The 144,179-nt window shown below is 38.7% G+C and overlaps 2 protein-coding genes and 1 pseudogene across 7 annotated transcripts; 2 read left to right on the top strand and 1 right to left on the bottom strand.

Moving 5' to 3' along the window:
- Positions 1–22,068: 22,068 nt before the first annotated feature.
- LOC143671886 (protein SDA1 homolog) lies at positions 22,069–24,935 on the top strand (annotated as a pseudogene).
- Positions 24,936–45,364: 20,429 nt separating this feature from the next.
- Positions 45,365–134,038, top strand: LOC143670839 (armadillo repeat-containing X-linked protein 1-like). Of its 6 annotated transcripts, none has more exons than XM_077145852.1 (10): positions 45,689–45,791; positions 46,274–46,347; positions 47,085–47,166; positions 47,896–47,987; positions 48,310–48,408; positions 59,054–59,239; positions 62,862–63,029; positions 129,236–129,283; positions 130,596–130,711; positions 130,970–134,038. In XM_077145852.1, exon 10 carries the CDS (start codon positions 131,097–131,099, stop codon positions 132,465–132,467), a length of 1,371 nt encoding a protein of 456 aa, XP_077001967.1. In that variant the 5' UTR covers positions 45,689–45,791; positions 46,274–46,347; positions 47,085–47,166; positions 47,896–47,987; positions 48,310–48,408; positions 59,054–59,239; positions 62,862–63,029; positions 129,236–129,283; positions 130,596–130,711; positions 130,970–131,096; the 3' UTR covers positions 132,468–134,038. The 6 variants fall into 6 exon arrangements, 5 of the variants coding, with proteins under 5 accessions (XP_077001966.1, XP_077001967.1, XP_077001964.1 ...); XR_013169458.1 differs by having other exon boundaries at positions 45,695–45,791; positions 47,085–47,160; positions 130,970–131,092; XM_077145851.1 differs by lacking the exons at positions 45,689–45,791; positions 59,054–59,239; positions 62,862–63,029; ... (1 more) ...; positions 130,596–130,711; positions 130,970–134,038 and adding an exon at positions 45,365–45,411 and having other exon boundaries at positions 48,310–56,121.
- LOC143671307 (adapter SH3BGRL) lies at positions 118,106–119,258 on the bottom strand. Its single transcript, XM_077146419.1, has one exon. It carries the CDS (start codon positions 119,181–119,183, stop codon positions 118,839–118,841), a length of 345 nt encoding a protein of 114 aa, XP_077002534.1. The 5' UTR covers positions 119,184–119,258; the 3' UTR covers positions 118,106–118,838.
- Positions 134,039–144,179: the final 10,141 nt, after the last annotated feature.

Genomic DNA, 144,179 nt, shown 5'->3' with positions numbered 1-144,179 from the left:
TTCTTTTCTGAGGTAATGAAAGTGTTATAAAATTGATCATGGGTTGTGTGATCACACACAATCATGTGATAATATTCTGAGCCAGTGATTATATATTTTAGATGGTTTGTATGGTGTGAGAATATATTTCAATAAAATTGCATTTAAGAACATTTTAAAAAACTGTCCCAAATGTTTTAAAAATTCAAAAAATTCAATGGAAGTGCTATGAGATTACAGAATTTTTATGGTTGCCAAATAAAGTGCAGAATTAAAGGAGAAAGAAAAAATAAGGAGAGTGTCCTGAAAGCTGCAAGAAAAAAAAAGTTAAACAGGAGGGACTCTGAATAAGATTGCATGCCCATTTCTCATCAGAAACTTTGGAAGCAAGAAGGCAGTGGGCTGAAATACTTTAAATGCTGTAGGGAAACAACACTCAACCAAGAATTTTATAGCCAATGAGACTCTTTTTGAAAATGAGGGCAAGATTAAGACATTCTCAGATAAACAAAAGCTGAGGGAGCACATCACCACCAGACCTGCCCTACAAGCAATACTAAAGGGAGTTCTTGAGACTGAATGGAAAGAGTACTAGGCAGTGGTTGAAAACAGCATAAAGAAATAAAGACCTGCAGTAAAGGTGACCCTTTGGGTAATTGCAAATGCCAGTATTATTGTATTGCATTATTTGGTATGTAACTCAGCTTCTTACTTCCTACAAGTGCTAAAATGCAAATGCATAAAAAGTGATCTTAAGTGTATGGTTTTGAACACACAATATACAAAAATATATGTGGCAAAAGTGCAAAAAAAGTAGGGGGACAGAATGATATTAGGAAAAACATATGTTGAAGTTAAGTTGGTATAAAACCAAATATGATTGTTATGTACTTAGGATGTCAAATTTAAACTCTATGGTACCCACAAGGAAAAGTGATAAGAAATACATCCAAAAGAAATGAGAAGGCACTCAATATGGCACACCACAAGAAAGCAAGTAAATATAAAAGTACGCTTTAATGGAAGTGAGAGACCAAAATGGTATAAGGCTAAATAGCAAAATGTCAGAAGAAAGACCTGAATTATCAGTAATGACTTTAAACGTAAGTGGATTAAACTCTCCAGTTAAAAGGCACAGACTGGCAGAATGAATTAAACAGCACAACCCAACTTTAGGTCCTCTTCAAGAGACTCACCTTAAAGTCAAAGATACAAGTAGATTGACGGTGAAAGTATGGAAAAATATACCAGGCAACCAGTAACCAAAAGAGAGATGTGGTGGCTATACTGATATTGAATAGAATAGACTTTAACTTAAAAATGGTTACAAGGGACAAAGATAACCACTACATAGTGTTAAAGGGGACAAATCAATAGAAATATGTGACAATTGTAAATATATGTGCATCTAATATCAGAGCACAAAAATATAGGGAGTAAATACTGAAAGATTTGAAGGGAGAAATTGATGGCTTTACATTAATAGTAGGAGACTTTAACACACCACACTCACTAGTGGATAGAACATCTAGTCAAAAGATCAATAAAAAAGTAGAGGACTTGAATGATACACTAAACAAACTAGACCACACAGACATATAGAATACTACACCCGATGAAAACAGAATACACATTTTTCTCATGAGCACATGAGTCACTCTCCATGATAGACCATATGTAGGCCCCAAACGTGTCTCAATAAATTAAAAAAAATAATGAAACCATACAATGTATATTCTCTAACCACAAAAGAATGAACTTAGAAATCAGTATCAGAGGGAGAAAAGGAAAATTCACAAACGTGGAAATTAAACAGTATACTTTTTAACTGCAAATGGGTTAAAGAAGAAATCAGAACCAAAATTAGGAAATACTTTGAGGCAAATGAAAACACAATATACCAAAATGTATGGGATGCAGTGAAGGGCAGTGCTGAAAGGGAAATGTATAGCTCTAAGTGCTTACATTTAAAAAAAAAAAAAGATTTTTGACCTAATATCAAAACTGGAGGAACTAGAAAAATAAGAGTAAACTAAACCAAAAGCAAGCAGAAGGAAGGAAATAACAAAGATTAGAGTGGAGCTAAAAAAAAATAGAAAAAGAAACAATAGAGTCAACAAAACTAAAAGTTAGTTCTCTGAAAAGATCAATAAAATTTACAAACCTTTTAAGGTGTGTGTCAATAAGATTGCATTGAACAACTGATAAACCTTTAGGTAAACTGATGAAGAAAAATGAGTACGCAAATAACTAAAATCAGAAGTAAAAAGTGGGATATTACTGCTAACTCCACTGAAGTAAAAGTGGCTATAAAAGGATTCTATGTGCAACTGCACAGCAACAAATTCGATAACAAAGATGAAATAGACACATTCCTAGAACACTCAAACTACCTACACTGACCAAAGAAAAAAATAGAAGATCTGAACAAATCAATAACTTGTAAAGAGATTGAATCAATAATCAAAAACCTCCCAATAAGGGCAGAGTCGTGGTTCCAGTGGAGGCCAGGGGTGGTTGCCATATGATCCTGAAACCCTGTGGTTCAGTATATACCTGAAGGAACTGAGTATGGGGACCAGAATGGACAATTGCACAAGGTGTTTATGGTGGCAGTCTTCATAATCCACAATGGATAGAAGTAGCCTAAGGGTACAACAAGTGAGGAATGGAAGGGGGAACTATGGTATATATATATATATATATATATCAATGGAATACTGCCCAGCAGCAAGAAGGAATTAGTCATGAGGCATGCAACTAGGTGAATGAAACTTAAGGACTGTATATTAAATGAAATGTCAGAAACAAAAAGAGAAATATTATCATGTCTCACTTGTATGGACTAACTATAATATAAAAACTCGGGGAACTGAAGTTGAGAGCATGGGTTAGCAGCTTGGGGCCTATTGTGAAGGATCTTAGGTTGTAAGCGCTTACAGCAGTCACATATATTTACGAGTTGCAACTGTTATTTCTAAATTCTGAGATATTGAGCTGTTTGTTTATAACCTGGTCATTCTCAGAAACTTCAGATATTATGCGACACCCAAGACTTGGAATTAGAGTTCTGAAGCTACGAAAGTCAGCAGTACCCCATCGAAGAACTGCTTAAAAAGTTGAAAAAAAAGAGTGAACTATGAATGAAATTGATCTGGATAAGACTAAGGTATATCAGAATACAAGGTAAAGGATGATATTGTCCATATTTTAAAAATTCAACTTCTGTATGAGACCAAAGGGAGAGATGCGTATTTTGTGCAAAATTTGTATTTTGGGTAGTGCATATCTTAATTTAACTTGTATGGTCAGTTTAGTTGAACACCATAAGTATATGGAATCTTGAATAGGTCATGAGACTTGTTGGTTTTTCCAAATTAGTATTATGCCTCAATATATCCCAGAGTAATTTGCACAGTGAATAAAGAAGTATTTGCAAAGTCCCTGTGGTATTTAGATTTAGTTGTCAACTTGGCCATGTGAAGATGCCTAGTTATATTGCTGTGGACATGAGCAGATGGCATGTGAACTTCATCTGTTGCTCATTACATCTGCAGTTGGCTAGGAGTCATGCCTGCTGCAATGAATGATGTTTGACTTCATTGGCTGGTGCTTAAATGAGAGACTCAAAGTAGCACAGCCCCAGCAGCTCAGCATATCTCATCTCAGCACTCGCAGCTCAGCCCAGGCCATTGGAGATGCAGAAAGGAATCACCCCGGGGAAAGTTGTTGGAACCCAGAGGCCTGGAGAGAAGGCCAGCAGAGGTCACCCTGTGCCTTCCCGTGTAAGAAGGAACCTCAGTTGAAAGTAAGCTGCCTTTCCTCTGAAGAACTAATGAAATAAATTCCCTTTGATTAAAAGCCAATCCCTCTGTAGTGTTGCATTCTGGCAGCTAGCAAACTAGAACAGTCCCCTTGGGACACTGGGGAGCGAACATGTTTTGTTGCTCAGATGTGGCCTCTCTCTCTCTAAGTCGACATGTCAAGTGAACTCATAGCCCTCCCCCTCTACGTGGGACATGACTCCCAGAAGTGTAAATTTCCCTGGCAATGTGGGACAGGACTCCCAGGGATGAGTCTGGTCTTGGCATCATGGGATTGAATTTTCTGGTGCTCTGCCTACTATTGATTTCCAACTTCATTCCTTTTCCTCAGGGAAAACTGATGCAGGTGAATCTTTCCTCCTGACAGGACACCAGTTTGGTCTGAGAAAAACTGACTGGGGTCTATAGTAACTAAGTAGACACTCCTAAGGAAAAAAAAGGCACCATATAGGCAGGACAAAAAATAAGAAAACAAGAACTGAAAAATTCTGATCTGTTAAACAAAACCTAAGCTAGAGGTCAAGAACAAGCTGAACTGAATGTCAAAGAACAGATAGACAGCAAAGTCAATCAGCAAGAAAATCTCAGGTAAAAAAGTGAAAACAATCTCCAGAATAAACTAATTAAGAAAATTAAATGTCTAAACGCCTGCAAAAAAAAGAACAACTCACACCAGGAAAATTGAACATATGGCCCAGTCAAAGGACCAAATCAACAATTCAAATGAGATACAAGAATTGAAACAATTAAGTCAGGATGTTCAAACAGACGTGGAAAATCTCATAAAAAATCAAATCAATGAATTGAGGAAGGATATAAAGAAGGCAAAAGATTAACGAAAAGAAGAAATTGAAAGTCTGAAAAACAAATCACAGAACTTATGGGAATGCAAGGCACAATAGAAGAGATGAAAAAGAAATGGAAAATCTACAATGCTAGATTTCAAGAGGCAGAAGATAGGATTAGTGAACTGGAGGATGGGACATTTGAAATCTCTCAAGCAAAAGAAAATATAGAGAAAAAAATGGAAAAATATGAACAGGGATTCAGGGAACTGAATGATAGTATGAAGCACACAAATATACGTGTTATGGGTGTCCCAGAAGGAGAAGAGAAAGGAAAAGGAGGAGAAAAACTAATGGAGGAAATTATCACTGAAAATTTCCCAACTCTTATGAAAGACCTAAAATTACACATCCAAGAAGTGCAGCATACCCCAAAGAGAATAAATCCAAATAGATGTACTCCAAGACACTTACTAATCAGAATGTCAGAGGTCAAAGAGAAAGAGAGGATCTTGAAAGCAGCAAGAGAAAAGCAATCCATCACATACAAGGGTAACCCAATAAGACTATACACAGATTTCTCAGCAGAAACCATGGAGGCGAGAAGACAGTGGTATGAGATATTAAAGATTCTGAGAGAAAAAGTGCCAACCAAGAATTCAATATCCTGTAAAATTCTCCTTCAAAAATGAGGGGGAAATGAAAACATCTTCAGTAAAAAAAAAAGCCAACTGAGATAATTTGTGACCAAGAGACTGGCTCTGCAAGAAATACTAAAGGGAGCTCTAGAGACAGATAGGAAAAGACAGGAGAGAGAGGTGTGGAGAAGAGTGTAGAAATGAAGACTATCAGTAGAGGTAAAAAGAAGAAAAATTAGATACGACATATAAAATCCAAAATGCAAAATGGTAGTAGAAATTACTGCCCCTACAGTAATAACACTAAATATTAATGATTAAACTCCCCAATCAAAAGGCATAGACTGGCAGAATGGACAAAAAACAGGACCCATCTATATGCTGTCTACCAGAGACACATCTTAGACCCTAGGATAAATATAGGTTGAAAGTGAAAGGTTGGGAAAAGATATTTCATGCAAATAACAACCAGAAAAGAGCAGGAGTAGCTATACTAATATCGAAAAAATTAGACTTCAAATGTAAAACAGTTAAAAGAGACAAAGAAGGATACTATGTACCAATAAAAGGAACAATTCACATGAAGACATAGCAATCATAAATATTTATGCACCAAACAAGAATGCTCCAAAATACATATGGCAAACACTGAAAAGAGAAATAGACACATCTACCATAAGAGTTGGAGACTTCCATTCCCCACTCTCGTCAATGGGCAGAACATCTAGACAGAGGATCAATAAAGAAACAGAGAATTTGAATATTACAATAAATGAGCTAGACTTAACAGACATTTATAGAACATTATACCCCACAAGAGCAGGATACACCTTTTTCTCAAGTGCTCATGGATCATTCTCAAAGATAGACCATATGCTGGGTCACAAAAAAGTCTCAATAAATTTAAAAAGATTGAAATCATCCAAAACACTTTCTCAGATCATAAAGGAATGAAGTTGGAAATCAATAATAGGCAGAGCACTGGAAAATTCACAAATATATAGAGGCTCAACAACACGCTCTGAAACAACCAGTGGCTCATGGAAGAAATTACAAGAGAAATCAGTAAATATCTCGAGGCAAATGAAAATGAAAACACAACATCTCAAAACTTATGGGATGCAGCAAAGGCAGTGCTAAGAGGGAAATTTATTGCCCTAAATGCATATTTCAAAAAAGAAGAAAGGGCAAAAATTGAGGAATTAACTGTCCACTTGGAAGAACTAGAGAAAGAACAGCAAACTAACCCCAAAGCAAACAAAAGGAAAGAAATAACAAAGATTAGAGCAGAAATAAATGAAATTGAGCACATGAAAACAATTGAGAAAATCAATAAAGCCAGAAGCTGATTCTATGAAAAAATCAATAAGATTGGTAGACCCTTTGCAAGATTGACAAAAAGAAGAGAGAGAGTGCAAATAAATAAGATCAGAAATGGAAGAGGGGACATAACCACTGACCCCACAGAAATAAAGGAAGTAATAAATAACAGGATACTATGCACAACTTTATGCTAATAAATACAACAATGTAGATGAAATGGACAACTTCCTAAAAAAGGCATGAACAACCAACTTTGACTCGAGAAGAAATAGATATCCTCAACAAACCAATCACAAGTAAAGAAATTGAATCAGTTATTAAGAAGCTCCCCCAAAAGAAAAGTCCAGGACCAGATGGCTTCACTTGTGAATTCTACCAAACATTCAAGAAAGAATTAGAACCAATCCTGCTCAAACTCTTCAAAAAAATTGAAGAGGAGGGAAAGCTACCTAATTCATTCTATGAAGCCAACACCATCCACATACCAAAGTCAGACAAAGATATTACAAAAAAAAAAACAAACTACAGACTAATCTCTCTAATGAGTATAAATGCAAAATCCTCAACAAAATTCTAGCAAATCGAATCCAGCAGCACATTAAAAGAATTATGCATCATGACCAAGTAGGATTCATCCTAGGTATGCAAGGATGGTTCAACATAAGAAAATCAATTAATGTAATACACCATATCAACAAATCAAAGCAGAAAAACCACATGATCATCTCAATTGATGCAGAAAAGGCAGTTGACAAAATTTGACATCCTTTCCTGTTGAAAACACTTCAAAGGATAGGAATAGAAGGAAACTTCCTTAAAATGATAAAGGGAATATATGAAAAACTCACAGCTAATATCATCCTCAATGGGGAAAAACTGAAAACTTTCCCCCTAAGATCAGGAACAAGACAAGAATGTCCACTGTCACCACTCTCAACATGGTGTTGGAAGTTCTAGCCAGAGCAATTAGACAAGAAAAAGAAATACAAGGCATCAAAATTGGAAAGGAAGAAGTAAAACTCTCTCTGTTTGCAATGCTATGATACTATATGTCAAAAACCCTGAAAAATCCACAGCAAAACTAGTAGAGCTAATAAACGAGTACAGCAAAGTGGCAGGTTACAAGATCAACACTCAAAAATCTGTAGTGTTTCTATACACTAGTAATGAACAATCTGAGAGGGAAATCAAGAGACGGTTTAAATTTACAGTTGCAACCAAAAGAATAAAATATTTAGGAATAAATTTAACTAAAGAGACAAAAGACCTGTACAAAGAAAACTAAAAGAAATTGTTAAAGAAATCACCGAAGACCTAAAAAAGTGGAAGGGTGTACCGTGTTCATGGATTAGAAGACTGAATATAGTTAAGATGTCAATTCTACCTAAATTGATTTACAGAGTCAATGCAATACCAATCAAAATCCCAACAACTTACTTTTCAGAAATAGAAAAACCAATAACCAAATTTATCTGGAAGGACAAGGTGCCCCGAATTGCTAAAGTATCCTGAGGAAAAAAATGAAGTTGGAGGTCTCATGCCACCTGACTTTAAGGTGTATTATGAAGCTACAGTGGTCAAAACAGCATGGTTCTGGCATAAAGATAGATATACTGACCAAAGGAATCGAATAGAGTGTTCAGATATAGATCCTCTCATCTATGGACAATTGATCTTTGATAAGGCAGTCAAACCAACTCACCTGGGACAGAACAGTCTCTTCAATAAATGGTGCCTAGAGAACTGGATATCCATATGCAAAAGAATGAAAGAAGACCCATATCTCACACCCTATACAAAAGTTAACTCAAAATGGATCAAAGACGTAAACATTAGGTCTAAGACTGTAAAGCAGTTAGAGGAAAATGTAGGGAAATATCTTGTAAATCTTATACTTGAAGGCAGTTTCCTAGACCTTACACCCAAAGCAAGAACACTGAAGAAAGAAAGAAATAAATGGGAACTCCACAAAATTAAATACTTTTGCGCATCAAAGAACTTCATCAAGAAAGTAAAAAGACAGCCTACACAATGGGAGACAATATTTGGAAATGACATAGCAGATAAAGATCTAGTATCCAGAATTTATAAAGAGATTGTTCAACTCAACAACAAAAACACAGTCAATTCAATTACAAAATGGGAAAAAGACTTGAAAAGACACTTATCAAGAGAGGAAATACAAATGACCAATAGGCACATGAAGAGATGCTGAACTTCCCGTCCATTAGAGAAATGCAAATCAAAACTACAATGAGATATCATCTCACACCCACCAGAATGGCCATTATCAACAAAACAGAAAATGACACGTGCTGGAGAGGATGTGCAAAAAGAGGCACACTTATTCACTGTTGGTGGGAATGTCGAATGGTGCATCTGCTGTGGAAGGCAGTTTGACGGCTCCTCAAAAAGCTGAATATAGAATTGCCATATGACCCAGCAATACCATTGCTAGGTATCTACTCAAAGGACATAAGGGCAAAGACATAAATGGACATTTGCACACCAACGTTTATAGAGCATTATTTACAATTACAAAGAGATGGAAACAGCCAAAATGTCCATCAACAGATGAGTGGCTAAACAAACTGTGGTGTATACATACGATGGAATATTATGCAGCTTTAAGACAGAATAAAGTTATGAAGTATGTAACAACATGGATGGACCTTGAGGACATTATACTGAGTGAGATAGGCAAAAACAAAAGGACAAATACTGTATGGTCTCACTGATATAAACTGACATTAGTGAATAAACTTGGAATATTTCGTTGGTAACAGAGACCATCAGGAGATAGAAATAGGGTAAGATATTGGGTAACTGGAGCTGAAGTAATACTATAGATTGTGCAACAGGACTGAATATAAAAACTCAGAAATGGACAGCACAATACTACCTAACTGTAATACAATTATATTAAAACACTGAATGAAGCCGAATCTGAGAATGATAGAGGGAGGGGGGCTGGGGGCATAAATGAAATCAGAAAGAAAGACAGATGTTAAAGATTGAGATGGTATAATCTAGGAATGCCTAGAGTGTATAATAGTAGTGACTAAATGTACAAATTTTAAAAGTGTTTGTGCATGAGGAAGAAGAAAGGAATGTCATTACTGCAGGGTGCTGAAAATAGGTGGTAATTAATATTTTAAAATTTCACCTTATGTGTGAGACTAAAGCAGAAAATGTTTACTTGGTACAAAATCTATATTTTGACTAGTGCATTTCCTAACATAATTTATGTGGATGGCTTGGTTGAACACTGTGAGTGCTTGGAATCTTGGGTAGGACATGAGATTTTGTTGGTTTGTCTGGAGCGATGCCCCGATGAATCCCGGAGTGATTCGATCAGTGAGTGGAAAAGTATTTATGGAGTCCCCTTTGGGGAATGGTGAGAAAGGGGAGAGATTCGACTTCCCCAAGTTGAATTCTTGATATTCTCATAAGCAGTGTGGACAATCAAAGCTATAGGCTGAGCCCCCAGTCTTGGGGTTTGTTCATATGAAACTTAACCCCACAAAGGATAGATCAAGTCTACTTAAAATTTAGGCCTAAAAGTCACCCCCAAGAGAGCATCTTTTGTTGCTCAGATGTGGCCTCTCTTTCCAGCCAACACAACAAGCAAACTCTCCGCCCTCCCCCTGTCTACGTGGACATGACTCGCCAGGGTGTGGACCTTCCTGGCAATGTGGGAATGAAATCCTAGAATGAGCTGAGACTCAGCATCAAGAGATTGAGAAAAGCCCTAGAATGAGCTGAGACTCAGCATCAAGGGATTGAGAACACCTTCTCGACCAAAAAGAGGAAGAAAGAAATGAAACAAAGTGTCGATGGCTGAGAGATTCCAAACAGAGTTGAGAGCTTATTCTGGAGGTTACTCTTACGCATTAATTAGATATCACCTTGTTATTCAAGATGTAATGGAGAGGCTGGAGGGAACTGCCTGAAAATGTAGAGCTGTGTTCCAGTAGCCATGTTTCTTGATGATGATTGAATAATGATATAGCTTTCACAATGTGACTATGTGATTGTGAATTCCTTGTGTCTGATGCTCCTTTTATCTACCATGTCAACAGACGAGTAGAACGTATGGAATAAAAATAAATAATAGGGGAAACAATTGTTAAAATAAATTTAGTTTGAAATGCTAGTGATAAATGAAGGCGAGGGGTAAGGGGTATGGTATGTATAATCTTTTCTGTTATTGTTTTATTTGTTTTTCTGTTGTCTTTTTATTTCTCTTTCTGAATTCGTGCAAATGTTCTAAGAAGTGATGAATATGCAACTATGGGATGATATTGAGAATTACTGATTATATATGTAGAACGGAATGATATGTTAATGTTTTTGTTTGTTGTTAATTTTTTTAATTAATACAAAAAATCCAGAACAAGATATTATCTCACAGCCAGTGGAATGGTCTTTATCTATAAAACAGAAAATGACAAGTGCTAGAGAGGATGTGGAGAAAGAGGCACATTTAGCCTCTGTTGGTGGCAATGTAAAATGGTACAACCATTGTAGAAGGGAGCTGGGTGGTTCCTCAGGAAACTAAGTATAGAATTGCCACATGATCCAGCAATGCCTTTGTTAGGTATCTACTCAGAGGACATGCGGGCAAGGACACAAACAGACATTCGTACACCAATTTTTATAGCACTACTGTTTACAATTGCCAAGAGAAAAAAGCCCAAATGTCCATCATCAGATGAGTGGCTAAACAAGCTGTTGTATGTATATATACAATGGAATATTACACAGCTGTAAGACACAATAAAGTCATGAAGCATGTAACAATATGGGTGGACCTTGAGGACATTATGCTGAATGGGATTAGCCATAAACAAAAGGGCAAATACTGTATGGTCTCATTGACATGAACAAACATTAATGAATGAACTTGGAGAATTTCGGTTAAGCACATAGGCCATCAAGAGATAGAAATAGGGTAGATATTGGGTAACTTGGAGCTGGAGGGATACAGGCTGTGCAACAGGACTGATTGCAAAAAATCAGAAATGGATAGCACAATACTACAGAGTTGTAGCACAATAATGTTAGTACACAAATGAAACTGAACGTGAGAATCATAGAGGAAGGAGAGCTGGGGGCACAGATGAAACCAGGAGGAAAGATAGATGATAAAGACTGAGATGGTATAATCTAGGAATGCCTAGAGCATACAATGATCGTGACTAAATGTATAAATTGTAAAATGTTTCTGCATAAGGAAGAACAAAGGAATGTCAATATTGTAGGGTGTTGAAAACAGATGGTAATTCATATTTTAAAACTTTAACTTATATGTGAGACTAAAGCAAAAAAAATGTTCATTTGGTACAAAATTTATATTTGACTAGTACATTTCCTAATATAACTTGTGTGGACAGCTTTATTGAGTAGCATAAGTGCATGGAACCTTGAATAGGGCATGACATTTTATAGGTTTGTCTAGAGTGATGCCCTGATAAATACCAGAGTGATTTGAACAGTGAGTAAAAAAGTATTTTCAAAGTCCCCTTTGGGGAATGGTGAGAAAGGGGGAAATTTTAATTTCCCCATTTGGAGAATTCCTGATATTCTCGCAGGCATTGGGGACAACTAAATTTATAGACTGAGCCATCAATTTTGGGGGTTGTTCATATGAAAGTTATACCCACAAAGGATAGACTAAGCCTACTTAAAATTAACCATTAGAGTCATCCCTAGAGAACCTCTTTGTTGCTCAGATGTGGCCTATCTCTCTCTCAGCCAACATGGTAAGCAAATTCCCCACCCTCCCCTTCTCTACATGGGACATGACTCCCAGGGGTGTAAACCTCCCTGACAACATGGGACAGAAATCCTGGAATGAGCTGGGACTCAGCACCATGGGATAGAGAAAACGTTTTTGACAAAAAGGGAGAAGAGAGAAATGAGACAAAATAAAGTCAGTGGCTGAGAGATTTCAAATAGAGTCAAGAGATTATCTTGGAGGTTATTCTTACGCATTTTATAGATATCCCCTTTTTAGTTTAAGGTGTATTAGAGAGGCTAGAGGGAAGTGCCTGAAACTGTAGAGCTGTGTTCCAGTAGCCATGTTTCTTGAAGATGATTGTATAATGATATAACTTTCACAATGTGACTATGTGATTGTGAAAACCTTGTGTCTGATGCTCCTTTTATCTATGATATTGACAGATGAGTAAAAAATATTGATTAAAAATAAATAAATAGTAGGGGGAACAATTGTTAAAATAAACTGAGTAGATTGAAATACTAGTGAACAATGAAATGGAGTGGTAAGGGTTATAGAAAAAAATAGGGGGAACAATGGTTAATATCTATTGAGTAGATGGAATACTAGTGATCAATGAGAAGGAGGGGCAAGGGTTATGGTATGTGTGAGTTTTTTCTTTTTTCTTTTTATTTCTTTTTCTGGAGTGATGTAAACCTTCTAAAAAATGATAATGGTGATGAATATACTACTATGTGGTGATACTGTGAGGCATTGCTTTTACACCATACATGGAATGTTTGTATGTCAAGAATGTTCATGTTTGTATGTTGTTTTGGTTTGATGATACAAAATATTTTTTAAGTGGCAAAACAAAACAAAAAAAGATGTACTAATGCTGAATTATACCCTGGACAATGCTTTTAAAAATAAATTTCTGATATTGGCTTATTTATTTATAATTCTCTCTCTCTGTCTCTCTCTCTCTGTCTCTCTCCCCCCCCTTCCCTCTTCTATACAAGTAGCAAAAGCATGCATAGGAAAGGATTTTTAATTTACTTTTCCAGTTGTTTGGTTTCTGGCAAATGTGCATCAAATATGTTAAAAATTCATGAGTTGATGATGAAGCTAAGGAAAAAAAACCTCATTGATAATCTTTGGAAAATGCTGTGAAAGCAATACATTATTCTTATAACTGGTAGATAAAGGGAAATAATTAAGCATTTATCCCATCTTTTCTGTTGGAAATGCACCTCAGGGTAGCCAAATGGTGATAGAGTTAGAATGTCACAATTTTGTAGTCTTGAGCAAAAATGGATCTAACTAATAATTATTAATGCCTATTAGATGAAAAACTGATGGGAAACACTACAATTGTTGTAATGGACTAAGAACACCTAAACCCACTCCTTAATCTTATCACAAAAAAAGAGAATTGATATTATCTACCTGGGATGTGATGTCAGAGGAAACAGACAACACCTATGAATTATTCTTGACAAAAAAAGAAAACAACAATCAAACTTGAATTCGACCAAACATCTGGATCAAATTACCAGTTTATAGGAGATACAGGGGTAAAAAACACCTTGGGAATTCAATCAGCAAAATCCAGGTGTGAGACATTCCATAGGACAAATGACCCAGTTTCGCCAACAAATAAATGCCAAAAAGAGAGAGGGGTGGGGTGGGGGATCAGAAAGAGAAGATTTGACGATGAAGGGGATACCACTAAATTAAAAAACTTCAAAAACCTATCCTAAAGAAAGAGAGGGCTGGGGGGAAGGAAAGAAAATAAAAAGTCAGTCAGCTAATCACAAGATTTGGACCTTTTTTGATCCTGATTCGAAAAAACTGTGAAAAAAATGTTTATGAGATAATCATTGAATACCGACTAGATATTTGCTAACAATAAGTAATTATTGTTATTTTTAAGGTATGATAGTGACATTGTAGTTATGTTTTTAAAAGAATCCTTATATTTTAGAGACAAATACTGAAGTGTTTAAAAAGAAATGATACTACATCCAGGATTTGATTCAAACTGATCTGGAGGGATGTGGTTGGGAATACAGATGAAATGAGATTAGCCACGTGCTGATGACTGATGAAGCAATGCAATAGGTACTTAAGGATTTATTATATTATTCTGTCTGCTTTTGTCTGCATTTGAACTTTCTCATAATAAAGAATACTAATGTTATTTCAAGATGAAATGTGGTCACATATGTAAAGGGAACTGTGGTGGTTTGGAGCTGTACATATCCCAGAAAATCATGTTCTTAAAGCTAACCCATTCATTAAAAAAAAAGGCTATTCCACTATTCTGTCAACCTAGCTGCCTGTGGATGATGGAGAACGTGGTAAGACCAGATAATTCCATGAGCATGTGCCCATTCCCACATTTCATTTGCTGTGAAGTGAGTTCTTTGATCAGAGGCAATGCTGTGTGGAATACCATGTCGGTGGATAAGACATTCCATAAGTCCATGGATGGTAATTTTGGAAGAAGCATTGCATGCAGGCAAGGCAAACCATTATCCAGAGTATGTTCTATTCCAGTTAGAGCATATCACTTCTCCTTCCATGATGAAAGTGGTCCTATGTAATCCTGCCACCAAGAAGCAGACTGATCACCTCAGGGAATCATGCTATATCAGGGACTGAGTGTGGGTCTATGTTGCTGACAGATTGGGCACTCAGCAGTAGCTGTGCCCAGGTCAACCTTGGTGAGTGGACGTCCATGTTGCTGAACCCATACATAACCACCATTCCTACCACCATGACCACTTTGTTCATGAGCCTATTGGGCAATGAGAAGGGTGGATGGAGAAACAGACAGATTGGTATCCATAGAATGTGTTATATTATACACTTGATTATTAAAACCTTCCTCTGCTGAAGTAACCTTCTGGTGACCATTCACATGGAATACAAATGTCTTCATGACTCTTGCACACTCAGGAAGGTCTATCCACACACCTCTTCCCAGATGTCTTTGTCATCGATCTTCCAATCATGATTCTTCCATATCCCTGACTGTGCTGGTTTGAAAGGAAGTATGTTCCCTAGAAAATCCATGTTTTAATCAAAATCCCATTTCATAAAGGTAGAATAATCCCTGTTCAATACTGTATGTTTGAAACTGTAATCACATCATCTCCCTGGATGATGTGATTTAGTCAAGAGTGGTTGTTAAGATGGATTAGGTGACGACATGTCTCCACCCATTTGGGTGGGTCTTGATTGGTTTATTGGAGTCCTATAAAAGGGGAAACGTTATGGAGAATGAGAGATTCAGAGAGAGCAGAATGACATAGCCACAAGAAGCAGAGTCCACCAGCTAGCAACCCTTGGAGATGAAGAAGGAAAATGCTTCCCAGGGAGCTTCACAAAACATGAAGCCAGGAGAAGATGCTAGCAGATGATGCCGTGTTCACCATGTGCCCTTCCAGATGAGGGAGGAACCCTGACGGTGTTCACCAGGTGCCTTTCCAGATGAGAAAGAAACCCTGAACTTCATTGGCCTTCTTGAACCAAGGTATCTTTCCCTGGATGCCTTAAATTGGACATTTCTATAGACTTGTTTTAATTGGGACATTTTCTCAGCCTTAGACTGTAAACTAGCAACTTATTAAATTCCCCTTTTTAAAAGCCCTTTCATTTCTGGTATATTGCGTTCTGGCAGCTAGCAAACTAGAACAGATTTTGGTACCAGAGAGTGGGGTGCCGCTGCTGCAGTTTGCAAATACCAAACATGTTGGAACAGCTTTTTAAATGGATGAAGGGAAGATTCAGGAAGAGTTGTGAGAAGCTTGAGAGAGAAGGCCTAGAATGTTTTGAAGAGACTGTTGGTAGAAATGTAGACTCTGAAGATACCTGTGATGAGGACTTAGACAGAAATGAGGAACATGTCATTACAGAGTGGAAGGAAGGCGATCCTTGTTTTAAAATGGTAGATAATCTGGCAAAGTTGACTAATGGCTTTGACTGGAAGGCAGATTTTAAAAGCCATGAACTTGGATATGTAGCAGAAAAGATCTCCAAATTAAATGTTAAAAGTGCAACCTGGTTTCTCCTTACAGCTTATAGTGAAATGCGACAGGAGAGAGATAAACTGAAAACTGAACTCTTGAGTAAAAAGAAACCAGAAATTGAGGTCCTGGAAAATTCTGGGTCTTCAGAAAGGGAGACCCCAGAGACTAGTACCCTGTGTGAGGATTTAACCAGATGTGAAACCAGTCAGCCATTTCAGAGAAAGTCAGGATCGGACATGAATTTATCCAGGAAGGGTTTGTCTGATGGGCATGATCCAACACTACTGCATAGAAAGCCAACAAGAGTGCTCTGGGACCTGCATTAACAGAGCCATTGCCAGTCTGGACTGGGGGGTTCAGAGAAGGGAAACATTGGAGGAAAAATAACTTCAGGGGCAAAACCATGGAGGCTGAGGTCTGAAGTCAAGAAGCCTCAGACCAGGAGAGTGGACCCACCCAAGCCTGTGGAGAGGGTGAGTTTTCCCCAAAGGCAGAAGATGGGCCTTCCACCTCATTGCAGTGGAAGAGTCATGCCGCCTCAGGCCTTGGAGAGGGTGAAGCACATTCCGTGAGGTTTGGGGAGAGCCTGGATGCCACCACATGGAGGGGTTGAGTGTGTGCCCTGGAGATGGCAGAGGGCCCCGGTGCAGCCCTGAAGCTTGGAGAGGGTGGAGCCAAGAAAAAGGTTGTCTCCCCAATATCCCCCAAGGTTGTATTCAGAGATAAGCAGGCCTCTGTGTAGGCCTTTGGGAAAGGTGGGACTGCCGCTTTCTAAAGCCCTGAGGACAAATGACTCTCAGACTTTGAAATCTAATGGATTTTGCCCTGCAGGTTTTCAAAACTGTATGGGTCCAGTGTTCCTTCTTCCCTATGGAAATATGTATATGTATCCTATGAATGTTTCTCCTTTGCATGATGGCAGCAAATAACTTGTTATGAGTTTTCAAAGGTCCAGAGCAAATGCAGAAAATTTTGCCTTAGGACAGACCATGCGTGTAACTGACTTGATAAGATATTATACTGTCTCTAATTTTGCACTTCATTTGTATTGCTACTGAAAAGGTTTAAGGTTCTCTGATATTGTTATGGAATGAATGCATTTTGTATATGGGAAAAACATGTCTTTTTTAGGGGCCAGAGGGTGGAATGTGCTGGTTTGAAAGGAAGTATGTTCCTTAGAAAATCCATGTTTTAATCAAAATCCCATTTCATAAAGGTAGAATAACCCCTATTCAATACTGTATGTTTGAAACTGTAATCACATCATCTCCCTGGATGATGTGATTTAGTCAAGAGTGGCTGTTAAAACTGGATTAGGTGATGACATGTCTCCACCCATTTGGGTGGGTGGGTCTTGATCGGTTTATTGGAGTCTTATAAAAGAGGAAATGTTTTGGAGAATGGGAGATTCAGAGAGAGCATCAACATGAAGCAGAGAGTCTAGGAGCCAGACCTTTGGAGATGAAGAAGGAAAACACCTCCCAGGGAGCTGCATGAAACCAGAAGCCAGGAGAGAAAGCTAGCAGATGACACCATGTTCGCCATGTGCCCTTCCAGCCAAGAGAGAAACCCTGACTGTGTTTGCCATGTGCCTTCTCACTTGACAGAAAAACCCTGAACTTCATTGGCCTTCTTGAACCAAGGTATCTTTCCCTGGATGCCTTAGATTGGACATTTCTATAGACTTGCTTTAATTGGGACATTTTCTCGGCCTTAGAACTGTAAACCAGCAACTCATTAAATTCCCTTTTTTAAAAGCCATTCCATTTTCTGGTATATTGCATTCCAGCAGCTAGCAAACTAGAACACTGACCATCTAGCCAAACTGTTAGGAACAGCCTGTGAGTAAGTATACAAGCACACCTCTGGCCAGTTCTCCTTCCAAGCCAAAAAACAACGAGATGCACTGCTTCAAGTTCTGCCTACTGGGAGGATTTTCCCTCATCACTGCCCATCAAGGACATCCCAGAAAGGGCTGCAGTGCCTCAACTGTCCACTTATGGGTGGTCCCTGCATATTGTGAAGAATCATTTGTTACCGGGCCCAACTTTGCTCTTCCTCAGTCAACTACCTGTAAGGAACTCCCCAAGATGCTGCAGCTCTGGGCTGGGAAAGAGAATGTAATGTGGCAAGAGTGGGAGCCATGGAAAAATACTTGAGAAAGAAAAATGAAGTCAGAGGTTTCACACTACCTGACTTTAAGGCATATTGTGAAGCTACAGTGGTCAAAACAGTATGGCACCAGCATAAAGACAGATATACTGTCCAATGGAATTGAATAGAGTGTTCAGCTATAACCCCTCATATCTATGGACAAGTGATCTTTGATAAGGCAGTCAAGCCAACTCACCTGGGACTGAACAGTCTCTTCAATAAATGGTGCCTTGAGAACTGGATATCCATATGCAAAAGAATGAAAGAAGACCCATATCTCACACCCTATACAAAAATTAACTAAAAATGGATCAAAGACTGAAACATTAGACCATAAAACTTTTAGAATAAAATGTAGGGAAGTATCTTATAAATCTTATAATATGAGGCAGTTTCCTAGATCTTATACCCAAAGCATGAGCATTGAAGAAAGAAATAGATAAATGGGAACTCCTCAAAATTAAACATTTTGTGCATCAAAGAACTTCATCAAGAAAGTAAAAAGACAGCCTATACAATGGGAGACAATATTGGAAATGGTATATCAGATATATTCTTCTTCTGAGAAAATACAAATGGCCAAAAGGTACATGAATAGATGCTCAACTTCACTGGCTATTAGGGAAATGCAAATCAAAACCACAATGAGATCATCTCACCCAGCAGAATGGCCATTATCAATAAAACAGAAAATGACCAGTGCTGGAGAGGATATGGAGAAAGATGCACACTTAGCCACTGTTGGTGGGTATGTAAAATGGTAAAACAATTGTGGAAGGCAGTTTGGCGGTTCCTCCGGAAGCTAAGTATAGAATTTCCATATGATCCGGCAATACCATTGTTAGGTATATACTCAGAAGACATGAGGGCAAGAACACAAATGGACATTTGTGCACCAGTGTTTATAGCAGCATTATTTACAATTGCCAAGAGATGAAAACAGCCAAAAAGTCCATCAACAGATGAGTGGCTAAATAAGCTGTGGTATATGCATACAATGGAATATTATGCAGGTGTAAAACAGAATAAAGTTATGAAGTATGCAACAACATGGATGGACCTTGTGAACATTATGCTCAGTGAGATTAGCCAGAAACAAAAAGACAAATGCTATTTGGTCTCACTGATATGAACAAGCATTAATGAATGAGCTTGGAAAATTTCAGTTAATAACAGAGACCATCAGAAGATAAAAATAGGGTAGATATTGGGAAACTGGAGCTTAAAGGATACAGATTGTGGAACAGGACTGATTGTAAAAATCCAGAAATGGATAGCACAATACTACCTAACTGTAGTACAATAATGTTAGTACACTGAATGAAGCTTAACATGAAAATGATAGAGGCAGGAGGGTTGGGGGCTCAAATGAAATCAGAAGGAAAGATAGATGATAAAGACTGAGATGGTATAATATAGGAATGCCTAGACTGTACAATGGTAATGATTAAATGTACAAATTAAAAAATGTTTTTGTATGAGGAAGAAGAGAAGAATGTCAATATTGCAGGGTGTTGAAAATAGATGACAATTCATATTTAAACCTTTACCTTATGAATGAGACTAAAGCAAAAAATGTTTATTTGGTATAAAATTTATAATTTGAGTAGTGTATCTCCTAATATGACTTATATGGACAGTTTAATTGAGCACCATAAGTACATGGAACCTTGAGTAGTACATGAGATTTTGTAGGTTTGTCCAGAATAAGGCCCTGATAACCCCCCAGAGTGATTTGAACAGTGAATAAAAAAATTTGAAAAGTCCCCTTGGGGGAATGCTGAGAAAGAGGGAAAATTCAGCTTCCCCATATGGAGAAGGCTTGATAGTCTTGCAAGCAGTGAAGACAACAAAATCAATAAGCTGAACCCTCAATCTTTGGGTTTTCTCATATGAAACATATCCCCGCAAAGGATAGACTAAGTTTACTTAAAATTTGGCCTAAGAGTCACCCTTCAAAGGACCTCTTTTGTTGCTCAGATGTGGCCTATCTCTCAGCCAATACAACACACAACTCACTTCCCTCCACCTCTCTATGTGGGACATGACTCCCAGGGGTGTAAACCTCCCTGGTAACGTGGGACAGAAATCCTAGAATGAGCTGGGACTCAGCATCAAGGGATTGAGAAAACCTCCTCAACTGAAAGGGGGAAGATGGAAATGAGACAAAATAAAGAGTCAGTGACTGAGAGATTTCAAATAGAGTTGAGAGATTATCCTGGAGTTTATTCTTGCGCATTATATAGATAAACCCTTTTTAGTTTAAGGTGTATTAGAGAGGCTAGAAGGAAGTGCCTGGAGCTGTAGCACTGTATTCCAGCAGCCATGTTACTTTAAGATGATTGTATAATGATATAGCTTTCTCAAGTGCCTGTGTGATTGTGAAAACCTTGTTCTGATGTTCCTTTTATCTATGGTAGGGACAGATGAGTAAAAAATATGGATCAAAAATAAATAAATAATAGGGAGAACAAATGTTAAAATAAATTGAGTAGAGGGAGATACTAGTGGTCAATGAGAGTGAGGGGTAAAGGGTATTGTATGTATGAATTTGTTCTTTTTTCTTTTTCTGGAGTGATGTAAATATTCTGAGAAATGATCATGGTAATGAATATACAACTATGTGATGATACTGTGAGCCACTGATTGCACACCAAGTATGGAATGTTCATATATTAAGAATGTTTGTGTTGTATGTTGATCTTATTAATAAAAATTAAATTTAAAAAAAGTGGGAGCCATAGGCATTTGGATCACTTCCTCATGTAACTTACTGTGCCTTCAGTACCTACTTGAGCTCTATCCCTTATATGATTGAGTGCTGCTGTGTATGCCCCACTTTATGGCTTGGTATGTCAGACAGTACCCAACTCATGATAGACAACTCAGGTCTCAGCAACTAGGTGGCCCATGGTTATGGTTCAGTCTCTACTAAATCCCAGTAGAAGGACAAAAGGTGTTTTTCAAAAGGAGAGCAGTTGTCTGTAGAGGATGGTATGGCTTTACTCCAAAATCCTAAGGGCCTGCATTGTGATTCTCCTATAATGGCCTGCCAAAGTCTCCAAACAACACAGTCTATTTGCCATGGACATTTTGAGCACTGTTGGATCTGCTGGATCAAATGGCCCAAGTGGAAGAGCAACTTGCACCGCAGCCTAGACCTGTTGTAGAGCCTCTTGTTCTGGTCCCCGCTCAAAACTAGCAGCTTTTCTGTTCACTCAGTAAATGGGCAGGAGTAGCACACCCAAATGAGGAATATGTTGTCTCCAAAACCAAAAGAGGCCAACTAAGTATTGTGACACTTGTTTATTCTTCACCTTAGAAGGGATAACTAAGTATGCTTCCATGTCACTGAACACACAGAAATTTTACTGAGTTGGAAGGACCCTGTGTTTTTGTTGGATTTATCCCCCATCCTCTGACACACAAATGCTTTCCAAATAAGTCTAGAGTAGTTGCTACTTCTTGCTCACTAGTTATAATCAACATGATATCATCAATATAATGGATCAGTGGACATCTTGTGTAAGGGAGAAATGACCAAGGTCCCTGTGGACAAGATGATGACATAGGTATGGAAAGTTGAAATACCCCTGAGGTAGTATGATGAAGGTATATTGCTGGCCTTGCCAGTTGAATGCAAACTGTTTCTTTGGTCCTTATTAACAACTATTGAGAAAAAAGCATTTGCCAGGTCAATAGCTGCGTACTAGGTACCAGGGGGTGTGTTGATTTGCTCAAGCCATGATACCAAATCTGGAACAGCAACTGCAATTGGAGTCACCACCTGATTAAGTTTTGCACATGGTTAAGTTTACAATAATCCACTGTCACCATCAAAGACCCAACAGTTGTTGTTTGTTTTTTGTTTTTACATGGGCCAGCACTGGGAAGTGAACCAAAAGACCCATCTGTTTTTTGCACAGGCCAAATAGGAGAGTTGAATGGGAATATAGTGGGAATCACCTTTCCTGCATCCTTCAAGTCCTTAAGAGTAGCACTAATCTCTGCAATCCCTCCAAAAATAAAGTATTGCATCTGACTTACTATTTTGGCAGGTAGGGGCAATTCTAATGGCTCCCACTTGGTTTTTGCCATCATAATAGTCCTCACTCCATGAGTCAGGAAACAAATGTGGGGATTCTGCCAGTTGCTGAGTATGTCAATTCCAGTTATGCATCTGGAACTGTGGAAATAACCACAGAAATAACACAATGAACCTTCTGTGAGATGGCCCTTAGCTAAAACTCTATTGATCACCTGACCTCCATTAGCCCCTACTCTGACTAGTGGACCAGAGTGACATTATGGGTCTCCTAGAATTAATGTCATTTATCAGCCAGTGTCTAGTAATCCACAAAATACCTGATCATTTCCTTTTCCACAATGCACAAGTTACCCTGGTAAAAGGCCATAGGTCAGCTACTGAGCAAGTCTTCATGTCCAGCAGTAACAAAAGCTGCTCAACAATCTACCTGAGTTGCAGAATCTGATCAAGTGGGACTCACAGGCCTACATCAAGGAACTTCTGCAGCAATATAATCACTACAAATCCAATGTGGAAATTTCCAAATTACAGCCAAATAAACCCAGCAAAGAATGGGCGCAGCTAGTGATGTTTATGGCACAGATTAGTCACTGCTACCCAGAACAACTAAGTCACTTTCCTCAAGATCTGAAAGATCTGCTCTCTTACAATCACACTGTCTTGGATCCAAATCTTTGAATGACATTTTTGCAAAGCTTTGATCTTGCTGAGAAATAAAAATCTCATCAATCCACCAAGTTTGCTAGAATTCTTCTTTGAACTTCTACGTTGCCATGATAAACTTCTGTGAAAGTCTTTATACACGTATATTGTGACTGATATTTAGAATATAAATGCAAAACAAAAGAACAATAAAGTAAATATCATATCACAGAATTTCATGTACACCATGCTAAGAAACAGCAATGTAACTGCAGCCAAAATATCTTTGGATGTGATGATTGAACTCTACAAAAGAAACATCTGGGATGATGCCAAAACTGCCAATGTTATCACAACTGCATGTTTCTCCAAAGTCACCAAGACATTAGCTGCTTCTTTGACATTCTTCCTAGGAAAAGATGAAGAGGAGAAAAAGGAGAGTGACTTAGAATCTGAAGAGGAAGGATGAACAGCAAGAGAACTAATAATGCAGTATGCCACAGGGAGGAAAACTCCAAACACAAGAAAAGGTTGGAAAAGAGGATGAAAGGGCCCAAGAAACAAAAGAAGAAGAAAAATCCAGAAGTGTTTAACTTTCAGTCATTCATTTGATTCATGATCCCCAAGATTTTGCAGAAAAATTACTAAAGCAACTAGAGAGCTCTAAGGAGAGGTTTGAAGTAAAGATGATGCTCATGAACCTTATCTTGAGATTGGTGGGAATTCATGAGCTTTTTCTTTTTAACTTCTATCCCTTTGTGCAGAGAAGTAACAAAGATCCTTCTGTTTGCTGCACAAGAATCTCACCACCTGGTACCCCAGAGATCACTCAGTCATTGCTCATGTGGCCAACAATTTTGTTACTGACAAGAACTCTGGCGAAGCCAGGACAGTAGGAATCAATGCTATAAAAGAGATAACATCTTGATGTCCTCTAGCCATGAATGAAGAACTTCTCCAAGATCTGTTCCAGTATAAAACACACGAAGATAAGAACGCAGTGATGTCTGCTACAACTTTGATCCAACTCTTCCGAACACTAAATCCTCAGGTGTTGCAGAAGAAATTCCGGGGTAAGCCTACAGAAGCCTTGCTTGAAGTAAGAGCTCAAAAATATGAGGAATTAGATGCTAACGATTGTGTCCCAGGAGCAGAAGTTCTGGAAGATGAGAAGGAGAAAGAGATGTTGAAAATAATGAAGATGGGTGGGAAAGTGCCAGTCTCAGCGAGGAGGAGTATGCCAACAGTGAATGAGTGGACGTGAACCACTCTTCCGATAAAGAACAGCAAGAAATTTCCAAGATGTTGAACAGCATGCCATTGGAAGAGCAGAAAGCCAAAGCTGCGGCCATCAGCACCAGTCAAGTTTTAACACAGAAAGACTTCCAGAAAATCTTTCCTCATGACCCAAATGAGGAAAGAACTGAGTGCTGCCACTGGGAAAGCTGAAAAGGGGAAATATATTGAAATTGACAGTGATGAGGAGTCCAGGGGTGAGTTACTTGCACTTTAGGACATGGAGCACCTTCATGAAAAGCCAAAGTCTGATAAGGAGACAAGACTAGCAACTGCAATGGCTGGAAAGACAGGCCAGAAAGACTTTGTGAGGAAGAAAACCAAAATGAATCCATTTTCCAGTTCCACAAATAAAGAAAAGAAAAATCAAAAGAACTTTAAGATGATATGGTATAATCAGGATGTCTGATAAAAAAATAAGTATTCCTTCAGAGAAAAACAGATGGCCTTATAAGATGCACTTTTGAAAAAGAAAAAAAATGAATGAAGTAAATACCATCGAAGATATTAATTCCCAGGAAAATTCTGTATTTGTTTCACTACTCTGAAAATTAGTAATTCAAGAATATATGTTTACATTTTTTTTAAAAAAAGGCCATAGATCTCCTTGGAGAAGGTTGGGAGGAAGTTAACAGTGTAAATTTTGGACAGCGTAAAAGGGTCCTTCCTCAAGAGTACCCAGCCCTCCCCTCATTTAAGGGGCTTTGGGTCTGTAAACTGTCTCAGTCCGGGCATTGATTAAGGGGCTATGACTCTCTATTTTTGTAATTCAAATGAAAATTTTGTTCACATGGCCTAGAATTCTTCTGCTTATAGAGCTCAAATAAGAATTTAGTAGACTGTCCATCTACTTTACTTCTAGGTAGCCCATGATCTACTAACCAACGTTATAAGCATCTGTGAGTCAGATTACTTTGACTTCTTCTTTGAGTCTGCTGTCCATTATGGTAGCCATGCCCACCTTCTGTATGGTCATTAAATATTGCCAAGTGGGTTCTGCCAACTTAGGATCCAATCATCCCCATTGCGTTTAAGGATTCCAGCTCAGTGACAGCAGTACCCACAGTAACACCCACAGAGAAGGGCAACTACAGAGCTCTTCAGGGATCATGGAGTTAGTCTCACAAATTTATTTCTCAAAGTCCTGGTAAAAGGTGTGTCCTCTGGACATTCCTGTGTTATGTAAGCAGGTCTTCCATGATAAATCCACTCTAACATTCTAACCTCTCTAAACCTTTAAACTTTTAGATCCACTGATCTACACTATACCAGGGCAGTTGTGGCATTTTGACCTTAAGTAATGTCAGCCACCTTTTAATCCATGTTTCAGCTAACCACCCAAACAAACTGTTAATGCCCTTTCTAACTCTTCAAGCTACAACGTTGAATCCAGGCTCAGCGTAGGTGGGCCCATATCAGTAAATTCAGCCTGATCCAGCTTTATATTCCTCCCACTATTATCTCACATGCATAATATCCATTACTACACATACTTCCCTGATATCTATCCATATAAATAGGAAAACTCATGCAGTTCTTTTTCAGTATAGCATACCTCCTCACGGATCACACTTTGCACCTCACTTTTGGGGCCTGTTGGGACTTTGGTCTAGTTATAGGTCTTGAATAAAAAAGTAGTGGTGGGGTTAATCATGAAGAGAATTAAAAGTGTATTTCTAGCCAATTACCTCAGTGCATTCAATTGCAGTTTCACCAAGTGAAAAAGGGTTAATCTCTCCAGACAGAGGAGTGAGGATTCTTTCCCCAGGGGAGGTGGTTACAGGTTTAGCAGAAACTGAAGGGTTAATCTCTTCAGGTGGAGGTTGGATGGCAGATACCTCAGAGGTTGGAAAGCTGTTTCCTCAAGGAAGGCTGGAGGTGGGGCAGCTGTTTCCTCAGGGCCAACCATTACAGATTTATCCAGCAGAGTCTCAGCATAATCCAGGGTTCTATGATCTGCACCGCCATCATTATCAACCCATATGTCCCTGTGCCAGTTTGAAATGATGTATGTATCCTAGAAAAGCCATGTTTTAATCCTAATCCTGTTTTGAAAAAGCAGCATTTCTTCTAATCCTTATTCAGTATTGTATGTTTGAAACTGTATTTAGAACATCTCCCTGGAGATGTGATTCAATCAAGAGCGATTGTTAAACTGGGTTAGGCATGTCCCCACCTATTTGGGTGGATCTTGATTAGTTTCTGGAGTCCTATAAAAGAGGAAACATTTTGGAGACTGAAAGATTCAGAGAGAGCAGAGAATGCTGCAGCACCATGAAGCAGAGAGTCCACAAGCCAGTGAGCGACCTTTGGAGATGAAGAAGGAAAATTTCTCCCAGGGAGCTTCATGAAACCAGAAGTCAGGAGAGAAATCTAGCAGATGACGCTGTGTTCACCATGTGCCCTTCCAGCTGAGAGAGCAGCCCTGACTGTGTTCACCATGTGCCTTCTCACTTGAGAGAGAAACCCTGAACTTCATCAGCCTTCTAGAACCAAGGTATCTTTTCCTGGATGGATGCCTTAGATTGGACATTTCTATGGACTTATTTTAATTGGGACATTTTCTCTGCCTTAGAACTGTAAACTAGCAACTTATTAAATTCCCCTTTTTAAAAGCCATTCTGTTTCTGGTATATTGCATTCTGGCAGTTAGCAAACTAGAACAGTCCCCATCCCAAATTTCAGGATCCCATTCTTTTCCAATCAAAGCCCCTTACTTTAACAGCAGACATTCTACAAGATTGAGAATGTAATTTATGTTGTAAATCTACCATTCACACCGTGAGTCTCTGAGTCTGTTTTTCAGAGATCTCAAGTCTGTGACCACAGGAAATAAGAGCACACATAGAAACTTATACATCTTTAATACAGTGTTTAAGTTCCAAATTTGAAGCCTTCAGCTCATTCGTTTCTTTCATAACTCTATCCAGCATAACTAAGAACCAGCCAACATTATTACACCTCTTAATTTCAGAAAACTCTGTTAAGGTGTCAAAAACACTGTCATCCAGAGCCTTGCCTCATACAAGAGTATGATTATGAGAATCAAATGGTGATATTTTTCATATCTGTATTTCCAACTCATGCCACAGACTGTCAGTGCCATCTTGATTATTGGAACTAGAGTCATTAGTGCCTTTCAATCTAATCAGAGTAGAAAACCAGTAACAACAGCACATATTTAAGATTCTGTTTCTGACGAAACACTGCTGGCACCAAGCTTTATTAGTCAGGGTCCTTTAGGGAAACAGAACCAACAAAAGCTATCTGTAAATATGAGATTTTATAAAAGTGTCTCACACAACTGAGGTGATGCATGAGCCCAAATTCCATACAGCGGGCCATGAGCTGGCTATAACAATGAAGGTGAATTCTAGAGGAAAGGCTGGCTGCCTGAAGTAGAAATGAAAGTTCTCTCTTGTGATTACTTAAATCATCACCTCTTCCTTAAAAGTCTTCACTGATTGGATTAAACCCAGCTGATTGGATTCTCTCATTATGGAAGGCATTCCCCTTAATTGATCATAGATGTAAACAGCCATAGATGCATCAGCTGACTGATTATTTTATAAACCAGGCTTTTGGCTTGTTAACCAGCCACAAAATGTCTTTGCAGTGATCGTTATATCAGTGCTTGATTGACCAGACAACTGGGCACCATTACTTCGCCAAGTTGACACATGAATCTAACCATCACAAAGACTTAGCTCCAACTCTGTTGAAATTTTTCCAAGCAAGAGGAAGGAACACTCACTAATTCATTCTATGAGGCCAACATCACCCTCACAACAAAGTCAAAGATACCACAAGAAAAATAAACCTACAGACCAATATTCTTTATGAATCTAGATGCAAAAATTCTCAATGTTATCCCAGAAAACCAAATCCAAAAGCACATTAAAAAAATTATACACCATAATCAAGTGGGTTTTATCTCACATATACAAGGGTGATTCAAAACAAAGGTTAAAAAAAATGCTCATCTCAATTGATGCAGAAAAGGAATTTGACAAAATCCAGCACATTCTTCTAAAAACTGTTTTTAGAGATATCGTCACACACCGTGTAGTTCATCCAAAGTATACAATCAGTGGCTGACAATATTATCACTTAGTTGTGTATTCACTGTCATGACCATTTTTAGAACATTTGCATTACTCCAGAAAAAGAAATAAAAAGACAAGTGAAAAAAACCCATACATTCCCTATCCCTTACCCCTCCCTCTCATCAGTCACTAGTATTGTAATCTACCCAATTTTTTAAACCCCTTATCCCCACTATTATTTATTTATTTATTTTTGCCCTCATTTTTTTACTCATCTCTCCATACCCTGGATAAAGGAAGCATCAGACACAACATTTTCACAATCACATTGTCACATTGTAAAAGCTATATAGTTATACAATCTTCTTCAACAATCAAATCTACTGGAACACAGCTCAACAGTTCCAGGTACTTCCCTCTAGCTACTCCAAAACACCATAAACTAAAAAGGGACATCTATACATTGCATAAGAATAATCTCCAGGATAACCTCTCGACTGTTTGAAATCTCTCAGCCATTGAAACTTTGTTTTGGTTGATTTCTCTCTCCCCTCTTTTGGTCAACAAGGCTTTCTTAATCCCATGATGTTGGGTCTTGGTTCATCTATGGGGGTCATGTCCCATATTGCCTGGGAGATTTCCACCCCTGGAAGTAATGTCCCACATAGGGAGGAAAGCAGTGAATTCACATGCTGAGTTGGTTTAGAAAGAGAGGTCACATCTAAGAAACAAAAGAGGTTCTGTTGGGGTGATTCTTAGGAATAATTATAAGCAGGCTTAGCTTCTACTTTTCAGGAATAAGCTTCATAGGTGCGACCCCAAGATTAAAGGCTCAGCCTATTCCAGCAAACTTTCTTAATAAAAACACCTATAAAACCAGAAATGTTAAAGGGCATATATGAAAAACCCACAGCTGACATCATGCTCAGTGGTGAAAGACTGAAATCTTTCCCTCTAATATCAGAAACAAGGCAAGAATGACCACTGTCACCACTCTTATTCAACATTGTATTAGAAGTTCTAGCTAGAGCAATTAGGCAACAGAATGAAATAAATGCATCCAAATTGGAAGGAAGAAGTGAAACTGTCCTTATTTGCAAATTACATGATCCCATATGCAGAAAATCCTGAAAAATCAGCAACAAAGTTACTATAACTAATAAACTAATTCAGCAAAGTGACTGTGTACAAAAACAACATGGAAATATTAGTAACATTTCTATACACTAGCAATGAACATTTTTAAGAAGAAATAAAGAAAAAAATTCCACTTACAATAGCAACTGAGAGAATGAAATTTCTAGGAATAAACTTAACCAAGAATGTAAAGGACTTGTTCACAGAAAACTACAAAACATTATTAACAGAAATTGTTTTAAAGGACCCAAATAAATAGAAGGAAATTCTATGTTCAAGGAACGAAGGACTAAATGTTTTTAAGATGTGAATTCTACCCAAAGCAATTTACAGATTCAACACAATACCAATCAAAATTCCAACAGCCTCCTTGGCAGAGATGGAAATGCCAATAATTAAATTTATTTGGCAGTGTATGGGGCCCTGAATAGCCACATACATTGAGAAAAAAATGACATTGGAGGATGCACATTTCCCAATCTTAAAATCTATTACAAAGCCAGAGTAATCAAAACAGCATGATGCCTGTATTTGCAAAGTCCCCTTGGGGGAATGGTGAGAAAGAGGGAAAATTCAACCTCCCTAGGTGGAGAATTCCTGATATTCTCACAAGCAGTGGAGACAACCAAAGCAATAGGCTGATCCCTCAATCTTGGAGTTTGTTCATATGAAACTTATCCCCACACAGGGTAGGCTAAGCCTACTTAAAATTAAGCCTAAGTGTCACCCCCAGAGAACCTTTTTTGTTGCTCAGATGTGGCCTCTCTCTCTCAAACAACACAAGAAGCCAACCCATTGCTACTTCCCCTACAAAGTTTCAGTGGCTGAGAGATTTCAAACAGTTGAGAGGTTGTCCTGGAGTTTATTCTTATGCAATATATAGATGTCCCTTTTTAGTTTATGGTGTTTTGGAGTAGCCCTTCCCCTCTCTACATGGGACATGACTCCCATGGGTGTAAACCTTCTTGGCAATGTGGGACAGAAATCCTAGAACAAGCTGGGACTCAGCATCAAGGGATTGAGAAAACCTTCTAGACCAAAAGGGGAAAGAGAGAAATGAGACAAAACAAAGTGTCAATGCCTGAGAGATTTCAAACAAAGTCAGGAGGTTATCCTGGAGGTTATTCTTATGCATTACATAGATCTCACCTTTTTAGTTAAGGTGTATTGGAGAGGCTGAAGGAAAGTGCCTGAAAATGTAGAGCTGTGTCCCAGTAGCAGTGTTTCTTGAAGACAATTGTATAATGATACAGCTTTCACAATGTGTCTGTGTGACTGTGAAAACCTTGTGTATGATTCTCCTTTTATCTATAGTATAGACAGATGAGCAAAACATATGGATTAAAAATAAATAAATAATAGGGGGAACAAAAGTTAAAATAAATTTAGTAGATTGAAATACTAGTGATCAATGAAAGGGAGTGGTAAGGGGTAAAGGAAAAAAATAGGGGAAACAAAAGTTAAAATATATTGGGTAGCTGGAAATACTAGCAGTCAATGAGGAGAGTGGGTGAGGGGTTTGGTATGTAAGAGCTTTTTTCTTTTTATTTCTTTTTCAGAGTTGATGCAAATGTTGAGAAATGATCATGGTGATGAATATACAACTATGTAATGATATTGTGAGCTATTGGTTATATACCAAGAATGGAATGATTATATGGTAGGAATGTTCATGTTTGTTTGACGTGATGTTTAAAAAAAGTAAAAAAAAACAAAACAAAGCAGCATGATACAGGCACAAGAACAGATATACGGACAAATGGAGTTGAATTGAGAGCTCAGAAATCAATCTCCATGTTTATGGCCAACTGATTTGTGGCAAGCGTGTCAAGTCTACTCAATGGGAAGAGAGCAGTATCTTCAACAATTGGTGCTGGGAAAACTGGATGTCCATATGCAAAGGAAAGAATGTAGACCATACCCTTACACTGTGTACAAAAATCCAACTCAAAATGGATCAAAGCCCTAAACATAAGTATCAGAACTATAAAAATCCTTGAAGAAAATATAAGAAAGGATCTTCAGGATCTTGTGTTAGGTGATGTTTTCTTAGACTTTACAGCTAAAGCACAAGCAAAAACGAAAAAGTAGGTAAATTGGATGGGATCAAAATTAAAAGCTTTTGAGAATTAAAGGACTTTCTTGTATAAGTACAAAGATAACCTATACAATGAAAGAAAATATTTGGGAACCACATATCTGGTAATGGTTGAATACCCAGAAAATATAAAGGAATCCTACAACTTAAAAAGACAAAAAACTCAATTGAAAAAAATGGGCAAAGGACTTGACTAGACATTTCACCAAAGAAGATATACCAATAGTGAAAAAGTAGATGAGAAGATGCTTAACATCACTAACTATTGTGGAAATACAAATCAAAACCACAACAAGATACCATTTCATGCCCACTAAAATGGCTATTATGAAAAAATGGAAAATTACAAGTGTTGTGGAAGATGTGGAGAAATAAAAACACTCATTCATTGCTGGTGGGAATGTAAAATTGTGCAGCTGCCATGGAAGAGTTTTGAATTTACTCAGAAAGTTACTTAGTTACCCTAGGACCCAACGGTCCATCTCCTAGGAACATACCCAAAAAAATTGAAAGCGGGGACTCAAACATATTTGCACACCGATGTTCATAGTAATATTATTCACAATTGCCAAAAGATGGAAGCAATGAAGTGTCCATCAACTGATGAATGGATAAATAAAATGTGGTATATACATACAATGGAATATTATTCAGCTATAAAAGTTATGAAGTACTGATACAAATGACAACAGGGATTAATCTAGGAGACATCATATTATGTGAAATAAGCCAGACACAAAAGGACAGCTATTTTATTATCTTACTGATATAAAATAGAATAAGCAAATTCGCAGAGTCAGAAGCTAGAACATATGTTACCATGGGCTGGGGCAGAGGTAAGAAATGGAGAGTTAATGCTTAAATTACAGAGTTTTTATTTGGTTTTATGGAAAAGTTTGGTAATGGATAGTGATGATGGTAGCACAGCATTGTGAACATAATAAACAGCACTGAATTATATATCTGAATGTGGCCAAAATGGGAAATTTTAGTTTGTATATATGTTACTAGAATAAAATTTTTTAAAAAACAAAGCATAGGACTATATAATACAGTGTACCCTAATGTAAACCATGGACTATAGTTAATAATACAATTATAAAAATGTTCTTTCGTCAATCGTAACAAATGTAACACACTAATGCAAGGTGTTAACAATAGGATGGTATATGGGAACTCAGCATTTCTCTAAGAAAAATAAAATGGATAGCTGATTTCTCCAAAGCATTTACTGAATAGTCCATCTTTTTCCCCACTGATTTGAAGTAGAAACTTATCATACACTTAATTTCCAAATATACTTGGATCTATATGGGAATATAAATAGTTTTAGCATGAGTCATAATCCATTCTATCCTCTAATATGTTTGTCCTCCAATTTATACATTTATCACCGTGTAATCAAACCATTTCTTTTAATGGCACCCAAAGCAACAATTTGAATGGAACAGAATTATTTTATTTTCCACTACTGTCGAACTGAGCAAAACCAAGGCAAAGCATTCTCAGGAGCAATCAGTTTCATTAAAGGAAAAGAATTAGACATTTTTCTGCCCTTTCAGGAGGAACTGTAATTCAGGCAATTAAATGTCCAAACAATGAGGGAAAAGTTCTCCTTTTATATTAGAAGAGTGATAACTAATAAATGGAAAATAATGAAGGAATTAAAAGATTATCAATCTATGACCCTCAATGAAATAATTGATTCAATCAAGGATCATCAATGGATGCTTAGTCCATCAGAACAAAGGTTGATGGGGGATTGGATATAAATATGATGCCAAAGTATCATTTGCTAACAATGAGAGGAAAACATAATTTTCAAAGGAGGGATCATGGGCGGGGCACGGTCGCTCAGTAGGCAGAGTTCTTGCCTGCCATGCTGGAGCCCCGGGTTCATTTCCTGGTTCCTGCCCATACAAAAAAAAAATTACAGGGGAGGAATCATGTTTTTACCATTTTAACCCAGTTTGATTTTGTTTATTTGCTTTTCTAGCATCCTGAGATGGATGTTTTGATGGACAATTTTCAGCTTTTCTTCTTTCATACACACACACACACACACACACACGTTTACCTGCATTTCACATTTTTTTTAAAGTCAGGTTTATTGTGCCATAATTTGAACACATTTGTTTTAGATGTCAAGTTTTATGAGTTTTGAAATGTATATAGTTGTATAACCACCACCACAATCAAGTTATAGAAGGTTTTCTTCACCCCCGCCACAAATTCCCTCATGCCCTTTTTTTAGTTAACCCCCTCTCTCCAACCCAAGCCTCTAGAAACTACTAACCTGATTTCTACCCCTGTATTTTTTTCTTTTTTACAGGATGTCATATAAATAAAATCAGACTTTTCTGTTTGAGTCTCACTAAACACAATGCTTTTGAGATTCATCCATGTTGTTAAATGTATCAGTTGTTCAGTCCCTCTATTGCTGAGTAATCTACTGGATATATGTAGCACAATTTGGTTATCCATTTACCCATTGTTGGGCTTTGAATTTTCAGTATTTTTTATGGGCACATTTTTAGTTTTCTTGGGTAAATAATTAAGAGTGAGACTATTGGGTCATATAGTAAATGTACATTTATTTTTTTAAAAAAAAACAGCTCCTTTTACCTAGGGTATAGACAGATGAGTAAAAAGTATGGTTAAAAAACCAAATAATGGGGGGACAAATGTTAGAATAGATTCAGTAGATGGAAATACTAGTGGTCAATGACAGGGAAGGCAAGGGGTATGGTATGTATGAGTTTTTTTTTTCTTCCTTTGTTCTTGTTTATTTCTTTTTCTGATGTGATGCAAATGTTCAAAAAAATGATCATGGTATGAATACACAACTATGTGACAATATTGTGAGCCATTGATTGTACGCTATGACTGGAATGTTTGTATGTTAAGTTTTATCAATGAAAATATTTTTTAAAAAAACATGTTTTCCAAAATGGCTATTCCATTTTCATTCCCACAGTTGCTCAGCACCCTCACCTGCACTAGCTTTTATCAGGGCTTTTAAAAAGCCACACTAATAGATGCATAGTTTAATCTTATTCTGGTTTTAATTTTCATTTCCTTAATGAAATTTGGTACCTTTTTTGTGATTATTTGCCATCCACGTCTCTTTGCTGAGATGTCTGTTCAGATCTTTGGTTCATTTTTTAAATTGGCCTGTTTGCTTTCACATTATTGGATTGTGGAAGTCTTTTTATACTCTGTTTACAAGTCCTTTATTAGATATGTTGATCTGCAAATATTTCATTCCAATCAGTGATTAATCATTTCATTTTCTTAACAGAGTCTTAAAACAAGCAGCAGTTGTTCATTTTATGCAATCCAACTTAACCATTTTTTCTTTTATGGTTGTGCTCTTTGTGGCCCATCAAAAATTTTTGCTTAGTCCAAGATCTCAAAGATTTTTCCTATGTTTTCTTCTAGAGAGTTTATAGGTTTTTACCTCTTACATTTAGATCTCTGAAACATTTTGGGTTAATTTTGTGTGAAGTGTGAAGCATGAGTTGAAATTTATTTTGTTTTGTTTTTTGTATATGGATGTTCAATTATTCCATCACTGTTTGTTGAAAACTATTTTGAAAACACCAAATTACCTTGGCACTTTTGCATAAAATCAATTGAACATGTGTGAGTCTATTTCTGGCCTCTCTATTTTGTTTCACTGATCTATATGACTACCCTTTCACCATTACTGTGCTGTTTTGGTTACTGTGCTTTATAGTAATCCTCAGAATCAGGAAATGTGAAGTCTCGAATTTTGTTCTTCTTCTTCAAAGTTGTTTGGGCTATTATAAGTCCTTTGCTTTTCCATATAAATGTGGGGATCAGCTTGTCGATTTCTACCAAAAAATGCCTGCTGGGATTTTGCATCCCACTGATTTTGATAAGTCAAAATTTCATATCATCCATTTCCTATATTTTCTAATTTCTGTTTTTATTTCTTCTTTGACCCATAGGTCATTTAGAAATGTATTTCATAATTTCAAAACATATGGCAATTTCCTAATTACATGTTTAAATCAATTTCTAGCTTAATTTCACATTGGTCAGAGAGTATGCTATATGTTATTTAAATCTTTACAGTTTGTTGAAACAGGCTTTATGACCCTCCATTAGTCAAATTTTGTATATATTTCATTTGCATCAAAAAAGAAAGTGTATTTTGTAATTTTGTAGGAAAGTAGCCTATATTTCTTGGTTATGTTAAGATTATGAATTATGCTATTCAATTATTTGATATTATTACCGATGTAATAATATCAGTATTATTGTTTTATTAAATTTCAAGAAATCTCACTTCATGTGTCAACTTGGCCAGATGGTACCCATTTGTCTGGTTGGGCAAGTGCTGGCCTGTCTGTTACTATAAGGACATTTCATAAAATTAAATCATGATCACTGTGGCTGCATCCACAGCTGATTGCACTTGTAATTAGCCAAGGGGAGTGTCTTCGGCAATGAATGACATTTAACCTAAACACTGGAAGGCTTTTAAGGAAGATTCAGAAGAGACAGGCTCTCTTCCTTCTTCAGCCAGTGAGCCTCTCCTGTGGAGTTCATCCAGATCCTTCATTGGAGTCATCAGCTTCACACAGCCTGACCTATGGATTTTGGACTCTATATTCCTCAAAAGTTACATGACACACTTTTATAAATTTTATATCTATGGATATTTCCTGCTGATTCTGTTTCTCTGGAGAATACTAGTTAATACAGTTTGGTACTGGGAGTGGGGTGGTTCTTGAACAGAATCTTAAAAATGTGTGTTTTATAATTGGTTTTCTACTCTGACTGGATTAAAGTCACTAAAGACATTGATTCCCATAATCAGAATGATACTACCAATCCATGGGGTGAGTTGGCAAAAGAGATAGTCAAAATATCACCATTTGATTCTTCTAATGCTTTGTTTGTATGAAGCCAGACTATGGGGGATAATGCTCTTGACATCTTTATGGAGTTTTGTGGAAATAGGAGGCATAGAGATGTTGGCTGCTTGTTGTTAGATATGTTGTATACATTAATGAGTGAAAGGGATGGGCTTGAGGCTTCAAATGAGAAGCTTATACGTTGTCTGACAGATGTAAACCTTTCTATGAGTGTCCTGAAGGAAAATCTTATTTCCTGTAGCTGTAGACTTGAGATTTCTGAAAATCAGAGTCAGAATCTTACTGTTAGAGTAGGAACTTTACAGCATAAACTGAAATCTCAATCTTCTATAATGTCTGCTATTAAAGTGAAGGCATTGACTGGAAAGGAATGAGACCCTGAAAAATGTGATGGTGACATATGGATTGATAATGATGTCGGGGGCGAGGTTGAAACCCTAGGTCATACTGAATCTTCTCTAGATAACCCTGTAATAGTCTGCCTTGAGGACATGGCCATCCCACCTCCAGCTTGCCATGAGGAGTTGGCCACTCAACCTCCACCTGAAGGGATTGACCCTAGAGTGAGTAATCTTGTTTCACCAGATGTAACAGCAAATAAATGCCCTGAAGAAAATGGCTTGGAACATTCTTCTAATTCTTTTCATGACCCATTCCCACCACCCCTCGTTTCCTCCAGACCTATAACTAGACTAAAGTCTGAACAGGCCCCAAAAGGTGAGATACAAAGTGTCACCCATGAGGAGGTACATTATACTCCAAAAGAACTGTGTGAATTTTCCAATTTATACATACAGAAATCAGGGGAATATGTGAGGCAATGGATTGTAAGTGTGTGGGATAACGGCGGGAGAAATATAAAGATGGATCAGGCTGAATTTACTGATATGGGCCCACTAAGTAGAGATTCTGCATTCAATGTTATAGTTTGTGGGGGTTAGAAAAGGCATTAAGAGTTTGTTTGGATGGTTGGCTGAAATACAGATCAAAAGGTGACCAAAATCACCTGAGGTTGAAATGCCAGAACTGCCTGGTATAATGAAGATGAGGGGATCCAGAGGCTTAGAGAGATTGAAATGTTAGAGTAGATTTATCATGGAAAGCCTGCTCATACTCCCAAGGAATGTCCAGAGGACACACTTTTTCCCAGAACTGTGAGAAAAAAAATTGTGAGACAAGCGCCATCATCCCTGAAGAGCTCTGTAGTTGCACTTCTTTGTAGGTCAGATATTATTGTGGGAACAGCTGTCAGGAATCCTGAAGCACAATGGAGTTGACTGGATCCCAAGTTGGCAGAAGTCAGGTGGCAGCAGTTAATCACCAAAGACAAGGTGGACATGGCTATCATAAATGACAGCAGACTCAAAGCAGGAGTCAAAATAATCTGACTCAGAGAGACTTGTGGCATTGGCCAGTAGATCATGGGGTACCTAGAAGTACAATAGATGGGCAGTCCACTAAATTCTGTTTGAGCTGTATAAACAAAAGAGTTCTAGGTCAAGTGAACAGAAATCTAACTTGAATTACAAAAACACTGAGTCACAGCTCCTTAATTAATTTCCAGATTTGAGACAGTTTACAGATCCAGAGTCCCTTGAATGAGGGGGAGGCCAGGTCACTTTGGAGGAGAACCCTGTTATACTGTCCCAAATTTATACTGTTAATCTTCCTCCAAGTCTTCCCCAAGAAGACTGATGGCCTTTCACCAGGGTAACTGTGCATTGAGGGAAAAGGAAATGATCAGATATTTTGTGGATAATTAGACTCTGGTTCAGAAGTGACATTAATTCCAGGGGACACAAAACATCACTCTGGCCCACCAGTCAGAATGGGGGCTTAAGGAGGTCAGGTGATTGATAGAATTTTAGCTCAGATCCATCTCATAGTGGGTTTAGTGGGCCCCTGGACCCATTCTGTAGTTATTTCCTCAGTTCCAGAATGCATAATTGGAATAGACATACTGAACAACTGGCAGAATCTCAACAGTGGCTCTCTAACTCATGGAGTAAAGGCTATTATGGTAAGAAAGACAAGTGAAAGCCACTAGAACTGCCCCTACCTAGCAAAATAGCAAACAGAAGCAATACCAGATTCCTGGAGGAATTGCAGAGATTACTGCCACTCTTAAGGACTTGGAGGATGCAGGGGTGGTGATTCTTACCGCATCCCCATTCAACTCTGCTATCTGTCCTGTGCAGAAAACAGATGGGTCTTGGAGGATGACAGTGGATTATTGTAAGCTCAACCAGGTGGTAACTCCAATTGCAGCTGCTGTTCCAGATGTAGTATCATTGCTTGAGCAAATCGATACATCCTCTGGTACCTGGTATGCACCTACTGATCTGGCAAAAGCTTTTTTCTCAATAGCTATTAGTAAGGACCACCAGAAACAGTTTGCTTTCAGCTGGCAAGGTCAGCAATATGCTTTCACTGTCCTCAGGGATATATCAACTCTCCAACCCTATGTCATAATCTTGTCCTCAGGGACCTTGTTCGTTTCTCCCTCCCACAAACCATCACACTGGTCCATTATATTGATGATACCATGTTGATTGGACCTAGTGAGCAAGAAGTAGCAACTACTCTAAACTTACTGGTAAGGCATCTGTGTGTCAGAAGATGGGCGATAAATCCACCAAAAATACAGGGGCTTTCCACCTCAGTGAAATTTCTAGGTGTCCAGTGGTGTGGGATATGTCAAATTATTCCTTCTAAGGTGAAAGATAAGTTGCTGCATCTGGCCCCTCCTACAACCAAAAAAGAAGCATAAGGACTAGTTGGTCTCTTTGTATTTTGGCGACAACGTATTTCTCATTTGCATGTGCTACTCTGTCCCACTTATTGAATGACCAGAAAAGCTGCTAATTTTGAGTAGGGACCTGAACAAGAGGAGGCTCTGCGACAGGCCCAGGCTGCTGCACAAGCTGCTCTGCCTCTTAGACGATATAATCCAGCAGATTCAATGGTGCTGGAAGTGTGAGTGGCAAATAGAGATGCTGTTTGGAGCCTTCTCTATAGGAGAATCACAACGCAGACCCTTAGCATTTTGGAGCAAAACCTTACCATCTGCTGCATATAACTATTCTTCTTTTGAGAAACTAAGTTTTTGGCCTGCTACTGGGCCTTAGTAGAGACTGAACGCTTGACCTTGGGCCACTAAGTTACCATGAGACCTGAGTTGCCTATCACGAGTTGGTTGTTGTCTGACCCACCAAGCCATAAAGTTGGGCATGCACTGCACAACTCTATCATAAAATGGAAATGGTATATATAAGATAGGGTCAGAGCAAGTCCTGAAGGCACAAGTAAGTTCCATGAGGAAGTGGCCCAAATGCCCATGGACTCCACTCCTACCACATTACCTTCTCTTTCCCAGACCAGAACTATGGCCTGTTGGTGAGTTCCTTACAGTGAATTGACTGAGGAATAGAAAATTTGGGCCTGGTTACAGATGGTTCAGCAAGATACTCAGGTACATGAAGAGATGTTCAATGTCCCTGGCCATTAGAGAAATGCAAATGAAAACCACAATGAGATATCATCTCACACCCACCAGAATGGCCATTATCAACAAAACAGAAAATGACAAGTGCTGGAGAGGATGCGGTGAAAGAGGCACACTTATCCACTGTTGGTGGGAATGTCAAATGGTGCAACCACTGTGGAAGGCAGTTTGGCGGTTCCTCAAAAAGCTGAATATAGAATTGCCATACGACCCAGCAATACCATTGCTGGGAATCTACTCAAAGGAATTAAGGGTAAAAACTCAAACGGACATTTGCACACCAATGTTTATAGCAGTGTTATTTACAATTGCAAAGAGATGGAAACAGCCAAAATGTCCATCAACAGACAAGTGGCTAAACAAACTGTGGTATATACATACGACGGAATATTATGCAGCTTTAAGACAGGATAAAATTATGAAGCATGTAATAACATGGATGGACCTAGAGAACATTATGCTGAGTGAGTCTAGCCAAAAACTAAAAGACAATACTGTATGGTCCCAATGATGTGAATCGACATTCGAGAATAAACTTGGAATATGTCATTGGTAACAGAGTCCAGCAGGAGTTAGAAACAGGGTAAGATAATGGGTAATTGGAGCTGATGGGATACAGACTGCGCAACAGGACTAGATACAAAAACTCAAAAATGGACAGCACAATAATACCTAATTGTAAAGTAATCATGTTAAAACACTGAATGAAGCTGCATCCGAGCTATAGGTTTTTGTTTTGTTTTGTTTTGTTTTGTTTTTATTATTATTACTTTTATTTTTTTCTCTATATTAACATTTTATATCTTTTTCGGTTGTGTTGCTAGTTCTTCTAAACCGATGCAAATGTACTAAGAAACGATGATCATGCATCTATGTGATGATGTTAAGAATTACTGATTGCATATGTAGAATGGTATGATTTCTAAATGTTGGGTTAATTTCTTTTTTTCCGTTAATTAATAATAATAAAAAAAAGATACTCAGGTACCACCCGAAAGCGGACAGCTTCAGCACTACAACACCTTTCTGGGGTGTTCTTGAAGGACAGTGGTGAGGAGAAATCCTCCTAGTGCACAGAAGTTCAAGCAGTGCACCTTATTTGCTTGGAAGGATAACTGTCCAGGGATGCATTTGTATACTGACTCATTGGCTGCTGGTAATGGTTTGGCTGGAAGGTCAGGGACTTCAAAAGAACACAATTGGAAAATTGGTGACAAAGAGGTCTGGGGAAGAAGTATGTGGATAGTCCTTTCTGAGTGGGCTAAAAACATGAACATATTTGTGTCCCATGTGAATGCACACCAGAGGGTGACTTCAGCAGAAGAAGGTTTTAATAATCAAGTGGATAAGATGACCCACTCTGTGGATACCTGTCAGCCTCTTTCCCCAGCAACTCCTGTCATTGCCCAAAGGGCTCATGAGCAAAGTGGTCATGGTGGTAGGGATGGAGGTTATGCATGGGATCAGCAACATGGACTTCCATTCACCAAGGCTGACCTGGCTACAGCCACTGCTGAGTGCCCAATCTGCCAGTAGCAGAGACCTACACTCAGACCCTGATATGGCACCGTTCCCCGAGTTGACCATCCAGCTACACTGTGGCAGGTTGATTACATTGGACCACTCCCTTCATGGAAGGGACAGCAATTTGTTCTAACTGGAATAGACACATACTCTGGATATGGGTTTGCTTTCCCTGCACACAATGCTTCTGTGAAAACTACCATCCATGGACTTACAGAATGCCTTATCCATCATCATGGTATTCCACACAGCATTGGTTCTGATCAAGGAACCCACTTCACAGCAAATGAAATGTGGGAATGGGCACATGCTCATGGAATTCTCTGGTCTACTATGTTCCTCATCATCCAGAAGCAGCTGGATTGATAGAAGGGTGGAATGGCCTTTTGAAAACTCAATTACGGTGCCAACTAGGTGGCAATACCTTGAAGGGTTGGGATAATGTTCTCTAGGAAGCTGTGTATGCTCTGAATTAGTGTCTGCTGTATGGTGCTGTTTCTCCCATATCCAGGATCCATGGGTCCAGGAACCAAGGGTGGAAATGGGAGTGGCACCACTCACTATTACCTCTAGTGATCCACTCGGAAAATTTTTGCTCCCTGTCCCTGCGACCCTGAGCTCTGCTGGTCTACAGGTTTAAGTTCCAAAGGGGGGGAGTGCTTCCACCAGGAGAAACAACAATGATTCCATTAAACTGGAATCTAAGACTGCCATCTGGTCACTTTGGGCTACTCATGGGCCTGGATCAACAAGCCAAGAAGGGGATTATGTTATTAGCTGGCATGATTGACCCTGACTATCAGGGGGAAGTAGGACTGCAACTACACAATGGAGGTAAAGAAGAGTTTTCCTGGAATACAGGATCCCCTAGGGCGTCTTTTAGTACTACCATGCCCTGTGATTAAAATCAATGGAAAACTGCAACAACCCAATCCAGGCAGGACTACCAATGGCTCTGAAACTTCAGGAATGAAGATTTGGGTCACCCCACCAGGCAAAGAACCATGCTTAGCTGAAGTGCTTGCTGAGAGTAAAGGGAACATGGAATGGGTAGTGGAAGAAGGTAGTGATAAATATGAACTTCGACCATGTGATCAGTTACAGAAAAGAGGACTGTGATGCTGTTTTTTCATGTTATACTATTTAAGTTGTGAGATATCAGGTTAAAGAATGAATATTACCCAAGGACTTGCCCCCTATTCTGGAGAGAGTTACTGTGTTTCCAGTTATATGCTGGACAGCTAAGTATTGTTAGGTGAAAGAAAAAAATGTGTGTTTTATTATTTTTTCTTTAGAAATTAGGTATGGTTTAAGGTGATGTGTATAGTTGCCAAGTTGTCAAGGGGTGGATTGTCATGATCAGATTCATGTGTCAACTTGGCCAAGTGGTGGTACCTGTTTGTCTGCTTGGGCAAGTGCTGGCCTCTCTGTTGTTATGAGGAGATTTCATAGAATTAAATCATGATCATGTTGGCTGCATCCACAGCTGATTCCATTTGTAATCCACCAAGGGGAGTGTCTTCTGCAATGAGTGATGCTTAATATAATCACTGGAAGCCTTTTAAGGAAGATTCAGAAGAGACAGGCTCTCTTCCTGCTTTGGCCAACGAGACTCTCCTGTGAAGTTCATCCAGACCCTACATCGGAATCATCAGCTTCACAGCCTGCCCTACAGATTTTGGACTCTACATTCCCATGGTTATGTAAGACGCTTTTATAAATTTTATATTTACTAATATTTCCTGTTGATTCTGTTTCTCTAGAGAATCCTAACTAATACAAGGACTGATTGTAAGAATTCAGAAATGAATAGCTGAATACAATAATGTTAGTACACAGAGTGAAGCTGAATGTGAGAATGATAGAGGGAGGAGGGCTGGGTGCACAAATAAAATCAAAAGAATAGATAGATGATACAGACTGAGATGGTATAATCTAGGAATGCCTAGAGTGTACAATGATAGTGACTAAATGTACAAATTTAAAAATGTTTTTGCATGAAGAAGAACAAAGGAATGTCAATACTGCGGTGTGTTGAAAATAGACAGTAATTCATAATTTAAAATTTTAACTTATTTGTGAGACTAAAGCAAAAAATATTTATTTGATACAAAATTTATATTTCACCTAGTGCAATTCTTAATATAAGTTATGTGGACAAATTAATTAAACACCATAAGTACATGGAACCTTGAGTAGGGCATAGGATTTTGTGGGTTTGTCCAGAGTAATGCCCTGATTAATCCCAAAGTGATTTTTTTTTTAACATAGGCAGGCACTGGGAATTGAACCCTGGTCCTCGGGTATGGGAGGCAAGCATTCTTGCCTGCTGAGCCACTGTGGCCTGCCCAATCCCAAAGTGATTTGAACAGTGAATAAGAAAGTATTTGCAAAGTCCTCTTAGGGGAACGGTGAGAAAGGGGGGAAAATTCAACTTCCCCATGTGGAGAATTCCTGATATTCTCACAAGCAGTGGGGACAACCAAGTTAATAGGACAAGCCTTCAATCTTGGGGTTTGTTCAAATGAAACTTATCCCTGCAAAGGATAGGCTAAACCTACTTAAAATTAGGCCTCAGAGTCACCTCCAGAGAATCTCTTTTGCTGCTCAGATGTGGCCTCGCTCTCTCAGCCAATGCAACAAACAAACTCACTGCCCTCCCCCTCTCTACGTGGGACATGACTCCCAGGGGTATAAACCTTCCTGGCAATGTGGGACAGAAATCCTAAAATGAGCAGGGACTCAGCACCAAGGGACTGAGAAAACTTTCTCGACCAAAAGGGGTAAGAGAGCAATGAGACAAAATAAAGTGTCAGTGGCTGAGAGATTTCAAGCACAGTCGAGAGGTTATCCTGAAGGTTATTTTTACGCATTATATAGATATCACGTTTTTAGTTAAGGTGTAATGGAGAAGCTGGAGGCAAGTGCCTGAAAATGTAGAACTGTGTTCCAATAACCATGTTTCATGAAGACGATTGTATGATAACATAGCTTTCACAATGTGACTGTGTGATTGTGTAAACTTTGTGTCTGATGCTCCTTTTATCTATGGTATGGACAGATGAGTAAAAAAATGGATAAAAAATAAACAAATAATAGCGGAAACAAGTGTTAAAGAAATTTAGTAGATTGAAATACTAGTGATCAATGAAAGCGAGGGATAACGAGTATGGTATGTGTGAATTTTTTCTTCTTTTTCTGAATTGATGCAAATGTTCTAAGAAATGATCATGATGTGATGATATTGAGAGTTATTGATTATATATCAAGAATGGAATGATCATATGGTAAGAATGTTTGTGTTTGTATGTTGTTATGCTTAAAAAATAAATAAATAAAAATATCAGTAATTGCTAGTCTGTTTTGAAAGCTGTGAAGTACTTTCAACAACTAAAAACATGTTTTAATGTGCCACAAAACAATGTCAACAAATTAATGCTTTTTTCCTATTTTTGTAACCTGAATATATTTTTATGTCAATGCAGATGGCTTCACTGCAGTTTCTGATTACAAACACAATGAATGCATAACGACGTTAAAAGGAAAAGAAAAAAAGAACAGAACAGAAAAGAACGTTAAACCTTTGCTTTCCTTGTTGGCTCTCCCTTCTCTAGCCAATTTTGGTGCACCCGCTGGACTACTGGAGGGTGTGTGTGTGTGTGTGTGTGTGTGTGTGTGTGTGCGCGCGCGCGCGCTAAGAGAGAAAGAAGATTCCTCAAATAAGAAGCAGAAAAGACCAAAGTCTGGTGGGTGAGGTGGGATGGAGATCCTTCCTGGTAACCAGAAAGGGGCGGTGGGTACAAGGCTGTAATGTTTCCTGTGGCCTCATCTGAGAGAACCAGAATGACTGACGGTGGTGCTGCTGTGCGCTGGGAAACCATGGCACAAAGAGGGGTCGGCATGGGTGTCCGTGCCTGCGCAGATGGTGCGGTGGAGAGGAGGAGAAGAAGTGGGGAGGGATCGTATTGCACTCCCCGTCTGCTGGGGTGGGGGTTGGGGTCAGCAGTGACGCGCGGCCTTCACGTGATCGGGAGCTGCAGAGTGACGCAGCTTTCAATGCAGTCGTCACTCGGGTCTGGGAACCAGCTCCGGCGGGCTGGCATCCGGCCGGGGGAAAACGGGGCAGGTAAGGGCCCCCGGGGCTCACGAGCTGCAGCGCCTCGGCCGCCACCTGGGGACCTCGGCGGTGGGCGAAGGATGGGATGCACTGCAGGCTCAAGGTCTAGGAGTCTTCGCTTCTGATTCTCCCGACCTCCCCTTCCCCACTACCCCACCGAAAATCTGTGCAAGGGAACAGTGGGCTTTGACCCAGCGGATGGTGGGGGGGAATGTTTTCAGCGGAAAAGGCAGAGATTGAGATGCTGGTCCTCTCTGATTGTAATAACTGACCGCGCTTGACGGCCTCCTGCCCATTTTAGTGAAAGGGATGCGCCACGGTGGCATTTGCAGAGAAAATGGTGGGCCTTAGTGACTGGACTGCGGGAGTGGTGCCTCAGAATGTTGGGAGGGACGTTTGACACCCAGGTTCCTGAATCTGAAAGATGAACATTGGGATTTATGCCCTGAGTGATGGTCTCAGCACTCAGCGTCTTTCCTCTCTCCTGTCAGACTGTAGTTCCGAGTGGCACTGTTTGTTGGTCAGGCGAGGGAAGGAGAGGAGAAGCTGCACAGGATCTGTGGAGGTTAGTATGAGCATGGGCACACTAGTCTGTGAACCATTGACTTTCTAGGTGAATTGTACATGACAGGGACCCAGGCACCGCTATCTTGTTGGGATGTGGGGTGGGCCTAGCTAGGGGGATTTATCTTAAATGGTGTTTACTTATCAAGCTTAAGATTTTTCACTTAAACTGTATGTTGAAGGCCAATAAAAAAAAACTTTCTACAGATACTTATATTTGCACTTCAGATAATATTGAGAAAACACAAATTGCTGTATCAAAGAATATTACCATAATTTGTTTGAGGTAGCCTTTGGGGAGTGATTTTATAGAAGTGGAAGTCTTCTCCCATAACTTTGTCTCTTCTATTTCTGGAGACTTCTGGAGATGTATTTAAGGGGAAGCAGATGGCAGCAGGCCATCTAGAGTATGGGATCTGGGGGCCGCCGCCTCTCCACCGTCCTCTAGTTTTCCAGATACCGTCACCTACCTATCCTGGTGAAGGACATAGTGGATTTGGGGGGAAGCCCTAGAATCCTACAGGTGGTTTCCAAAAAATTTGTCTCCATCTCTCTGCTTTCACATTTCTGGCTTCCCTTTTCTACCTTTCCCATTCAGTGCTGGGAAAGCCCTAGGTTCTTTCTGCCAAGAAAATGGGTTTTGAAATCCAGGAAGGCAGGTATGGGTACCCATGTCTTACATGTTGGGATATCACAAGTACTCAACAGTCATACTTTCCTTTTTCTGTTTGTTCCTAGGTCTTCCTATCAGCCTACAGTAGGGCCTTCGCATTGGAAGCAAGAGAAAAGAGGAGCCTGGCCTGGAACCCTGGAGGTTGGGGTGAATATGGGCAGTACCTGGGGATAATAAGAGAGGTTGAACGCAGGAAATGACTGAGCCTTGAAAGGATCTCGATGGAAAGCATTTCTCCCTTTCCTATACTCTATCAGATTGCCCCAATGCTACCATACCCCCTATTGATTTCAGTGCAGGAAATGATACAAACATTGTGGTAAGGGTAGGCTGGAGTCTGACTAAGAGGGAGACCATGAGATAAGGACACATTAGCAAACTAGACTTGGGTTCTGGAAAGGCCCAGGGAAATCAGGGACCAGGGTGCTTGTTCCACCAGTTACTCAGTCTCTATTACCTGTTGTTTGTTTACTTGTCCAAAGACCTGCCTGTAGGTCTCCTATAAGGGTTGATGAAATCACTGTAAGTAAAGAAACATGGAAGAAATTGCCACTGATCTGTATAGGCTAGCAAGAGGGTGGAGACGGTCTGGGAAGACCTGTGGAATGGATTTGTGGAGACCAGCATGCACACAGTAAGGCTCAGGTCCAGTCTGGAGTATCCTCAGTCTCTCCTTTTCCCAGCCACTTTTCCCACCATCCCTGTTACTTACCCCCCACCTTCACCTTTGTTTTGGTATAAAGAAGAGTATGGTAGCACCTGAGGGAGTGGGCTGAAATCAGGAGGAGAGTAGATAGTGTGCTAATAATGTGCCAGTCCCATCAAAAACAAACTCTCCGTCCTCATCTGTCCCTCCATCTGTTTGTCTCTATTTAGACCCAAGGATTTCACGAGTTTATAGATCTACTTTAGGGTGTATCACCAATCAAGAGAAGGAAAGAGGAGGAAACTGCCTTGGAGCATTACAGGTTGGTATGATGGGGGGGAACTGTGGGAGTTGTGGTCAGAGTAAATCCAGTAAAAATTAAGGTCTTGCAGTTTATCAGTCTCTCCTACTGGTGGCCAACTCTCCCATCATCCTATCCACTGTTAATTTGGTATAGGGACATGTGTGTGGAAGAACCTTGGGGGAAATATTTGGGGCACTGGGGAGGGTGGGGAGGGGATGAAATAAGGAGAATGGAGAGAGTTTGCTAATCATACTCTTCTCCCACCAAACGTGTAATTTTTACTCATTCCTGATCGAATTAGGAGAGAGATTTTAGTTTCATTTCCTTCCTCCACTTCTAGGTCTGCCTCCAGTGACAGCTGTAGTGGCCTTTGATTGGCCGAAGACCAGCACCCACACAGGCCTACACCCAGACCTACCACCCTCTTTCCCAAGCCTGAGTGAGCCCTCTGTGTACCTTGTTTGTGCCTTTGGCAGGGGTGACTACATGGGTCGCATTCAGGAAGTGGGCTGGGCGACTGCAGGACTGGTGATCTGGGCTGGTACCTGCTACTGCCTTTACAGATTAACAAAGGGAAGAGCCCAGAGTGTGAAGAGATTGGCCAGAAATGGGTCCAAAGTCAAGATGGAGAATGTGGTTGAGGTACAGAATCAGACTTTGGCCATGAGTGAAGCCAGGGCTGAGGCAGAGTTTGAAACTAGACCCCAGGCTGAGACTGGAGCAGAAACTGGAGCAGGAAATGGGGCTGGGGCTGAAGTAGAGACCAAGGGCACTATTATAACCAAACCCAAGGTCAGCTCCCAGGCCAAAGCAATGTCTGGGGAAGAGACCCAAGTTAAGACCAAAGCAGTGGCTGAAACAGTGGTCAAGACAGAGGCAGTGACTCGGACTGAGACCAAGGCCAGAGCCAGGGAAGTGGCCAAGAAACAGGCAGTGACCCAAACTGAGGCTGAGGCTGAGAGAGTAGTCAAGAAAGAAGTAGTAACACAGACCAAGGCTAAAGCTTGCCCACTGGTTGCCAAGGCAGAAGCCAAGAAAGAAGCAATGGTGCAGATCAAAGCTGAAGCTCATATATTGGCTGAAAAACCCACAAAGATTAACAGAGTAATGGTGACACAGACTGAAGCCTCGATGGTGACCACAGAAGTGGCCAAATTGGGGGCTGTGAAAAAAACTGGAGTTGTGGCTCAGACCAAGGCAAGAGCCCTGGAAGAGACTGTGAATGTGGTCAAGACTCAGACTGAGGCCAGAACTGGTGGCACAGTTGATACTAGAGGAAATTCTAATGCCATGTCTAGAGAAGCATCTGGAATGGACATGGAGTCCTGTGTACAGTCTCAGCCTGTAGCCAAGATCCAGGTTGAAGACATGCCTGGTGCTGGGGTTGAAGCAAGGGGGAATGGCAAAACCATGTCTAGGGCAGGTTCTGGGGCAGACTTGAAGGCTTCTGCTGAGCTTCAGATTGTTGCCAAGGCCCAGGTTGATACCATGCCTGGGGCAAGGGTTAATGCTGGGGGTAATACCAATGTCATGTGTAAGGCAGGGCCTGGGCCAGATATGAAAGCTGGTGCACAACCTCCAACTGCAGCCGAAAAACAGGCTGAGGCTACATCTGATGCCAGGATTGTTGGCAGGGGAAATCCTAGTGACGTATCTAGGGCAATGACTGGAACTGACATGAAGGTTGCTGCTCAGCCTCAGGCTATAATCTGTGCTCAGAATGATGCCAGGCTTGATGCCAGGCTTAAAGCCAGAGGCATGCCCAATGCCATGTCTAAAGCTGGAGCCAAGGAAAACCTGAGGGCCAATGTCCAGACTGAAGCCTTGCCTGATGCCAAAGTTAAGGCCAGAGGTAATCCCAATGCTATGTCTAAGGCAGGGACTGGAATGGAAATGATGTCTAGTAAACAGCCTCCACCTCTGGCCAATGTTCAGGCCGATGCCTTATCTGATGGCAGAATCAAGGCTAGGGACAATACCAATACTATGCCTAAGGAAGTACCTGGGACAGATATGAAGGCACAGTCTCAGGCTATGGCTAAGAGCCAGGTTGAAACCTTATCTAGTGCTAGAGGTAAGGGTAAGGGCAAAGCCAATGCCAAGGGTAAAACAAGGGTTGGGGTAGACATGAAAACCAGTACACATCCTCAGGCTGGAGTCAAGACAAAGGCTGATGACTGGCCTGATTCCAGAGTTGAAGATAAGGATGCTCTTAATGCTAATTCTAGGTCAGAAGCTAAAACAGACTTGACGGTCTGTGCTCAGCGTCAGGCTGTGGTCAGTTCCCAGGCCGAGGATTTACCTGGTGGCAGGAATAAGGCCAGAGGCAAGTCCAATGCAGTGTTTAAACCAGGGGCCAGGGCAGATACAAAGGATTTTATCCAGCCTCAGACTGTGGTCAATTCTAAGGCCGAGGTCTTGCTTGATGGTAGCAATAAAGCCAGGGTCAATCCCAATGCTATGTCTAAACCAGGGGGCAAGGCAGATATAAGGGACTCTGTACATCCTCATTCTCTGGTCACTTCCCAGGCTGAAGCCTCACCTGGTGGCAGGAATAAGGCCAGGAGCAATCCTAATGCTGTGTCTAAGACAGAAGATGAGGCAGATATGAGGGGCTCTGTCCAGCCACAGGCTGTGGTCAGTTCCCAGGTGGAGGCTTTGCCTGGTGGCAGCAATAAGGCCAGGGGCAATCCCAATGTTGCATCTAAACCAGGGGCCGGGGCTCATACAAAGGACTCTGTTCAGCCCCTGACTATGGTCAGTTCACAGGCCAAGGCCTTGTCTGGTGGCAGAAATAAGACCAGGGGCAACCCCAATGCTGCGTCTAAATTAGGGGCCAAGGTAGATACAAGAGACTCTGTCCAGCCACAGACTGTGGTCAGTTCCCAGGTTGAGGCCTTGCCTGGTGGCAGCAATAAAACCAGGGGCAATCTTAGTGCTATGTCTAAGACAGAGGATAAGGTAGATACAAGGGACTGTGTCCAGCTACAGGCTGTTGACAGTTCCCAGGCCAAGGCCTTTCCTAGGGGCAGCAATAAGGCCAGGGGCAATTCCAATGCTGCATCTAAAACAGGAGCTGAGGCAGATACAAAGGAATCTGTCCAGCCAAAGGCTGTTGTCAGTTCCCAGGTTGAGGCTTTGCCTGGTATCAGCAACAAAGCCAGAGGGAATCCCAATGCTATGTCTAAGACAGAGAATGGGGCAGATACAAGGGATGCCATCCAGCCACAAGCTGTGGTCAGTTCCCAGGCCAGGGCCTATCCGGGTGGCAGCAATAAGGCCAGGGGCAATCCCAATGCTGTGTCTAAACCAGGGGTTGGGGAAGATGCCAAGGGTTCTGCCCAGCCCCAGGCTACAACCAGTTCTCATGTTGAGGCCTTGCCTAGTGGCAGCAATAAGGCTGGGAGCAATCTCAATGCTGTGTCTAAACCTGAGACTGGGGCAGATACAAAGGACTGTGTCCAGCCCCAGATGGTGATCAGTTCCCAGGTCGAGACCATGTCTGGTGGCAGGAGTAAGGCCAGAGGCAATTCCAGTGCTGTATCTAAGACAGAGGCTGGAGCAGATACAAGGGATTCTGTCCAGCCCCATATGGTGATCAGTTCCCAGTCTGAGTCTCTGCATGGTGCCAGGAATAAGGTCAGGTGCAATCTCAATGATGTATATAATGCAGCAGCTGGAGCAGATACAAAGGACTCTGTTCAGTCTCAGGATGTGGCCAGTTCTCAGACTGTGTCCTTGTCTGGTACCAGGAGTAAGGTCAGGGGCAATCCCAATACTATGTCTAAGGATGGAGCAGGAGCAGATACAAAAGACTTTGCTCAGCCCCATGCTGTGGCCAGTTTTCAGAGTGAGCCCTTGCCAGAGGCAAAGGATAAGGTTATGCTCAGGACTGAGGAAGAAGCTACAGCAGATGTAGCCGTCTCTGCAAAGTCTGGAGCCATTACCAATTGTGAGACTGAGGGTGGGTCAGGCATTCAGATCTGCAGGGAGACTCAGGGGAAGGTTCATCACTATTACTGGAATGGAATAGGTATTGAGGACTGGATTGCTGCTGAAAGGTGGATCAAATTTAGATTTCACACCAGGGATGGATACTGGAAGAATAGCTTCTCTTGGGCTGAAGGTGAGAATGAAGACATTATTAGAGCTGGGACCATGGCTTATGACGAGCCCAGCATCCAATCCTGGGGTGAGTCTAGGGTTGGGAATGAAGATGGTATTGGGTCCTGGTCTGGAGCTGGGCACCAGGCCAGTGGAAAGTCTTGGCTTAGGTTTCAGGCTAGTGAAAAGTTCTGGTCTGGGAACAAGTCCAGTGGGGGGCCCTTGGATGGGGAAGAGGCCATTAAAGTGTACTGGACTGGGACTGAGAAACAAGCCAGTGGGAATTCATGGGCTGGGGCTAAGGAACAAGCCAAGCGAAGGTCCTTGGATGGGGCTGGGATTCAGGCTAGTGGGGGATCCTGGACTGGGACTAGAGCTGGGAATGTGGCTAGTACTGTGTATTGGGCTGGGGCAGTGGACCAGGCCAGTGGAGCGTCTGGGGAACAGTTTGGTGTTGGACCCAAGCCTAGATTTGAGGATCAAGCCAGTGGGGGAGTTGGTGGCCAGGCTGGAGCTGGTAACCAGGTCAAGGAAGGGTCTAAGTTGGGGCTTATGGACCAGTCCAGTAGTAGGTCCTGGTCTGCCAATGGGAATCAGGCCAGTGGAGGGTTCTTGGTTGGAGCTGGGGACCAAGCCAGTGAAGGGTCTTGGGCTGGGCCCGGGAATCAGGCTGGTGGTGGATCCAAGACTAGATTTGAGAATCTGACTTGTGGAAGAGTTGGTGGCCAGACTGGAGCTGGTAGTCAGGCAAATGAAGTGTCTAAGTTGGACCCCATGGACCAGTCCAGTGGTGGGTCCTGTGCTGACACTACAGACAAAGCCAGTAGAAGGTCCAGGTTGGGGCCTGTGGATCAGTTTAGCAGTGAGTCATGGGCTGGGGCTGGGCATCAGGCCAGTGGAGGAAGGTCCTGTGTTGACACTGGGAACCAGTCTGATGGAGGTTCTAGGCTGGGGACCGTAGATCAGTCCAGTAGTAGGTTCTGGTCTGCCACTGGGAATCAGGCCAGTGAAGAGTCCTTGTTTGCATCTGGGGACCAAGCTGGCAGAGATTCCTGGGCTGGGACTAGGGATCAATCTTGTGTTGGGTCCAAGCCAAGATTTGAGAATGAGTCCAGTGAGGGAGTTGGTGGCCAGGCTGGAGCTAGTGGCTCTGCCAATGGAAGGTCTCTGCTTGTGCCTATCGACCAGTCCACAGGAAGGTGCTGGGCTGACACTGGAGACCAAGCCAGTGAAAGGCCCAGGACCAGGCTAGGGCCTGTGGACCAGTCTGGTGGTGAGTCTTGGGCTGTGGCTGTGACTGGGGATCAGGTCAGTGGAGGAAAGTCCTGTGTTGAGTCTGGGGACCAGGCTGGTGGAGGATCTAGGTTGGGGCTTGTAGATAAGTCCAGCAGTAAGACCTGTGCTGCCATAGGGAGTCAGGCTAGTGGAGGGTCCAAGCCTAGATTTGAGGTTCAGGCCAGTAAAGGAGTTGGTGGCCAGGCTGGAGCTGGTGACCAGACTGATGCAGGGTCTCAGTTGGGACCCATGGACCCATGTAATGTAAGATCGTGGACTGATACTGGGGAACAGGTCAGTGGATGGTTTTGCGCCTGCACTGGGAGTCAGGCCAGTGAAAGAAATTCTGTTGCGGGGTCTAGGGTGAGACCTACTAACCAATCTTATGGTAGGTCCTGGGCTGGAACTGGGAGTCAGATCAGTGGAGAGTCCTGGACTGAGGCTGGGGATCAGACTCGTGACTGTTCCAAGCCTGGATTTGAGGATCAGGCCAATGAAGGAGGGTCTAGGCTGAGGTCTGGGGACCAGTTTGGTGGAGGGTGTGGGCCAGGGCCTGTAGAGCAGTCCTATGGTGGATCCTGGCCTGGAACCAGGAATCAGGCCAGTGGAGGAACCTGGACTGGGAGTGGGGATGAGTCTGATGGCTGTTCTAAACCTCAATTTAAGGATCAAGTTGATGTAGAAGCATCCTGGATTGGGTATAGATCTGGGAATGACACCAGTATAGAGTCCTGGGATAGGGCCGAGGATCAGACCAGTAGAAGGCACTCATCTGAGCCTGGAGAACAGGCCAGTGGAGTGCCCTGGACTAGGGCTGAAGACCAAGCCGATAGAAGGTCCCAGGTTAGGACTGGGGAAGAGAACAATGAAGAATCCTTGTTTGGGGCTGGGGATGATGGTAATATAGGGTCTTGGTGCTGGACAGGGGAAAAGGATAATAATGTATCTAGGCCTAGAGGTAAGGCTGAGGCCAGTATTGAATTCAGATCAGGAGCTGGGGAAGAGGCTATCATTAGTTCCAGGTTTGGGGCTGAGGACAAGACCAGTAATGGGTCCTGGATCAGATCTGAAGAGGCAGCCATTATGGGTTCCTGTGCACAGGTTGAGGCTGGAGCCAAAGCCAGGATGAGATCTTGGCTCTGGGATGGAGATACAACCACTACAGAGTCTAAGCTTGGGACTGGGGAAAAGGGGGGCATAGGGTCTTGGACTTTGACTAGGGATGTAGATGAAGATGAGCTAAGTACAAGGTCTAGCCCTGATATTGAGGAAATCAGTTTAAGGTCCTTGTTTTGGGCTGAGATTGAGGACAGTACTGGATTAAGATCCAAGAGTAGGAAAGATGCCAATTTTGAGGATGGGGCTAAGGATACGGCTGGCATCAAGGATAAGCTTGAGGCTGCTGGTGAGGTCAATATAACATCTTGGCTCTGGGCCACTAATGAAAACAGAAGTGAGGACAAACCTGAATTTAGGGCTAAAGCTAAAAAATCAGGTGAGTCAATAGGTACATATCCATGCATGGTCCCTGGGGCAGGAATGGGGTCATGGGCTGGAGCCATGATCTGGACAGAAACGACTTTCCCATACCGAAAGGAGTCTTGCTTCCCACCTGAAGAAGAGCTCGGAAAGCAGATCAGGGCTGGGGAGAAGATTCGGCCCTGGGCCTGCCACTGTAAACACGAAGCTAATATGAATCCTCGAGAGCTTGAAAAACTCATTTGCATGATTGAGATGACTGAGGATCCTTCTATTCATGAAATCGCCAATAATGCTCTGTATAATAGTTCTGATCATCCATATTCCCAAGAAGAAGCCATTCGTAATGTAGGTGGAATCTCAGTTATTGAAAGTTTGCTCAATAATCCCTACCCCAGTGTTAGGCAGAGGGCTTTGAATGCACTGAATAACATCTCGGTGGCTGCTGAAAATCATAGGAAAGTTAAAACATATCTAAATCAAGTATGTGAAGACACTGTCACCTATCCCTTGAATTCAAGTGTACAGTTGGCTGGATTAAGACTGATAAAGCACCTGACCATTACTAGTGAATATCAACATATGGTTACAAATTATATTTCAGAATTTCTTCGTTTGTTAACAGTGGGAAGTGGAGAAACTAAAGATCATATTTTGAAAATGCTTGTGAATTTCTCTAAAAATCCATCTATGACAAAAGACTTGCTCATTGCCAATGCACCACCAACTCTGATTAACATCTTTAACAAGAAAGAGACAAAAGAGAATATCCTTAATGCTCTTTCTCTATTTGACAATATCAATTACCATTTTAAAAAAAGAGCAAAAATATTTACCCAGGACAAGTTTGGTAAAAATTCTCTTTATTTCCTATTCCAACGACCAAGAGTATGGGCCAAAAAACTTAGAGTCTTAGTGACAGAATATAATGACCCTGAGGTGAAAGAAAGAGTCGAGCTATTAATAAGCAAACTCTGATTAGCTGTATCCAAATAAATTTGAGTAATATTTTGGTTTTGCAGCCTGGAAGTAATGCAAATTGTAAACTACATAATAACCTGGAAATTGATGTTACCTATGATGGTCTGTTGCTGGACCATTTTATGAACATCAAATGAATTTGAATGTACTCAAAATATACATGTTGATTTTTATCTTGCCTGGATTGAGATAATTTTAGTATGCTTCATGAGCAGAAATGAACTGATTTTTCATAAGTAAGTTAATCTTTGGTCCTTTGTGTGGACTTATGTTTATACATTTGAGACTTTATTTTTATGTCATCAATAAAGTTGTGTGCTTTAAGTGACAAAAAAAAAAGACCTCGTTCTTGTCCTTGAGTTTATGATCTATTTGGAAATTAATATACATGGAAATGGAAAGATACTAACAATACAGGAAGTCTCTTGATCATAGGCAGATGCAGAAACTTCCATAGGCAGCAGTGCTCAGGGAAAGTTTTACGGAGGAGGGAGACACAAATCCTCTGGGATTGGAGGATAGGATATAAAGGGTCAGAAGGGTACTCCAGGAGGGAGGAAAGGCATGGAGGTGAGAATTCTGCTCCTTCTCTCTGGCCTACCCGGAATGGAGAGTGTGGGGAGGGGAGTAGTAGGAGATAGGCTTGGACAGTTGGAGTGCGTCCCATTCATGGAGACCTCCATGATGTTACTCTGATGTTACTCCATCCACTCCTGGGAAGCACCAGAGCCTTTTGTGACCAGAGGAATGACAGGATGAAAGGAAAACGAATGTAGCTGGTTTGTGTGTAGGATAGATATAGAGTTGGGGTGAGGAGAGGGGTGGTGACTGGAGATTGGAAAAAGAGGGAGTTGCTATTATAGTCCATGCATGAGATGAGAAAGCTGAAATTTCACTGGTGGCTGTGGAAATGGTAAGGGGAAAATGCAAGTAGAAAAACCCTTTGAAATAATAAGTGCTGGCACCTGTTCTGGCGGCCTACAGATAGGGACAATTTTATGATCCAGGGGGCATTGGAAAGGAAAATGTCTTCTTTCTTGGTTAACTCTGGTGTCTATGTAACTGAATAAGTTGGTTACAATGAAAGTAATAAGAAAGTAAAGTAGAACTAAAATAAATTTATTCTTATATCAGATATCCTTTACAAGTTTGGTTGGGGAAAGGCATTCATGGAATCCTTGAAAATGCTGTTGGAATCCATGTGGGAGAAGATTCATCTCTTTCCCAACCCTTTGTGTTGGTGAGGCTATGGGGAAAGAGGCACTCTCAAAGTGTGATGGTGGGAGTACACACTGGTACAAGGTCCATTTGGAAGATGTGTGTACCCTTTGACCTGGTTATTCTACTTATAGAAATGTATCCTTTGGAATGAATCAAATAATTTGTTTGTACCAATTAGTGCATCTTCATAGAGTTTTTAAGAGTGAAGGATTGTAAGCAACGCAAGTGTATTATAATAGGCAGTTGGCTAAACAAATTACAGTATGTCTACACATTGAAATATTATTCATTCTTTGAAAATGGTGATGGTCTTCTACATTTTTTTCATGAAAAAATTCAGCACATAATCTTAAGTAGGAAAAATAGGTTGCAAGAGCATGTCAGATTTTTTTAGGAAGAAAAAAATATGTGTTTAAATTATCTCTAAAAATATTAATTATTCCCCTTGGTTGAAAATCTGTTTTTTAACCACCTGGATTTTTAAAATGTTTTTTTTATTGTGAAATATAACCTATATACAAAAAAGCAATAAATTTTCCAAGTATGTTTTAACAAGTAGTTATAGAACAGGTTTTAAAGTTTGTTATGGGTTACAGTTCCACGATTTTTTGGTTTTTCTTCTAGCTGCTTCAAGATGCTGGAAAGTAACAGAAGTATCAATGTAATGATTCGGCAGTCATACTCATTTGTTAAATGCTATCTTCTCTGTTATACTTCTCCTTCTCTTTAAGTAATATATATATATATATGTATATATATATATATATATATATATGTATATATATATATATATATATATATATATATATATAAGCGATAAGTTTCAAAGTACATCACAACAATTAGTTGTTGAACAGATTTCAGAGTTTGACATGGGTCACAATTGCACAATTTTAGTTTTTTATTTCTAGCTGCTCAAAGGTACTGGAGTCTAAAAGAAATATCAGTATAATGATTCAGCAATCATACTCATTTGTTAAACCTTACCTTTTCTGTATAACTCCACCATCACTTTTGATCTTTCTCCAACTAACTTTCTCATGTTGGAAGTGTCTGTCGATAATATGGGGTGGGGGATGGAACTAGTTGATGTTCTGGAGAGGCTGACCCCTCTGCATTTCAGGACTTATGTGGTCGGGGACCCATCTGGAGATTGTAGGTTTCTGTAAAGTTACCCTAGTGCAAAGAATCTTTGTAGAATCTTATATAACACCCTTGGTGTTCTTTAGGATTGGCAGGTATGGTTTTGGCTGGGGTTTTGTAATGATAGGTCGTGATGTCTAACTGAAGCTTGTTTAAGAGTGACCTCTAGAGTAGCCTCTCGACTCCACTTGAACTCTCTCAGCCACTGATACCTTATTTGTGACACTTCTCTTCCCCTTTTTGGTCAGGATGGCATTGTTGATGCCACAGTACCAGGGCCAGGCTCATTCCTGGGGGTCATCTCCCACGCCACCAGGGAGTAATCACCTGTATTTTTTATTTTTATATAATAAACACGGATTGTTTGTATAATTTACTAAAAAATAAAAGGATGGATCCAGGATAAGTAGGCCTATAGGCATTATTTGAGGGGCCTGGAGCAAAATTATGAATGGAGGCTTACATATTTATATCTACATATTTGGAAAGTATAAATTAAATTTTTAAATAAATATTTAAATAAGGCTGAAAATATAAATATTTGAAAGTTTAAATCTTAATAACTACATTAAAATTAAAACTCTTCTCAACTCTAGCATTCAATGGCCTTCAACTTTCCAATGTAAAAGAATGGTGTCAGACTTGTGGTGGATTCTGTTATCTGCTGCTCTATCCCCCAATTCAGGAATAAAGAGTTTATTATCTCAGTTGCTAAGTGTGCTGCCAGCAGACAGCCTTCAGCTGTCGACCGAAGAGAGCCACCCCCCCCAAGGTCGTATCCCCTTCCTGGGGTTCTTCACAGCCGATGACTGAGTGACTGGCCTTCTTGCCCCAAATTTCTCCCTCTGTCCAATCCTACTTCCGTCTTTTCCCTTCCACAGGTGTTGATCCCAAGAGCATTCCTAATAAAAACCCTTCATGCTGAACTCTCTCTCTAAATCTGCTACCTGGGAACTCAAACTACAACAGTTGATATAGGAAGTGGTTCAAGAAAGCATACAACGTGATGAAATTTTGGAGATGGATCACCTGATACCCAGATGGCAATGAGGACCTCATCATTGGTGGTAGGTGGAGTAGATAGGTCCCTGGTACAAGGTGGCAGAGAAATTGTTAGTTTCACTGGTAGGAGACAAGGATGGCATACTGGTGGGAAGGAATGCATTACCTTGACACATATCAGACCTTTGTAAGATATATGGGAAATAATAAATATATAAGGAAGACCAAGGAATTGGGCGACTATTTTTTTAGCTTAATTGATGGCTGGGAAAAAAGCAATGAACAGCTGAATTCAATAACTGACAATTAGACTCTAAGTATGAAAGCCAGAGGACTTCATTCATAGCATTTAAAGAGACTCTCATCTTTTCCAGCTAGAGGATAGAGAAATTTGAAGACCAGGCCCAGGATTTACTCAAAGCAAAGAAAGTTAAAATCCCAATCAAGACAAGTATGCTATGCTGAGATTACGGCCCAGTTAGGAATGAAAGTCACCCTGATATATAGAATGGGGACATCTGGATTGATATCCCTGAAAGTCTTCTATCCTCAGATTTTCCTGAAACCCTTGGGCATTCAGAAGTGTCCCATGCCACCCAATTAAGGGCTAGCCTTGGACTGTGCTTGAACATGCTGAGCCTTTTCCTCTGAAAGACAACATGCCTATAATGGGGGTTAAATTACAGTATAACCTAGCTGCATATGTGCTGGGCCTTATAAGGAAGGAAGGGGAATATACCAACAAGGAGACACAGGACCTAGCCTGAATGTATTGGCAGGCACTGAGGGAATAAACATGGAACTGAATTTTGAGGACTTGATTAAGTGGCTGGAATATAAAATTGAATAGAGAAGAATTAATTGATTAGGCAGTGCTCTCTCAGGATGCAGGATTTAACATCCTTGCAAAAATCCCTAGTGCTAGGATCACTCTTCAAAGTATGGAAAAAACAATGGCCCACATTAAGTGAGGTAGCAATGTCAGAGTTATAATCACAATTGGTGGGAGAAGGGATTAAAGGAACAGAGAAGTGAGAATGGTAGAATAAATATATTATGTAAGGCGGAAAACTCTCCAGAGGACTGTTTTACAGAAGGACCCAAAAGACACACCATTTACTAAAGTGATGTGCTGGTGAGGGGGGCACCAGTGTCACTAAGAAGTTAGTTCAGTGGTGGCTCCCTGCAGGCTAGGACTCAGAGTAAGAGAGGATGCTACAGAACTAAGATTACTGATAGAAATGGTGATGACCCTGAAACAATAAAAGCAGTATGTCTGCCCTTAACTGTCAGAAGCCAGGAGGATGCAAATACCATAAGCACACAAGAGAGTGAAAGTGGCAGGCAGGAAAGCCTGACCTGCAGAGAGCTATGGAGATAATTTATAGAACACAATGCCCCTGTAGGACTGATGGTTAATAGATAGTTAAGAGAACAATAATGGTCAAAGAACATGGTACCCTGGGGAAATAGGTAGTCAACAATCTGTACTTTACCTGCACAGTGGAAAGAAAAATGTGGTCAGGAATCTTAGAGAAATTTCCTCAATAGAAAGTTACCACCTCTTGTCCAACTTCTGGGCCTGAGCCAATTCTTGATCAGAATGTATTGTTTGAAGGAAGGCTGGGTACCCTTATCATATATGCTTAGTAATTATTCCTCCAGTCCTTGCATTTGCTTAAGTAACTATGCACTGGGGAAAGCAGGATACCTAAACATTTTAAGGACTGACAGACACGTTTCTGAGTTGATATTGATATCAAGAAACCTAAAGTGACATCATGGTCCCCCTGTTACAATGGGGCCTTATGTGGAGTCAGGTACTAAAGGGATATTGGTCCAAGTCTGGTTCACAGTAATCTCACTAGGACCGCAGACCCACTGGTCTCTGAAAGTATAATTGGAATAGACATATTTGGTTGCTAGTACAAACTCCGTATTGTTTCTTTGCCCTGTTGGTGTCAGAACTATTTGTAGATGAGAAAGCCAAGTGAGAGCTTCTGAAACTTCCCCTAACTGGGCCAAGATAGTAAATGAAAACAACGTAGCATGCTGGGAGAATTGGCAGAAATTAGTGCCATCTTTAAGGACCTAAGAATGCAGGGGTGATGGCCATCCCCATCATATCTCCATTTAATTCAATAGTTTGGCCCCTGCAAAAAAAATGGACAGAACCTGGCAGGTAATAGTAGACTACTTACTACAAATTCAACTAAGTAGTAACAACAATTGTAGTTGCTGTGCCAACTAGAGTATCTTTGCTTGATTTGAAAAATGTGTTCCTTTCCATTCCTATTAGATAGTCAGAAAAGGTTTACATTCACAAAGAAAGTGAACAACAGTGTACATTTACAGTTTTTCCTCAAGGCTCTAAAACTCTCCTGTCCCCTGTCATAATATAGTCTGAAGAGATTTAGACCATTAGAACATCTTGCAGAATATCATACTAGTCCACTATATTGAAGACATAATATTAATTGTACCAAAATGAATAAGAAGTGGCTTGTTAATACACATACATGCCAGTAGTTGGGAAACAAACCTTACAAAGATTCAGAGAACAGCCACATTTAGTGCAGTTTTTAAGGGTGGAATGATCTGGGGCATGCCGGGACATCCCTTCCAAAGTAGAGGACAAATTATTGCATTTTACACTTTCTTTGTGAAAAAGGAAGTGTCATGCCTGGGAGGCCTCTTCACATTCTGGAAGCAAAACATTCCACACCAGGGATTACTGTTTCAGCCTACATCCTGGGTTGAAACCCATGTCCTGACCAAAAAGTTGCCACCTTTGAGTAGGGCTAAGAGCAGGAAAAAGCCCTGCAGCAAGTCCAGGTTGCAATTTCAAGGAGTCCTGCTGTTTGGTTCATGTAAAAGACCCCACATTATTAGGTATCTATGTTGACAAAAGTAAAAGTTGCCATGTAGAGTTTTTGGCAAGCTCCAATAGGAAAATCACAACTTAAACTCCTGGGATTCTGGAGTAAACCATGTTATATGCAGTGGAGAAATAAATACTTTAAAAATGGCTCCCAACATGCTACTGTGTCCTGGTGGAGATGGAATGCATGACGATGCAGCCAGAGCTGCCCATTGGGAGCTGAGTTCTATCAGACCCACCAAGATATAAGGTTGACCAGGCTCAGCAGCAAGATGAAAGTTTTACATCCATAATCAAGCACAGACAAGACTGGAGGGCACAAGCAGCTGCACAATCAAGTAGAGAAGACCATCCATAATATCCACCACTGTTGTACAAGCACCTCCCCATCAGCTTTCCCTCAGATCTTTTGACAAGCTGACTGAGGAGGAAGCAATCCAGGCATTATTCCCAGATCAATGGGCTTAGGATGTAGGTATCAGCAAGTGTAGCAACTCTAGCCTAAGAAAAGCACAGTGACCAAAGATGACAGTATGGATCATACCATCAGGTGAATTATCAAGTCCCTAAGGGAATGTAGAATTGATAGTGGAGGAGGGAGATGATCATTTACAGATTTGAGACTAGCTGTGGTGATATGGCTAAAGTGTATCCTTCTAACCTTTGCTTATAAGTTTCCCCATGAAAAAGGCCCACCAGAACTTGTATGAAGTCATGGGTCTAGGTGGCATAAGGGGTGGACTGCAGTTGACACTGTGATGCCTTTCCCAGAATTCCCTTTATAATTAAAGAACTTGTTACTTCAGTTGCTAGGATTGTTGCCATCAGAGAGACTTTGGCTGCTATCCCACTTAAGGGGTTGCCTCAGGTGAAGATAATTGCCTTGCTCAAGATCGCGCCCCATTCTCCGGGTGGCCCTCGTCCAACTCAGGACAGCTCTGAATGCCCATCTTGTCTTCAGAATTCCCTACAAGGTATGCTGAGACATCTATTGACATGCATTGAAGTTTGATTTCTCCCTATGCTCTTTTCTGTTTCCTCCTCTTTCCTTCCACAAGTGTTGATCTGAGAAACACTCCCAAATAAACCTCCTGCACTCTAATATCTATCTCAGAATCTTCTTCCGGGGAAATCTAATCTGTAACAATGGTTTATACATTACCTGTCTATCTATCTATCTGTCATAAAATTAGAAGTAATATAAATTGTTTACTATTGTTCTTCACCTGCCATATGCAACTGTTGCAAATACCACCTAGTATTTTATTTTATAACCACAAACTAGCATATAAAGAGAAGAAAGGAAAAAAATACTAGGAACTACTGTGAAATGATAGCTGTTAAGCAAAAATCTGTTGCATTTATACCATCTGAGAAGAAGACTTTAACAATTTAGTTTGTTTTTTCTTTCCCCTAAGTGCTTCCATTGCTCAGATCATACATGTAGTCTGAAATAACATGTCTCTTATGTCAGCAGTAGCACAATCTACAAATCTTTATGGCATTTGGACACAGTTGCCTTTTGTTTAGAGAACAACAGGTGTGGAGAAGTATTTTCCTGAAGCCTGAACAGTGTTAGTTAAAGGGCAAATGTTTAGGGTTACCAGTTGCGTTGTGCCAAAAATGGAACAGATTCCAAGTGACAGAAGCACTCATGTGTTCTTTAATAAATTGTGTCTGTGTGTGTGAGAGAGACAGAGAGAGATTAGGACCCTCTAAGCATGGGACTTAGGGGGCCCTTCCTGCCCAGTACTTCTAAGGGTAGCACTGAGGCTAGGATAGCAGTGGACAAAATTCTAAGGTGTTTTTGGAGAGTTAAATAGTATTATAGAGAGTTTTGAGTCTGGCTCTAGCCCAGGTCACCAGATTCTTACTCTAGTGTCTTTGTGACTGACTCAGGGCTCAGGGGCTTGGATTTAAGGTTCTCAGTACAGTGGCCCTGCTATGTCATGCACATATGTGGAGTAATTCAACACCAATTTTTAAAATAAATTCTTCTTCTTATTATTATTTTTGCATGGGCAGGCACTGGGAATTGAACCTGGGTCTCTGGCATGGCAGGCGAGAACTCTGCATGCTGAGCCACCAGGGCCTGCCCAAATTATTATTTTTTAATATTTTTATTATGAACAACAAACAAACATACAAACATTCTTGACATGGCTACAATCAATGGCTCTCAGTATCCTCACATAGCTGTGTATTCATCACTATGATCATTTCTTTGAACTTTTGCATCTCTCCAGCAAAAGAAAGAAAAAAGAAAAAGCTCAAACATGCCATGCTCCTTACCTCTCCCTCTCATTGACCACAAATATTTCAATCTACTCAATTTATTTTAACAATTTTTCCCCTACTATTTGTTAATTTCTTGTCCATATTTTTAACTCATCTGTCCTTACCCTAGATAAAAGGAGCATCAGACACAAGGTTTTCACAATCATACAGTCACACTGCGAAAGCTATATCATTATACAATCATCCTCAAGAAACATGACTACTGGAACACAACTCTACAGGTACTTCCCTCTAGCCATTTTAATACACCATAGACTAAAAAGGGATTATCTATGGAATATGTAAGAATAACCTCCAGGATAACCTCTTGACTCTGAAATCTCTCAGCCAATGACAATTTATTTTGTCTCATTTCTCTTTCCCCCTTTTGTTGAGGTTTTCGCAATCCCTATCCCTTGATGCCAAGCCCAGCTCATTCTAGGTTTTCTGTCCCACGTTGCTGGGGAGGTTTCATACCCCTGGGAGTTATGTCCCACGTAGAGAGGAGGAGGGTGGTGAGTTTGCTTGCCATGTTGGTTGAGAGAGAGATAGGCCACATCTGAGCAACAAAAGAGGTTCTCTTGGGGTGACTTTTAGGCCTAATTTTAAGTAGGTTTAGCCTATCCTTTGCTGGGGTAAGTTTCATAAGGACAACCCCCAAGATTGAGGGCTCAGCCTATTGAATTTGTTGTTCCCACTGCTTGTGAGAATATCAGAAATTGTCCAAATGGGGAAGTTGAATTTTTCCCCCTTTCTCCCATTCCCCCAAGGGGACCCTGCAAGTACCTCTTTATTCATTGTTCAAATCATTCTGGCATTTATTAGGGCATCACACTAACCTGGACAAATCAACAAAATCTCATGTCCTATTCAAGGCTCCATGTACTTATGGTGTTAATTAAACTGTCCATACAAGTTGAATTGGAAATACACTAGTCAAAATATAAATTTTCCATGAAATAAACATTTCTTGCTTTAGTCTCACACAGAAGTTGAAGTTTTAAAATATGAATGACCATCTATTTTCAACACCCTACAATACTGACATTCCTTTGTTCTTCCTCATGCAAAAACATTTTTAAATTTATACATTTAGTCACTGTCATGGCACACTCTAGGCATTCTTAGATTATACCACCTCAGTCTTTATCTTCTATCTTTCTTCTGTCAACACCAATTTTAAAAAAATATATTTTTATTGAGAAATATCCATACACATACTGTCCAACCTTATTATACTTTCAGTAGCTCACAATGTCATCACATAGTTGAATGTCATCACATAGTTGTCTATTCTTCACCATTGTCATTTTTAGAACATTTGCAATACTACAGAAAAAGAAATGAAAAGAAAAAAAAGTAGAAGTTATACATCCCATACTCCTTACCCCACCCTCTCATTGACCCACAGTATTTCAATCTACCCAACTTTTACTCTTTATCTCCTCCTATTATTTATGTATTTTTATCTTTAGTTATTTAGTTATTTTTACTCATCTGTCCATACTTTGGATAAAAGTAGCATCAGACACGAGGTTTTCACAACCACACAGTCACATTGTAAAAGCTATATAGTTACAGTCTTCTTACAGCATCAAGGCTACTGGAACACAGCTCTACAGTTTCAGGTACTTCCCTCTAGCCACTCCAATACACAATAAACTGAAAAGGGATGTCTAGATAATGCGTAAGAATAACCTCCAGACTGTTTGAAATCTCTCAGCCACTGAGACTTCAATTTGTCTCATTTCTCTCTTTCTTCTTTTGGTCAAGAAAGCTTTCTCTCTCCCATGATTCTGGGTCCAAGCTCATCCCCAGGAGTGATGTTTCATGTTGCCAGGGAGATTTACACCCCCAGGAGTCATGTCCCACATTGACAAGGAGATTTACATCCCTGGGAGTTATGTGTCACATAGTGGGGAGGACAGCGAGTTCACCTGCTGAGATGGCTTAGAGAGAGAGGCCACATCTGAGCAGCAAAAGAGGTTCTCTGGGGGTGATTCTTAGGCATAAATATAAGTAGCTTAGCCTCTCTTTTGTAGAAATAATCTTCATAGGGGTGAGCCCCAAAATTGAGGATTCAGCCTATTGAATTATCAGTACCAATTTTTGAAGTGCATCAAAATAAAGTCCATCTTCTTAGGCGAAATGACCCATTTCTGCGAATCACATGAACTGATTGACCCTTAAAATAGGATAGTGTGTGGGGAAGTAAATCTGGAGTAGTAGATGAAGAGGAATGGTACTGACATTTCTCTTGTCCCTTCTTTGTATCAAACATGAAGGAGCAGGTTAAGGAGAGGAAAAAGATGAATCCTTATTGGAATTCATTGAGTTTGAGTGGAGATACTCAGTGTCCATTTGAAAGATATGGATCTAGAGCCCAGAAGAAAGGTTTGGACTGAAAGATACAGATCATGGATGATAACTAAAGCCAGGGAGTGGGCGAAATAGCCCCAGAGAGGAGATATAGATTGGAAAACTAAGCACAGACCCCTCAGGAAGCAGGAGTTTGGCCGAGGCAGAGAGGAGCACAGAATTAAAGCTGAGGGTACGGACTCCCATCAATACTGCAACACATTTCTCTGTAAATTCTTTATACAGAATTTGAGTCCTATGTTATGTTCAGTTTTAAAACCTAGTTTTTAAAAATGTAATTTTCATTGTCATTGAGTACCACCACCACCACCACCAAAAGCCAATCAGAACCTTGCCTCAAACTTCCCCACTCCAAATTTCTGCTCCCCAGAGAAACTCACTTTCAAGTGTTATAACTGTTTCTTCTAATATCACCTCCATATTTCTAAATAATGCATTTATATTTTTACTTCTTAAATCTTCAGGACATCGGCTATGATGTTCTATAGCAGAAGGATTCAGCTGTCCTATACCTCTCCTCCTATACGTAACCACACTTCTCCCTCATTCCTCTAATATACTGGAGTTATATCACTATCTTTGTGAAATGAATATTCAGTGTTTATATTATGTATAGGTAAATACTATTCACAACTGCACCATAAGAAGGAGAAACAGTTAAGAGTATAGACTTTGCCACTTGACAGACTGGTTTTGAATCCTAGTTTGGCCATTTGTAGCTGTATGATCTTGGGCAACTCTCTTCATTTCTCTCTGCTTCACTTTCCACATATTTAAAAGGGGGAATAACAATAATACCTATCTGAGAACACTTGTTATGACAACTAAAAGGTTAAGCACTCAGATGAGTACTTGTTGCACAATAATTGGCATATAAATGTTTGTTATTAATGCTATTCCTTACATAAATTTTTGTGGTTTTTTTCCTGAAGCTAATCATTACCTTATTTTTAGTTTGCTTAGCTTTTTATGTATCTATCAATAATTTAGCCTTAAACTTTCTAATTAACTAAAAAAAAAACTACTCTCAATATTATCAAACATAGTAACATTTTTCTGTATTCCTGCTCCATTAGGGGGAATTGCTATCTAGGTAGTTATCACCCTGGGAATTCCCTTAGTCTTGTTTATATGTTGGAGCTTACTTTTCCTGAAACCTGTACCTCGTTCTGCTTCATGGAGTACATCTAGTTTTTTGAGAAAGGATGTATAGGATGTAAATATTTTGAGATTTTGCATGTCTGAAAATGCCTTTATTCTACCCTCGCATTGATAATTACTGGATATAGAAGTCATGGTTACTGATCAGTTCCCTCAAATTTTGAAAATTCGCTTTTTAAATAAAAGCTATATAGTTTAGCTTTTTTTTTTTTTTTTAACATGGGCAGGCACCGGGAATCGAACCCGGGTCCTCTGGCATGGCAGGCAAGCATTCTTGCCTGCTGAGCCACGGTGGCCCGCCCTATAGTTTAGTTTTTATTTTTAAAGTCAAATAATTATACAAAGCTTGCTATGAAAAATTGCAGTATCCCTTTATCTCACCTCTCTTTCCCACTCCAGAGAAACCACTATCAACTCTTCCAACTGATTATTTAGGTGTTACCTATTTATCTTTAAAAAACATATTCCAAAAAGCAATATATATGGCTCTTGTGAATAATGCTGCCGTGAACATTGGTGTACATATATCTGTTCAAGTTCTTGCTTTCAATTCTTTTGGGTATATACCTAGAAGGGGATTGTGGGGTCCTATGGTAGTTGTATTTTTAACTTTTTTTGTGGAGCTGCCTAACTGTTTTCCATAGCAGCTGCACCATTTTACATTTCCACCAACTCTGTATGAGGACTTATTTACTCTTTTTAACAGCATTATTTGCCTTATTTCACCCTTGCTGTGCCAGTTTGAAACTGTTGTGTATCCCAGAAAAGCCATGTTCTTTACTCCTGATTCAATATTGCTGGGTGGGATTTTTTTTATTAAGTTGTTTCCATGGAGATGTGACCCATCTAATTGTGGGTGGAACTTTTTGATTAGGTAGTTTCCATGGTGATGTGTCTCCACCCTTTCAAGGTGGGCCTTAATCTGCCTACTGGAGTCCTTTCAGAGTGAAATATTTTGGGAAAGGCTTCATAGTCAACAAGAGGCCCAGATGCTTGGAGATGCAGAAAGAAAAAGCCCCCAGGGAAGCTGTTTGAAACAAGAAGCCAAAGGACTAGCAGATACCAGCCACGTGCCTTCCCCCGCTGACAGAGGTGTTCCAGACCCATCAGCCTTTCTTGAGTGAAGCTATCTTTACCTAGATGCCTTAGTTTGGATATTTTTATAACCTTAGAACTGTAAACTTGTAATGCAATAAATTCTCTTTTTAAAAGCCTTTCCATTTCTGGTATATTGCATTCTGGCAGCTTTAGCAAACTAACATACTTGCTTTTAGAGGCTACCAATCTCTGACCATGAGGATTCTGTGATGAAAATTAGGTTACTTCTCACCTTTCTCTACTTTAGGCATAGGATTCAGGTTTCTCAAGTTTAATTAGTTTGTTACTATGTGTCCATTAGTTTACTAGCTTTTGAAATTTTGTTGTTGCTCTCTCTTCTTTTTTTTCTATCCTTGTAACTTAAAATACCTTTACTGTCATTTTGTAAGATTATAAAGAAGGGAATAAAATATAATGCTAAGTTCATTCCATGATATTTCTTTGGAAATTCATCCCTTATAATTTTCAAAGCATTGTTCTATCATCTTATAGTTCTGTGTTGGGGCTGAAAACCTAATGTCCTATTTCCTGATCCATTGTACATGACATTTTTTCCTCTCTGGAAACTTTTAGGTTTCTCTTTTTATCCTGGATATTCTGAAATTTCTCAGTGTTGTGATTTGAAGTGAGTTTATTTTTATTCATTGTGGTAGAGACCTGATGAACTGTTTCAATCCGAAAGCCCATGTTTTGTGTTAGTTCCTTAATGATTTTTTTTTTGTATTGGCACTTTGGTGGTTTCTTCTTACCATTTTTCTGTTCTCTTGCTGTGGAACTCCTATTATTTTTATGTTTTACCTCCCATATAACAATTTTTCTTTTCTTTTCTCCTATTGTCTATCTCTGTTATCCTATTCTACTTTTGGAGATTTGTCTACTCTTGAGACTTCCTATTGATATATAGATCTCTTCCTTGGTCTCTGATTGTTTCTCTTAAAACATGATCTTGCTTTTGTTTCATGGATATATCTTTGTATCAATCTGAGGATGTTATAGTTTTTTTAAAGCTTTCTTCTGTTTCCTGTATTGTCTATTTTACTTTAAGCTTCTTTTTTATACTTGTTTGATTTGGTTTTGTCTTTCATGTTAGAGTCTTTCCTCTTAACAGACATCTGTTCATCCTTAAGCCTGGGCCTCACAGTAAGGTCCTAAGTTATTCAGCTCTTTCATTGGGGGTACAAACAAATGTCAGTATTTGTGTGTGTGTGTGTGTGTGTGTGTGTGTGTGTGTGTGTGCTGATCAGATTACCTAGTGAGGAATCCTCTAATCTCCTTGGGGTGCAGGCCCGATTGCTAATGTTCTGGACACTGAGCAAGGGAAAGGAGCCAAGGTGAGGAGAGTGTATCACTTTTCAATATACAGAATTTCACTTAATTCTTCTGCTTTCAGTCAAACTTTCTATACTCACCCTCAGCTGTGACCATGAGCTCAGAGATTTTCTGGTTCAACATCTCCAGAAAATAAGCCATCTGTCATCTGGAGGAAGGGGAATTCACCTAACCACATATGTTGGAGTAGATGATCTGGGGATTTAGTTGCTCCTTATTTAAGATTTCAAACAATCTTTGTGTTCTGAATCCAAAGAGGACCCTTCATAGGTAACTTGGGCACCAAATCACATACCTCTAGTTTTCTTTTCCAATGGCAGATAAGTTTCAGCTTTTTCTAAGTCATTCAATTCTTGTCTATCTATCTTCCCAAATTTTGTTAATGTATCTTATGTACTATCACTTATTTTCCATTTCCCTTTATATTTCTTATTATTTTACTGTTATTTCAAAATCGACCTGAGATAAATGTATGTGTTTAATTCACTATATTTGACTGAACTCTCTCAAATCTTATTTTTAAAAGTCACTTACTGCTATTTTGCTTTTTAAAAATACATCACATTGACAAGGAGGTGCCAAGATGGTGGCTTAGCAAGGTGTGGGATTTAGTTCGTCCTTCAGAACAGCTACTAAATAACCAGAACAGTGCAGAACAGCTCCTGGGGCCACGTCAGTGACTGGACACACAGCATACCCCAGTCTGGACCAGCTGGACTGGCTGTGAGGCCCCCTAGAACCATGAGTTCCCCAAGCTGGTGCCCCTCCTGCACAGGCTGCTTCCCAGAGGGGAAAAGAAAGGGACTTTACCAGCAGCAGGGGCTGAGTGCAACTAAACTTCAAGTGTGCAATTAATTCACAAATTCTCACTACTGAAAATATGCCCCCAGCTCAGCTGAACCTGGTCAAAGCCGAGGTCACTGATTTTTGCCTCAGTGCCAAGGGGACAGGGCTGAAGGAAAAAGAAAAAAATAGAAACAGAGATTTTTGTGGCTGTGTTTCTACAAAGTCTTGACTGCCTTTGGATACAGTGGCAGGGCTTCTCAGGCTGCAACTGCTCCAGGCATAAAGAAACAAGCTTGTTTGAGTGTTTGTCTGGAGCCTGTGCCTTCCCCAGGGGAGGGGTGAGGCCCAACTCAGGTGGAATCCCTCCTTCAAGGAATTCAGACCCCAGAGCTTGGTAATTTGAAGCTATTAAAACCAGCCAACAATCTCTCCTCTGTCTCAACCACGCTCCCAGAGAGTCTGCTGAAGTTACACATACCACATCATCTTATGCTGGTGGGACCTACAGGCAGACAAGTGCCACATACTGGGCAGGATAAGAAAAACAGAGTCCACAGACTTCACAGGGAAGTATTTCAAACTGTTGGGTCTCACTCTGAAGGAAAACTGATGCAGGTGACTCTTTCCTCCTGGCAGGAGGCCAGTTTGGTCTGGGAAAATATGGCTGGGGTCTATAATACCTAAGTAGACCCTCCTATGGGTGGGGGAAAAAAGGACCATACAGGCATTGCAAGAACCAAGAAAACAAGAACTGAAAAATTCTCCTCTGTTAAACAAAATCTAAGCTAGTGTTCCAGAAAAAGCTGAACTTAATGTGAAAAAAACAGACAGATGACAAATTCATCCAGCAAGAAAACCCTAGGTAAAAGAAGTGAAAACAATCTCCAGAATAAACTAACTGAGGTAATTAAATGCCTAGACACCAGCAAAACATAACAAATCACACTAGGAAAATTGAAGCTATGGCCCTGTCAAAGGAACAAACCAACAATTCAAATGAGATACAGGAGTTGAAACAAATAATTCAGAATGTACAAACAGGCATGGAAAACTTCATCAAATATCAAATCAATGAATTGAGGGAGGATATAAAGAAGGCAAGGAATGAACAAAAAGAAGAAATCGAAAGTCTGAAAAAACAAATCACAGAACTTATGGGAATGAAAGGTACAGTAGAAAACATGCAAAAAACAATGGAAACTTACAATGTTAGATTTCGAGAGGCAGAAGACAGGATTTGTGAACTGGAGGATGGAACATCTGAAATCCACCAAGCAAAAGAAAATGTAGGGAAAAATGGATAACTATGAGCAGGGACTAAGGAAATTGAACAACAGTGTGAAATGCATGAATATACATGTTGTGGGTGTTCCAGAAGGAGAAGAGAAAGGAAAAGGAGGAGAAAAACTAATGGAGGAAATTATCACTGAAAGTTTCCCAACTTTTATGAAAGACTTAAAATTATGGATCCAAGAAGTGCAGCATACCCCAAATAGAATAGAACCAGATAGATGTACTCCAAAACAGTTAGTAATCAGAATGTCAAAGGTCAAAGAGAAAGAGAGAATCTTGAAAGCAGCAAGAGAAAAGCAATCCGTCACCTACAAGGGAAGCCCAATAAGACTATGTGTAGATTTCTCAGCAGAAACTATGGAGGAGAGAAGAGAGTGGGATGATATATTTAAATTACTAAAAGAGAAAAATTGCCAACCAAAAATTCTATATCCAACAAAATTGTCCTTCAAAAAAGAGGAAGAAATTTAAACATTTTCAGACAAAAAAATCACTGAAAGAATTTGTGACCAAGAGACCAGCTCTGCAAGAAATACTAAAGAGAGCACTAGAGGCAGATATGAAAAGACAGAAGAGAGAAGTGTGGAGAAGAGTGTAGAAAGGAAGACTATCAGTAAAGGTAAAAAGAAGAAAAATAAAATATGACACATAAAATCCTAAAGGCAAAATGGTAGAAGAAAGTACTACCCATAGGGTAATAGCACTAAATGTTAATGGATTAAACTCCCGAATCAAAAGACATAGACTGGTAGAATGGATTAAAAAAGAGGACCCATCTATGTGCTATCTACAGGAAACACATCTTAGACCCAAGGATAAACTTCGGCTGAAAGTGAAAGGTTGAGAAAAGATATTTCATGCAAAGAACAATCAGAAAAGAGCAGGAGTAACTATACTGATATCCAACAAATGAGACTTCAAATGGAAAACAGTTGAAAGGGACAAAGAAGGACACTATGTATTAATAAAAGTAACAATTCAACAAGAAGACATAACAATCATAAATATTTATGCACTGAGCCAGAGTGCTTCAAAATACATGAGGCAAGCACTGAAAAGAGAAATAGACACATCTGCCATAATAGTTGGAGATGTCAATTCCCCGCTCTTATCAATGGAGAGAACATCTAGACAGAGGATCAGTAAAGAAACAGAGAATTTGAATAATATAATAAATGAGCTAGACTTAACAGACATTTATAAAACATTACACCCCACAACAGCGGGATATAATTTTTCTCAAGTGTGTTTGATCATTCTCAAGGATAGAACATTTGCTGGGTGACAAAGCAAGTCTCAATAAATTTTAAAAGATGGAAATCATCCAAAACACTTTCTCAGAATATAACGGAATGAAGTTGGAAATCAATAATAGGCAGAGTGCCAGAAAATTCACAAATATGTGGAGGCTCAACAACACACTCTTAAACAACCAGTGGGTCAAGGAAGAAATTACAAGAGAAATCAGCAAATACCTTGAGGTAAATGAAAATGAAACAAAACATCTCAAAACTTATGGGATGCAGCGAAGGCAGTGCAAAGAGGGAAATTTATTGCCCTAAATGCCTATATCAAAAAAAGAAGAAAGGTCAAAAATCTAGGAATTAAGTGTCCACTTCAAAGAACTAGAGAAAGAACAGCAAACTAACCCCAAAGCAAGCAAAAGGAAAGACATAATGAAGATTAGAGCAGAAGTAAATGAAATTGAGAACATGAGAACAATTGAGAAAATCAAAATATCAGAAGCTGGTTCTATGAGAAAATCAATAAGATTGATGGACCCTGTCATGGTTAGGTTCATGTGTCAACTTGGCCAACTGGTGATATGTGTTTGTTTGGTTGGTCAAGTGCTGGCCTGTCTGTTGCGATGAGGACATTTCATAGAATTAAATCATGATCATGTCAGCTACACTCACAGCTGATTACATTTGTAATCAGCCAAAGGGGACTGTCTTCTGCAATGAGTAATGCTTAATCTGAACACTGGAAGCCTTTTAAGGAGGATTCAGAAGAGACAGGCTCTTCTGTCTGGGCTGGTGAGCCTCTCCTGGGAAGTTTGTCCAGACCCTCCATCGGAATCATTGGCTTCATAGCCTGCCCTGTGGATTTTGGACTCTGCCTTCCTGTGGTCACGTGAGACACTTTAATAAATTTTATATTTGTGAGTGTTCCCTGTTGATTCTGTTTCTCTAGAGAACCTTAACTAATGCAGACCCTTAGCAAGATTGACAAAAAGAAGAAGAGAGAGGATGCAAATAAATAAAATCAGAAATGGAAGAGGAGACATAACCACTGACCCCACAAAATAAAGGAAGAAATGACAGGATACTATGAACAACTTTATGCTAATAAACTCGTCAATGTAGATGAAATGGACAACTTTCTAGAAAGGCATGAACAACCAACTTTGACTTGAGAAGAAATAAACGACCTCAACTAATCAATCACAAGTAAAGAATTTGAATCAGTCATTAAGAAACTCCCCAAAAAGAAAAGTCCAGGACCAGATGGTTTCACATGTGACTTCTACCAAACATTCAAGAAAGAATTAGTACCAATCCTGCTCAAAATCTTCAAAAAAAATTAAAGAGGAAGGAAAGCTACCTAACTCATTCTACAAAGCCAACATCATCCTCACACCAAAACCAGACAAAGATATTACAAAAAAGAAAATTACATACCAATCTCTCTAATGAATATAAATACAACAATTCTCAACAAAATTCTAGCAAATCGAATCCAGCAGCACATTAAAAGAATTATACATCATGGCCAGGTAGGATTCATCCCAGGTATGCAAGGATGGTTCAAAATAAGAAAATCAATTAATGTAACACACCATATCAACAAATCAAAGCAGAAAAAACACATGATCATCTCGATTGATGCAGAAAAGGTATTTGACAAAATTCAGCATCCTTTCCTCTTGAAAATACTTCAAAGGATAGGAATAGAAGGGAACTTTCTCAAAATGATAAAGGGAATATATGAACAACCCACAGTTAACATCATCCTTAATGGGACAAAACTGAAAACTTTCCCCCTTAGATTAGGAACAAGACAATGATGTCCACTATCATCACTGTTATTCAACATTGTGTTGGAAGTTCTAGCCAGAGAAATTAGACAAGAAAAAGAAATACAAGGCATCAAAATTGGAAGGGAAGAAGTAAAACTCTCACTCTTTGCAGATGATAATGACACTGTATGTCGAAAACCCCCAAAAATCCACAGGAAAACTATTAGAGCTAATAAATGAGTACAGCAAAGTGACAGGTTACAAGATCAACACTCAAAAATCTGTTGTGTTTCTATACACTAGTAATGAACAATCTGAGGGCAAAATCAAGAAATGAATTCCATTTACACTTGCAACCAAAAGAATAAAATATTTAGGAATAAATTTAACTAAAGAGACAAAAGACCTACTCAAAGAAAACTACAAGAAATTGGTAAAAGAAATCACAGAAGACCTAAATAGATGGAAGGGCATATGGTGTTCATGGATTGGAAGACTAAATATAGTTAAGGTGTCAATTCCACCTAAACTGATCTACAGATTCAATGCAATACCAATTAAAATCCCAACAACTTACTTTTCAGAAATAGAAAAACCAATAACCAAATTTATCTGGAAGGGCAGGGTGCCCCGAATAGTAAAAGTATCCTGAGAAAAAAAAGTGAAGTTGGAGGTCTCATGCTACCTGGCTTTAAGGCATAGTATGAAGCTACAGTGGTCAAAAACAGCATGGTACTGGCATAAAGATAGATATACTGACCAATGGCATAGAATAGGCTGTTCAGACATAGACCCTCTCATCTATGGACAATTGATCTTTGATAAGGCAGTCAAACCAACTCACTTGGGACAGAACAGTCTCTTCAATAGATGGTGCCTAGAGAACTGGATATCCATATGCAAAAGAATGAAAGAGAACCTTTATCTCACACCCTATACAAAAATTAACTAAAAATGGATCAAAGACAGAAACATTAGATCTAAGACCATAAAACTGTTAGAAGAAAATATAGGGAAATATCTTATAAATCTTATAATGGAGGCGGTTTCCTAGACCTTACACCCAAAGCAAGAGCATTGAAAAAAAAAATAAATAAATAGGAACTCTTCAAAATTAAACACTTTGGTGCATCAAAGAACTTCATCAAGAAAGTAAAGTACAGCCTACACAATGGGAAACAATATTTGGAAATGATATATCAGATAAAGGTCCAGTATCCAAAATTTATAAAGAGATTGTTCAACTCAACAACAAAAAGACAGCCAACCCAATTACAATATGGGCAAAAGACTTGAACAGACACTTCTCAGAAGAGGAAATACAAATGGCCAAAAGGCACATGGAGAGATGCTCAACTTCCCTCACTATTAGAGAAATGCAAATCTAAATCACAATGAGATATCATCTCCCACCCATCAAATGGCCATTATCAATAAAATGGAAAATGACAAGTGCTGGAGAGGATGTGGAGAAAGAGGCACACTCATCCACTGCTGGTGGGAATGTCAAATGGTGCAACCTCTGTGGAAGGCAGTTTGGTGGTTCCTCAAAAAGCTAAATATAGAATGGCCATATGACCCAGCAATACCATTGCTAGGTATCTACTCAGAGGACATGAGGGCAAGGACACAAACAGATATTTGCACACCGATGTTTATAGCAGCATTATTTAGAATTGCAAAATGATGGAAACAGCCCAAATGTCCATCAACAGATGAGTGGCTAAAGAAACTGTGGTATATACATACGATGGAATATTATGCAGCTGTAAGACAGAATAAAGTTTTGAAGTATGTAACAACATGGATGGACCTTAAGGACATTATGCTGGTGAGATTAGCCAGAAACAAAAGGACAAATACTGTATGGTCTCACTGATATGAACTGACATTAATGAATAAACTTGGAGAAGCTCATTGTTAACAGAGACCATCAGGAGATAGAAATAGGGTAATATATTGGGTAATTGGAGCTGAAGGGATACAGATTGTGCAACAAGAATGAATGTAGAAACTCAGAAATGGACAGCAGAATACTCCCTAACTGTTATACAATTATGTTAAAACACTGAATGAGAGAATGATAGAGGGAGGAGGTCTGAGGTTAGAAATTAAATCAGAAAGAAAGATAGACGATAAAGACCGAGATGGTATAATCTAGGAGTACCTAGAGTGTATAATGATAGTGACTAAATGTACAGATTTTTAAAATGCTTTTGCATAAAGAAGAACAAAGGAATATCATTACTGCAGGGTGCTGAAAATAGATGGCAATTAATATTTAAAATTTTTAACTTATGTGTGAGACTAAAGCAAAAAATGTTTATTTGGTACAAAATTTATATTTTCACCAGTGCATTTCCTAATTTAACTCATATTGACAGTTTAATTAAACACCATAAGTAGGTGGAACCTTGAGTAGGACATGAGATTTTGTTGGTTTGTCCACAGTGATGCACTGATAAATCCCAGAGTGATTTGATAAGTGAGTGGAAAAGTATATGCAAAGCCCCCTTCGGGGAATGGTGAGGACAGGGGAAAATTCAACCTTCCCAAATTGAATTACTGATATTCTCACAAGCAGTGGAGACAACCAAAGCTATAGGCTGAGCCCTCAGTCTTGGGGTTTGTTCACATGAAACTTAACCCCACAAAGGATACATCAAGTCTACTTAAAATTAGGCCTAAGAGTCACCCCCAAGAGAACTTCTTTTGTTGTTCAGATCTGGCCTCTCTATCCAGCCAACACAGCAAGCAAACTCACCACCCTCCCCCTGTCTATGTGGAACATGATTCCCAGGAGTGTGGACCTTCCTGGCAACATGGGACAGAAATCCTAGAATGAGCTGAGACTCAGCATCAAGGGATTGAGAGAACCTTCTCGACCAAAGGGTGAAAGAGTGAAATGAGATGAAATAAAGTGTCAATGGCTGAGAGATTCCAAACAGAGTTGAGAGATTATCCTGGAGGTTCTTCTTACCCATTAAATAGATATGACCTTGTTAGTCAAGATGTAATGTAGGGGCTGGAAGGAAGTGCCTGAAAATGTAGAGCTGTGTTCCAGTAGCCATGTTTCTTGAAGATGATTGTATAATGATATCACTTTCACAATGTTACTGTGTGATTGTGAAAACCTTGTGTCCGAGGCTCCTTTTATCTACCTTATCAACAGACGAGTAAAACATATGGAATAAAAATAAATAATTGGGGGAACAAGTGTTAAAATAAATTTAGATTGAAATGCTAGTGATCGATGAAAGGGAGGGGTAAGGGGTATGGTATGTATGAATTCTTTTCTGTTTTCTTTTTCTTTCTTTTTCTGAATAGATGCAAATGTTCCAAGAAATGATCATGATGATGAATATGCAACTATGTGATGGTATTGTGAATTACTGATTATATATGTAGAATGGAGTGATAAAAAGTTAAGAATGTTTGCGTTTGCTTTTTCTGGTATTTAAAAAAATTAAAAATAAAAATACATTATATTGATAAAAGATACTCAGAATATTGTAAAGTAAACTTATTAGGATGGAAATGGCATTCTTGTGGGCCAGACCTCTATGAAAGATATAAAACTTTGAGTCTCCTGGTGTTACTACTCTTTCAGCTCATTCATATAAAACCTGATTTACAATCTAACAAGTACTTTTATATTGGTGACTTCATTTGATTCTGTGAACACACTGGGAAGTAGTTAAGACATTTATTATTAAGTTAATTAAAAGGATGAGCAGTAAAAGCTCCACTTTAAATATTGCTTCATCTCTTACAGCAAATGTGGCAAACTCTTAACAGTCATTAAGTCTAGATGGAGGGTATACCCTTTAGAACACTTGTACACAAATGTTCATAGCATCCTTTTTAGCCAAGAACTGGAAGCAACTTAAATGTCGATTAACAGGGCAATAGATAAACAAATTATGATACCTTCTTTTAGTATACTACTTCTCAACAAAGAAATGAGCTATTGAAATACACAACAACATGGATGCATCTGAAAATAATTATGTTGAGGGAAATAAGCCAGGCAGAAAGGAAAGAGAATATTATGACTCCATTAAAAAAAAAAGTTCCATAAAATGCAAACTAATCTCAGCTCCAACACTCAGAAACTAAAACACGGATGAGTAGTTGCTTGGGCAGACTAAGGTAGAGGAGAGACATAGGGATGGATTACCAAGGGGCATGAATAAATTTTCCAGAGTCATGAATATATTCACCCCCTTGATTGTGGTGATGATTTCACAGGTGTATAATGAATGCATATGTCAAACTTATTGAATTATATTCCTCAAATATGTGCAGGTTGTTGTAAGCCAATTATACCTCAATAAAACAATATTTCAAACTAAAAAAAATACATTATATTTATTTTAACTTTTTATTGTGTAACATAACCTATATACAAAGCAAAGAAAGAAAACAGCAATAGTGGAAAGCACTCTTCAACAAGTAGTTACAGGACAGATCCCGAGAGTTTGTCATGTGCTTCCATGCCATCATCACATTTTTCCTTCTAGCTGTTCTGGAACATTGGAGGTTGGAAAGAATAAATATTTTTTTATCATCACAATTGACTTTTTTCTTTTTTTGTGAAAAATAACATATACAAAAAGTAATAAATTTCAAAGCACAGCACAATTAGTTGTAGAACAAATTTCAGAGTTTGGTATGGGTTACTATTCCACAATTTTAGGTTTTTACTTCTAGCTGCTCTAAGATACTGGAGACTAAAAGAAATATCAATATAATGATTCACAAGTCAAACTCGTTTGTTAAACACTACCCTCTCTATATAACTCCACTATCATCTTTGATCTTTCTCCTACTCTTTAGGGGTATCTGGGCTATGCCCATTCTAACGTTTTCATGTTTGAAGCGACTGTTGACAATATGGGGTAGGGAGATGGAACTATCTGATGTTCTGGAGAGGCTGGGCCCTCTAAGTTTCAGGACTTATGTGGTCCAGGGACCCATCAGGAGGTTGTAGGTTTCTGGAAAGTTACCTTAGTGCATGGAACCTTTGTAGAATCTTATATAACACGCTTGGTGTTCCTTAGGATTGGCAGGTATGGTTTTGGTTAGAGTTTGACAAGTTATGATAGGTAGCAATGTCTAAGTGAAGCTTGCATAAGAGTGAACTCCAGAGTAAACTCTCGACTCTATTTGAATTCTCTCAGTCACTATATTTATTTTAGATGATTTCCAAAATATAGTTAAGTGGAGACTCATGATAAACACTTGCAAAACAATGCTTTTTAGAGATGTAGAGGTATGACTAAAAGGAATTATAAATAGTTGCTCTGGAGGAGCAGAACTATAGGTAAGGAGAAGTGGGGGCAGGAGGTTATTTTTTTCATTGTAAGCTCTTCTGTACTAAATTTGTTTGATTATATGCATATATTATTTTGAAAGAGGTAGTAATAAAATAAAAAGTTATAGAGGATATCAGCATGTTCCCTGCATAACATAGCATGCACACACATATGTAGTTATCTACCATAAGAATGCAAAGGGATGAGAAAAATATTTGGAAAAGCTCAGAAAAATATTAAGAGGAAAACAAAAATCATTTTCTCCCCTAAATTCCATTCCCTGTTAATTTCTTTTCAGTGACTTGGCCATAGAGAAAATGATGGGTTTTGGTTTTTGAGAGAAGGAATGCAAAGGAGAGTGTATTTCATCAGAGTAAAGAAGAAATTTAGGCCTAAAGAAGAAGTAGAAATGACTTATAACTTCGTTGCTACTTAGATACTTGGTGGATGGGGTGGGGGTGGGGGAGCAGGAAGTATTATTCCTGATTAAAGGCCTGTGGGTACATTTCTACCTACTCACTTCAGCCAGAGATGAAACTATTCATAGATTCCTAAAGCTAGCCATCATCATCTTCAAAGATATAGACAGACTTAAAAGGGGCAAGAATGAATTTCATAATTTTGGAAGCCCACACTAGCTACCACCATTTACCAGTATAGACCCTCAGTTATAAATATGAAACAAAAACCAAGAATCTTTAGATATTTGTAAGCCTAACAGTATAAAGAGAAGCCCTAAGAAGAAAAAGTAAAACATATCATTCTCAAATTTTCAATTTTAATAGAAAATATGAGAACTTAAAAAAATTTCTAATTTGTATTCTCAGAGATGTTTGAGAGACTATTGCATGCATAATACAAGAGTGGTCTGTTCTGTAAAAGAGCAACTGGACAACCAAAAGGAGTTCTTCACAATCAAGATAAAAAAATAAAATAAAAATTGCATTAGAAGGGCTAAAGAGCAGAATGGATATGGCTGTAGATGGAGTTGGTTATTTGGAAGACCTAATCATTGAATTCTTCCTAAATAAAAAAGAGATTGAAGTTATGAAAGAAAAGTTAAATGGAATAAAAATTAAATCCAGGAGATGCAATGTCTATCTAGGACTTTTGGAAAAGAAACCACAGAAATTTTTTCCCAGAATGTCTTGATCCTCTTATCTAAATGACCAACCAAATGATGAATACAAAAAAACCTGAAAGTTCCCTCAATATAACTAGACACATCTTGGTGAAGTGTCTTGGGTTTATAAAAATTGGGAAATCCTACAAGCTTTCAGAGGAAGAGAAAAGGTAGCTATTAAAGGTAAGAGAATTAGAATGTTATTGGCTTTCTTACCTGAAAAACTTAATACCAGAATATAATGGAGCAATGTACCTAAAGTTCTGAAGGAAAAAGATCTTGAACCTAGAAGTTCATATGTAACCAATCAGTTATGTGTAGTAGCTATATTATGTGAAGTTTAATATAATTGCTAAGAAATAATTCTTAGTATTGTTGGAATATACCAAAATAATAGAGTAAATTCGAACTGAAATTCAAGATGATATGAACAAATTTGGAAGTGGAGTTAGAATAGATTTGAAAGCATATTAAAGACCATCTTATTTGAGATTGGGGCAGTTATATATACTGGTTAAATCTTGATATTGGTAGAAAATATGTTTATATGTTTGGTAAAAAATTTAACTGTAGCCACAAGTAGAATAGTTTTACAATGTAGTATTTTCAAGTGCCAGAGCAAAAAACAATGTGTGAGGATAGAAAAAAAAAGCAATAAGGAGTTAGTAGAAAACATAAAATTAAGATGGCAGGAGTAAGACCAAAAGGAAGTAATCACAATTAATGTGGGTGGATTAAAATTTTTGATTATAGAAGTTGTGGGTTTAGAGTACAGTCATGCATAAAATAAGGGATTCCCATAAACCACCCTGTTATTAACACCTTGCATTGATGTGATGCATTTTTTACAATTGATAAAAGCTACACTTATTTTTATTGACAAACTAAAACAACATACAAACACGAACATTCTTAGAATGCAAACATTCCATACATGTGTACAATCAATGGCACGCAATATCATCACATGGTAGTATATTCATCACCATGATAATTTCTTTAGAACATTTGCATCACTCCAGAAAAAGAAATAAGAAGAAAAAATTCATACGACCATAACCCTTATCCCTTACCCTTCCCTCTCATTGACCACTAGTATTTCCATCTATCTAATGTATTTTAACCTTTGTTCCCTCTATTTTTTCTATACCCCTTACCTCTCCCTTTCATTGATCTCTAGTATTTCAATCTACTCTATTTATTTTAACATTTGTTTCTCTTATTATTTATTTATTTTAATCCATATGATTTACTCATCTGTACATACCATAGATAGAAGGAGCATCAGACACATGGTTTTCACAATCACACAGTCACATTGCGAAAGCTATATCATTGTACAATCATCTTCAAGAAACATGGCTACTGGAACACAGCTGTACAGTTTCAGGCACTTCCCTCTAGCTTCTCTAATACACCTTAAACTAAAAAGGGAATATCTATATAATGCATAAGAATAACCTCTAGGATAACCTCTCGACTTTGTTTGAAATCTCTCAGCCACTGACACTTTATTTTGTCACATTTCTCTCTTACCCTTTTTCAGTCGAGAAAGTTTTCTCAATCTCTTGATGCTGAGCCAAGCTCATTCTAGGATTTCTGTCCCACATTACCAGGGAGATTTACACCCTTGGGAGTCATATCCCACATAGCGGTGAGGAGGGCAGTGAGTTCACTTGCTCTATCAGCTTAGAGAGAAAGACCACATCTGAGCAACAAAAGAGGATCTCTTGGGGTGACTCTTAGTCCTAATTTTAAGTAGGCTTAGCCTATCCTTTGCAGGAAAAAGTTTCATAAGGGTGAACCCCAAGATTGAGAGCTTGACCTATTGATTTGGCTGTCCACACTGCTTGTGAGATGATCAGAAATTCTCCAAATGGGGAAATTGAATATTTCCCCCTTTCTTGCCATTCCCCCAAGGGGATGTTGCAAATACTTCTGGTATTTATAGAAGCATCACACTAACCTGGAGAAACCAACACAATCTCATGCCCTATTCAAGATTCCATGTACTTATGATGGTCAACTAAACTCACCCTGCAAGTGAAATTAGGAAATGTACTACCCAAAATATAAATTTTGCACCAAACATTTCTTCCTTTAGTTTCATACAGAAGTTGAAGTTTTAAAATATGGATGATATCATCCTTTACCCAGTCTTCTGATACACTTCAGTTTAAGACCATTTTGATCACTCTGTTCTGGAGGCAGAATTCCCCTATAGTGATTGGCAATATGGCATTCTGTAGAGATCAATTCCTAAAATGTATTCCAGTACAAGAGAAATATATACTGTATACACTTGCAGGGTGGGTGAACCTCCCAATTTGTAAAGTTAGACTGTGTTCCTTTGTCTCGATCATTTCTCTCCATAGCCATCTATAGCCAGTCCTGGCCTGTAGAATTGGGCTAAATTTCCATAGACTAAGGCTCCCATATTCACTAGTGCTGACACTTGTTGGTTAGTAGAGTAGATGGTAGATGGTTAGTTCTACATGCACCCTCCAATCCCTGTAAGTCCCCAGCTATTGTTTACATCCAGGGATCTTGACCTCTCTCCTATGGAAGAGGGAAAGGGGCTTGCCAAGCCTCTTTTGGAGGAACAGAGGGCTCCCAGGCTCAGGCTCTGAACGGTGGTCTCTTTCCTGACTTCCTTTATCCCTCAGACACTTGGGTGCTCCCTTTAGTAAATCTTTCATCCTTAGGCAATTTGCTCCATAGTTTTACCAGGACTGCATTTGGCTGCTTATCTATATCATCCATCACTGTGAGATGGATGAGATCTGCCCACATCTGTTTGTGGGATACCTGATTAGGGCTGTCATGCTCTCCGGTAGCCTTTCCCATTGCCATTATTCCTGCCCCCTTTTCCCACAGCATGTCCAACTTTCCAATGTCAGCTGTAGCCTGAATGGCAAGAGAGATGGGTTGTCCTAGTAGCAGGCTTAGGGTAGACAGAAGAAGCCTATAGTAGTGGCTTTGGGCAGTATAGAATACCATGTCTTTGATTCCTGTTTTAAAGCTTCATTTAAGCCATGGCATAAATGGTGTGTTTCATTCCCAGCCCCCTTAAAATGTTTCATAGCTTCTCTATATTTTGCCAATGGGGGGTTTTGAGTGTTAGATTCCCTTTCTTAGGCCATGCAGACTTACATTGTCAATCAGCCATAACAATAAGGAAGTGGCTTTTACATCACCTAAGGTAGCATACAAGTATTGTCGTGGTGAGGGGTGGGTGATGATAGATGCCAGTTTACTCATCTCCACTCCAGAAAACACTGCCTGCTCTGCTGTTGTGACCCATAATGTCAGAAGCCAATTGGGTAGGGACTCCCTAGTTTTTCATCTATACCACTGCCCTAAATCACCCAATTCAGCAGTGGTATAATCTCTCATAGTAACGTGGACTTTATGCTCAGGAGGTTGAAGTTGCTGAACCCCAGGAGACTGATCTGTTGTATTTTGGGGTGCACCTGTTGGAGCTCTTCATCCTCTTCTACCTCCCATGCTTTGGGGTCCCATCTTGGAGTACCTAAAATCTTCCTGACTTGAGCCCAAGACATGTATGGCCTCTGACTTGGGCATATCTTCAAGCCAGAGTCTCTAACTGACCAGTTCAGTCGGTGCAGGTGATCAGTCAGAGTCCTTCATTTCCACTTGGATAGGGCTCATATCTTTTTCTAGTTTTAATTCCTCCTCTAAATGGCAGACTGTTGCTTTTATTCCCTGTTTTGCCTCTGTGACCATATGTAAAGCTCCTAAAAGGGGCCAGGCTATGACCACCACAACTTGGCTTTTTATTTATTTTTGCTAAAATTCAGTTGTCCTGCTATCTGCTGCAAAATAGTCAGCAACCCTGCAGGAGTTTTCAGGGCATCCCCATACTTTCACAGGTGGGCCCCATTCATCCAGGAGGGCAGCTACCCCTCCTCACATAGATGAAATAGGCCATTTTGGGATTTCCCCCTAGGATTCTCCCTTTCCAGAACTCCTACCTGCTATGGCCTGCACCTCTTGTCTCCTAGCTGGCTTGCCAATTGTTCCAACCCACCTCTCAGCTCGTGTGGGCACAGACCCAAGACCAAAGAACATGCTAGGTAGAGAGTTAGGAATGGATTTTGCTGGGACTTATGAACAGCAGAAGATCTTTCTTGGTGACAGCCTTCTGGAAAATGTAATGCTCTGCAAAAGGGCAGAGAGTGCAAGGGACAGCTTATAATGGTTTAGGACAAACGCATTCCATAGGGTGTGAGAACAGAGTTTCAGCAGGGTCTCATGACACAGAGGTCTGGAACTTTGTTATTAACAGTGATCAAAGGAGTGGAGTTGTTTGGTTTTTTTTAAATAAATGTTGCTAGAGATGTGTTCTTTGTTCATGCAAATGCATGTCTATACAAATGGAAACTTTTGGTCCATAAGGTCTTTGGTTTTAAATCACTTTGATATGTTTGAATACACAGAAAAACATTTTGTAAAAATGTTGTATTACAAAGTGTACAAAACACCAAAATGTGGGCTTGTCTTGATTAAACCAAAGTTCATTTAAATGCAGTTTTTGGAATTTTTAAAAGAACTGGCCCATAAATTAAACATCATGCCAAGCAAACAAAGCAACAAAAACCCTCCTGGACAAGCCCCAACTCATCCCCATCCTGTCCTGGAAGGTCACCAGGGCACTCCTCCTAGAAAACTCTTTGCTTCTGTTAGGAGTGGAGTTTCTTTAAAAAATATTTTAAATATCCACACATGTACAGTCCAACCATATTATACAATCAATGGCTCACAATATTATTACATAGTTGCGTATTCTTCACCATTATCATTTTTAGAACATTTGCATCACTCCAGAAGAAGAAATAAAAAGAAAAAAAATGAATTCATGCATCTCATACCCCTTACCCCTCTTTCTCATTGACCCACAGTATTTCAATCCACCCAATTTTTATCTTTTATCTCCCCCTATTATTTGTTTGTTTTTTTATCCTGATTTTTTAAACTTATCTGTCCATACCCTAGATAAAAGGAACATCAGACACAAGGCTTTCACAATCACACAATCACATTGCAAAAGCTATATACTTATACAGTCTTCTTCAAGAATTAAGGTTACTGGAACACAGCCCAAAAGTTTTAGGTAATTCCCTCTAGCCACCCCAATACAACATAAACTAAAAAGGGATATCTATATAATGGGAGTGGAGTTTTAATGCTTTGTTTATGATACCATTGTGCATTCTTCCCTCCTCCTGAGGAAGTCTGATGACCTTTAACTTCTGTCCTGGTCATTGTGGGTGTCTGTGTGCAGTAACTTAGTCTCAATATGGAGGGGGGACCAGGCAGTGTATCTCCGTCCACACTTAACAACTAGCTTCCCAGGACATAGCTCTTCTACTTCCAAGGATATGGATTTTCTCCCTGTCCTAGGTTCCTCCACTGATGGATTTAAAGCATATATGCCTTTGCCCCAGGCCATCTACCTCCTTGTTTCTTACACTGTTTTCATTGTCTTGAGCTATGTTTGCCTAGAGGAAAATCTCTGGGAAGGGCCACACTGTAGAGGAGTTTTCAGTCATCTCTTTCCGTCTGGAACAAAACCAGGGGCCCACAAAAGGAGTGCAAGCCGCTTCCAACTTGCCCTGGAGACGGGATGAGGGAGATGCCAAGAAAGACATCAGGAGCTTCTTCCGCCACTCTCCTAAGCTGCGCTTTCTTGTCCTGTGTATCAAACTCAGCCCTTCAACTGTCCTCCCTAGCTCTTTGGGGAAATGTAGCTCTCTTAAGTCTCCTCTACCACCTTTGTTGGGGTGGGTTGGAACAATGGCTGCATTCAGACTGGGGTGATCCAAATTTGCTGATCAAAAACTGTAAACAGTGATTGGCCCATGCACAGCCTGGATCTTTGGGAAGCTGATTTTTGTGTCCCTTTCTGGCACCAGCAAGCCACATCAGGGGCAAACCCCACTGTGGCCTGCCATGACGGTGAGGGATATGTGCTGGTAACAGCCACAGATAATTCTCTTTTACTGGTACTTATAACGCTGGATCCAGCCTCTTCCTCCTGCTCTTCCCTCATTCTGTTCAGTCTTCTGCTGGACTCCAGGGTTTCAAAATAGTTGATTCAGACAACAGAAATAGTTGTTCTTGTGTAAGGACCAATTTCTGGAGCTTCCTACTCTGCTGTATTCCTACAGTTCTTTTAAATTTAACTATTAAAATACAAAGATTTTCAGACTGGGCAAAAAAAAAAAAAAATCCAACAAGGACCACATCACAAACAGACACAGAAAGATTGAAAATAAAGATATGAACATAAAATATACCAAGCAAATACACATCAAAAGAAAGTAAGAGTGGTAAATTTATTATCAGATAAAGTAAAATCCAAAGCAAGATCCATTAAATGGAAAACAGAGTCCTTTTATATTTATAAATTGCATGCTCCACCAAGAATATATAGCAATTAAGGAATTTCATTCATCAAATGGCATTGAAATATATTAATACAAAATTTTTAGAAATACACCAGAAGTCATTATCCAATGAAATTTGGACTTGTAACTCTTCAGTTAACTGGAAAAAATAAGAGAAAACTATAATATATATTAAACATTTTTTGTTAACTTAAAATATATATATAAATGCACTTTCACTTGCCTGACTTTAATGGAGGGCCAACAAATTTTCATTGTGTATAAGTCTTTTGATTAGTTTCACATCTTTTTTCCGTTGTCTAAACCACATTCGTGATGTATAATCTGTAATTTTCAGTTTTATTTTCTTTAAAGAGAAACAGGAACTTGAAGGCACTTTCAAAGAAATCTGGAAGGCAGAGTTCTTGTAGGTATTGCTTAATGTTTTCCAATCTCTTAGGGTTGAGTTGCTAACTGCTAGTTGGACAGTAATTTTTAAAAAAATATTTTTATTGTAAACAACAAATAAACATACAAACATTCTTGACGTACAAACATTCTTGACATGGTTACAATCAGTGGCTCACAATATCATCACATAGTTGTGTATTCATCACCATGACATTTTTTTGAACATTTGCATCTCTCCAGCAAAAGAAATAAAAAAAGAAAAAAGATAAAATTCATACATACCATACCACTTACCCCTGCCTCTCATTGACCACTAGTATTTCAATCCACTCAATTTATTTTAACCTTTGTTCCCCCTATTGTTTATTTCTTATCCATGTTTTTTACTACTCTGTCCATACAATAGATTAAAGGAACACCAGACACAAAGTTTTCACAATCATGCAGTCACATTGCAAAAGTTATATCATTATACAATCATCTTCAAGACACATGGCTACTTGGAACACAGCTCTACAGTTTCAGGTACTTCCCTATAGTCACTCTAACATACCATAAACTAAAAAGGGGATATCTACACAATGCATAAGAATAACCTCTTGACTCTGTTTGAAATCTCTCAGCCACTGACACTCTATTTTGTCTTATTCCTCTTTTCCACCTTTTGTTGAGAAAATTTTCTCAATCCCTTGATGCCGAGTCCCAGCTCATCCTAGGATTTCTGTCCCGTGTTGCCAGGGAGGTTTAAACTCCTGGGAGTCATTTCCTATGTAGAGTGGGGAGGTCAGTGAGTTCATTTGCCATGTTGGATGAGAGAGAGAGAGGCCACGTCTGAGCAACAAAAGAGGTTCTCTGGGGGGGGGGGGGAGTGATTCTTAGGCCTAATTTTAAGGAGGCTTTACCTATCCTTTGCAGGGATAAGTTTCATAGGGCCAAACCCAAAGATTGAGGGCCTAACTTATTGATTGGTTGTTCGCACTGCTTGCAAGAATGTCAGGAATTCTCCAAATGGGGAAGTTAAATTTTCCCCCTTCATCCCCATTCTCCCAAGGGGATTTAATGCTTCTTTATTCACTGTTCAAATCTCTCTGAGATTTATCAGGGCATCATATTAACCTGGACAAACCAACAAAATCTCATGGCCTATTCAAGGTTCCATGTACTAATGGTGTTCAATTAAACTGTCCATATAAGTTAAATTAAGAACTGCAACTAGTCAAACTATAACTTTTGCACCAAATAAACATTTCTTGCTTTAGTCTCACACAGAAGTTGAAGTTTTAAAATATAAATGACCATCTATTTTCAACACCCTGCAATATTGACATTCCTCCATTCTTACTCATGCAAAAACATTTTAAAATTTTGGACATTAGTTTTTGATTGTTACTTTTATTGAACACTTTCAAAGCAGTTAAATTGTTTTCCATAGAATTAACTCTCTTTTAAATTTTCTATTTAGTTCTATAATATTTACATAAATTTTAAAAATAAGTGACAAGTACCACTGAAGCAACATATTTTGGAACAAATACAATTGACTCTTGATAATGGTCTGTATTTGGTTGCAATGGACATTAGTATTTTCATATAACAGCTTTATTGACATATTATTCATATACCATATGATTCATCCAGTTGAAGTTTACAATTCAGTTTTTAATATATTCAGAGAGTCACGCAACCATTACAACAATATAATTTTAGAACATTTTTGCTCCCTCAAAAGAAATCCATATATATTATCATTCAATCCACATTTCTCCCACACTTCAACCTCTCCCCTGCCAGACCTAAGCAACAACTAGTCTGCATTATGTCTCTATGAATTTGCTAATTATAGAAATTTCATATAAATGTGATCATATTATATGTGGTGTCTTGTGATGGGCTTCTTTTACTTTGCATAACATTTTCAAGATTGATTCATGTCATACCATGTATTAGTACTTCATTGCTTTTTTCTTTGCATGTTTTTCCTTTCTTTTCTATTTTTCCTTGTTTTTGTAAAAGCTTTATTCAGGTATAATTCACATACTATGCAAGTCATTCATTTAAACTGTACAATTCAATGGGTCTTATTTAGTGTGTTCACAGAGCTGCACAGCCATAAGCACAATCAATGTTAGAGTATTTCTATCACCCCAAAAAGAAACGATGTCCATTTTTGTCATCACCCCCAAACTCACCTATCCTCAGCCCCAGGCAACCACTGATCTACTTTCTGTCTCTACATATTTGCCTATTCTGGACATTTAACATAAATGGAGTAATACAATATGTAGCCTTTTGATTCTGGCTTATTCCACTTCACATAGTGTTTCGATTGTAGCATGTTTCAGTGCTTCATTCCTTTTCTTGTACATTCTCTGTGGATATACAAGATATTTTTTTATCCATTCAGCAGTTATCAATATTTAGTTTATTTCTACTCTTTGACTAGTATGTATAGTGCTACTATGAACATTCATGTACAAGTTTTTGAATAGACATATGCTTTCATTTCTATTTTGTATATATCTAAGAGGGAATTGCTGGATCATATGGAAATTCCATATTTAATTTTTGAGGAATCGCCAAACTGATTTTCACAGAGGCTGCACAATTTTACCTTCCCACAAGCAGTGTTCCAATATCTCCCACATTCTTGCCAACACTTGTTATAACCCATCTTTGTGTGTGTGTGTGTGACATTTGCCTGATATTATTTTTTTAACCTGACATCATTTTAATGCAGTTTTATTGAGATATATTCATACAGCATAGATACCACTGTAGTATACAACTCCATCTTTGTGTGTGTGTGTGACATTTACCTGATATTATTTTTTTAACCTGACATCATTTTAATGCAGTTTTATTGAGATAAATTCATACAGCATAGAGACCACTGTAGTATACAATCACTAGTTCACAGTATCATCCCATAATTGTGCATACAGCCCCATGATTAAATTCAGAACATTTTCATTACTCCAGAAAAGAAATAAAAAGAAAAAAGAAAACCCTAATCCTCCCATACTCCATATCTCCCCATATTATTGACCCACAGTATTGGTGCAGTATATTTGTACTATTGATGAAAGAGTATTAAAATATTATTATTAACTATAATTCATAGTTTTCAATAGGTACAGTTTTCCCATATACCCACCCCTCAGTTATTAACTCTTTATAATAGTATCCTATATCTGCTCTAGTTCATGAAAGAACTTTTTTTTTGAACAGTTAATCATGGACATTGTTCACCACAAGATTCACTATGTTATACAGTCCCATGTTTTAACCTCCAACTTTCCTTGTGGTGACATCCATGACTCTAAACTTTCCCTTTCCACACACTCCCACACCATTCAGCACACATTATAATGATGTGCATTGTAGCTGTATAGCATGTTTTGAAATCAGGATGTGTGAGTGCTTCAACTTTTTTTTTTCTTTTTCAAGATCATTTTGTCTATTCTGAGTTCCTTTTATTTCCACGTGAATTTTAGCTTGTGGTAGCACAGCATTGTGAAAACAATTAACAGCATTGAATTTTATATTTGAATGTGGATAAAATTGGAAATTTCAGGCTGTGTATAAATTTTAGGATAAATTTTTAAAAATTGTAAGATTGTACAACACAAACAGGGAACCCTAATGTAAATGATGGGCTATAGTTAATAGTATAATTATAATTGTATTCTTTCATCAAGGTGTTAGTAAGACAGGTGGAATATGGGAACTCTATATTTTCTTTTTTGGGGGGGAGGAGAGGGAGGGTGCATGGTCCAGGAATTGAGCCCGGGTTTCCTACATGGAAGGCGAGCATTCTACCACTGAATGACATTCTACCATTGAACTATATTTTCTACATGACATTTCTGTAACCTACACTTTTTCTAATAAAAAAATAAAGAAACAAGTAAACAAACACCCCCCCTCAAAAAAGCCAAATGGGATTTAAAAAATCATTTCATTGAATCTATAGATCAAATTAGAAAGTGTTGCCATATTAACACTCTAGCCTTTGGATTAGTCAGAGTTCTCCAGGAGGAAAAAAAAGAAAGAAGAAATATATATATATATATATAATGTAAATAGTATGAGATTTGTTATAAGAATTTACTCATGTACCTCTGGGGATTGGCAAGTCCAAATTCCATAGATCAGGCCTCAAACTGGCAACTAAGATGAAAGTTTCAATAGATTCCCCAGGAAAAGCTGGATGGCTGAAGCAGAAATAGAAATTCATCTACAGTCAACAAACTGATGATGTGTATCCATAAATTATCCTCACAGTAACAATCAGGTCAGTGCTTGCTTGACCAAAGAACTGAACACCATAACCTAGCCAAATTGATACATGAACTTAACGATCACAGTCCTCCAATACATGAATACAAGATCTCTCCCCATTTATTTAGGTTTTCTTTTTTTTTTTTTTTTAATTTTTTCCTTCTTTTTTTTAAACAAGTAAGAATGACTTTATTCAGGGGAGAGAGAGAGTAGAACTCAATTCCATCAAAACAAAGGACAGTCAGCCTTTTTTTTTCACAAATAAAACTTTTTATTTTTCACTTTTTCCTTTTTTTTTTTTTTTGGCATGGGCAGGCTCTGGGAATCAAACCCAGGTCTCTGGCACAGCAGGAGAGAATCCTGCCACTGAGCCACCGTTGCACCACCCTGTCACTTTTAAAAGTAACAGTTTTAAACAGATTCTTGGATTGGTGACTCATATCCATCAGCTTATTCCACTTTAGCACTCATCTCATCTCCAGCTGCTTTTCCAGAACCACTACCTTCACCGTGAAGCTCCATGAGTTTTCCCAATTCAAACTTGGGCTTCGTCAGCATTTTTTTTTTTCTGGCATTGAAATGTTTATTGCATACATTTTCATACTCTGCTTTATAATGAAAGTGCTTAATTAGGCTATGAATGTTCATCTGTTAGCTTTATCTACATGTGTTTTGAGAAATAATTTTCATTATATTCTGTCTATTTGCAGTTGTCAAGGAACCCAAAGTTGCTACAAGAGGTTGTTTGTTGTTGTTTTAAAATTTTCAAGGTTTTCATTTTTTTTTTTTTACTAAGTTGCAAATTTATAGTTCTAAGGCTGTGAAAATGTCCAAACTAAGGTATACAGGTAGAGATACCTTGATTCAAGAAAGGCCAATGAGGGTGGGTCACAGTGGCTCAGCAGGCAAGAATGTTCGCCTGCCATGCCAGAGGACCCAGGTTTGATTCCTGGTGACTGCCCATGTTAAAAAAAAAAAAAGGCGAAGGTATCCAGAACACCTCTGTCAGCTGGGAAGGCACATGGTGACATCTGTTAGCTTTTTCTTCTCATTTCATAAGGCATCTTCAGGAGCATTTTCCTTCTTAATTTCCAAAGGTCTCTGGCTGTGTGGACTCTAAAGCTTTTTCCAAAATGTTTCCCTCTTAAAGGACACCAGTAAGTAACCCCACCTTGAATGAGTAGAGACACATCTCCATGGAAACTACCTAATCAAAAAGTTTACCACCCACAATTGGATGAGTCACATCTCCATGGAAACAATAAAAAAGTTTCTACCCAGCAATATTGAATAAGGATTAAATAGCATGGCTTTTTTTGGGTTTACAACAGTTTCAAACTGGTACACGTTATAACTAGTGTTTTCCCAATATTTCTTATATTAAAAATTGCTGGTGCTTTCACATCATACCAATCTTTCTTAGAAAATTGATCAACCACTTTCTCCTTGGCTCCTTTTTTTTGCCACCTTTTGTAAGGTGCATGTCCTTGCCAACCACCACGGTGCTGCTCAGAGACCCAAAAGGTTGGAAGTGCAACTCGTGTGAGAAACTTAGGCATGCAGAGGACTGTCAGTTTTTTAAGAGCAGGGAAGGGGTTGGAGAAAAAGTACTGTAAGATAGTAGAGAGGGAGAGTTGAGGTTGCCATTAGGACTACTTGGTTCAGAATGTCTTTTTTTTAGGCCACTTAAAGTCTGTAAGGGCTTGGAGAGAGGAGGAAGAGGATAAAGAACTATCCAGTTAGGAGCCTCTCAGGCACCTGGCTAGTTAGGACAAAGAAAAGGAGTAAGGGGACATGGAGTGTGAGTTGGGTACTTAAAATAGTTAGGGTCTGAAATTGTCTTTTTACCCCCTGCATTCTGAGTGTTTTTTCTCTGCAGTTCTACATCTGCAAGATTAGTTTCAAGGTAGTTAAGATAGGGACAGGTAAGGGTGTGCAAGAAATAAGGCTGGTAGCTTGGTCAAGAGAAGTAAAAGCAATTTTGGTCAGCGGCTTCCCAGAGAGATGACATCTTGGAGGACCCAGGTCGGAGATTAGGCCCTGGTTCACTAGCTTTTGCAAGACTCATTCTAGCTGCAGCAGAATTTCACTTAAAAAATTATACCGGTGGATTTAACTGGCCTGAAACTGGATGCCTGAATCCAGCTAAGATAACCTTTTTGCTTCAAGGTAGATCCACTAAATGCATCAAATTATAGACCAGGAGAATGCTTTCATGAGCACGAAATCAGAACAAGAAGAGTTGGATGTTCTTAGAGACTATTTATCAATTATATCTTCACACAAATCATGCATAAGTGTTGTAGAAAAGCTACAAAAAGTCAAGAGGCAAAAAAGAAGAAAAAATGACTTTCAACCCCACCATCCAGCAATAACCACTCTTAACATGTTGGGATACAACTGTCTACATATTTTTCTATAAATATCTATTTTTATTTTACAAAGAAAAAGATGATTGTGTTTACACTAATTTGTAATCCAGCATATTAATTTAAAAGCATATTGTGAGCTTTTGTCACTATATACTTCAGAACAATCACCTTTAGAGAAGTACAGTATTCCATAATATGACTCATACTTGATTTAGCCAATTCCCTTATTTTTAGACATTAAAGAATCTATTCAAAAAATTTTTTTGCTGGGTCATATGGCAATTCTATATTCAGTTTTTTGAGGAACTGCCAAACTGCCTTCCACAGTGGTTGCACCATTTGACATTCCCACCAACAGTGGATAAGTGTGCCTCTTTCTCCGCATCCTCTCCAGCACTTGTCATTTTCTGTTTTGTTGATAATGGCCATTCTGGAGGGTGTGAGATGATATCTCATTGTGGTTTTCATTTGCATTTCTCTAATGGCCAGGGACATTGAGCATCTCTTCATGTGCATTTTGGCCATTTGTATTTCCTCTTCTGAGAGGTGTCTGTTCAAGTCTTTTTCCCATTTTGTAATTGGGTTGGCTGTCTTTGTTGTTGAGTTGAACAATCTCTTTATAAATTCTGGATACTAGACCTTTATCTGATATGTTGTTTCCAAATATTGTCTCCCATTGTGTAGGCTGTCTTTCTACTTTCTTGATGAAGTTCTTTGATGCACACAAGTGTTTAATTTTGAGGAGCTCCCATTTATTTATTTCTTTCTTCAGTGCTCTTGCTTTAGGTTTAAGGTCCATAAAACCGCCTCCAATTATAAGTTTCATAAGATATCTCCCTACATTTTCCTCTAACTGTTTTATGGTCTTAGACCTAATGTTTATATCTTTGATCCATTTTGAGTTAACTTTTGTATAGGGTGTGAGATATGGGTCTTCTTTCATTCTTTTGCATATGGATATCCAGTTCTCTAGGCACCATTTATTGAAGAGACTGTTCTGTCCCAGGTGAGTTGGCTTGACTGCCTTATCAAAGATCAAATGTCCATAGATGAGAGGGTCTATATCTGAGCACTCTATTCGATTCCATTGGTCGATATATCTATCTTTATGCCAATACCATGCTGTTTTGACCACTGTGGCTTCATAGTATGCTTTAAAGTCCGGCAGCGTGAGACCTCCAGCTTCGTTTTTTTTCCTCAAGATACTTTTAGCAATTCGGGGCACCCTGCCCTTCCAGATAAATTTGCTTATTGGTTTTTCTATTTCTGAAAAATAAGTTGTTGGGATTTTGATTGGTATTGCATTGAATCTGTAAATCAATTTGGACTTAAGGGCAAAGACACAAACGGACATTTGCACACCAATGTTTATAGCAGCGTTATTTACAATTGCAAAGAGATGGAAACAGCCAAAATGTCCATCAACAGACGAGTGGTTAAACAAACTGTGGTATATACATACGATGGAATATTATGCAACTTTAAGACAGAATAAACTTATGAAGCATGTAATAACATGGATGGACCTAGAGAACATTATGCTGAGTGAGTCTAGCCAAAAACTAAAGGACAAATACTGTATGGTCCCACTGATGTGAACCGACATTCGAGAATCAACTTGGAATATGTCATTGGTAACAGAGACCAACAGGACTTAGAAACAGGGTAAGATAACAGGTAATTGGAGCTGAAGGGATACAGACTGTGCAACAGGACTAGATACAAAAACTCAAAAATGGACAGCACAATAATACCTAATTGTAAAGTAATCATGTTAAAACACTGAATGAAGCTGCATCTGAGCTATAAGTTTTTTTTTGTTTGTCTGTTTGTTTGTTTGTTTGTTTGTGTCTTTTTCTTTTTTTTACTATTATTATTATTTTTATTTTTTCTCTATATTAACATTCTGTATCTTTTTCCGTTGTTTTGCTAGTTCTTTTCCTAAATCGATGCAAATGTACTAAGAAATGATGATCATGCATCTATGTGATGATGTTAAGAATTACTGATTGCATATGTAGAATGGAATGATTTCTAAATGTTGTGTTAATTTCTTTTTTTCTTTAATTAATAAAAAAATTTAAAAAAAAGCATATTGATGGCCAAAATCCAAATAAACAATTGGAATATGAAAAAAAAAATTTTTTTTAGCCTGGTGAACTCCCTTTCTCTGTTGCTGAATTTTTGCCCAGAGAACAGAACCCCCTGGATGGTATTTCTGAAAAGAGCTAAAAAGTCTACTTCTCTCCTGGATTCATTCATCCCTTCATGCTTTAAATCACCAAGTGATTATAGATTATTTTTAATGAGTAAATTTTAGGTTATTTTTCTTCTGATGACACAAGAAAGCACCTTAATTTAGTCAGTAAATGATATTTAAATCATGCAGACTAATAGGTTAATACAGAAAAGTTCTTTTGGATCAGTAATTAGAAAGCTTGGCTGAACATTAGAACCACCTGTGGAGCTTTTGAAACTTCGCAACACCCTGCAACATCCCAGTCCAATTAAGCCAGAACCTCTGGGCGAGGGGCCTAGGCACCAGTCAGTATTTTCAGGCTTCCCAGATGATTACTACAGCTGGATTTAAAAATTACTGGGTCTATATTCAGTTCCCCACTTTTCATGAATATGAAATTTCTTTTGATTTCCCTAAACCATTGAATCAAACAATGATGGATGGTGGGAATTACCTGAAGTTGGGAACTAGCAGAAGGAGAAGGAAGTATTACCTGGATGCTGTTCCAACCCTTCCCCTAACACAGAGCAGAGGTGTGGCAGAGTGGCTGCTGGCTCTGAGAGCCACAGGATAAAGCCTTGCTATGCAGAAGGGCTAAACTCTACTCTTGGTAGTAACATCAGTAACAACAAAGACAGCCTTGACATCAGTTGAGTCCTTCACTGTGCACACAGGAAGTAGAGAGGACAGATGAAGAGTTCATACTTGGAGTCTGACGCCTGATTTGCTGCTGAAAGGGCTGTCTCCTGACACTGTGTAACCTCCAGGAAGGTGTTTTAGTTTCTGCATAGTTTTGAGGCTTCAAGTTCAAATTCAAGGTATCAGCAAGGCAATGCTTTCTACCAGATCATTACATTCTGAGACTTGCTGCTGGCAAACCTTGCCCTGGGCTTTTCTTTCACACAGAGGCATCTTCTTTTACTTAGGTCTTCTTTAATTTCTTTCAATTGTGTTTTTCAATTTTCATTCAAGTCTTGCACTTTGTTTGATGCCATTGTTAAGTGGAATTGTTTTCTTAATTTCATTTTTGGATTGTTTATTGCTAGTGTATTTAAATATAACTGATATTTGTTTATTGCTCTTAAACTCATTTATTAGCTCCAATAGATTTGTTTTTCATTTTTCCTTTTGGTATAATTTCAAACTTACAGGAATATTGCAAAAATGATACATATCCAATATAGAGAACTCCAACATACCCCTCCCCCACAGGTACCCATATCCACCAACTTTCAGTGTTTTGCCATATTTGCCATATCACTCTATCTATTCATGTCTGTTTCTAGCTGTTTATTTTCTAAACACTTGATAATAGTCGAGTACATCAAGTTCTTTAAACACTTAATACTTCCATGTACATTTCCTAAGTACAAGGATATTCACTTATGTAGCCATTTAAAGTAGAGCTATCAAGTTCAAGAAATTTAACATTGATACAAAATTTGCAGTTTACATTCTAATTTTTTTTGACATGGGCAGGCTCCGGAAATTGAGCCCGTGTCTCTGGCATGGCACACGAGAACTTTGCCGTCTAATTTTTTCATATGCTACAATAATGTACTTTTGGGCAATTTCTCCTCCATTATTAGATCCAGTCTAGGATTATGTATGAACTTTCATTGTCTCTTCAATCTCTCTCTCTTTTTTAAATTGTGGAAACATACACAACATGAACTTTCCCATCTCAACCACTTTCAAGCATATGATTCAGTGGCATTAATCACAGTCACAAGGTTGTGCTGCCTTCCACCATTTGTTACTAGAACTTTCTCATCACTCCAAGCAAAAACTCTGTACCCATTATTCATTAACTCTCCCTTCTCCCCTACCCTGGTCACCTGTACTCTATGAAGTCTCTATGAATTTGCATATTCTAGCTGTTTCATATAATTGTAATCATACAATATCTGTCACTTTATGTCTGACTTATTTTACTCAATATGATGTCTTCCAGGTTCATACATGTAGTAGTATGCATCAGAACCTCATCCTTTTTTACAGCTGCGTAATATTCTACTGCATATATATATATATATATATATATATATATATATATATATATATATATATACATCTCATATTTTGTTTATCCATTCATCTGCTAATGGGCATTTGGGTTGCTTCCACCTTTTGCTATTGTGAATAATGCTGCTTTGAACGTTGGTGTAAAAATATCTGCCTGAGTCACTGCTTTCAAGTCTCTTAGGTGTATACCTAGATGTAGGTTTGCTGCATCATATGGTAGCTGTTTTACTTTGAGAGGAAGTGCCAAACTGTTTTCCATCATGGATGCACCATTTTTATTCCTACACACGATGTACTGAGGTTCCCATTTCTCTGCATCCTTATCAGCTTTTGTTACTTTCTGTTTTTGGCTTTTGTTTGGTTTTTTTTTTAATAATAGCCTTTCTAGTGGATGTGAGGTTGTATCTCATTGTAGGTTTTGTTTGTATTTCCTTAATGGCTAATGTTACTTAACATTTTTCATGTGCTTATTGGCCATTTGTATATCTTCTCTGGAGGAATGTTCATTCAAGTCCTTTGCCCATTTTTGTGGTGAGCATTTTAGAATCTTTTCTTATTTTCTTTCTGTGCACATTTTTCCAACATTTTCTTTATAGTTACCATGGGGCTTAAATTTAACATCCTCCATATATAACAATCTTGTTTAGTTTGATAGCAACTTAACTTCAAGAATATACACACATGTTCCTATACCTCTCTGTTCCCCAATTTTATGTAGTTCTTGTGGCAAATTATGTATTTACAAATTATAAATCCCAAACCATTGATATATTGTTATTTTTATGCCTTTGTTTTTAAGATCCTGTGGAAAGTAAAAAGTGGGGTTACAAATCAAAAATAAAATATATGTGGTCATCTTACCTCTACCAAAGATCTTTATTTCTTCATATGACTTTGATCTATTGTCAGGTGTCCTTTCTTTCAACCTTCAACATTTCTTGTAGGTTGATATAGTGGTGATGAACTCCCTCAGCTTTTATTTATCTGGGAATGTCTTAATCTCTCCCTTATTTCCAAAAACAATTTTGCTGGTGGGGAATTCTTAATTGAGAAATTTTTGCTTTCAGCACTTTAAATGTGTAATCCTACTGCATTCTTGCCTCCAAGGTTTCCTTTGTGAAATCAGCATGTAGCCTTTTTGATGCGCCTTTGTTTACAACATGTTGTTTCTGTCTCATGGCTTTCAGAATTCTATCTTTATCTTTGGTATTTGACAATTTGATTACCATGTTTTGATGTGGATCTCTGAATTAATTCTGTTTGGCGTTTGTATACGCAAATATAAGCAAACCTTCCTGTTTGCTTATATTCATGCCGCTCTTTAAACTTGAAAGTTTTTAGCCATTATTTCATCAAATATTTTTTTTACTCTTCTCTCTTTTCTTTTTCTGGGGTTCCCACAATACATATATTGGTACGCTTTATGTTATACCATAGCTCTCTAAGGCTCTGTTTACTTTTAGTCATTCTTTTTTCTTTCTACTCCTCAGAATGAATAAATTCAGTAGTCTTATCTTTAAATTCACTGATTTGTTCTTCTGCCAGCCCCAATCTGCTACTGAAACACTTAAGGGAATTTTATTTCTATTACTGGGAACTTCAGCATTGTTTGGTTCCTTTAATGATTGCTATCTCTTTATTTAACATTCTCTTTGGGTTCATCTATCATTTTCCTGATTCTCTTTAATCTTTCTCCATATTTCCATTTATCTCTTTGAGCATGTTTAGGACTGCTTTTTAAAAGTCTTGTCTGGTATGTCCATGGTCTGGTCTTCCCCATTGATGGTTTGTAATTCTTTATCCTACTTCTTTTTATGAGCTATAATTTCCTATTTCTTTATATGTTTTGTAATCTTTTGTTATAAGTTGGACATTTTTACATTTTAATGTGTTATCTGTGAAATTTAGACAGAGGTATCTGTTCCTTAAATTGTATACAGACAGTGTTAAGACAGAGCTTTCCTTGAATGCCAGAAGCTAACAAAAGAAAAAAGAAATAAGCTTTCTCAGTCTTTGCAAATTGGTCTTTGTAAGTGCACTTCTTCAGAGCTTAGCTGTTCTAACCATAAATTTAGGGAATAACCCAAGGCAAAAGCATTGGGTCCTCCCTAGTCTTTTCTGAATAGGTATCTTGTTCTGGGTATGGGCGTGTGGCCCTAGATTACATAGACTCCTCCATTTATATACATTCAAATATCCCCTCTTCCCTGGGAAATGGTGTTTCCTTACAGTCCTGGGCACTGAACTCTATTTACTATAGCCAGAAATCCTTTACCTCAGGCGTCTGTGATTTCACTGTTCTCCTAAACAGTCTGTAGAAGACCTCTGTCAGTTGTCCCTAAATGCAGAGTGAGTGTTAGAACAAGAAACTTGCAATGAGTGCACTGGTATAGTCCTTTAGTCTACCACCAGACAGAATTGCACAGACATATATGCTCTCAGTATGTGCATGAGGGTTACTCTGCTCCGTCTGGAACCAGGACCAGTGGTGACCTGCACTGAAAAATGTGGGCCAGTTCTGTGCTGAGCTGGTGAAGGAATGATGGAGGAGCCACCCATGATGCCACAACAGCCTGCCATTTTAAGTTGCTTTTTTCTTTTTTTTGTAAGTTGAGAAAGATTCACACAGACAATCTTTATATGGTATACAATCAATGGCTCACAGTATCATCACATAGTTGTAATATTCATTACCATAATCATTTTTTAGAACATTTGCATCACTCCAGAAAAAGAAATAAAAAGAAAAAAGAGAAGACTCATGCATGCCATACACTTTACTCCTTCTCATTGACCACTAGTGTTTCCATCTACACAATTTATTTTACCCTTCATCCGCCTATTATTTACTTACTTATTTATTTATTATTCATATATTTTACTCATCTGTCTATAGCCTGGATATAAGGAGCATCAGAAACAAGGTTTTCACAATCACACAGTTACAGTGTAAAAGCTATATCTTTATACAATTGTCTTCAATAATCAAGCCTACTGGGCACAACTCAACAGTTTCAGGTACTTCCCTGCAGCCATTCCAATACATCATAAACTAAAAAGGGGATAGCTATATAATGCATAAGAATAACCTCCAAGATAACCTCTCAACTCTGTTTGAAGTCTCTCAGCCACTGAAACTTAATTTTGTCTCATTTCTCTCCTCACACTTTTGGTCGAGAAGTCTTTCTCAATCCCATGATGTGCATGGTCCCAGGTCAACCCCAGGAGTCATGTCCCACATTGCCAGGGAGATTTACACCCCTGGGAGTCATGTAGAAGGGAAGGGCAGTGAGTTCACTTACCACATCGGCTTAGACAGAGAGGCCATACCTGAACAACAAAGGAGGTTCTCTGTGGGAATTAGACTCTTAGGCCTAATCTTAAGTAGGCTTAGCCTACCCTTTGCAGAAATAAGTTTCATAGGGGAGAACCCCAAGATTGAGGGCTTGGCCAATTGATGTGGTTGTCCCCACTACTTGTGAGAATATAAAAAATTCTCCAAATGGGGAAGTTGAATATTTCCTCCTTTCTTCCCAGTCCCCCAAGGGGGCTTTGCAAATACTTCGTATTCACTGCCTAAATTAGGAAGTAGCGTATTTAATTCTCCAACTATTATTGTTTAATTGTCTATTTTCCCCTTCAATTCTGTTTTTGTTTATTGTATTTTGTTTCTTGTATATGCGCCAAATGTCATTAGATGCATATATGTTTTTAATTGTTACATCTTGGTGGAATACCCTTTTATCACTATGAAATATCCTTACTTGTCTCTAATAGCAATACTTATCTTAAAATTTTGAATGAATATTTTTTCACTTTCTGTATCATCTTAGGAAAGTCTTGGATTATTTAAATAAATAATTTTCATTTGTTAAATTGTTGTTTTGTGGATTCCGTATGTTTTACAGAGGAATGATAAGATCAGTTAATCTAAATGTGTAAGTAGATTTCAGTTAAGAGTTTCTACTGTACAGGGATAATTAAAAATAATTGTAGTGAGGGACTTTGAAACACCTCTCTCAGAATATGGATTATCAGATAGATAACAAAGATTTGGTCAGTTTTAATAACGAAATTAGCAGCTACATTTAATTGACACATAACAAGCAGGAAATACAAAAGTTCCCTTTTTTACAAATGTTCACTTAACAGTGATTCATTTGATCATATATTAGGTCATAAAGAGTATCTCTGTAAAATCCCATGAAGCAGAAATTATTGTTGAAAGTCTGAGTTTTCTGAGAATCAAGACCCTGGAGCTACTGGCAGTCTTGTAAATTCCATACAATGGCACACTATTTTGCAATAAAAAGAGCTAATGATGGATATAAACAGCAATGTAGATGAATCTCACAGATATTATGTTGAGTGAAAGGAGCTGTACACAAGAGTATATAGTGTATGATTTTATTTATATGAATTTTGAGAACAGCAAAACTAATCTAAGGTGAATCAAAATCGTCAGTTTTTGTGTATGTGGGGTGAGCTGGGAATTAACTGAGACATGAGGGAATTTTCTTGGGAGTTGTAAATACTCTATATCATCAAAGGGGTTTGGGTTGCATGGATGTATCACTTCTCAAAATTAAACCGCTAATAATTTTGCATTTCACTGTATCTAATTTTTTACCTTAATAATAATGTAAATAATAATAATAATTGAGTGGGGATTGGGTAGAATGAAACAATAGCAGGATGTTGAGAATTATTGAAACTGGATAGTGAACACATTGTCCACTGTCCTAGAGAGAAGTGGAACAACTTTAAAATGTTGCAAGAAATGAGTCCCAGAATAATATACTATTTTGTTTACTTTATAAAGGTTAGAAATTTCCCATTGTAAAAGTTCAAAAATTAGCCACATGTGCTGGTTTGAAAGGATGTATGTCCCCTAGAAAAGCCATGTTTTAATCTAAATCCCATTTCGTAAAGCAGAATAATCCCTATTCAATACTGAAAGCTTGAATCTGTAATTAGATCTTCTCCCTGGACATGTAACCCAGTCAAGAGTGGTTGTTAAAATGGATTGGGGGAAATATGTCTCCACCCATTTGGGTGGGTCTTGATTAGTTTCTGAAGTCCTATAAAAGAGGAAACATCTTGGAGAAAGAGAGATTCGGAGAGAGCAGAGAATGCTGTAGAACTACGAAGCAGAGTCTACCAGCCAGCAACCTTTGGAAATGAAAAAGGAAAACGCCTCCCGGGGAGCTTCATGAAACAGGAAGCCAAGAGAGAAAGCTAGCAGATGACGCTGTGCTCACCACATGTCTTTTCAGCTGAGAGAGAAACCGTGACTGTGTTCACCATGTGCCTTCTCACTTGAGAGAGAAACCCTCAACTTCATCAGCCTTCTTGAACCAAGGTATCTCTCCCTGGATGCCTTTGATTGGACATTTCTATAAACTTATTTTAGTTGGGACATTTTCATGGCCTTAGAATTGTAAACTATCAACTTATTAAATTCCCCTTTTTAAAAGCCATTCTGTTTCTTGTATATTGCATTCTGGCAGCTAGCAAACTAGAACACCACCAAAAATTGTATGTAGTTGAGAAGTTTAGTCTGCCCATAAGTATGCTTAAGAGTTACTTCAGGAGGACCTCTTTGTTGCTGAGATGTGGCCTCACTCTCTCTAAACCCAACTCTGAAAGTGAAATAATGGCCCTCTCCCATATGTGGGACATGACATCTAAGGGTGAAAGTCTCCCTGGTGGGATGGGAGATGACTCCCAGGAATGAATCTGGCCCTGGCACAGTGGGATCAACAATGCCATCCTCACCAAAAGGGGAAAAAGAATTGTAACAAATAAGACATCAGTGGCTGAGTGAGTTCAAACAGAGTTGAAAGGCTACTCTGGAGGTCACTCTTATGCAAGCTTCAGTTAGACATTCCTACCTATCATAACATGCCAAACCCTAACCAAAACCATTCCAGCCAATCTTGAAGAACACCTAGAACAATATATAAGATTCTACAAATATTCCACACACTAGGATAACTTTCCAGAAACCTATAACCTCTGATGGATGGGTCCCTGGACCAGATAAGTTCTGAAACCTAGAGGGCCCAGCCTCTCCAGAACATCAGCTAGTTCCATCTCCCTACCTTATATTATTGACAACCCCTTCCAACATGAAAAAATTATCTTTATATCCTAAAGAGTAGGATATAAAGATCAAAGGTGATGGTGGAGTTAGACAGAGAAGGTAGGGTTTAATGAGTATGATTGCTAAATCATTATACTGAAATTTCTTTTAGTCTCTAGTATCTTCGAGCAGCTAGAAGTAAAAACCTAAAATTGTGGAATTGTATCCCATGCCAAACTCTGAAATCTTCTACAACTAATTGTTGTGCTGTGCTTCGAAATGTATTGCTTTTTTTTTTGTATACATGTTATTTTTCACAAAAAAGAAAAAAAGTCGATTGCGAGGATAAAAAAAGTTTATCCCTTCTAGCCTCCAATGTTCTGGAGTAGCCAGAAGGAAAAATCTGAGATGATAGTATGGTAGCCCATGACAAACTCTGGTATCTGTCCTATAACTAGTTGTTGAAGAGTGCTTTGAAAACTATGGGTTTTTTCTTTCTTGGCTTTGTATATATGTTATATTATACAATAAAAAAACTAAAAAATAACTACCAAAATTATCCATTTAGAAATTTTAAAATATATATATTCTAAATAACTCTTGGTTTAAAGAGAATATAAAAGCAGAGATTATAGAGTATTTAGAAATAAACAACCATAACAATGTAAGAAGATTTATGGGATGTGGACAAATGTATAGAGGGCAATTTAGATACTTATCTTTTTTTAAATGAAAATGGAAATGTTGAAAATAAATGGGCTCTTTTAACGAAGGAAGCTAGGAAAAACAATAATAAATGTAAATAAATGTAAATAAAAGAATTTTAAAAAGCAGTGCAGTAGCCAGGGTTCTCTAGAGAAACAAAATAAGCAGGGGATAGCCATAGATATAAAATTTATAAAAGTGTCTCAAACAACCATGGGAATGTAGAGTCCAAGGTCTATAGGGTATAGAGTCCAAGGTCTATAGGGTAGGCTGCAAGCTGGTAACTCTGATGAAATTCTTCAGTGAACTCTCAGGAGAGGCTCGCTGGACGACTGTAGGAATGGAAGAGTCTAAAATCCATAGGGCAGGCTGTGAAGCTGACAACTCTTATGGAGGGTCTGGATGAACTCCACAGGAGAGGCTTGCCGGCTGAAGCAAGAAGAGAGACTGTCTCCTTTGAATCCTTCTTAAAAGCCTCCCAGTGATTAAATTAAGTGTCACTCTTTGTAGAAGACACTCCCTTTAGCTGATTACAAATGCAATCAGCTGTGGATGTAGTCAACATAATCATGATTTAAGTCCATGAAATATCCTCATAGCAACAGACAGGTTAGTGCTAGCCTGACCAGATAGCCAAACACCACCACCTGGCCAAATTGACACATGAACCTGACCATGACAAGCAGTATTGGTTCTGGTTCTACTATGGTGGCATAATCCCACTATAGAGTCTTTTTCTCCTGGATTACAATGAATAATTACGGACAAAATGCAAAAAGGAATTACCTTAGGACCCTGAAGAGTAAGAAATGCAAATGGTCTGTGTGTCAAAACTTGATATGACCCAAATAGTGAGAGGTGAGTTTCCTTTTTAAAAAAATCTTTTCTCTATTTTGCCTCAAGGGTGGGGCCCAATCACAACATTGGTCTCTAAATCTCCAATAGAAACTCCATCTTTCTGGCTGGAGGAAGCACGAAAAAAATGCCCTTAGTGAGAGGGAGAGTATTGGAGCAATTCCAGAAAGGAAAGATCTGTAGAAGTGGATCATTTTTGTGTGAACCTTCACAAATATGACTCATCCCTGAATTGCACATGCATTGGAGAGGTACAAATGAGCAGAGCAAAGGCTGTGAAAACTGGCATGATATTTATACCATGGCCCAAGTCTCAGAGTAACCCCAGGGTCATAAGTGAAGTTGAAACCCAAAGTAGAATAATGAAACTTTGAAACGGAATTGAGATTGAAACCTCTACCCAACAAAAGTGAGACAGAATTTACAGTCTGAAGCTAACCAGATTTATTTCCTACCAACACAGAACAAAGCAAAGAAGGAAACAAACAACAACAACAACAAAACAATATACTTCAGAGGATTATAACATGGCCCAGAGGCTGCATGACGTAACATTTACAATATCTGTATATAATCCAAAATTACTCAATGGAAAAAAATTAATGAAAATGTGATTAATTTTTAAGGGGCAAGAAAGTCAACAGATGCCAACCCTATCTTGATCCAGACATTGGAATTATCTGTGTTAAAGGAGAAACTATGTTCCATGAGGTAAAAACAAAAAACACTTGAATGCACAAAAAAATAGAAGTTCTCAGGAGAGAAACAGAACTATAAAGAAGATCCAAATGGAGATTTTAGAACAGAAAATAGTAATATTTGTAATACTACAATGCATGGATTCAATAGTAGAACTAAGATGCCAGGGGAAAGAAGCAGTGAAATTGAATATAGATCAATAAAAATGACCCAATATGACAAAGAGTAAAAAAAAAGATTGAAAAAATGAACAGAGACTCAGGGACATTTTCCACAATATCAAAAGGTCTAATATTCATGTTTTCTGAGACCCATAAGAAGAAGAGAAATATATTGGGGAAGAAAAAATATTTTAGAAATAATTGTCAAAATTTCCCAAATTTGGAGAAAGCCACAAATTTATAAACTCAAGAAGCTCAATGAACCCAAAGCAGGAAGAAAACAAAAACAAAGAAAACCATGGCTAGGCACATCATATCAAACTCCTGAAAACTAGAGGTAAGGAAAAAAATCTTGGAAGTCCTAAAAATACATACACATTACCTATTGCCAAAGATAAAACTACACTGGACAATGTTGAACAGGCAAGGATGACTATTCAGGGCCTGCTATATATATCAATCAGGGGAGAGAGAATAGAACTCAGTTCCATCAAAATATTTTAAGGGCTGGGAGTGGGTTGGAGGAAAAGCACTGGAACATGGAAAAGGGGGATTGATCACTGGGATGGGAGGGATTTACTGAAGTTGCAATTAGGACCACTTGGTCGAAATGTTTTCCTTTATGGAAGTTGGGAAACTGAAGTCAGTAAAGACAGGGAGGGAAGAAGAGGGACATGAGGAACTGCCTAGTTAGGAAACTCTCAGGTGCCTAGGTACCTGATATGAGAGGGGGAAGGGAGAATATTTTTCTTGTCTTTTTCAACTTCTATAAGCTGTCTGTACTACATAGCTCATGATCCCACATCACTCCAACTTCTGCTTCCATCGTCACACCTTCTTCTCTGAGTCTTATGTCTCTGTCTTTACCTTATAAGGACCTTTGTGATTACATTGGCTCACCAGATAATCCAGAATAAATTTCTCATCTCAAAATCCTTAACCTAATCACATTTTCAAAGTCCCTTTTGTCATATAAGGTAACATGTTCACAAGTTCCAAGACATAGACATCTTTTAAAAAAAATATTATTAATAAAACCAATCAATGTACAATATGAACATTCTTTTTTATCACATATTTGTATATTCATCATCATGACAATTTCTTAGACCATTTGCATCAATTCAGAAAAACAAATAAAAAGAAAACAGAAAAAATTCATACATACCATACCCCTTCCCCCTTTCTTTCATTGATCACTAGCATTTCGATTTACTAAATTTATTTTAACATTTGTTCCCCCTATTATTTATTTATTTTTAATCCATATGTTTTACTCATCTGTCCATAAGGTAGATAAAAGAAGCATCAGACACGAGGTTTTCACAATCACACAGTTACCTTGCAAAAGCTATATCATTATACAAGCATCATCAAGAAACATGGCTACTGGAACACAGCTCTACATTTTCAGGCAATTCCCTCCAGCCTCTCCATTACATCTTGACTAACAAGGTGATATCTATTTAATGCAAAAGAATAACCTCCAGGATAACCTCTTGATTCTGTTTGGAATCTCTCAGCCATTGACACTTTATTTTGTCTCATTTCTCTCTTCCCCTTTTTGGTTGAAAAGGTTTTCTCAATCCCTTGGTGCTGAGTCTCAGCTCATTCTAGGATTTCTGTTCCACATTGCCAGGAAGGTCTACACCCTTGGGAGTCATGTCCCATGTAGAGAGGAGGAGGTCAGTGAGTTTGCTTGTCACATTGGCTGAGAGAGAGAGGCCACATCTGAGCAATAAAAGAGGTTCTCTTGGGGGTGACGCTTAGGCCTATTTTTAAGTACTCTTAGCCTATCCTTTGCGCGGTTAAGCTTCATATGAACAAACCCCAAGATTGGGGACTCAGCCTATTGCTTTGGTTGTCTCCACTGCTTGTGAGAAATCAAGACTTCCCCACTTGAGGAAGTTGAATTTTCCCCCATTCTCACCATTCTCCCATGGGGACTTTGCAAATGCTTTTTTATTCACTGTTCAAACCCTTCTGGGATTTATTGAGGCATCACTCTGGACAAAACTACAAAGTGTCATGCCCTACTCAAGGTTCCACATACCTATGGTGTTCATTTAAGCTGTCCACATAAGTTATATTAAGAAATGCACTAGTCAAGATATAAATTTTGTACTAAATAAACATTTTCTTGCTTTAGTCTCACACATAAGTTAAAGTTTTAAAATATGAATTACCATCTATTTTCAATACCCTGCATTATTAACATTCCTTTGTTCTTCCTCATACAAAATATTTTTAAATATTTACATTTAGTCACTATCATTATGCACTCTAGGCATTCTTAGATTATACCATCTCAGTCTTTATCGTATATCTTTCCTTCTGATTTCATTTGTGCCCCCAGGCCTCCTCCTTCTATCATTTCACATTCAGCTTCATTCAGTGTTCTAACATTATTGTATTACAGTAAGGTAGTATTGTGCTATCCACTTCTGAATTTTTACAATCAGTCCTATTGCACAATCTGTATCCTTTCAGTTCAAATTACCCAATGTCTACCCAATTTCTATCTCCTGATGACCTCTGTTCTTAACTGAAATTATCCAAGTTCATGCATTAATGTTAACTCATATCAGTGAGACCATACAGTATTTGTCCTTTTGTTTCTGGCTAATCTTACTCAGCATAATGTCTTTAAGGTCGATCCATGTTGTTATATACTTCATAACTTTATTCTGTTTTATAGCTGCATAATATTCCATCATATGTATATACCACACCTTGTTTGGCCACTCATCTGTTGATGGATATTTGGGCTGTTTCCATCTCTTGGCAACTGTAAATAATGCTGCTATAAACATTGGGTGCAAATGTCTATTTGTGTTTTTGCCCTCACGTTCTCTGAGTAGATACCAAGCAATGGTATTGCCGGGTCATATGGTAATTCTATACTTAGCTTCCTGAGGAACCGCCAAACTGCCTTCCACAGCTGTTGTACCATTTGACATTCCCACCGGCAGTGGATAAGTGTGCCTCTTTCTCTACATCCTCATGGATATCTTTTGGGGGCCATTTTTCTTTCTCCCACAGTAATAGTCAAGGGTCAGACATTTCTTATTAAAGTGTTTTAGAGCAGAGGACAAAGGTCAAAATCTACCCAATTAATTCTATAGGGCTAATATAAAGTTTATACAAGAAAACAAAGAAAAAAACAAATAAAAGTAAACCAGAAGCCAAACTTATAAATATAATTACAAAAATCCAAAATAAAATATTATTAAATTCAATTTAGCACTGTAGTAAAAGAATAGTGTACCACAACTAAGTAGGATTAATTACATGAATGGAATGATGAGAAAACATTAGACATGTATTTCTACTCATAATGTATCACAAATATGGTCTTAGAAGAGATGAAAACCCTAAAAATCCAATAATAATGGGAGAAATTGATAAAGTTATCAAAATCTAAGGTTTAAATGGTTTCACAGGAAATTCTTCAAAAATTTTAAGAAATTGATATTCTATTAAACTTTTCCAGGATATAGACAAAGAAGACTTCCAAATTAGTTTTCAGAAGCCATATAACATTGATGATAAAACTTAATAAATATAGCAGAAAAAGAAAACTATAGACTATTTTCGCTTATGACTACTGATGCAAATATTCTAAAGTATTAGCAAATAGTATTTAGCAACGCATTGAAAATAATCCATTATGACCAAATTGAATTCATCTTAGTTAGGCAATGATAGTTCAATATAATGAAATCCATTAATATATGAAGAAGAAAATCCATATGATCATCTTAATAGACACTGAAAGGCATTTATAATAATCTACCAACAATTTCTGATTTAAAAAGATCCTAGTTGCACATTTGTTGGTTGCCTATCTAGCATCCATTTCCTCCTCCTTACCTAATAGCTCCCATGTTTTCCTTTGTAGAAGTACCTCCTTGTCATTATGCAATATCTTTGTGACTTGCTGGGGTCTAACTGCTTCTCTCAGATTCAGGAGAGACTCCATGCAAAGAATAAGCCAATCAGCATCATCTTATCTCCGTGGTTACAGTGATTGTTTCATATTGGTCCAATCAGAGTGATGATTTTGTCCTATGTTTGAGAAAAAAACAAGACTGATTTTACTCTGGATGGCATTTTTTGTTCTGATTATTTTCCCTTTATCACAGCTCTTTTCTGTATTCTCTGCCCTGATTAGTGCACAGGGAAGCAGATCACTTAAAGCTTTCTTGCTGTCTGACTTCAGGTTGTCTTTTTTTTTTTTTTTTTTTTTTGTAGGTATATTCTTTTTTTTTTTTTTTCTTTTTTTTTTATTAATTAAAAAAAGAATTAACAAAACAATTAGAAATCATTCCAATCTACATGTACAATCAGTAATTCTTAATAACATCACATAGTTGCATATTCATCATTTCTTAGTACATTTGCATCGATTTAGAAAAAGAAATAAAAAGAAAACAGAATAAGAATTAAAACAATAATAGAAAGAAAAAAAACAAAAAAAACAAAAACAAAAAACCTATACCTCACATGCAGCTTCATTCAGTGTTTTAACATAATTGCATTACAATTGGGTAGTATTGTGCTGTCCATTTCTGAGTTTTTATATCCAGTCCCGTTGTACAGTCTGTATCCCTTCATCTCCAATTATCCCTTCTCTTTTTTTTTTTTTTTAATTAACGGAAAAAAGAAATTAACCCAACATTTAGAGATCATACCATTCTACACATGCAATCATTAATTCTTAACATCATCACATAGATGCATGATCATCATTTCTTAGTACATTTGCATTGGTTTAGAAGAACTAGCAACATAACCGAAAAAGATATAGAATGTTAATATAGAGAAAAAAATAAAAGTAATAATAGTAAAATCAAAACAAAACAACACAAAACAAAACAAAAACCTATAGCTCAGATGCAGCTTCATTCAGTGTTTTAACATGATTACTTTACAATTAGGTATTATTGTGCTGTCCATTTTTGAGTTTTTGTATCTAGTCCTGTTGCACAGTCTGTATCCCTTCAGCTTCAATTACCCATTGTCTTACCCTGTTTCTAACTCCTGCTGAACTCTGTTACCAATGACATATTTCAAGTTTATTCTCGAATGTCCGTTCACATCAGTGGGACCATACAGTATTTGTCCTTTAGTTTTTGGCTGGATTCACTCAGCATAATATTCTCTAGGTCCATCCATGTTATTACATGGTTCATAAGTTTATCTTGTCTTAAAGCTGCATAATATTCCATCGTATGTATATACCACAGTTTGTTTAGCCACTCTTCTGTTGATGGAGATTTTGGCTGTTTCCATCTCTTTGCAATTGTAAATAACGCTGCTATAAACATTGGTGTGCAAATGTCCGTTTGTGTCTTTGCCCTTAAGTCCTTTGAGTAGATACCTAGCAATGGTATTGCTGGGTCGTATGGCAGTTCTATATTCAGCTTTTTGAGGAACCGCCAAACTGCCTTCCACAGTGGTTGCACCCTTTGACATTCCCACCAACAGTGGATAAGTGTGCCTCTTTCTCCGCATCCTCTCCAGCACTTGTCATTTTCTGTTTTGTTGATAATGGCCATTCTGGTGGGTGTGAGATGATATCTCATTGTGGTTTTGATTTGCATTTCTCTAATGGCCAGGGACATTGAGCATCTCTTCATGTGCCTCTTGGCCATCCGTATTTCCTCTTCTGAGAGGTGTCTGTTCAAGTCTTTTTCCCATTTTGTAATTGGGTTGGCTGTCTTTTTGTTGTTGAGATGAACAATCTCTTTATAAATTCTGGATACTAGACGTTTATCTGATATATCATTTCCAAATATTGTCTCCCATTGTGAAGGCTGTCTTTCTACTTTCTTGATGAAGTTCTTTGATGCACAAAAGTGTTTAATTTTGAGGAGTTCCCATTTATTTATTTCCTTCTTCAGTGCTCTTGCTTTAGGTTTAAGGTCCATAAAACCGCCTCCAGTTGTAAGATCCATAAGATATCTCCCAACATTTTCCTCTAACTGTTTTATGGTCTTAGACCTAATGTTTAGATCTTTGATCCATTTTGAGTTAACTTTTGTATAGGGTGTGAGATATGGGTCTTCTTTCATTCTTTTGCATATGGATATCCAGTTCTCTAGGCACCATTTATTGAAGAGACTGCTCTGTCCCAGGTGAGTTGGCTTGACTGCCTTATCAAAGATCAAATGTCCATAGATGAGAGGGTCTATATCTGAGCACTCTATTCGATTCCATTGGTCGATATATCTATCTTTATGCCAATACCATGCTGTTTTCACCACTGTGGCTTCATAATATGCCTTAAAGTCAGGCAGCGCGAGACCTCCAGCTTCGTTTTTTTTCCTCAAGATGTTTTTAGCAATTCGGGGCACCCTGCCCTTCCAGATAAATTTGCTTATTGGTTTTTCTATTTCTGAAAAATAAGTTGTTGGGATTTTGATTGGTATTGCATTGAATCTGTAAATCAATTTAGGTAGAATTGACATCTTAACTATATTTAGTCTTCCAATCCATGAACACGGTATGCCCTTCCATCTATTTAGGTCTTCTGTGATTTCTTTTAGCAGTTTTTTGTAGTTTTCTTTATATAGGTTTTTTGTCTCTTTAGTTAAATTTATTCCTAGGTATTTTATTCTTTTAGTTGCAATTGTAAATGGGATTCGTTTCTTGATTTCCCCCTCAGCTTGTTCATTACTAGTGTATAGAAATGCTACAGATTTTTGAATGTTGATCTTGTAACCTGCTACTTTGCTGTACTCATTTATTAGCTCTAGTAGTTTTGTTGTGGATTTTTCCGGGTTTTCGACGTATAGTATCCTATCGTCTGCACACAGTGATAGTTTTACTTCTTCCTTTCCAATTTTGATGCCTTGTATTTCTTTTTCTTGTCTAATTGCTCTGGCTAGAACCTCCAACACAATGTTGAATAATAGTGGTGATAGTGGACATCCTTGTCTTGTTCCTGATCTTAGGGGGAAAGTTTTCAATTTTTCCCCATTGAGGATGATATTAGCTGTGGGTTTTTCATATATTCCCTCTATCATTTTAAGGAAGTTCCCTTGTATTCCTATCTTTTGAAGTGTTTTCAACAGGAAAGGATGTTGAATCTTGTCGAATGCCTTCTCTGCATCAATTGAGATGATCATGTGATTTTTCTGCTTTGATTTGTTGATATGGTGTATTACATTAATTGATTTTCTTATGTTGAACCATCCTTGCATACCTGGGATGAATCCTACTTGGTCATGATGTATAATTCTTTTAATGTGCTGTTGGATGCGATTTGCTAGAATTTTATTGAGGATTTTTGCATCTGTATTCATTAGAGAGATTGGTCTGTAGTTTTCTTTTTTTGTAATATCTTTGCCTGGTTTTGGTATGAGGGTGATGTTGGCTTCATAGAATGAATTAGGTAGTTTTCCCTCCACTTCGATTTTTTTGAAGAGTTTGAAGAGAATTGGTACTAATTCTTTCTGGAACGTTTGGTAGAATTCACATGTGAAGCCATCTGGTCCTGGACTTTTCTTTTTAGGAAGCTTTTGAATGACTAATTCAATTTCTTTACTTGTGATTGGTTTGTTGAGGTCATCTATGTCTTCTTGAGTCAAAGTTGGTTGTTCATGTCTTTCCAGGAACCCGTCCATTTCCTCTAAACTGTTGTATTTATTAGCGTAAAGTTGTTCATAGTATCCTGTTATTACCTCCTTTATTTCTGTGAGGTCAGTAGTTATGTCTCCTCTTCCATTTCTGATCTTATTTATTTGCATCCTCTCTCTTCTTCTTTTTGTCAATCTTGCTAAGGGCCCATCAATCTTATTGATTTTCTCATAGAACCAACTTCTGGCCTTATTGATATTCTCTATTGTTTTCATGTTTTCAATTTCATTTATTTGTGCTCTAATCTTTGTTATTTCTTTCCTTTTGCTTGCTTTGGGGTTAGCTTGCTGTTCTTTCTCCAGTTCTTCCAAATGGATAGTTAATTCCTGAATTTTTGCCTTTTCTTCTTTTCTGATATAGGCATTTAGAGCAATAAATTTCCCTCTTAGCACTGCCTTTGCTGCATCCCATAAGTTTTGATATGTTGTGTTTTCATTTTCATTCGCCTCGAGGTATTTGCTAATTTCCCTTGCAATTTCTTCTTTGACCCAGTCGTTGTTTAGGAGTGTGTTGTTGAGCCTCCACGTATTTGTGAATTTTCTGGCACTCTGCCTATTATTGATTTCCAACATCATTCCTTTATGGTCCGAGAAAGTGTTGTGTAAGATTTCAATCTTTTTAAATTTGTTAAGACTTGCTTTGTGACCCAGCATATGGTCTATCTTTGAGAATGATCCATGAGCACTTGAGAAAAAGGTGTATCCTGCTGTTGTGGGATGTAATGTCCTATAAATGTCTATTAAGTCTAGTTCATTTATAGTAATATTCAGATTCTCTATTTCTTTGTTGATCCTCTGTCTAGATGTTCTGTCCCTTGATGAGAGTGGTGAGTTGAAGTCTCCAACTATTATGGTATATGAGTCTATTTCCCTTTTCAATGTTTGCAGTATATTCCTCACGTATTTTGGGGCATTCTGATTCGGTGCGTAAATATTTATGATTGTTATGTCTTCTTGTTTAATTGTTCCTTTTATTAGTATATAGTGTCCTTCTTTGTCTCTTTTAACTGTTTTACATTTGAAGTCTAATTTGTTGGATATTAGTATAGCCACTCCTGCTCTTTTCTGGTTGTTATTTGCATGAAATATCTTTTCCCAACCTTTCACTTTCAACCTATGTTTATCTTTGGGTCTAAGATGTGTTTCCTGTAGACAGCATATAGAAGGATCCTGTTTTTTAATCCATTCTGCCAATCTATGTCTTTTGATTGGGGAATTCAGTCCATTGACATTTAGTGTTATTACTGTTTGGATAATATTTTCCTCTAACATTTTGCCTTTTGTATTATATATATCATATCTGATTTTCCTTCTTTCTACACTCTTTTCCATATCTCTCTCTTCTGTCTTTTTGTATCTGACTCTAGTGCTCCCTTTAGTATTTCTTGCAGAGCTGGTCTCTTGGTCACAAATTCTTTCAGTGACTTTTTGTCTGAGAATGTTTTAATTTCTCCCTCATTTTTGAAGGATAATTTTGCTGGATATAGGAGTCTTGGTTGGCAGTTTTTCTCTTTTAGTATTTTAAATATATCATCCCACTGTCTTCTAGCTTCCATGGTTTCTGCTGAGAAATCTACACAAAATCTTATTGGGTTTCCCTTGTATGTAATGGATTGTTTTTCTCTTGCTGCTTTCAAGATCTTCTCTTTCTCTTTGACCTCTGACATTCTAACTAGTAAGTGTCTTGGAGAACGCCTATTTGGGTCTAATCTCTTTGGGGTGCGCTGCACTTCTTGGATCTGTAATTTTAGGTCTTTCATAAGAGTTGGGAAATTTTCAGTGATAATTTCTTCCATTAGTTTTTCTCCTCCTTTTCCCTTCTCTTCTCCTTCTGGGACACCCACAACACGTATATTTGTGCGGTTCATATTGTCCTTGAGTTCCCTGATACCCTGTTCAAATTTTTCCATTCTTTTCCCTATAGTTTCTGTTTCTTTTTGGAATTCAGATGTTCCATCCTCCAAATCACTAATTCTATCTTCTGTCTCTTTAAATCTATCATTGTAGCTATCCATTATTTTTTCTATGTTTGCTACTTTATCCTTCACTTCCATAAGTTCTGCGATTTGTTTTTTCAGTTTTTCTATTTCTTCTTTATGTTCAGCCCATGTCCTCTTCATGTCCTCCCTCAATTTATCGATTTCATTTTTGAAGAGGTTTTCCATTTCTGTTCGTATATTCAGCATTAGTTGTCTCAGCTCTTGTGTCTCATTTGAGCTATTGGTTTGTTCCTTTGACTGAGCCATATTCTCAATCTTTTGAGCGTGGACAGTTATCTTCTGCTGCTGGCGTCTGGGCATTTATTCAGATTTCTCTTGGTGTTGGACCCAGCAAGGTTGTAATATTTTTCTGTGAAATCTCTGGGTTCTGTTTTTCTTCCATGATACACATATACCTATTTCACCAGAGTGAGCAACTTAGAAACATGATTCCATCATTGCTGTGTAGTTAAGGAAATAACTTATCAACTAAATGCATCTATTGCTTTGTTATGGGAGACTATCTATCCTAATCTCTGAAGTGTGGAATGAAAGATTCAATTTAGAAACCTGCAAAACTTGTGATTCAGTACACAAAAGATGCATCTACAAAAGAGTGGGAATGTTATAATTATTATAAGATATTACAATGATTGACACATCATAAATTTTACCTGAAACAATTTTTAATCACATTAATATAACATTAAATTGTACGTGTTCACGTTCACTAAAGTTAATGAAGCAATTTGGGTACAAGAAACAGATTCTTTTTCAAACTCTCCTTTGAAAATTCCTCAATATTTAATAAGTTGAGCTACAAATATATTTATGCTGCAATAATACCAAAAAAAAGATGAGTGTTTGCTTTTTGAAATTAATGAAGCACATAAAATGTCTTGGCAGACAATACTGCTCTACTAGGACAGCTATTTAAAATTTTTTTTTGCCCCTATTCTCCTCATACCATTTATACTTTAATCATGTATCCATTTTGATTGTTTACATGGAAAACTGTTAACTAATGTATTATTCAATGTTAAGCCTAAATCTTTTGAAGCCAAGATAATTTTGCTATTTTATAAAAACAATGGAGATGCCTGTTTCAGGATGGTTAAGGCAGAATGTTTAAGGTTCATGCTTGCTGCTTTGCCTGGGCTTCTGCTTCCTTTGAACCAGGAGGTGCTGTCAAGCCTAAAAAGGCATACACTGCATTATTTTCTCTGGCTTCAAAGAAGGCATCATAGTCCCCACGGTACTGGCTTTCATTGAAAATCTGAGGTGGCAGTGGATACCCTGTGGCTGGTCGACTGTTTTCAGGTACATTTTCTCTCATCCACTTCCGATTCTCCTCATTGGCTGCAATATCTTTTTCTTCAAATCCAATTTTGTTGGCTTCCAAGAAGCCAAGCACATCTTGCTGTTTCTTCTTAATCGCCGTAGAACCTGAAGAAGATGCAATATAAACACGGATCACCATCCTGAGAACAGCGTCTGTGATTCCTTGAGTCCTGAAAACGGTTGTACAGCAGCTGCAACAGCGGTTGGAATCCAGCTAGGACTCAGGTTGTCTTTTGCCAATAGGGGCGTAGACAAGAAATTGGAGGGCAAGAGGTAACAAGAGGTCAGATATTTTTCCCTCGCTCCTTCTCTGTTCCAAGCTGCATTTTCTAGTAGTGGGTACTTCCCTCCCGGACTACAATTACTGCAAGGAGGTCCCTCTTCCATGGCTTCAGCTCTCACTGGGCCCCAGTAACACTATTTTCTCCCTTGGGCCTTTTTTTCCCCAACATTTTAACATCTTTATTGAAATATCATTTATATGCCAAGTAATTCACTCATTTAATGTGTACAACTCAGTGGTTTTTAGTATATTCTCAGAGTTGTGCAATCATCACCACAATCAATATTAGGACATTCTCATTATACTAGAAAGGAATTTCCATCCTCTTTAACGATCATTCCATATTTTTCCTACCTCTCCCTGCCAGCCCTAAGCTACCATTAGTCTATTTCCTGTCTCTGTGAATTTGCCTATTCTGGGTATTTCATGTAAGTGGAATCATACACTATGTGGTCCCTTGTGAATGGCTCAGGGGTCTTCCATGTTATGACAAAGCCTAAAATTTAAGTGGTGGTTACAAACTGGTTTCATAAAATCCTTTACTTTATCAATTAAAAAATTATAAAGGTAAACTTTGAAACAGATATTTCTTATTCTGTAATGGAGTTGTTCCTGTGATCTAATGCTATGTGGGAAATCACCCCAAATCTTAGTGCTATGCAACCACAATCATTTTATTATGTTCAGAGGTTTGTGGGTCAGAAATTTGAGCACGGCACTGCAGAGACATTTCGTCTTGGTTCGCAACAACTGGGCTGACTCAGAAGGCTGGAAATTGCTGGGGTGATTAAAAGAAGCCATATATCTGTCTCCCTTGGGCTTTTAGGCTTAGGTATCATAAAAGTTTCCTACCATTGATGCTCTCTAGGCTTTTCAAAAAACCTTGTTAGTTCTTTTAACCCTGTCTACACCTCTGTAAGTAGTCCACACATTCAAGTCTCATGAACCATTTGAGTTGGATTTTTTTTTCCTGCCAGGACCCTGTTTGATACTGTTAGTATCGGGAGTTGGCCTCAGGAAACATTCCTTCAAGATGCAATTCTAGAATTGGGTTGCTCAAATATGTGATGAATACATAAATAATGTCCCTGCTGGGAGAGAAGTGGAACACTGGCAATCATAGCGTGCAGTGACATCACAAGTAACCAAATTATCACCAATGGTAGCATGAGATGGAATGTTGGTGGAGCGCAAGGCTTTGGGTGATGGAGTGGTTGTTGCACTTGACCACAATGGCAACAGTTGTGGTTACAAAGTTGACAAATGAGATAGGTACTTCTGCCTGCTCTCTAAAACTTAAAAAAGGAAAAGAAACGCAAAGCCTTGAACTCTCAACTCAAGGCCCAGGTGCCGAAACAGAAAGCTTCTATTGCAGACTTGATTCCTTTACTTTTGTAGCCACAGTGCAGATATGGCTGAAGATTAAGCCCAAAGTATGATTTTTTCAGGGGTGCAGAGTTATATGCATAATTGTACCAAGACTCGTTTGTTAATATTAGGGCGCTGATTGGAAAGAAGTGGTATTTTGAGACTTGGGGTGGAGGTATTTGGGCAGAAAGAAAGTTAAATGCATCCCTCAAACTCCCTTTCCAATAGGAGCAGCCCACCCACCTCTATCAGAAAAAGCTAACTTTCCCTTGTATGAAGGCTTTTCAGTGACTTCACCTGAGGCAGTTCTCTCACATGGAGAGGTCTAACACCTATGCTAGTCCTTACTGTCTCCAAACTTAAAAAGGGAGTTGACTTCCAGAATTGCCTCAATGGGTGTATCTTTTGAGCACTTAAAAGAACATGGGTCTGCTGGTATTCTACATTATAGGTCCAATCACTACTGACCCTAAAACACAGTGGAGAAGGAAAATCTTAGTGGATGGGACTTTTAATAGCACATCTGGTTGTCCAATTTATTTAGAAAGAAAAAAGGCCTGACATTCAATACTCATGAACCGTAGCTAATGGATGGTCAGGGACTTGAAAATAACAAGATTGGAAGATTGGTGATAGGGAGGCCTGGGGGAGAGTTGTGTGGAAGGACCTTTCAGAAAATGTGTAGCATATGAAGGTATTTGTGGTCAATATAAATGCTCACCAGAGGTTACCTGCTTCAGAGATGTTCCTGATAATTGGTTGGACAAAATGACATGTTTTATGAATGCCAGTCATCTTTTTCATCACCCACCCCAGTGCTTGCTTAATGGGCTTATGTATAAAGTGATCATGGTATCAAGGATGAACACTATGCATGAGATCAATAGTATGTATGGGCTTTGACCCACCAAGGCTGATCTTGTACTAACAGCATTGAGTGCCCAAATGACAACAGAAGAAGACAATGATGAATCCCATTTCTCAGGAGTACCAGCCAGCTTCATGGTAGGTTGATTACATGGGACACCATCGTGGTAAAAACAGAAATTTGTCTTTATAAAGTAAATATGCATTCCAGACTCACATGTCCCTTCTTTGCTCATGATTTTGTCATCAACACTGTTTTGGTTTGTTAAGTGCTGCTGGAATGCAATGTTTCAGAATTGGAATGCTTTTTAAAAAGGGAATTTATTAAGTTACAAGTTTACAGTTCTAAGGCCATAAAGAAGTTCAAAGGCATCCAGAGAAAGATACCTTGACTCAGGAAAAACCAATGACATCCAGACACCTCTGTCACCTGGGAAGGCATGTCTGGCATCTGCTGGTCCTTTGGCTTCTGGTTTCAAACAGCTTCTCCAAGGGTGTTTTCTTTCGGCATCTCCAAATGTCTCTGTGTGTGTCAGCTCTGAAGCAACTGTTCTCCAAGCATCTATGTTAGCTCTGAACTCTTTCCCTTTCCATGAGCTCTCTTAAAGACTCCAGTAAGCTAATCAAGACCTACCTTGAATGGGCAGTCACATCTCCATCTAATCAAAAGGCCACACCCACAGTTGTGTGTGCCTTATCTCTATGGAGGAATCTAACCAAAAGGCTACACCCACAATTGAGTGGGTCAATCTCAATGGAAAAAATCTAATCAAAGATTTACACCCTACAATATTGAGTCAGCATTAAAGGACATGGCTTTTCTGGGGTACACAACACTTTCAAACCAGCACAACAACCACCATCCGTGAACTTCCAGAATGCCTTAACCCTTATTAGAGTATCCTACACAGCATTGTCTCTGACCATGGAACTAATTTAATGGAAAAAGAAGTGCAATAATACAGTCATATCCAAATATTCACCAGTTTTTACCACTTTCTCCATGATGTAGAAGCAGCCTGCCTCCTAGAATAATAAATGGCTTCCTGGACTTTAGTGATGGGGCCAATTGGGAACCTGCACTCTCCCAGTTTGGCAGTGCTGTACTACAAGGATGCAAAAGAAGCCAGTTGTTAGTATATGGTGCTATTTTTCCCACAGCTAGGATACGCAGAGCTGGGAATGAAGGGGAGGAGGAGCAAGTGACCCCTCTCACTATTACACCAATTAGTCCACTAAAGAAAAAAACTTTCTGTCTCCTCAACCTTGGGCTCATCAGGTTTGGAGGTTCTGTTTTCCAAGGGAAGAATGCTTCCACCAGGGAAAAAAGCTGTGATCCTATTGCATTGAAAGCTAGGACTGCACTCTGGCCATTTTGGTCTCCTCGTGCTACTGAACCTATTTGTAGAGAAAAGGGTTATTGCAGTGGTTAGAGTGATTCAGCCTAACTAATCTAGGGAAAATAAGTTTACTGCTGTACAATGAGAACAAGAGGAAGTATGCTTGTAACCTCTCACTTGCTTAATAGTACTGGTCAATGGGAAATGGCAGAAATTCAATTAAGACAGGATTAGAAGTTTCAGTCATTCCACTAGGGAAGAAACCAGCTTAGTCTAAGAAAACATAGATTTGGTGGTAGAAGAATAAAGTTATGATTGTTGACTTTGACTTCATAACCATCTACAGAGGTGGGAACTGCAGCAGCTATGTATATCTTAGTTGATCACTTATTTTCCTCCTTTTCTATGATGTATGAAAAGTAATGGTGTTGGTTAATGGTCTAAATTAGGTTCCAAGTGGGAATACGACTGAATTAACATCACCCTCTGACAGTATAGTGGTGGATGTAACTTTGTATTCCTGCTCCCTTGTTGGAGATGAGACCTTTGTCATTGGAGTAAAGGTCAAGAATGGATGTTGAATGGCAAAAAGGGTGGATTGGACTAGTTTTCCTTCATTTGTCCCCACCGTTGCATCCATTTCTTGCCCTCCAGTTCTATGCCCTAGGAAGCTGACCATTGTGGGCTGTATCACCTAGGTTCCATTGCTGGTTGGCTTCTCTTTGGGTTTGGCCAATGGAATGCACTAAAAGAAATTTTGAGGGCAGAGAGAGAAGGTAAAGTATTTCTTCCCTGCTCCCTTCCTGCTTGGGCTATTTTATTGTCAATTACTGCATCCCTTTAAGACTTCACCTCCTGCTAGGAAGTTCCTCATCTATGGTTCTAGTTGTCTCTAGGCTTCAGCAATACTAGTTCTTCCTCTTGCAATTTAAAACAGAACTTCACAAAGAGACTGGTTATAAAACCAGTGTATAAGTGTATATCATAAGTGTATAGTAACACTTATGGTAGTTAATATACAAAATTCAATTCCTTTTTAATATAAAAGCAATAAACAAAAAATGTAAGATAAAGAAAGGATCTGATTTACAATAGCCATGAGAAAAAGTAAGAATCTTATGAATAAACAATAAAAAATCTGCAAAATATATTCATTCATTCAATAAAATTATTTATTGGTAACCTACAGTGTGTCAGGCAGTATTCTAGGAGTTTTTTTTTTTTTTAATTTAGAAACTTCTGAGAAATATAAGTGAAGACAAATAACTAGAAAAACTGGGTTCTGGGGAAAGATGATATTCTTGTAAAGATGCCAATGATCCCTCCATCAATTTATAAATTAAAAATAATCCCAGGCAGGTGCAAGTGTAGTTCAGCGGTAGAATTTTCGCCTGCCATATGGAAGACCCAGGCTCGATTTCTGGCCCATGCACTTCCCAAACAAGCAAAGAAACCAACAAAAACAAACAAACAAAAAATTCAACAAATGGTGCCGCAATAATAGGATTCTCACATGGGAAAAGAATGAAATGTGTCCCTGCCATATAGTATATATATATAAAAAAAAAGGAATCCCAATTGAAATGAAAGCAGGATTTTAGAAGGGGAATTTGTCAAAATAATACATTTTATCTCTAAATAAACACATGTGAATAAGCAGGCAAATTCTGAAAAAGCAGAGTAGTTTGGAAGATTACCAGATATTAAAACATATTATAAAGGTACTTGTTTTAGTTTCCTAGGCTTTTCAAAGCAGATACCATGAAATGGGTTGGCTTTAAACAATGTGAATGTATTAGTTTACAGTTTGAGACCATGACAATATCCAAATCAAAGCATCATCAGGATTATGCTTTCATCTTGAAGACTGGCTGCCAGTGATCCCTGGCTCTTCTGCCATATAGCAAGACACATGGTGGCATCTGCTGGTCTCTCCCTTCCATCCAGGGCTTGTTCTCTCTTTTTTCTTCAGGGGTTCATTGCTTTCAGATCTCTCTCTTTCTGTATTCATTCTGCTTATAAAGGACTTCGGTAATAGGATTAAGGCCCATCCTGAATGAAGTGGGTCACACCTTAACTGAAATAGCCTCATCAAAGGATCCTACTTAAAATGGGCTCATACCCGCAAGAATAGATTACATTTAAGAGCATGGTTTTCTAGAGTACATACAGCTTCAAACCACCACAGTAATATAATTAAAACAACTTGGTACTTAAGAAGAAAGAAAAGAGATATTCTGATATTTAGCTTATGATAAAGGTGATTAAAAATGAGCTAAAGAGGGATTATTTGATGATTAATGTTAGGATAATTTTCTAAGTTCCATGTAGACCCAAAATTTAAATGTAAAAAATTCATAAAAAATTAGAAGAAAAGATAGGCCTTCCTAAGCAGGACATAACCCCCCCCCCAAAAAAAAATGTAAAGAAAGAGAATGTTAAATTTTGAACTATAAAGATTAAAAACTTATATATAGCAGAAGTCCAAAGAAAACTGTAGAAAATACTTAAAACACTTATGATAGTTAAAAGGCCCATTTTCTCAATTTACAGAAAGTTCTTATTTATTGATAAGCAAAAGATAATCAATCTAGCAGAAAAAGTGGTGAAAGGATAGAACTCAGTAGCTCACAAAAAGAGAAACACAAATGGCTAATAAACCTATGAAAAGATGCTTAATCTCATTTTAAAGAAAAATATATTTTTTGGATTAAAACAGAGAATATATATCAAAGTGTAAGAGATGAATATTGGCAGGATAGATAACAATTTAAAGTGAAAATCCACTTTGGCCCAGTGATTTTACTTCTAGGAATTTATCCTAAGAAAATAATGCCACAATTGCCAAAAGATATATGTATACAAAGGTCTCCACTGTAGCATTTTTGTAATAGACAAAGATTAGGAAGAAGGTGGGCCACGGTGGTTCAGCAGGCAAGAATGCTTGCCTGCCATGCCAGGGGACCCGGGTTCAATTTCCGGTGCCTGCCATGTAAAAAAAAAAAAGAGATTAGGAAGAGCCTAAATATCAATCAAGTAATAGATTTGTTAAACTTTTGTAAATCCACACTACAGATTATTATATATCTGCAAAAGATGTACATGATCTGTGAAAAAAATAGTTTGCAGAATAATAGTGTACACAGTATCATCCCAAATTATTTTTAAATGATGTATATGTACAACACACACACAAATGTTGTATCTACATATTTGATTCTTTGTTGATACATGTGAAATAACAATAAAGCATGGAAAGAGTCAATTAATAAATTAGCAGTGATTTTCACAAGGTTTAACCTGGGATAGGGTAGATAGGTTATCACAGTGGTTATCAGAGGAGAGGAGAATGTGAAACATTTTTTTCTGCTTCTTTCTTTTCCTAGTTAACACATGTTTTCCTTAATTTCACCTCAAATGTCACCCCCCACACCCCTACAAGAAAGCCTTTCCTGTTCCCAGACTATGACACTTCTTTTACACATGAACAGTGTTCCTTTCTTTCACAGTAGTTTTTTTTATTTATGTGTATATGTGATTATTTTATTAAGATCTTATTTCCTCTGTGAGAGCAGGATCAGTGTCTGCTTTTGCTCACCAATATATTCCCAGTAAGCATGGCACATGTGACAGCTCTCCCTACCATGCAATATTATGTAGCGGACATTGAATTTTTTTGTCTTATATAAAGAGTTATGAAAGCGAAACTTTTAGACATCCTATCTCCCCAATCACAGATATTCAGATGAAGAAAAATACATCAGAAACAACCAGCAAATATACTAAATGGTGAAATATTAAGGGTATTTCCATTTATTTCAAGAACAATATCAGGAGTCTCTCAATCACCACTATATTTCAACATAGCTCTGGAGGTTCTGCTTAATGCAGTATGTACAGAAAATGAAAGCACAAGAGGTATAAATACTGGAAAAGAACTGAAAAATGATCACTTGCAGATGATTATGTATGCATACCTAGAAAAAAACAAAGATATCAACTGAAAAACTATTAGAAATAAGAAAGGTCACCAACGAGAACTATATTATAAGTTATTTCTTTTCTGTAAATAGGCAGTAACCTGGTAGAAGATGTAATTAAAAAAGGAATGTCATTCACAAAAGCAAACAAACAAACAATAAAATACCTTGGAATAAACTTCACAAGCAATGAGTATGAACTACCTGAAGAAACTTTAAAAATTTATTGAAGATCATGTAAGTTGACCTGAATAAAAACACTCAATTCTTAAAGATTTCAGTTCTTCTCAAATTAAAGTTCAACTTTTTTGCAAGTATTGCACTAAATGTCAACAGTTTTTCTTGTGTATATTTTTGTTCAACTAGGAATTTGACACATGCATACATATATTTTTTATTTGCATGAAGAATGGTGGTAATTGTTAAAAGTTATTGGTATTAATGTCTATCAACAGACAAGTGGCTAAACAAGCTATGGTATATGCATACAATGGAATACTATGCAACTGTACGACAGAATAAAGTCATGAAGCATGCAACAATGTGGATGGACCTTGAGGACATTATGCTGAGTGAGATTAGCCAGAAACAAAAGGACAAATACTATTTGGTCTCACCGATATGAAATAACATTGATGAGTGAACTTGGAGAATTTCAATTAAGAACAGAGGTTATCAGGATATAGAAATAAGGTAGAGATTGGGTAATTGGAGCTGAAGGGATACAGACTGTGCAAAGGGACTGATTGTAAAAATTCAGAAGTGGATAGCACAATACTACCTAACTGTAATACAAGAATGTATGTACACTGAATGAAGCTGAATGTGAAAATGATGGAGGAGGGCTGGGGCACATATGAAACCAGAAGGAAAGATAAATGATAAAGACTGAGATGGCATAATCTAGGAATGCCTAGAGTGTATAATGATAGTGACTAAATGTACAAATTAAAAAATGTTCTGCATGAGGAAGAACAAAGGAATGTCAATATTGAATGGTGTTGAAACTAGATGGTCATTCATATTTTAAAACTGCAAAAAGAGAGAATGTAACACAAATAACAATATTAGAATAGTTAATAAGTAAAAAAGGAAATATTGTGGATCAATGAGCAGGAGGGGTAAGGAGTATGGAATGTATATGCTTTTTTCCTTATTATTTCTTTTTCTGGAGTGATGCAAATGTTCTCAAAATGATCATGGTGAAGAATACACAACTATGTGATGATAATATTGTGAGTCATTGATTGTGTAATATGATTGGGCTGTATGTATGTGGATATTTCTCAATAAAAATATATATTTTTAAGTTTTTGGTGTTGGAAAAGGTAGTGCAGGGCCCTTTCATGTTTTACTTTATACATTTCTCCATTGTCTGCACCGTTTTAAAAATAAGGAGTGTGCATTACTTTCATGAAGGAGGGGAAAGAAGTTAGATGTTTGTATTGGGGATATCTCTCTCTATATATATATCTCTATTTACCTATATATATATTTTCTGATTAAATGAATGAGCCCTTTTATACCCCCCTTCCATTCTAATCTTCCTCCACTCAAATGAAACTGGCATCATCTTATTTTCTCAATACAAAAGTAATGATTATAAAAAGTAACGAACAGAAAAGTTTGAGAAGAAAGACACTCCTACTCCCTAGTTCCTTTTCTGAGATCCTACACCTTCCCCCACCCTTATTTCGTTTAGGCAGACAGGAGAAATGTTGCACTTTCACGGCTGAAGGGAGGTGAGGTGAAGGGAGAGATGATTGACTAGGGAGTAGAAAAGAGAAAAAAATATTCCTCTTGAGGCAGAAAAGGCCGAGAGCCTCTTTGTGTTAATCAAAGAAAGGCAAATTCCAACCACAAGAAGGGGCTACTTCTGGTCTTCGGGATTGGTAAAGAGGAAAATGAGTGACAGGACGGATGTGATGGGGAAGGGAGGCAGACCGCAGCTCCTGCCGCTCGCCTAGTGGGAGTGGTAATTGGGGTCCTAAGCTAACTGGTGACGTGGCCCTCACGTGAGCAGGAGCTGACGTGTGCAGGCGTCCTTCTAAGACTGGTCTTCCTTTGGTCCGGTTTCTATCTCCTCAATGCCCTGAGGGCGGGTGGGCCTGTGGCCCGGAGAAGGAGGAGGAGGTAATTGCCCGGATCTCAGCAGGTCTGTGTGTGGATGGGCGCTGCCTGGCGATTCCTGAGTGGCGGGTAGCGGAGGATGGAGACCCAAGGGGCGCCGGTCTGCTTTCTCCACAGCTTGCACTACTCCCGACCCTTTCTTTTAAACAAAAATGGTGGCCGTTGGGGGCTGGATTCCGGGGGAGTATTTAGGTCTGACTGTCATCCACTTGTCTTTCAATAGGGCTCTGTACCAGTCGGAGAGTAAGGAATCTGCCCGAAAACCCTGCAGGTCAGTGTAAAGGTGGGATTGTCCCGCGACCCCTGGAAAAGCGGGGCTGGCTTGAGATCCTTGCCTTAACTTGAGCCCATTCCTGAATCTCCAGCAATTTCCTTTACATTTTATGCAGGAAAAAGTATATGACAGCGCCTATAGAAAAATGGTTGTCATTGGGGTTGGGGATCTGTTGGGGAGGGAGACAGAAAAGATTTCGCCTTCTTTCACTCCTCTAGTTTTCCATGCTCCCTGACCCCGCCTCCCCCACCCCCTCTTCAGAGATTCGAAAGGGGTGTGGTTTTTGTTGAGAAAATGGCCGATCAGTGGGGTTGGGGGTGGGGGAAGGGAGACGGCCAGTGTCAGCCTAGTCCTGAGAAGTGGGATGAGAAACAAAAATATGGAATCCGTATGACGTCTAGAACCCTGAATTGGTTAAAGCGAGTATTTGGACTCTCCTGAGTGTTCTTCTGTCCTCCGAGCCCTCCTTCTCTGCGGTGTAGCCAATCTGCCTGTGGGTCTTGGGACTGCAGGCCAATTTATAGAGTGAGACAGAACCCCAGGAACAGGAAGAAGAGAAAAATTGTCCAGAACCAGGTCGGTCAGAATGAGGGAAGTGCTACTGCTTTGGGCACCCCTGGGGTGGAGCATGATGAAGACTGCCAAATCTAGTAGGTCCATTGACCTGCTCCGCCCCTCCCCCCCAATCCAGATCGGAGCACGGAAAGGAACGTGCCTAGCAGGTACGAGGCAAGGAGGTGGTTGAGAGGGGTCGGGTTTCCGTAGAGTCCTGGTGTGAGGGTGGGGCGATGATGCCTCGAACAGTAGGGGGTACAGGGTCCTTGGTATTAATCCACCCACCAAATACTCAATTACAGAGTTGTCAGTCTTTAAGTTTAATGGAGGTGAAAACCGAGGTGAGGGAAGAGAGAAATTGCTCCAGGCAGTGGAAGTTGGTAATAACAGGAGAAAGAATGCTCTTGATGCCCTTGGGATAGTGGGGAGACATAAAGGAAAACCTTTATGGTTTTCACGATTCTCCGGCTTCCGGGACACTCTTGCCCACCACTATTCACCTTAGCAGGAAGTGGCTGACCGTGGCGGTGATGTTGGCGGCGGCTGGAGGAGAGGATGGAAGGAGGAGGGGGAGGGAGATAATGAATTTTCAAAGCGGCAGCTCTGAGAGGAAAGGAATGTAGTCGAAGGTGGGAAACTTTGGGCAACGGGAGAGGAAGGCCCGGGATTGAGGAGAGGGAAGTGTCCCGTTCTGGGTGAAGTCCATCTGGTCCCTGAGCGCTCACCACCCTCCTTCTCACCCCCTTGTCTGCAGGTTGCAGCACGCAGTGCACCCGAGGCGAGGAAGAAGAGAGGGAAGATACTGCCTGGACCTGTGCGGGGGTATGTGAAAGTGCCACTGTATCCAGGACATCAGGAAGGGCAGGGGAGGTAGGAAGCTGATTATACACATTAAATATAATGCTCTGGGATGGGGTTTGGGAAACGCGAGGTTGGAGAACATGGGGGTGGGGAATATTTCCAAAATTAGGTCCCCAGTAGAGGGAAGGAATCGTAGATCTAGATACCAAGCCCTGAGTCCCTGCGATGTCCCTGTCCCCTTGTCGGTATATAGTTCAGTCAGTTTGCATGCCAAGGAACAAAAGGAGGAGGAGGAACCGATGCCTCAAATCTTTCTTTTAATCCTAGGTCCCGCTCTTTCTTCAGCTGCAGCTGAGCCTGCTAGCAGTAGCTGAAGACTCCGCCCACACGGTGCGCACTGAGCCTGAGTAAGCCGGCTCTGCGCCCGGAATCTGAGATTCGCACCAGCTGTACAATGGGCCGCACTCGCGATGCTGGCTGCGTGGCTGCCGGCGTGGTGATCGGGGCTGGCGCCTGCTACTGCGTGTACAAATTGACTTGGGGAAGAGATGAGAGCGAGAAAATCTGGGACGACGACGACGAGGAGTGCAGTGATAAGGCAGAGACTTGGGTCGGGACTGAGAAAGAAGTTAAGGCTGACGCTGGGGCCGGGGCGGGGGCTGGAGCCACATTTCAGGCTGATGTAGTGGTCAAGGCCGAGGTGGACTCCGGAGTCAAAAGAGGTCCAGGTGTAAAGGCGGAGGCACTCTTGGGGGCCCAGAGCGGAGGTGGCCTGGAGGCCAAGGCCAAGGCCCTTTTCAACACCCTGAAGGAACAGGCAAGCGCAAAGGCAGGCAGAGGGACCAGAGTGGGTGCCAGCTCTGGGACCAGGACCCTTGCATCAAGTTTACCCTGTCCAGGAGGCAGGGGAGGAGGCTGCCATCCGACCAGGAGTGGGGCCAGGGCAGGGAATAGGGCTAGCGGAAAACCCAAGGGGAAGGTCAAAAGCAAGGGTCCCAAGGCTCCGGCTGCAGCAGTGCCTATCCGCAGGACCAAGTTCAACTTCCCCTATAAAATTGATGATATTCTGGGTGCTACTGATCTTCAAAAGGTCCTTAACATACTAGAGAGAACAAATGATCCTTTTATTCAAGAGGTAGCCTTGGTTACTCTGGGTAACAATGCAGCATATTCATTTAACCAAAATGCCATTCGTGAATTGGGTGGTGTCCCAATTATTGCAAAACTCATAAAAACGAAAGACCCCATTATTAGGGAAAAGACTTATAATGCCCTTAATAACTTGAGTGTGAATGCTGAAAATCAGGGCAAGATTAAGACATATATCAGTCAAGTGTGTGATGATACCATGATCTGTCGTTTAGACTCAGCTGTGCAGATGGCTGGTCTAAGGCTCTTAACCAACATGACTGTGACTAATCATTACCAACATTTGCTTTCCTATTCTTTTCCAGACTTTTTTGCTTTGTTATTCCTGGGAAATCACTTCACCAAGATACAGATTATGAAACTAATTATAAACTTCACTGAAAATCCAGCCATGACAAGAGAGCTGCTCAGTTGTAAAGTACCATCAGAATTGATTTCCCTCTTTAATAAAGAATGGGATAGAGAGATTCTGCTTAATATCCTTACTATATTTGAGAATATAAATGACAACATAAAAAATGAAGGGTTTGCATCATCCAGGAAGGAATTCAGCAGAAGTTCCCTGTTTTTCTTATTCAAAGAATCTGGAGTGTGTGTTAAGAAAATCAAAACATTAGCAAATCACAATGACATGGTGGTGAAAGTGAAAGTCCTAAAAGTATTGACCAAACTCTAATCGGGGGTCTATCCCAAATTGTATAGAGGTAGTTTTTTAGTTTGCTCTCCGTAACAATATATTTTGCAAATTCTTTGTTTTTCACTGTGCTCACATGGCAAAGGGATCCTTTCACCTGCCGTTTTTGAATAATGTCACATATTATCAACAATGATGCAAATTTTTCAGTCTGGTTTTGTCTTGACCATTTTAAGGATGCCAAACAAATATTAAAGCTTGTACAAACAAAGCATTTATTGATTTGATGTTGCTACTTAGATTGAGATGTTTTTAATTCTTCTACCTAAACTGACAGTGAGCTAATTATACATCATAAGTAAGCTAATACTTTTGTATTGGTTTACATTTGTTAATCTAAGACTTGTGTCTCATCAATAAAGTTGTATGTTTTAAGCTGGAAAAAAAATCATCATTGTCTCTGAGTTTAGATCTGTTTGGAAAAGTAAGATACATGGAAACAAAAAGGGATTCACAAAACTAGAGCCTCTGATAATAGACGCTTCTCCTCAGTGCTTAGACGTGAAAGAAACTGCTGTGGGCAACAGTGATGGGAGACACTTAATTCATCTGGGATTGAGGGATAGGATATAAAGGGTCAGAAGGGCACTACAGGAGGGAGGAAAGGCATGGAGGTGAGAATTCTGCTCCTTCTCTCTGGCCTACCCGCAATGGAGAGTGTGGGGAGGAGAGTAGTAGGAGACAGACTTGGACAGCTGGAGTGAGTCCCATTCATGGAGACCTCGATTGCTAATCTGAAGTGTCTGAATGTTACTCCATCCACTTCTGGGAGGCACCAGAGCCTTTTGTGACCAGAGGAATGACAGGATAAAAAGAAAATGAACTTAGCTGGTTTGTGTGTAGGATGAATTTAGAGTTGGGGTGAGGAGAGGGGTGGTGACTGGAGATTGGAAAAAGAGGGAGTTGTCATTATAGTACAGGCATGAGATGAGAAAGCTGAAATTTCACTGGTGGCTGTGGAAATGGTAAAGGGAAGATGCAAGTAAAAAAAACCCTTTGAAATAATAAGTGCTAGAACCTGTTCTGGGGGCCTATAGATAGGGACAGTTTTATGATCCAGGGGACATTGGGAAGGAAAGTGTCCTCTTTCTTGGTTAACTCTGGTGTCTCTGTAACTGAATAAGCTAATTACAACGTGGAAATAATAAGGTAAAGTAGAACTAAAATAAATTTATTCTTATATCAGATATCCTTTACAAGTTTGGTTGGGGAAAGACATTCATGGACTCCTTGACAATGCTGTTGGGATCCATGTGGGAGAAGACCCTTTTCTTTCCCACCCTGTTGTGTTGGTGAGGCTAAGAGGAAAGAGGGACTCTCAAATAGACATTGGTACAAGGTCCATTTGGATACATGTTTCAGAAGCCTTTAAGATGTTTGAACTCTTTGACCTGGCCATTCTACTTGTAGAAATGTATCCTTTGGAATTGTTCTAGTTTTCTAGCTGCTGGAATGCAATATACCAGAAACAGAATGGTTTGTAAAAAGGAGAATTTAAGGGCGGGCCACAGTGGCTCAGCAGGCAAGAATGCTTCCCTGCCATGCCAGAGGACCCGGGTTCGATTCCCGGTGCCTGCCCATGTTAAAAAAAAAAAGGGAGAATTTAAGAAGTTGCTAGTTTATAGTTCTAAGGCCTAAAGCAAATCTATAGAAATGTCCCATCAAAGGCATCCAGGGAAAGATACCTTGGTTCAAGAAGGCTGATGAAGTTCAGGATTTCTCTCTCAAGTGGAAGGGCACATGGCAAACACAGTCAGAGTTTCTCTCTCATCTGGAAAGACGCATGGTGAACACGGGCAGGGTTCCTCTCTCATCTGGAAGGGCACATGGCGAACATGGCATCATCTGCTACCTTCTTCTCCTGGCTTCCTGTTTCATAAAGCTCCCTGGGAGGCATTTTCCTTCATCTCCAAAGGTTGCTGGCTGGTGGACTCTGCTTCTCGTGGCTATGTCGTTCTGCTCTGCTCTCTCTGAATCTCCTGCTTTCTCCAAAATGTTTCTTCTTTTATAGGATTCCAGGAAACCAATCAAGACCCACCCAAATGGGTGGAGACATGTCTCCACCTAATCCAGTTTAATAACCACTCTTGATTAAATCACATCTCCAGGGAGATGATCTAATTACAGTTTCAAACATACAATACTGAATAAGGATTAGAAGAAATGGCTGCCTTTACAAAATGGGATTAGGATTAAAACATGGCTTTTCTAAGGTAGATACATCATTTCAAACCAGCACAGCAATGAATCAAATAATTTGTTTGTACCAATTTGTGCATCTTCACAAAGTTTTTAAGAGTGAAAAATTCTAAGCAAGACACTTGGGTGTCTTATAATAGGCAGTTGGCTAACAAATTAAATGTCTGCACATTGAAATATTATTCTCCCTTTGAAAATGGTGATAGGCTTCTATTTTTTTGTGTGTTTTTTATTATTATTTAGCTTAGGCTTGTACATGTTTTATTGCAGGGAAAAATCAGCATATACTCTTAAGTGGAAAATGTGATTACATGACAGTATATAGTATATCTAATTTCTTGAGAAGTTAAAAACTTTTCCATGCATTAAACTTCTGAAAATGTGAAATGTGAAGAGTGGTTATCTATTAGTGATAGATTAATGTATGAATTTAATATTTTAATCTTCTTTCCTCATCTATGTTCTCTTATTTATCTGTAGTAAGTTGATTTTTTGTGTAATTGTTGGGAAAGAAAAATACTGCTTACAGGCTCGGTTGAAAATTAAGGGTTGATAGAATGGGAGAATGGGCAGGGTTTATGTCAATATGTTGAAGCATGTACTAAGTGGGAAAAATTTTACACCACAAAAGGGCATGTATTAAAACAATAGATCTGTTGTGAAGATATGGATAATAAGAACATCTATCTCATAAGATTAAATGGGATTTGATAGTGCTAGAACATAGAAAATAAAAGTGAACACCCTTAGTTCTCTAAAATGGTTGGTAATTTTGGTTGATCTTTTTTTCCCCAGGTGTTATTCTTGCATACAGTAGAGGCATTTAATAAATAAAATGTTAAATAATAATAAATCAACTGTTCAATAACTATTAAAACAATTCCTCTGAGGATTAGGGTCTTTGTTCCTTTTTTAAGAACTGAAAATGCTTTCTTGGGTGTGATTTCATCAATTTCTACAGCATTCCTGATGCCTGAGTGATGTGACTTTGAATTAGACATGACATCTAAGCCAGTGCTTCTGAAATGAGAGTCAATGGAGTCCTGGGAATACATGATAATGTTCTTGGGTTCACAAGCTGCGCCTCAGTATTTTTAAAATGTTCTCTTTTCATTTCACTTATAGTTTAAAGAAATGCATTATAAATATATTTTATATTTTCAAATGTTACCAGGTGACTTGGGGTGCCAGATCTTGGATTTATGTTAAATATTGTCATGGCACTAAGTAGCACTGCTATATTCATTGATGGAAAGAGACATTTTTTTCCACAATTTAATATCTCTGAAGTCATGATGCATCTTACAGTTGACAGCAGCTTAGATTGTGTCATAATTTCATTAGAAATGTTTTCTTCATTTTTAGTGGTGTATAAAATAATGATGCATCTAATGTTCAAAGGCATCTGTGATCAATGCAATTGTGTTTCTGTTCAATGAGAAAATGTAAAAATGTATTTAATACATAAAGAATGCATTTGAGCCATAGTATATTGTTTTGTACTTACAAGAGGTTTTGCAGGAGTTTGAGTAAGGAAGCTGGCAGAAAGTTGAGATTGAGTCATCAGGCTCACCCTAATGAAAGAATGTTTAAGTCAAGAGAATCTGTGTTGCCATCTGTATTAATTTGCTAAAGCTGCAAGAATGCAATATAACAGAAATGAAATGGCTTTTAAAAAGGGAATTTATTACTTTATAAATTTACAGCTCTAAGGCCATGAAAATGTCCAAGTTAAAACACCAACAAGAGGTTACCTTCACTCAAAGTCTAGAACACCTCTGTCAGCTGGGAAGGCATATGGCTGACTTCCGCTGGTCCCTTGTTCCTGGGCTCTGTTTCTTTCAGTCTCTGTTCCTGTGGGGCTTTCTCACTTGGCTTCTCTGGCGCTGGGGTTCATCTCTTGGCTTCCCTTGGCTCTCTCCAGATTCTGGCTTGCTTAGCATCTCATGGGAAGGCGCATGGCAACATCTGCTGGGCTTTGCCCATTTCTAGGCATCTGCTCTCTCTGTCGGCACTCCAGGCATCTACAAACATCGTGTCTCTGTCAGCTCTGAAACAATTGTTCTCCAAGCATCTACATCTGAGGCTTCTCTAAAATGTTTTCCTTTTTAAAGGACTCTAGTAAACTAATAAAGACCCACCTTGAATGGGTGAAGTCTAAACTCCATCTAATTAAAAGGTCACACCCACAGTTAGGTGTGTCACACCTCCATGGAAACAATCCAATCAAAGTTTCCCACCCTACAAGATTGGATGAGGATTAAAACATGGCTTTTCTGGGGTACATAATAGTTTCAAAGCAGCACACCATCAGTATCATATTCATGTTGTGAACTGTGATTTAGGACCATTAAAACAACATTATAAATCATGAATTAATGTTAATTTAAATTTGTTTGGTTTAACTTTAATTTGTGAGGTTATTTTGTTTGATACCTATATGAAAGCTATAAGAAAAGGCATTTATGCCTATCTTTAGGTACGTAAATATTTATGTAAAATTATAATAAAAATAATTTCAAAGAACCCTAGGGCCCTTGAAGATTTTTGTCCTTTTTAGAATCATATTATTCAAATTTGATAAGCAATGTATTTATGTCAAAGAAATGTATATTATGGGATATAGTAGGTAGGTGGTACCTATTATTTGTTAGACATTCTTTGGCACTTTGCATATATTTTCCTCCCCGCTGAATCCCTTCAACAATCCTGTCAAGTAAATATCTTTATACTTTTTTGAAGATGAGAAATGAGACTTGAAGAGGTTAGGCAAATTTTCCAAGATCACTCTATTACTAAGAGGCAGAGTTAATGGACTTCAAAATTTGAGCAATTGGTTGCTTTAAAATTGCTTATTATGAAGTCAAACACCTAATGCCTGTATTGGTACTCGGCACAAAGCCACCCCCGATGAAGACAGAGATGGAGTTGAGATACTTTACATTGAGCCAATAACTTTATAGATGTCCACCCAGCATGGTATAATGGAAAGAGTACCACAGTCTTGGGAGTTGCAAACAGGTGAGGCCTGGGTGGGGAACAGAGATACTGATATTTATCTTGCTATGCCGATGTGTCAGGTAGGATAAGCAGGCTTGGGTATAGAGCAAAGTGTGATTTCTGTATTGATAGGTTGAACTTAAGGTACTGAGTGACTTTTTTGGGGGGGAGGGGAGTTGTGATGTAAAGCAAATTAAATTGAATCAAGATTTATCTAAAAGATGGGGCAATAAATACTTCTAGGATTCGATGAAAGAATGACAATTAGGAAAAGCCCCAAGTTCACTTTGCATCCAGGACACAGCTGGCTACACACAGGGTACTAACTGTAACTACTTAGTGTTCTATTCTTGACTTATAAGACAATCAATATTTCTCTTCCAACACACCACAAGACTTTCCTAGAGATCCAAGAACCATTGACTTAGTCCCCAGGCTGCCGTTTAACTGAGTGGCTTTTTTGGGGGTGGTGGTGGTGGTGCATGGTACAGGAATCGAACATTTTAACATTTGTTCCCCCTATTATTGATTTATTATTAATCCATATGTTTTACTCATCTGTTAATAAGATAGATAAAAGGAGTATCAGACACAAGGTCTTCACAATTACACAGTCACATTGTGACAGCTATAACATTATACAATCATTTTCAAGAAACATGGCTACTGGAACACAGCTCTACATTTTCAGGCAGTTCCCTCCAGCCTCTCCATTATACCTTAACTAAACAGGTGATATCTATTTGATGTGTAAGAATAACCTCCAGGATAACCTCTCAACTCTGTTTGGAATCTCTCACCCATTGACACTTTATTTTGTCTCATTTCTCTCTTCCCCCTTTTGGTCAAGAAGGTTTTCTCAGTCCCTTGATGCTGAGTTTCAGCTCATTCTAGGATTTCTGTTCCACATTGCCAGGAAGGTCCACACCCCTGGGAGTCATGTCCCACATAGAGAGGGGGAGGAAAGCACGTAGAGAGGAGGAGGACAACTGAGTGACTTTTATATCTGGGGTAAATATGAGGTTATAAACCAGTAATAAACCACGATGAGGCAGGGCACAGCCTGATCAGTGCCCGTTGGCTCTTGTAGTTCTCTTTTATCCTTCCCTGATCCCTTCCTATTTTTCTCCCCCACCCCAACACTTCTATCTTTAATTCCTCCTTCTGAGAGAGAATTGGTGCTAGTCCTTAGGAGCTGATGCTGGCCCTACTACTCTCCTTGTGCATTTGTGTCTTTCAGAGTGCTGAAATCCCATGACACCACATGCACCCCTAGACATTCCTGTGACACTATCCCATGCACCAGAGGGCATTGAATGCAGAATAATAATTTTCGTTGCTGTTGTAATGAAGTGGCCCTGGGTGCTACTGCATACCAATAGTTTATGGAACCCTTGTTGAACAGACATTGAGAAGGAGCTAGTCTTAGTTTGGCACAATTCTACGTACACTGGATGCACTTTTGATGTCCCACACTGGTATTTTTTAGTACTGAATACTCTGGACCTGGAGAAAGTGCTGTGTGAGACAGATGTGTGAAAGCCTGGTCCAGGCAGGCCACAGGTTCAGGTCACATGCCGATGTCCCAATGTTTTCACATTGGAGGTTGCCACTCTTCAATGATTTCGGGAAGGGCACAAGTTCTAGGATTGTGGACCTGTTTATTGAGGCAGAGATGAGGCAACTGAGAAAATTGGGAACTTGGAGGATACCCTGCTCTTTGGTTTTGTACTCACCTAATAGTTCAAGGAGTCTAAGAAGGTCTATCCCAGTCCATGTTTGTTCAAGGGTCCTTTTATAAAGATGGAGTTCAGTTCTCTTATAGATTGTCACCCAAAGCATGGTATTTCAAGGCTCGGGAAAGTAGTTTCCTGTTCTTAATTTCTACTTTGTCTACTTGTTGCAAAAAAAAAAAAATAGTTCCAGGAATAGGTTTAGCTAATTGATGTGGTTCAGGCAAATGTTATGTTTATGGCTGTGTTTGGTTCATTCTTTGTTATGTTCCCTTGAGAATGACTATTCTTATGATGATTGTGATTATCTTCAGTGTCTATTTTTACATTATTTTTATATCACCTCTCAGACTGATGGTTTTCTCTGTTTAAGCTGTGGCTCTTCATTGCCTTTAAACCAGAGCTGTCACACTTCCATCCTGGAGCACAGAAAAATAAGATAATGTTCCCCAGTTTGCCCTGCCCAGAAGGTGTGGTATTAAGCAAGATAACTGATATTTATTTTTCAGAGTCATGTACCTCCATACTCTACCCTCTTCATTGGCAGTGTGTGTGTTTGGGATGCACACTGGGGGAGGAGGGAAGGAAGGCTTATTGGAGGGGTAACTTTATTTACCCTGACAGGTTCATGTAAATGTAATGCAGCCCACCACCAAGAATGAAATTAGCATAACTCTGGCCCTACCAACCATTTTCATTTTAAATCATGAAGGGATAGGCATAATACAAGCATCTTTGTTTGGGCACAGAGCCTCTCCCTTTATTGATGTTTTCCAAGTTTGTGGAATACATTGCACATTATCAAATGGGTGGAACTTTTTTGGAAAATAAAAAAACAGAATGATATTTTAAGTTACTGTAGAAATATAACTATCAAGCAGGCCAGATTTTTAGCATTTACCCCTCAGAACATTCCCTCCTTAAGACCAATTGCATCAGAAATCAAATTAACATCAGGAGGTCTTTTATTTAGTGCTCAAGAAATTAGTGTAAACCAACTTACCTAGATGATGGTGCTGTCAAACTAGGAGAATCTGGTTCAGCTGCAACTCATTTAATGAGTTCCTGCTTTTTTTCCCCTTTTATATATGTGATTAGTTATCTCATATTTCACTTTAGGGCTTCAAGGTTTTTGGTCATGCTGAAGAAGGCACTTCCTACTTCTAGGTTATAAAAATAGATTCCTATTTCTTTCAAGCTTTTAAAAACACATTTTAACATTTTCCTCTTTAATTTTTGCTACATAAAATAGTATATATTATTAAACAGATTTATTCTCTAAACACTTACCTTTCCCCCATTACATATTTTGTGGAAGATTTTTTATATTCTAGCCATCTTTGATTATTTACAAAACATTTTTCTCTGTAAATAGAAATATTATTTTAATGTTTGATACCTTTGAGGTATGGTACTCTGAACCACTGGTGAAGTACTATACAATAGAACTCATTTTATTAAATAAAGAATTAATAGTTTTGAGTAGCTTCTTAGCTGAATCATAGGAAACAGAGACTGGGGCAAAATTTCACCTGGTAATACTTTAAGGCAGTGTGAAACACAGGGAAACAAGAGTGAGGAGAAAAGAGATTTGAGGCATGAAAAGAGGGAAAGCAAATGCCAGTGGGTCAGTTATCCATCTGGACATAACTTTTCAACGAAAACATAGCTGATTGCTCTATCTCACAGGATGTCTTCAAAAAGACCATTTAAGTCTACGCACCTCAGTCTACGGCCATATCGCTGTGAATGCATCCGATCTTGTCTGATTTCGGATGCTAAATCTATGCATCTCAGAATAGTCCCTCTAGGTGTTGGAATGAAAAATAATTTCTCTGTCAGTCCCCTTGATTTGTCTGTCTCCCATTGTTCAAAGTCCACCCCACAGGGCATTAATTCCCCTGAGTTTCAGAGAGCCTAGTCTGGCTAGTTTGCAGGTGTAATTTTTCCTCCTGGTTAGGTGACACTATTTGGGGACTCCTTAAGCTGTGACTGCAACGGGAATGCCAGTGACTTCTACCATATGACTGCAGAAACAGAATAAATTGCTGTGTTCCTCTGCAAGTAAAGCAGCTGTCCAGGGTCCAGGATGGGAGTGGGACCAAGTGGATCTGGGATGCCACATAAATTGAGTCAGAAAATGTTGTGATGCTAGTAATTGTACTATTAGTCCATTATGAAGAATCCTAAGACACCATGGGGATAGAATACAATGTACTTTGGACTATAAAAATACTACAATTTGTATAAGGTGGTCTGGACCAAAAATTTTGAGTCAGCAATTGAAGTAATCGTAATACTTTTGTCCCAGGATACATGACAATGAATTATCTAATCAGTGAGTCTGAGCACTATTAAATCTGCTGGCTAATCCAGCTATGCAAGTTATATATTGTCAATTCTGCCTTAGAACCAAGGACAGGACATTGGTGTCCTAGAAACAAACTGCACTATTAAATCTTGAAGATATGAGCAATACAAATCAAGACATCTTGGTGGGTACCTGAAAGATATCCTGTTTGATGAAGTGGGTAAGATGTAGATATAATTTAAGAAAAAACACAATTGAGTTTAAATAGAGAAAATAATATAAGGATAAAATGAAATAAATCTAAGAGGGACATTGTGGCTGAGACTATTGTTTGACCTCTCGTTCTAGCAATTAATTATTTTTCATGGTGTACAATTTTACGTCACACTTCTGGATTCTATTTATTATATTTAGAATTTTTGAATGTGCATTCATTGGAGGGATTAACTTATACTTTTTGTATTTTCATCAAGCTTTGGTATAAAGGTTGTGTGGCTTGATTTTTTACTTAATGGTGCTTTCTGATGAAAAAAATTTATCAATAGTTTTCTTTTTACATTTTATTCTTCTAAAGAAGATTTTCCATATCATAAGGTATTTTGGTGCACATAAGTATGGATTTCTCTAGGGAAAACCAACGACTGTAATTGCTGGGTCATAGACTGAGTATGAGTGTCTTAAGCTTCCCTAGATGATGCCAACTATTTTTTAAAATGGTACACTCCCAGCAGGTTATCAGAATTCCCATTATTCTGATTTTAAAATTGTGTATTTCATTATAGTTTAGATTTTCATTTCCCTGATTACCAGTGAGATTAATCACCTTTCCATATGTTTATTGGCCATTTGGATTTCTTCTCTTATGAAGTAACTGTTCATATATTTCATTTAATTTCTTCGCTGATGTCTTGTTCTTTATTTCTCTTACTGATATTTCTTAATATAAGTTCTTAATATATTCTGAAAAAAGCTTTTTAGTTATCTATGTTGCAAATATCTGCTGTGTCCTTTGGCTAAGATTTTTTTCTATTAGAGAAATTGTGAGTTTATAGAACGATCATGCATAAAATACAGGATTCCCATTCAGCACCCCACCAGTACAACTTGCGTTGGTGGGGAATATCTGTTACAGTTGATGATAGCACATTTTTTTTCTTTTTTAAAAATAGCAGTGTTAGAAATTACACAGTTAATACAAGATAATAGCTACAATAACAATGTATCTGCTGTAGTCAATGGTTACATGTCTCTGTCAGCTCTGAAGTTACATATGTACTGGTCCAGAGATGAACCTTACAGCATCCATTGCTTGGAGATGGTGACATGAGAGCATTTATGGAGAAAGATTCTTTACAGACCACTAAGGTCAATTCACCTGTGCCTCTCACTTCTATTTGCCAAAAATGTCTTCCAGAATCAAACCCTTCATGCATCCAGACAGCTGGATCAAAAGTAAATGCTTTGGATTTATGCAGATGTTTCGGTTTCATCATTCCAAACATGGAATTTTTTCTATCTTCTGATATAAGATTTGGGTGGGCAGTTTCAGGATCTAGTGTCAAATCTACCTTGAATATACTGACCATTTTTTTCATGCAAAAATATTGTGGAGGGATAATAAAACTTTCTGTAATTCATCTGAGAAGATGGGGATTTTAGATTTTCATGCTTGTTGTGGATACATTCAATACCTGTCAGCAAATCCAGGTCTGCCTGTAAATACTTCTCTGTTATTTGACACAACAAAATTTTCATTGTGGATATATGGTGTGAAAATTGGCTTTTGTTTTAAGTTAGATGGTCTTAAACATCCTTGTGTTCACTTAGTAGCCTGTTATGAATGGCTTCCTACTCCTTTCCTAAGAAACTCTTAAGTTGTTCATATTCAAAGTTTAATTCCTTCCTCCACTTTTCCACCTTCTACTTCAATTCACATGATTTTATGAATTGGATTTCATGATCCTTCTCAGCAACTTCAATGTTCTTCTTAAGTGATCCTATGGAGCTATTTTTCTTTGTATGCCGTATGGTGGGGGTCACACTTCATTCTTTTTCCATGTAAGTATCCCCTTATTGCAGCACCGTTTGTTGAAGTTTTGTTTTTGTTTGGTTTTTCATATGTTTGTTTGTTTTGTTTTTGGGAAGTGCATGGGCCGGGAGTTGAACCTAGGTCTCCCACATGGTAGGTGGCAATTCTACCACTGAACTACTCTTGCACTTCCCTTTAGAGCTTTTGAGCTTCTTCCTGTAATTAGTTGCATTAGCTCAAGGGGCATCAGGTGGTGATATGGTGGTCAATGGAGACCCTGCTTTGGGCACACAATATTCCAGGTCCTTCAAAACAAAACAATCAGAATCTGATTGTGTTTCTCACACAGGGGTTTCTGTACCTGTGATTTCTCTTGCTCTTCCTGGTGGGAAGATGTGTCACAATGTCGTTCACGTGGTAAA

This window comes from Tamandua tetradactyla, chromosome X (genome assembly GCF_023851605.1).
Source record: "Tamandua tetradactyla isolate mTamTet1 chromosome X, mTamTet1.pri, whole genome shotgun sequence".
Classification (NCBI taxonomy): domain Eukaryota; kingdom Metazoa; phylum Chordata; class Mammalia; order Pilosa; family Myrmecophagidae; genus Tamandua; species Tamandua tetradactyla.
This window is presented reverse-complemented; position numbering and strand designations above follow the sequence as displayed.

Coding starts and splice junctions, on each gene's coding strand:
- LOC143670839 (XM_077145851.1), top strand. CDS start 48,456: ATGGGTCGCATTCAGGAAGTGGGCTGGGCGACTGCAGGACTGGTGATC.
- LOC143671307 (XM_077146419.1), bottom strand. CDS start 119,183: ATGGTGATCCGTGTTTATATTGCATCTTCTTCAGGTTCTACGGCGATT.